The sequence below is a fragment of the Quercus lobata genome, chromosome 3 (genome assembly GCF_001633185.2).
Source record: "Quercus lobata isolate SW786 chromosome 3, ValleyOak3.0 Primary Assembly, whole genome shotgun sequence".
NCBI lineage: Eukaryota > Viridiplantae > Streptophyta > Magnoliopsida > Fagales > Fagaceae > Quercus > Quercus lobata.
This window is the reverse complement of record NC_044906.1, coordinates 35775223-35919401: the sequence shown is the minus strand read 5'-3', so window position 1 is coordinate 35919401 and position 144179 is coordinate 35775223. Positions and strand designations below refer to the sequence as shown.

The following is a 144179-nucleotide window of genomic DNA, read 5'->3' as shown; positions in this document are numbered from 1 at the left end:
CGGACGCCGTCCGAGGACTTAAGTCTTACAACCCGTACTAATGGAGGGCTTAGCTAGTCAAACCAAGCCCGCCCATATAAGAGCTTTCATAAAAGCCATGATTAAACCGCCGACCTGTGCCCAAGGTCATGCCTTTCAAGCCCACTCTCTACAAATCATATTGTTGGGGCCCTTTGCATACGAGCCCAACGTCATTCACGGGTCGTTACAAATCGTGTCCCTACAGAACCCATTCTATTTGTTATCCAACTTATTTTAGACCAGTTTTTCAATCCACTCTCTACAAATTCATTGTTTTAGGCCTTTTGGACCTGTGTCTATCTATCTTTTGGGCTCGGGAGCAAAATCTAGTCCTTACAAAAGCCTATGCAAATTTTTAGTAGGATTTATATAAATCAATCTTTTTTCTAATAATAAATTTTTTATTTTAGATATATAAAATAACATAAATGATTTATATTTACAAACTAAATTAAACTAAGATACATTAGAGTTAGACAAAAAATGAACAGTTCCACAAAAAAAAGAAAAAAAGAAAAGAAAAAAGAAGAGAGCCGCATTAAAAACTATCTTAAAACTATTTAGTTACAAGAATTGATTTTTTTTATTATAATTATTGATATGCTAGTATTTAGGCGTATGCTAAATAATAACTAGCTTGTAATCTTGTGTATATGCATGGATACACTTAAAAATATACAATAAGATGTATAATATAATTCATATATATATATATATATATATAATTTAAATACTATTGATAGTCATTTTTATATTTTGTTAACTCTTTAGAAAATTTTGTAAGGATATTATTAGGTATAAAATGTAAATTGTCCATGTTATTTATTTATTTATTATTGTGAAGCACTTTTTTTTTTTTTTTTCGATTTATTTACTTTAGAGTCAATGGTTTTTGTACTTAATACTCACTTGGATGAATATTTATGATGTGGTCTCACATTTGATTCTAAAATTAAGAAATAAAACTCTTCAAGAATAAATAATTTAGGACACATGACGCAAAATTGGAACTCTAATTTGAATTTTTTTTTTTGAGAGAGTTTCAATTAATAGCGTCTGCTCCTAATGATAGCTCATTATCATCAGACCAAGACACCAATCAGTTTTTGGTATAGGCGGGGATTGAACCCCAGATCTCTTATACAACCATCAGGGATTTTACCAATTGAGCTAACTGGAACTCACAATTTGGAATTCTAATTTGAGTTTCTCCCAACTTCACTTATTATTATTATATATATATATATATATATATTACTTTTTATCATTAGATTAATATATTAATTGATTTTTGGTATGCACACCTATTACATTCACTTAATAATAATTGCCCTTTTTCATTTGATCTTGATAAAATTATATAAAACCCACGAAAATTTAATTATAAAAAATAAAAAATTATTTTATTTTATACTAGTAAGAAATATATTATGCCGTTTATTTTTTTTATTTTTTATTTTTTACAGTAATAAAAATATTGGTTTCCGACAAATAAAAAGATTAGCAGCATTCATTATGTACGTTAAAAAGAGAAGTTACTTTATTACCGTAAAAAAGAGACTGATGTTAGGACATGTTGCTCTCTACCTTGTCCAGTTACACACGTTAATTTTTACCGCCAAAGAATAGAAGAAAAAACCCAACCGGCGAGTCAAGCGACCAAACAACGTAAACAAACTCCCAAATCCCCATTTTTAGTTTTTAATCATCTCTCTCTATCTTCTCTCTCTTCCATCTACCGTTCAACATCAACACATAAATGAAAACGCCTCTTCTCTCTCTCTCTCTCTATCTCACTTTCAAATTGTAGAGAATTTAGACAAACAATTCAAATACCCATACTTCTCTACACACTTCACTTCAGTTATGCTTCTACCCTTCTCTCTCTACCACCACTACTACTGGTCCCACCTCTCTTTCTCTCTCTAGCCATGTCATCGCAATCCTCCTCCACCTCCACCACCACCGCCACCACCGCGCCTGAGCAACAAGCTCCACTCCTCCACCCCCGCCAAGGCAGCTCCGACACCGCAACCACCCGCCCCACCACTCTGGCCTTGCTCCTGGGCCGCGCCTCAGGCCGGCGGGGCCCGTCCATGCTGGTGAGGGAGACGGCGGCGAGGCAGCTGGAGGAGCGCCGGGCCGACTGGGGGTACTCGAAGCCCGTGGTGGCTCTGGACATCATGTGGAACGTGGCGTTCGTGGTGGTCTCGGTGGCCATGCTGTTGTGGACTCTAGACGAGAAGCCGAACACGCCGATTCGGCTCTGGATCTGCGGCTACGCGCTGCAGTGCGGGGTGCATGTGGGGCTGGTTTGGATCGAGTACCGGAGGAGGAACCCGCGGAGGTCGGCGTCGAGAGTTAGGGTTGCCGGGGACGAGGAGAGTCAGCAGGCGGTGGAGGTTAGGAGAGAAGAAGGGAATGATAGCGAGGACGAAGACGACAACGGCGGTTTTGCGCCCCGGTCTAGGTGAGTTCTTGTTGTTTGGATTTTTGTTTATAGTTTGGGTTTTGGGTTTTGTGTTTGGCGTTGAATTTTGAAGTTTAGGAGTGTGTGTTTGTTTGTGAAGATTGAGGAACATTTTAAAGCCTTGAATTTCCTAAAACGAGTACTCAAATTTTGATGCTAGAATAGAAATTCTACTACCTTATGAATACAATACACTCTAAATAGAGTGTCACTATAAGATAATTTGTGTAGATAATGGGCTTGTGAAGATTGAAATTTGATATTCTGAATGCATTTTAAGGATCTTTCTATAATTGACTTGTCGAAAAACAAAATTAAGGATCTTTCTATAAGTAGTTCTGTACGTTGATATACTTATATAAAAAAAGAGAGTGTACGTTGATATTAGTTTTAATGTATGATAAAAAATATTAGGGTTCCATTTGTTACTGTTTATGGACTCAAGTTGGCACAGCCCATATGTTAGTCTTTTTCTTCCCTTCCTCAAATTCTTTACTATCTAGATCACACAAAGTCCATTATGAGCAATAAGAAAAGGATTCTTAGAAAAAGACATATTGTGTCAACTGTCTAGTGATAAAGAGATTTCAAAAGGGAGAGAGGAAGGGGGGGGGGGGGGGGGGGGTGTGTTCTTGTAGTCATAGAAGAGCTTTTATGCAGTTTGGTTCATGGAAACGCCAAACAATGAGACATCCGTGAGAAACAATATGCTCACGCCCATACGCCCAAACTGTTTCAAATTGACATAGCCTTAACCCAACATTGTCATGTGTCCAATTTTGGGGTTACGGGCAATGAGTTAAAAATTAAAATAACCTCTTGTGAAATAGGAGCAGGTTCACTCTCCTACTTAACCTGGGGGATTGGGTTATGACCTTATGGGCAAATCAAAATTATTAATAATGCCCTGTTGGCTAAATGGCTTTGGGAGTGTGCAACAGAAAGGTGCCATTTATGAAAGCAGATAGTTGAGATGAAGTATGGGCTGGATGTGATGGGATTAGTGTTGTTCTGCCAGAATCAAAGTTATGTATGGGATGTGCATGTGGAAGAGTTTCAGAAGCAGTTGGGAGGAATTTTCTGGTTAAGTTCATTATAAGGGATGGTATTTGTGTTAGTTTTGGCATGACTAGTGGTGTGGGGAGGCTCCATTGAGAACTTTGTTTCTAAAACTTTTTCTATATTGCATTGGATTGAGATGAAATTTTGATGTTTTTATGGTGCATTCCAATCGTACCTTTCACTGAACCCCGGGGTCTGTTAGGGCAGTGCAGGGTTGCGAATTAGAATCACTGTATTTTTTTTTTTTTTGCTAGATCTATGGCACTTTCTGGGAAAGCCTAATGTTGTGATGATAGAATGGATTGATCATAGTGGAAGAGTCATAAATTTGAGGTTAGAACTTACTTTCAAGCACCAAGTGGAAGATTGGATTGTGGATTTCCTTGGAAAATCATTTGGCAGATAAAAGAACCTAAAAATTGGCTGTCTTTGGTCAGTTATTGGCATTGGTCAAGACTCAAACAGCAAATAGTTGCAGAAATAATTTTTTTTTTTTTTTTTTTTAATTTTATATTGGTGTCGTGTGTAAAGTCAGTGATGAGACATAGGACCGTCGTTTATTGCATTTTCTTATCGGTGAGGAACTTTGATGATTCTCTTTTTTCTTTTTCTATGCTTTTCTTTTTTCTGTTTACATGTTTTATGTATGAGATTACTTACCAAAATAGGTAAGTGGTTGTGGAAATGTTGACTTGTTAGGGAGAGTGTTTTGGTGCATCTAGGTAGCATGCTTTGGAATGCAGTTCCCTTATGTCCAATGTGATACATTTGGAGAGAAAGAAATGTTTAAACCTCTGAAGGCATCAAGTTGTCAATGGCTATGTTGAAATGCTGTTCTTGCCAGACCATGCTATAACATTAACTTTTATATTCCTTCATGCTTCCTGTCTCATCTGCAATTACGTCTTTATTATATGCTTTTCTTTTCTTTCTTTTTTTTTGTTTTTTTGGGGGGGGGGGGGCTGTTAATATCATTATTATATGCTGATTCAGCAACTTTTCCTGGGAGATTTATGAGATATTGGCCACTTACTGATTTTATCATGAATGGCTTAGTGCTGTTAAACGTTGTGAATCGGTGAATACGATGGCATCATTTCTTTGGTGGATAGTTGGCTTTTATTGGGTTGTCTCTGGTGGAGATATACTTCTGCGAGATGCTCCACGTTTGTACTGGTATGTTTTAACCACTCTTGAATGCCCTTTATTTATTTCTATATGTTACATGTTATATTATTTTGAGACGCGCACACACATACACACACACATATAGTTTTCCTTTTTTACTTTTACCTTCATGTAAGGTGGGAAGAGGGAGGAGTTTATAGATTTGCTAAGTTTCTGGAATTTTTTGTATGAGTCACCAGATCATATTTACATGGATCTTGATCTACTTTTGTCCCTTTTGATATTTAAAATTTTGTTTCAATTTGTATAAAGCAAGCTTGCTGTCACAATGACAATTATCTTGTCATTGTAAATTCGATTCTTCTATGTCTATTATCACAATAGAACCACAATTCTTTCAGATAGATTGTAGATCCAATTGCCTCTCTCTCTCTCTCTCTCATGATCACAATGCAGTATTTTTTTGCAGAAAATAATTTTAGGGATCTCTGGTTCTGAATTTTTGCAGGTTGGCTGTGGTGTTTCTGGCATTCGATGTCTTCTTTGCCATATTTTGTATTGTTTTGGCATGTTTGATTGGGATTGCTCTCTGTTGCTGCTTGCCATGCATAATTGCCATTCTTTATGCTGTTGCAGGACAGGTACAAAGAAAGAATTAGTTACTATGACTAAATATGTGAAACATGTTCTTTCAACTGCTTAGTGTTGTTTCTTCTGTGACAAAATAGGAAGGAGCATCAGAAGCAGATCTTAGCATCCTTCCAAAATACAGATTTCGAGCATTGAGCAATGAGGCAAAGCCTAATGGGGGAGCAGGGTCAATGGTTCCTGTGGAAACGAGTAGTGGATACTTGGCAATTGAACGTATACTTCTACCTGAGGACGCGGTATGCTTTTGTTCTTTGTTTTTCGTCTTTTGATAAGTGATCTGGTATTCCATTGATTTATAATGAAAAGGCTAATCATTTCACAATTTTATTACCTATTTTGTGGGACTTTATCTTTATTTATGAAAAATTCTGCCCATTTTGGTTTTAAAGTGATGACCCATTCTTCTGTATTTTCTGTTGGATATGTATGCAAGCACATATGGTGTCGATTTGGCATTGCTATAGGAAGTAGGGCTTGTAGAGATTTAGTAGTAGAGCTTTTGCAATATAGAGCTTTAACTGAAAAGCTCTTAGCATTTTGAGTGTTTGACAAATTACAGTAAATGTTGGTTCTATTTATCTTAACTAGTAAAGTTACTTGTCCTCAAATAAGGGACATGGGTTCAAATCCCACCTACATCAAAAACTAATTGGTGTCTTCGCCTGAAAAGAAAGAGCAATCACCATGGAGCAGATGCCATAGGTTCAAATCTATCATTTGTATCCTTTAAAAAATTACAGTGAATAGTTTTTTAATGTTAAGGTTTTATAGATCATGAATAGTGAATTGTAGAGTTTTTTTCTTAAAAGTTCTTATTAACAAAAAAAAAAAGTTTTTTTCTTAAAAGTTGCAAATTTCAGATTTAGCATTAAAAGCTGTTAAAGACCCTCTTAAAGAAATCTTCTAAAAGAGCTTTAAGGCTATTAAATTACTTTTTCTGGACATGCCCAAAATCTTTTGCACATGTGCATATGAACATGGGTGCACAATGAATGGAAATAATTATTGCTCAAAGATTTGGTGAGGGAGTTGTTTTCCCCACTTTTTTTGCTTAACTGTATTTTATTGGAACCATCTCATTTTGGATTTTGAAATGCTTCATTTGACCATTGTTGAGACATTTCTGCTGAGTAGCATGAAGCAAGGCACATGTTAGGACTTGGATGTTGGTCATGTAGGATGGATCCTCATTTTTGTGCCAATCATGTTCATGGATTGACTTGCTTGTGACTTGCAAGAGTCTCAATCTGTATGGAGTAATTTGTAGAAAAATCTTTAGGACTAGCAAATCAATGAGATTTACTAGGAACTACCTATTGGAAGTAGTTAAAATTCCTAACATATTTACAATTTTCCTGAAGATTTTGGTTCTGACTTTCCTCTTGTTTATCCAGGAATGTTGTATATGTCTCAGCTCATATGAGGATGGAGCAGAGCTCCATACTCTTCCCTGCAACCATCATTTCCATTCTACATGCATTGTGAAGTGGCTTAAGATGAATGCAACATGTCCACTCTGCAAGTACAACATTCTCAAGGGAAGTGAACAGGTATAAAGGAAAAAAATAGGAACCCCCAATGTCTGGGTTCATCTACCCACAATTTGTTTGTTTGTATGTACAGAAAATTGAGGCAGAAAGAGGAAAGCTTCTCCTAATATTTATTGACAATTACTTACAGCAACTTGTCAATTGAGCCTCATTTTCTGTTTTACGGCCATTTGGAGTTGCCCTTTTACTCTTCATGCCTTTGTATGACTTGTTAATTATGCGTATGCAAAAATGGAGCAATTGATATGCTGGTTTTACGTAGATGCTTCTTTTTCTTTTCTTTTTTCCTGGTTTTGTAGTATATAGAAAATGATTGCTTGTAATATGTACCTTTTACCTCTGTGATTTTGGGAATTATATATAGATGATTGGATTATTTCACTTTTTTGTTTTGTTCCAAATTTAGTTATTTATTATTGTGGCAATTTATACCCTGTATGTACATATCAAAATATATACCTTGTATGTACCTGATTGAAAAGGATAGATTATTAGAGAATTTTGAGAGGGATGGCAAACTTTTCTCTGTACTGGGGATAATATGTTGTTGTTAGTTGTGATGACTTGTGTTTCTGCTGAATAAAACTGAAAAGAGGAAGAGTGAGTCCCACTTGTGTCAGGACTAAGGAGTGCAGACGAGCCAGATTGAATATTTTGAGTCTGAACCAAACTTGAGCCGAGTTCTGGTTTGATCCAAACATGTAGGAAGTTAAGCTGGGAGAATGTAGTTTCTTCCATACTTATGCTTGTTGGCAAGGCCAATTGCGCATCTATGGTTGCTTGATCCTGCATTCATTTCTATGCCAAAATTCAAGAACTCAGTTACTATCACAGTGATTTTTTGCATCTCACGTCCCTTTTTCCCCTTTTTTCTCTCATTTTCTCTTTTTGGCCATCAGCTCTTTATTATTAGTTGGGGTTTCTTTTCTGAACCCTTGTTTGGGGTAATTTTTAAGTTATGTTATTCTGCCACTCCAAGGCTGAACTGAACTATTCAAACTGAAGACGGTATTTCTTAACTCGTAAGCTTGGCTTGTTAAACCATTGAACTTGAAAAATCAACCCATGCGTTTCTGCATTAGTCATCTGTCTATACTTCATGGAGCTGCGAGAACTGTGGGTGGGAATGGGATACGGATAATGAGACTCAGCTTCTGAATTGGAAGAAAGAAAGCTTCACCTCTTAAACCATTAGTCTTGAGCTGCTCTCAACTTCTTTAGGTTATCAAAGAAGTTTAGCTTTTGCAATGCACAAGCAGTCCCTGTCGATAAACAAACCGGGAAATGAAACTCTAATCTATTATCTATGCAGTGCTTGTATAGCCATTTCCGCAAAGTTCAAAAGAGGTAAACTTCAACGTCTCATTTGGTAGTCTCACTTATTAACCAAAGATAACGTTATCTCCTCTCATGGCATATAGTTTTTTACCTTATTCTTTGGTGAACAATTCAATTACTCCTCCAAACGATAACAATCAAATTTTTTACTTTATTCTTTGGTTTCTAAACTATACGGTTTGTGGGTAAGTGTAAAAGATCTGGAAAAATTAGTCCTCCAAACGATAAAAATCAAATTTTGTTACCATCAAATGTTTAATCTCTAATACTGGTTTGTGCATGATCATTTTAAATAAATATTCACATCACAAATTCTATTGAAAACATAATCATAACTGTTCCATTTTTATGGGACAACCGAACCTATCAGAAAATGTTGAGATGCTCATTAACAATTATATTTGCCATCGGTTTTATGTGCATATTAAAAGAGGAGGAGGTGAAAGTGGTGAATTAGATCCTTGACAAGCTGACAGTGTGCTAGATTACAACGATAATGTTACACATCAAAGGACATGCACGTTTCCAACATCTGCCCTCAATAAGCCAAGATCCTTGTCATTTGAGTAGTAATGATATCAATGTTATTCTTTCAAATCTTCTCTTGATTGTTTGATAGCTGACGTACCATATCAGCATGTAGTGCATGGCCACCCTGCATCAAATGCAAAAAGTCAGAACCCAATTTAGTGTCTTGTAATCAACACTTTTTTTTCCATGAGCTTTCAGACAATGCAATCATCTAAACTTCAAACAGGAAGAATTGGATTTCAACAGATGGTGCCAAAGCTTGTGGAGAATGAAAACGATGGGGAAATCAAATGGTCATTAATGCAAGCAACTGTAGTTTATTGAACTGTTAAAGCTACTTCTATTATTTTCTAGTGCGTTCTTTTTCTGTTAGTTGTGACAATGGGGGGTTAACTTAGTAAAGATAACACTTCTACCCACAGTGCCATCAGCATAGATGCTTGCTAGATCCAATGCCTGGTTTGTGGCTGTAACAAGTATATATTTCCGGGATCAATCGAATACTACATAGTTCTTATATTCATAATGACTAAGAAATACATTTCCAGATGAGAACTATAAATCAAATCTTGTTAATGATCAACCACAATCAAATCATAGAGATCTAGTCACTCATTCTACCTTTTCTTTTCTTTTTTTGTTTTATTGCATAAAATCTTTTTTCTCTTTTCTGTTCTTTTTTTTTTCCCATCGAAACTAATACATTCAGAAATAATTAGATAGATCGTAGATATGTTATGGCTCCATACTAAAACCAAATGCTGCAGTTGGTTACAGAGATAAGTACCACCAAAGTAGGTACTGGGTGAAGGAAAATCTTACCAATCAACCTCAAGGTCTCTAGATTCTACTTGTTTAAGAAAAAGATCAAAGACCCCCAATGCAAACCAATCATTAAACTAATCCTCTCCATGGATGAGATCAATGCCCTCTAGTGTCCCCATGATGCACAATTTTTTTTCGTAAGTTTGTAACAGTATGTAAAACATAAATTAGTAAATGGAGGAGCAACTAAAGGGTAATGAAATCTGATGGCTATTAGTAATGTTCTAGGTATTTTTAATTGTCATAAACAACGTTGGGCAGGTCAAACTGAGGACTTTTATTCAAAGCATTGAACTGAAAGAAGGTTATTCTCAAGTGATGCGATTGCATATCAAATTGTATCACAAGGGAACTGTGCTTTTTTGCTGGTTGGAACTCCACATACATTATTTTAAATAGCCAAAGGAAAGGTATCCACAAATAAATATAAATATAAAGTGAGTCAAGATAATAATAATTAGATAAATAAGAGATAAGAAGTATATATAGAAGTAAGGAGCCTACGAAGTAGCAAAATTGAGTACGATATAAGAAAATTGACAAAGACGGTACCACTGGCTGCATCCATAAGAAGAAATGGTTTAGTTTGAGGCACAACAAGACAAGGAGGCATAAAAGTTTTATCAGTCAAGACTTTGAAGAAGACATGATGGCCAGTACTGTAACTATGGCCCAATACAGAGCCTAGTGGTCAAAGAGACAAAGAGGGACTCATGAAAGCCAAATACAGGCAATTGGGATCAGAATTTGTTAGGCTGCCAATCAAAGGCAGCTGGATGATTCATTATTAAGCCAAAAGGTACTTGGTATCTAAAACAAAAAGGCAACTTTGCAAAAGGGTAAACTAAAAGCTATTTGCAAAATGCAGAATGGGTGATACTTTTTCAAAGTGTTTTTTTGTTCAAAATTTTGCTCTTCTTGCATCATATCACTTTTTCAAAAAGCTGTCCCAAAGGACAAGAACAATTCCTTCCCTGTCCCCACAATTTCAATATAATACAAATCCTGATTTTCATGATAAAGGGCAAAGCATATGACCACAGTTGAACTTTCTTGATAATTAATCAATAATCAAAAACCAAAAGCAGGGGGGGTGATTGGGTAAAATACACATGCCTTGTATGCCACTATATGTGCCACCGGAAGCCCTTGACTGCCAAACTGTGCAAAAAGGGAAAGGTCACCAATAAGATCTAAGACCTTATGGCGACACGGTTCGTCAGGGAAACGCAGTGGGGGGTTCAACCAACCTTTGCTGGCACTGCAGAAGAAGATTAGGATTAAGTATGCAATGAAACTTGGAAAACACAAAAGACAAACTAATTTTTGAGGTTTGCATAGCTATGTAAAATTTCTTATCTCCTAGTTTGATCCTGAAATATTTCCTACACACTTCTTTTGGGGGGGGGGGGGGGGGGGTGGGGTTGGTACACTCAGGGCTTGCACTTAACTCACACAAAACTGAATTCAAGAGGAAAAACATTTGGAATATTATATTAATGATTTGTTCTATATTAGTCTGATTCAATTTATTACCAGCACATGTTGTCACCATCTATTGAGTTTTGGCAAAGAAAACATTGGAAGTATTTTCCAAACTTGTAAGAACCCCTAAATTTAGCAATTTGCATTCTCACCCTAAAAATAGGAACTAATCTATAATTGCTTTTCTATGGACAGGGTGGACCACCTCTCTAGGTTGCACACTCCCTCTAGATCATTCTATTCTTGCTGAAAAAAAAAGCTTCAAAGTGAGCAAGTTCAAAGAAAGTTTTTTGACATGGACTTTTAGAAAGCAAAATTAGAACATACAGTGTTTCTCCAAATTTTTTCAAATTGTAACTATTAGGGCTTTATTATATGACCGCTTGTCCTTTAATACCAAGTTTTGTTCACAAACAAATCATTTTGAGCAGTGCCCACTCCAGTTGAGAAAACTGTTATAATGCATACAAAAATGAAGCATGTACCTACATACAATGGCATTGTCCAGTGAGCCCCCTTTTATGAGCCCAGAATTACGCATTTGCTCCACCTGCAAGGCTTTTCCAATATAAAATTGAGTATTAGAAGCATAAATTCAACAATATAATAAAAAATTTGAAGTTACCACTATTTGTTCCCCCCTTGTCCTATGTCACTTGCTTGTCTAGATTTAAATTCTGAATTTTTTTTCATAACAGTAAACTTCTCTTTATAATGCTTCCAACCACCTTGAACATTGCAAAGTGTCAAACAAAACCACCATGTCTTCAATAATAATTTTAACGGAAAGAAAGAAAGAGAAACGTTAATATCACAGTTTTTAAGTTGATTATAAAGTCAATCATATCAAAAGAAAATATCAAAGTATGACAGCAATGAGGAAGTGAGAACAAGACTATTATTGGTGATTTTAAACAAACCTGCTCATAAACACAAAAGGTTCTTGATGAAGCTATCTGCTCGGAGTAAAAATAATTATCCAGCGGTGCTGAAGAAAACCACTGACAGCCAATAGCATGCACCTGCAATATAAATTTTTTTTTTAAAATGTGGATTACCATATTGAAATTAAGACAATTAATCTTTTTCTTTCTTTTTTATTTATTTATTACTCACAAGACTACTAGTGAATGGTTAAAATTGACATTCGTAAATATGTTCCAGGTCTTCTAAATCACCCAAATCACATTTCCAGTATACCCTAACCACTAGAAATCCCAAGTAACCAGGTATTGCAGCAACTTTACTCAATCTCAGGAAGGAAAATAATCGGTACCTATTCTATGTTAAACAAAGCATTTCACTTATAAACTGATTATGACAACTGCCAAATTCTATAATTGAAAATCCTGCAACCAAACATTTTAAGCCTGCTATTTTTTATTAGCAGTAAATTCATTCAATGGAGGCTATGACTTCAGATAGAATAAAATGGAGGAAAAGAATACATGTAGCCAACCCTGACTAATCTTGTTGAGGATCCATAGCCGACTCCAAAAATTTGGGACTAAGCTTTGTTGCTGTAGTAGTAAATTCATTCAACACACACACACAAGAATACATGTAGCCAACCCTGACTAATCTTGTTGAGGATCCATAGCCGACTCCAAAAATTTGGAACTAAGCTTTGTTGCTGTAGTAGTAAATTCATTCAACACACACAGAGAGACAGACAGAAGATTTTTTTTTTTTTTTTTTAATGACAAAGGAACCTCTTCAAGGCAGAGCCACTTCATGTACCAACCCCTATCGAGTAACACACAACACACACACAGAGACAGAGACGATTTTTTTTTTTTTTTTTTTTTAATGACAAAGGAACCTCTTCAAGGCAGAGCCACTTCATGTACCAACCCCTATCGAGTAACACACACACACAGAGAGACAGACAGAAGTTTTTTTTTTTTTTTTTTAATGACAAAGGAACCTCTTCAAGGCAGAGCCACTTCATGTACCAACCCCTATCGAGTAAAACCCAGATACACACACACAAGAATATATGCAATAGAAAAATAAACAAAATGAATGCAGATCCAACACTAATAATTTGGAACAACTATATATCCAAGGACCAAGGTTTCATTGCTTCACAACATTGTAGATAACTAAAGAAGAATAATAAGATAATTATAGCAATAGCACACAAAGGCACTTCACCAATATTTGGTGACAGTTGGTCCTATCTCAAATTTAGAAATGCCAAATCTGACCATTAAGTGTTATTATACAAGTTAAATGCCCAAAACTTGTATCAACCCAATCAACCTACAAGATTTTCCATTGCACAAGCAGAAAAGGCAAGCAAAACAGCAGCAATGCATGGACCAATAACAGCCATCCCATTTATTTAGTTCGTGGTCCCCATCCAGTAGGGATAACACATAAAGAGTTTAGAAGCCAGAAATTAATTCTTAGATGCTCTAAAAATAATAATGTACCAATGCAAAGAAGGGGCACCAACCTTCTCCATTTTCAAATTACACACCAAAGAAATATATATATATATATATATATATTCAGAAATTGACAGTGTAGCAATATTCATACCTGTGGGAAGTCAATCCCATAAGTTATGTGAACCTTTTGTGAAGGAAATGCAGCAACAAAAGAATCTTTCCTCCATGCATGCACTGGTTCATTCACATAAGGTGCCATTTTTTCACAACTGTTCCCACACTGATCTGTGGCCACCTTTAACCCAACTTGTTCTATGGCCTTCACCCATTCACTTGCCGAGCCATCAAAAATGGGAACCTGAGTGAGTAATTATAGAAACCATCAGTCTCCCTACAACATGTTCAAGCCTTACCAGTTATTGGGCTTGATCCAAATGCATAAAGTTCCTATTAATATATAATTCAATACATTATTGCATCTGTTCCAACAAGTTTGTCCATAATTCGCATATTCTCTCGAAATTAACACCTTTTAACTGTTTTTCTCTTTTCCACCAAAACAAATATAGTTAAATGCTACTTCAACAATAAAATGTAAGAGCATAACATAATCCGATTGCATTGAAACAGAAATTTATAATAACAACTAATATCTAAAGAGAATCCAATCCATCAACCAACACCTCCCCCCCCCCCCCCAACCCTATGCTCTACTTGTTCAAATTAGAGCGAGATTGACGCGTCTGACATCTCACTCCAATTAATCTAGAAAAGGCCATATATTATCATTTCAATGAAGAAAAATTGAAGTTCATGGAAAATTTGAAGACTTAATATAACATCAAATCCAAAATTAAAAGCCCAGGTATCCAACGACTCCCTAAATCGAATGTGAGTATACATTGTTGGACGCTCTCACATTCACACACAAAGTGCATAAAAATCAAATTTGAAGTTTATCACCGAGAAATACTTTTAACAAGAAACTTGTAAGAGTTGTATCATTTTCCAAAGCCATAATTCTAACAAAGAAAAGCTAGAGATAAAGCAAGCTTAAATTTGAACATTATCGAATCCATTCACTAAGTCTCAACAAAATTACAGTACCAACCTCAACCTCGCAAACTTTAGGATCCGAATTCTGCATCTCAATCCTGCAATTATCAACACCGGCGGCCTCCAAAGCCGAAAGCAAGTGCTCAACGGTTCGAATTCTGAACCCATCCTTATGGAGCGTGGTACACAGAGGCGATTCTTCCGCAAAATCGACCGAGGTCGGAATCAAATTTGACCGGAAATCGAAGTACCTCCCTTTTCCCGCGAGCTCCGGCCAAAGTTTCACGGTGGAAACCTCGCCGGAGTGCAGAGTGTTCCCGGTCCGCTCTATGCATCCAGTTACGGTTTGCTGAAGCCTGCCAGTCTGGTCATCAAAGCAATCACATATATCATATTAGTGAGATATATATATATATATATATATATGTATGTACGTATGTGCATAGATCAGATTAAATGTTACTTTCTGTTTGGTTACTGAGAAAATGTATGAAAATTAGCGAAATATTCAGATTTCAACAAACTCCGATCGAGTTTTTCAATAAAAAAAAAAATTAAAATTAAAAAGCTCAGATTATTTTTTCGAGAAGGTTCCAAAAGTTCAGTTCAGATGAGAGAGTGAGAGAGAGAGAGAGAGTACGGATTTCCAGGAGATGAGTTTTGAGGACTTGAAGGCAGCGGCGAGAGTCATTGAGGGAATCAAGGAAGGAAGGTAGTACTGGTACTGGTTTCGTTTGGATCAGTGCCACTGGCAGAGCGGCGTCGTTTTGGGGGGAGAATACGGAATGGGAAATGTCGCGGAAAAACAGGACATTTTTGGCGGGACTCTCCTGCCAGACAAGTTAGGATTCTTCTTTATACCTGAAAAATCAAAAATGGGAAGTTCACGAAGAGAAAGACTTCTCTGTTCGAAATTTTAGAATTAACTAGCAGTATAACAGTTCCTAAAAAATAAAAATCTAGCAGTATCAGAATTCATATATGTAAACTGAAAATGACAATTTATTTATAGGATAATTCTACCACAAAAGGGGATTTGTAATCCAACTTGCCATACCATATTACATTTTTCTCACATTTGAAGGTTTTATTTTCACATTGTGTAATTTCAATATCATAAATGACAATTCTTTTGTCACATTTTGTAGTTCTCTTACTTTTTTTTCTCACATTTGATGATTCCATCCTCACATTGTATAGTTCCAATATCACGTGACAGTTCTTTTGTCACATTCGATGATTTCCTTATTACTTTCTTCTCATATTTGATGATTTCATTCTCACATTATGCAATTTCAACATCACATATGATAGTTCTTTTGTCACATTCGGTGGTTCCCTTATTTTTTCTCACATTTGACAGTTTTATCCTCACATTGTGTAGATTCAACACCATATGTGACTATACTTTTGTCACATTCGATTGTTTCCTTATTTTTTCTCACATTTGACAGTTTTATCCTCACATTATATAGTTTCAACATCACATGTGACTGTTCTTTTGTCACATTCGATGGTTCCCTGGTTCCCTTATTTTTTTCTCACATTTGATGGTTTCATTGTCACATTAAATAGTACTAACATTACATATGTATGTACTTTTGTCACATTTAATAGTACCTTTTTTTTTCTCACATTTGACGGTTCCATTACTACGTTGTGCAATACCAACATCACTTCTAACCGTACTTTTGTCACATTCAGTAGTACCCTAATTTTTTTCTCAAATTTGACAATTTCATCGTCACATTGGGCAATGTACTTTTGCCACATTTAATAGTTTTTTTTTTTTACTCACATTTGACAGTTTCATCGTCACATTAAAGTCCTACCAACATACATATGGGCATGGCCAACTCAACCCAACCCCACCGAATTACCTAATAATTGACGAATGTATATAACAAAAATACTCCTAAAGTCTCTAAAATTTTGAAATACCCTTAAATATACTAAAATTACCAAAATGCATTCTAACAATTGAAAATTACCAAAATAACCTCAAAACTCTAAAAAATTATTGGAATATCCTTAAAACCTAAAATATGACCAAAATGACCCTAAAATCTATAAACTTACTAAAATATTCCCTAAACCTAAAAAATAATCGAAATACTTTTAGATACTAAAAAAATTGACCTAAATGAGCATAAAACCTAAAAAATAACTGAAATGACCTTGTAACTTAAAAAGTGACAATAATGCCCTTAGAACCTAGAAAATGATCGTAATGCACCTTAAACATAAAAATTACCAAAATACCCACAGAACCTTAAAAATTACCGAAATGACCCTAAAACCTTAAAAAAATTTGAAATACCCTTGAAACCTATAAAATGACCAAAATACCTCCTTAAAATTGAAAATGACCAAAATACCCCCAAAACCCTCAACAATTACTGGAATACTGTTAAAACCTATAAAATGATCAAAATACCTTTAGAACCTAAAAAAATGATTGAATGACCCTAAAACCTAAAAAAAAAAATGTTTGAAATTACCCTAAAACATAAAAAAAAAAAAAAAAAAATGATCGAAATAACCAAAAAACCTAAAACAATGACTAAAAATACCCCATAACACCTGAAAATCATCAAAATACCTTCGAAACCCTCTAAAATTACCAGAAGACCCTTAGAACCTAAAAAATAACTTAATGACACTGAAACCTAAAATGATCGAAATGACCCCGTAACCTAAAAAATTACTTAAATATGCTTAGAACCTAAAAAAATGACCGTACTTTTGTCACATTCGTAACTCTAGCATTTTCCTCCTTTAAAAAGCTATTAAAAAAAATTTAGATATAAAATAAAAAATAAAAAAATAAAAAAAAAAAAAACCCAAAAAATTAACCCAACCACAATAATTACTTTTGTCCACACAAAAAAATCAGCTGGAATTATCTTGGTTTCTTCCATAAATATTTGAATATATCAATTAACTTCCTACGTATCTCTCTTGGTAGCTCCCATCACATTCAGGGCATACCTCCCTGTAAAATAACATAGTTGAGGTCACTTTCTTCATGTTATATTTTTCCAATTAATCTTAATGTGTGAGATTAATAAGGATATATTTTTCCTCCTTTTAAACGCTAAAAAAAAAAATAAATAAAAATTATAGAACTAAAATCTAAAACAAAATAAACATCCCATAAAATTATCCCAACACCAAAATGTTTTTTGAGAGAGCCTTAATAGTAGAGCCTCCACCAACTAAGTTTGAGAAAGCCTTAATAGCAAAAAAATTTTTTTTTTTTTTTTTTTTTTTTTTTGTTGAAGACATATCAGTGCCACAAAGCATCTGTGTGTGTGTGTGTGTGTGTGTGTTAATTTCTACAAACTCTTCATTCTAAAGCTTTAATGTATTTGTTCCTATAGAATATTGCATCGTGTAATTTGAACATAATTGGCTGTTAAAAGGTCAATTTTCATCTCTATACTTTGTTCATTCACATGGGCGGCTGATAGTAGCCCACACTAACTCCTCACTAAAAGCAAGATCTATTTACTAGAAATTTAAAACTAAACCATATATTATATGGCCTTGTCTTCTTTTAGTTCGCTTCTCTCTCTCTCTCTCTCTCTCTCTCTCTCTCTCTCTCTCTATATATATATATATATATATATATATAGACACACACACACACACACGCACGCACATATAAGCATAAGCTCTTATTATAATGGACACTGAGAAATAGAGAAACATCGATAGTAAAGAGAAAGACATATGTATTAGTATCATAAATAATATCTATGTGGTGGATGGCTACTTGAGAAGAAGCAATTCAGAAATAATCTATCTCTTGTATTTCTTGATGAAGTTGTTTTATAAACTCTAAGGATTCTTATGTATGATAGTGTGACAGCCTTAAAAGACTCAAAGTGGTTGGCTTGGTAACACTTTAATTCTTTTAATGTTCAAGGCATACCTCCTTCTAAAACGACATTGAACGGCACCAAGGTACCTAGATCCATTTGGGTCTTGAATTCTGACCCAATAGCGTGGCCCATGGCCCAATCTCTTTCTACCTAAAACCCTAGTCTGAACCCAAACAACCTGCAGGCCCAAGTTTTGTCACTTGGTCCTTGCTCGGGAAACCATTCCCGAACAATAAAGAAAGAATAATGTCCAAACACACCATCCATAGCATGCCCGGTAGTGCTCAGGGAACACCATTGCCGAGCATGCCTGCTGGAGTTGGAACCAAGTTCCAAGGCCACTTTCACCACATTCCACTCCCACCTAACCATCCACTTACAACTGATGATATTGGACCTCCAGTTGCACTAACTATGGCAGTAATCATGATCTTTCCACTAATCTAGAGCTATAAATATGAGAAGTTGAGGAAAGGAAATGGTTGTTGAAAGATTCTCAAGAAAACAGAGAGTAGAGAAAAAGAGTGATTCAGAGAGAGAGAGAGAGAGAGAGAGAGGCAGCTTCATTAAGTCTCTGTGCCGAGAACAACCCGACGTAGGAAATCTTAAACCCACATTACAAATAAGCTGTGAGCCCAAGTGAGGTCAGGCCTAACAACCTCATTTCAAGCGTGCACAGACATAATTGAGGTCACTTTGTTGATGTTTATCATTTTCTAATTAACATTAATGTATGAGATTAATATCAATATATTAATTAGTTAATTAATTAAGTAAGTAAAGATTTATTTATTTATTTTTAGTTATATATATATATATATTTTTTTTTTTTTTTTTAATTTATGTTTCATAACAACTTAGTGCATTAGCTTAGTGGTTATAAGGTCATGCCCAAGAAAAAACCCTAGTTCATCCCAAATCTTCTTTCCTTCAATGTTAGTGATTATGGCCACAGTATTCTCTCTCTCTCTACCATTTTGGTCGAAGTCTCCACCGTTTCTTGTCTCTAAAATCTTAGTACGTCTCATCCTTAATCTTTAGTTTTCCACTTGGGTTATTTAACTGTTGTCATTTTGCTTTTGTATTGCTGAATTGTTATTAATTTTGTTTTGTCTTTGTTTTCCTTTTGGTTTTAGAGTTTTGCTAGGAACAAAACCCAAAAGCTTCTATTTTTTCTATTACTCCTTTTGGTTCCTAGTTGGTGAGAGAATAAGTAATTGTATATATGTGAACTATTAAACTTCAAATTTTATTTACACTACTGATTTCAATTTGGTTTCTTTTTCTTTATTTTTATGGGCTGGATTTTTTAGTATTGCCGTTTGGATTTTTTTCATGGACCATTGTTTTTAATTTTGTTTTGTTGTTGGTATATGGCTTGCGTTAAGTGGTTCTGTGGGGTATGGATAGGTTGACGGGTAAAAGTTTTGAAAGTATCATATGCAAACTTGCTTGGTCAATGGTGGTTTATTATATTTGGCTTCAAAGAAATGCGCTTGTATGTAGCGGCAATGTAAAGTCTAAGGAGGCTATCCTGCTTTTGATTAGAATAGAGATCAAGGCCTAGGTTGAGTTTGTAATGAGAATGAAAAAATTGTTAATGTGTAATTCTTTTGAAGAGAGGGAGGGGGTTTGCATATCACTATCTTGTATGATAGCCATAATTGAAGGTTTTTAGTTTGATTATTTGTAAGTTTGGTTTCAATTGCTAGCTATTTAGTTGCTACTTGCTTTGTTTGTATAGTTTGATTACTTTAAAATTCATTCATTAATAATGGGAAAAAAGGTTATGCTTATCTTTGATTCTCCTTGACCATTTTTTCTTAACCTACAAAATCAATTCAATAATTAAGGATACAATTGATTTGATATTGAAATTTGAAGGATGAAATTGACACAATTAATAATTGAGGGACTTTGTTTTTTTAAAATTTGAAGAACAAAAGTGACAATTAAACTTGTAGGGATAAAATTGGCCCACACTTTTTTATTGATCACATTGCCCCTATAATTAGCTTTTTTTGCTATTTATTGTCTTTTCATTTTTGGTTTTACTATTGAGAACTTCTAGATTTGGACAGAACGTGCGAGACAATGCAACTCTTGACCTTGAGAAATGTCATTCAATAATCAAGGTTCAAATCCTTTATGAGTTAAAAGACAGAGGTGATTGACATTTCTATATGCTATGCAATTGTATCTTTTTTTTTTTTTCTTCTTTTTTGTCAATTTTATAGTTGCTTTTATATGGTTTTGAATCTTTTGATATTACATTCAATGATGAAACAATTTATGTGTTTCAAGTTCAACTCTTGGAGACCAAAATGCAATAGCTCTATCAAGGCAGGTTGAATGATGTAATGCTCAAAATGGTAAAATCTAAAGTACTTTTAATTGTTAATCTAAAGGTTTTGATTTCCTGTTTCATTTTTCTTTTTAGGTTTGTTGGGAAATTTAGACCCCGGTTGATAGAATTAACAAGTTTTAAACCCAAATTTTTAATTAGATTTATTATGAATAAACCTTGTTAAAACAAACAAGCATCAATATCATGTCAATATCATGCACAATAGAGTAGTAAATAGTACAAGATATGATGACCCAGGAAAACCAATGAAACAAACTAGTATCACAGTAAAAAACCTAGGGAGAAACCTTCCCGAAAAGCAATCCACTATAATAAAGAGAAGTTTCAGATCTAGTACAAAACCTTTGTCCCTAGACTCTACAATCCCTGTAGATGAACTTGAAAGCTCGAAATGTGTAAAAACACAAGAGCTTGTTTAGACCCCCAATTCAAATTACGGCTTGGTTGATTTTACACTAACTTAATACTAAGTGCAGAATAGTGTAAAAGCAAGCATACAAGCAAGGGAGCTACTCTAATCCATATTTAAAGCAACACAACAGTAAAATGAAATGAACAAGAGTAGGGAAGAGAGATGCAAACACAAATAACATCGAGACGTGTTATCGAAGAGGAAACCAAAGAACTCAGCGAAAAACCTCTCTGCAGCCCTCCAAGCGGTAATCGATCCACTAGACAATCAGTTGGGATACATAGGTAGGCAAGAGACCCTCCAAGCCTAATCTACCCTCTGTACTTAAGCCCTCCAAACTCTTACTCCAACAAGGTTTCTCGGAACTGTGTCTTATTTAGCTCTCCGGATCCCGCAACAAGCTCAATGTTGCATCTGTCATCCTTGGCTTCTTCCAATGTTTCCCAGCAGCATCAAAACCTCACTAGACACTCTCAAAAGGTGTGGTAAGTGTTTGGGCTATTGACCTTTCAATGGTATAGAAATGGAAAGGTAGAAGATGAGGAAATTCCACAAACAAATGTGTAGAGAATTGTTGGTAAAAAAATTTCTAACTCTCAAGTGTTTTAGCTAGGGTTTTCTCTCAGAAGCTCTCCTTGACATTTGTGGGTAATATGGGTATATATAGTGAGGGTACAGAAAGTGTGTATCAGACAGTACAGACTAACAGAATAGAATGCCTCGTGGGTGTCTCGCGGGAAGGCCTTGCCCTCGAGATACTCGTGAGACACAGCTGTCTCCATCTGTACAGACTCTTCGCATTCCAGTCATGTACAAGGCACATGCTTCACTTCGCGGGAAGCTTAGTCACGAGATACTCGCGAGAAGTCTTCTGTCTTCACTTGCTTGAGTCTTCACACTCTTTCTCTAGCACACAACCCTTACAATCAAATCCCACAATAAATACAAGGTACACAAGATTGAAAATAATTACAATCAAATTTGGCACGGAATAAAAGCCAACAAAATACAAATTTGTAAATCACAACTTTACAATCTCCCCCTTTGGCTATTCCATGACAAAATCCCTAACAACAGACTCTAGACTTAAACGTGAGTTTGGGAACAATGGCAAAACTCACTCACACCTAATCTAGAAACTGTGAAGCACTTGCAATTTATACCTGTAACGTGAAACACTCGCACATAAACAAAACTTTCATTAAGCTTATGACAAGTTGAACACAAGGTATGAACAAGAGCAAGCATAGTGCGATCAAGTATGTAAACAATATATATCATGCAAACAAACACTTGATCAAACAAGGGCAGTCATTAAAGAATGACTCCAATGAACATATAACAAGTAAATGTTCATCCGGACAAGTACAACGAAACAATCACTTATGATTACTTGCATGTCCAATCACACAACTAATGCAAAATACACGAAGTATATGCATCTAGGAACAATCCTATCAGGGCACAAGTGTGAAGTACTCAAGACATTTTAGCAATATCTAAAAGTACAAAGAGAATGCTACACAAGCATTGAGAAAGTCACAAACACAATATATTGAATAAACACTGAAATTAACTAAAATAACATGTGCTGAGGTTTTTAACAAAAGCAGTAAAAACAAAAACATAAACCATTAGTTGTAAAAGCTAAAAATTAAACACAAGTAAACCGCCTGTGAACCAATAACCAATGTTTCTAAGTCTAAACTTATGCTCCCCTAACACTGTGCAGTCTCTTCCTCAGCTTTCCCTTAAAATTTTCTCCCCCTTTTTGACCGAAATGGCCAAAGGAGCTAGAATTGGTCCGACTCAGAGTCTGAACCATGGTTGATGGATAAGTCATCGATCTGAGATGATAAGGCTGTGATTTGACCCTGGACATAAGCAAACTGATCCGCTGTGTGCCGCATATGGGAATCTAACATAGTGTACATCTGCTCTACTCTGTCAAGAAGACAGTCGAGTTTGTCTGGTCCTCGTTTTGGTGCTGATGATGATGGCTGAGTTGATGGCTCTGTGGCAGAAGTGTATCTATCAATCTCCTCCTTCGTATCTTCACCCTCATCCGCAACACGATCCCGTGGTATCGTATGGACACCTGTTCTGGAGCCCTTGATGTGAATTGTGCTCCTATTTACTGTGTGTGCACCAATTGGATAGTCCCTCTGAACTACAGTCAGGCCATTCGGAAATTTGAACCTTGTCTTCGCAATTAGTCCCATAATCAGTGAGGGAAATGACATTACAGTTCTTGAATTCTGCTTCTCAATACTCTTCTTCAACACATGGAAGATATGTCCATAAATATCTATCTCTTTGTGGGTAAAGAGGTCATACAAAAATCTTGTCCGTGGAGCAGATAAAGTGGTGAGGTTGGTGACCAAATATAAGTTGTGGATTATCACATATGCCAAAGCTCTCATCTCCGGTGAAAATGGTATTGTGTTCATGGATGATTTCTTCGATGTGCCACCAAGTGTCCTTATCATCTCATCAGTAGATCCCAATCTATCCTTATACTGTACTGCAATTGGCTGTGAGGGTGGATGAACTTCCAAAAAATCTTGGATGATCTCCCTTGTAATCACAAATTCTTTGTGCCTTACCCAGCACTCGATACAATCTCCTTTTATAGCAGCATTGGAGAAGAACTCCCTTATGATCTCTGAATAGACAACCTCAATCGGGTTCAAGAGTTTGGTCCATGTCCTTTCTTTGAACACCTCAGGGATGAAAGTGCCCTCAAGGGATTCTATATTGACCACCCTTTCCATGATAATGGTTGCTCCCTTGTAGCAATCATTAAACTTCATATCAGCATTAGCAGACTTGAAATTATCAGAATACGTGACTAACTCCAGCAACTTGAAGATGTTGTTAGTTACAAAGTTCTTCACTTCATCAACAATGAAAATCAAGAAGCACTTGGTTATAAAACCCTAAGGCACAAAGAAGCAGTAGCTTCTTTTAGAGAGAATAAGGCACTAGGTCACTTTCTGCATGTGTTCTCCTTGTATGACGACCTTTATAATAAGTCTTATATATGTCTAGGATTGTGAGAAAAGAAACCCTACACATACATGTCAGCATGAGCCGAAAATCAGATCTGGAAATTCTGATTTTGCCGATTTCTACAAATTCAGCTTCTATCGAGCTTCTGTTGAGCTTCAATATTAATCCTTAATAAATACGATTTTGTCGAGATATCTATCGAGTTTTAATAAACAACACTTCTTCATTTGTTTCTTGGTCAGACTTGCATAGTGAAAATTCAATTAGTGTACAAAACACTAATGAATGTTTAGACCCTCAATTATAAAATTACCAACACAAGCTTATAATCAAACAGTATATGTGTGGAATATGAAATATAAGCAATAACCAGATTGGTAGAACACTCTAAATAATAAATAATTACAAACACAACAGAAATTAAAAGGCTAAGGGAAGAGAGATGCAAACACAAAGATAACACGGCAATGTGTTATCAAAGAGGAAACCGAAGAACTCGACGAAAAACCTCTCAGCCGCCCTCCAAGCGGTAAATGATCCACTAAAAAATATAGTTGGGATACATGAATAGTAAAAGCCCCTCCAAGCCCAATCTACCCAGTGCACCTAAGCCCCCAAACTTCTTGCTCCAATTGAGTTATGCCAAACTTTATCTTCTTTAGCTTCCCAAATCCCGCAATAAGCCCATTGCATCAACCAAGTAAATTTGTCCTTTCTAAACTGCTTCCCAAGCACCAAAACACCTCCTCACTGATATGGGTATGGTGAGATAAGAATTTGGCAAAATGTACCTCTTAAGGATATGTCAATGGAAAGGATAAGAGTAGAGAAATTTAGAGAATCAAATTATGAAGATTGTGGATAAGTCAATCTTGTTTTTCTCTAGGGTTTCTTTCTCAAAATGCTCTCTGGAAACTCTCTACATTTCGTGGGTATAAGGGTATTTATAGTAGTGTGTATGAGGAATGCGGAAAGTCAGTTTTCATCTAAACAGGGCATTCTGGTGACTCAACCTCGTGACTGGAACAAGTTGCGAGTCTGAATCGCAAGCTAACTACCTGGCCAGACTAGAATTTTTGTCCTGTAGTGCTCCAGCTATCGTAACCCTTCAGCTCCCCTGCATGCTCCACACGTGTGCCACTTTGGCGACTTGCCAGTCGCGAGATCCAGTTGCGAGACTCCTTTGAGTGCACATATCTTGAATTTTCTTCACACTCTCTCACACACTACCTTTACATAAATCCCATCTAAATACAGGGTATTTAATTGCTAAATTACAATCAAATTTGGCATGGAATAAAGCCAACACATGATTGAATAAATTCAACCTTACACATAACTTCAATACTAAACTTGAACACTTGTTTCTTGAAGTACTAAACCCATCCTAGATCTACCCAATTACAAGTAAAGTGTGTTTTGTCAAAAAATTAGCCAATTTACATAACATATCTCTTTAACAATCTCACATATATCCTAACAATCCCCCCTTTGGCAATCCGTAACAAAACCATAACAAACAAATGAATCATGAAAGAAGTCTTAAATCACTAAACTCATAATCACTTGTTGAATTACAAAAAAAAAAAAAAAAAAAAAAAAAAATCTAACCCTAACACAAACTCTTGAAAAACTTTGTAAGAAGAAAGTTCATGCCATGATAGATTTTCACAACCTGTCTTTCTAAAACACTTTAAATAAAACTCATCAAGACATCTTAGTGTGAAGCAGAAATAATGATTGCATATATAAAGAAACATGTGTATAAAGATAGAGAAGAAATAACACATGTAAAGATAGGTGGAGAAGACTACATCATCATAAATATATATCAAAGATAAGCACAATGTATATAAAAAGATGGTCACAAGACCGGTTTACAAGAAGCTAAAAGAAGCCCTTATAACAATAAAGGAGGTAAACACTTCCCCTAACAAGATGAAACACAACTTCCCCTTACAAAGACATGTATTTCTCCCCTTAACATATATAATCTTAAAAAGAAACCACATTTTCTCTCCCTTTTTGTCATGATTGACAAAGGGTATAAGAAGTTATAAAGCTTTACCCGAGAAACATAAAGATAATCAAAGATGATCAAGGGGGCAGAAGGAAACCATATAAATGCATGGATGTAATGAAACAAGAAGCTATGGATGACAAGATAAAAGAAAGATTCAAAACATGTGAAAAACAATGCATGCAAGAAGGTCTCAACAGATTGAGAAGCTGTCAAGCTGCTATCGAGAGAAAACCCAAAAATCTTGATGGATTGAGGATCTGTCGAGAATCTATCGAGCAGATAGAGAGCTCAGAAATTTTTCTCGATGGATCGAGAAGCTGTTGAGGATCTGTCGAGATCACAAGAAAAAGGCTCAATAGGAAGGATATATGTTGAGGATGTGTTGAGAAGTTGTCGAGCATGAAGAAAAAAGGTTTTTCAAGAAGGGAAAAACACATAGAGATGAATGCATAAAAAAGGCTACTCACTCAAACATCAAACCAACATATAAACTCATCTCAAACAAGATGCAAAGCATATAGATCCAAACACACACACACACACGCGCTAAACAAGTCTAACTAATTTTATATTTCAAAAACAAGTTTAGACAGTTTAATGAGCATATATTAATACATGTATTCCTTGTGATGGCCAAATCACATTGTACTTGCACATGTATCAAAAGTAGTAAAGAGTTTGTGTGTTGTGTGTGAAAGCATAGCAAGAGTACATAAGAGTCTCATATTATGATGATTTGAGATATGAGAAAATCAAGTACACTCACACACAATCATAACTGCTTGATGGAGACTATCACCTTCGAGATACATCTTATAACTCCCACATCTTCTAGAAACAAGCTTACAACTATTTTTAAAAGCATTTTGATTCTTTTTGCTTTTCTTTCCTTTGCATATTTTTTCTTTTGAGCATTAGCATGCATGGATATATAAGAGAGAGAAGAAAATACTCAATTATGTAAGCTTAAAACATCACACTTTTGCTTTGCCGAAACATACAGATGTTATACATAATTGGTAGGCTTTAATGGTGAGATGGTTATTTATGCCTTTTTCTTAGGATTTTCTAGTCCTTCCCGTCAAAAAGAGTGATGTGAGTATAAGATATAAGAGACAATCTTAATCGTCCTCATCACAAACACGAGCCACAAAACTCACTTGCTTAGTTATGCATTGAGATGCTCATCTAAGCTATAAGAGATATAAAGTTTAGAAAACTTCGTTTCAATGATCATCCAAGATACACAAGTACCAAAATACACAAACACACACTATTTTGTATTTTTCTAATTTTTTTTTTTTTAATTTTGAAAAAAAAAACTAAATAAAAACTAAACAATCAAACAAAATAAGACAAACAACATGAAAGTGTGAAGATAGATGCAGATGCATGAAAGTATGATTCCAAAAACAGATAAGAAAACAAGCAAGAAAGTCCTACTTTAGATAGAAAGAATTAAAGCAGAGGACAGATAGAAAAGACAATTAAGTCTTAAGCTCCTTTCTCACCCACACAGCATGAGTTTTTGGCTATGAAGATGAAAAGACACATGTCCTAATATGTCTACTAAAAGACATAGAAGAATTAGAATTCTCCTAAAATTGAGTTAAAAAGCTCAAAGCTTTTAATAACTCTCCAAACAAAGGTGTAGTTCCTTGAATTATAAAGTTTAGAAAACTTCGTTTCAATGATCATCCAAGATACACAAGTACCAAAATACACAAACACACACTATTTTTGTATTTTTCTAATTTTTTTTTTAATTTTGAAAAAAAAAACTAAATAAAAACTAAACAATCAAACAAAATAAGACAAACAACATGAAAGTGTGAAGATAGATGCAGATGCATGAAAGTATGATTCCAAAAACAGATAAGAAAACAAGCAAGAAAGTCCTACTTTAGATAGAAAGAATTAAAGCAGAGGACAGATAGAAAAGACAATTAAGTCTTAGGCTCCTTTCTCACCCACACAGCATGAGTTTTTGGCTATGAAGATGAAAAGACACATGTCCTAATATGTCTACTAAAAGACATAGAAGAATTAGAATTCTCCTAAAATTGAGTTAAAAAGCTCAAAGCTTTTAATAACTCTCCAAACAAAGGTGTAGTTCCTTGAATTATAAAGTTTAGAAAACTTCGTTTCAATGATCATCCAAGATACACAAGTACCAAAATACACAAACACACACTATTTTTGTATTTTTCTAATTTTTTTTTTAATTTTGAAAAAAAAAACTAAATAAAAACTAAACAATCAAACAAAATAAGACAAACAACATGAAAGTGTGAAGATAGATGCAGATGCATGAAAGTATGATTCCAAAAACAGATAAGAAAACAAGCAAGAAAGTCCTACTTTAGATAGAAAGAATTAAAGCAGAGGACAGATAGAAAAGACAATTAAGTCTTAGGCTCCTTTCTCACCCACACAGCATGAGTTTTTGGCTATGAAGATGAAAAGACACATGTCCTAATATGTCTACTAAAAGACATAGAAGAATTAGAATTCTCCTAAAATTGAGTTAAAAAGCTCAAAGCTTTTAATAACTCTCCAAACAAAGGTGTAGTTCCTTGAAAGGAAACCTGTGACCATTTGGACACTTACTTTTGAGGATACAACCTAAAGAAATTATGATGAATATGTCTAGAAACACCACAATGGTGACAAACATGAGTAGTTTTAGGACTACTAGACTTTCTAGAGTAAGGTCTAACAAAGGATTTAGAATTAGACAAATCAGTTATGGATTTCATACCTTTATCACCTTTCTCAAATTGGGGCACAAAGACAGTCTTTGATCCAGAAGCCATGGAAGAAGAGGAGTCGGAGGAAACAGCATATCCTAAGCCAGTCTTATCAAAAATAGGCTTTTGAGCACTCAATACCTCATCAAGCTTTGCACTAGACATCCTCTCTATTTGAGTTCTAGCTTGACTAAGCTCAACCTCAAGATTCTTGACCTTCTCTTCTAATGAGATGTTCTCCACAACAAGAGTCTCAACTAACTTTGTTGTCTCATCTAATTTGACTAACAGTTCAGCTTTTTCAATTTTTAACTTATTAAGCTCTTTTCTACAAAGATGAGAAGTCTTTTCAGATTTTATAAATTCAGTGCATAGCTTATCATAGGCTTTCTAAAGGGTCATCTTCTTGGGTACTTCATCATCAAAAGAATCCTTACTGTTACTAGCGCTCTCCACAATCACCTTATCGGTTGTGGCAGCAAAAACCATAAAGTGATCACATTCATCCACATATTCATCAGAAGAGTCATTCTTAGTATCACTACAGGTAGCGACCAACCCCTTTATCTTTTGAAATCTTGGTTTTTTCCTTCATAAGATAGTTTGGGCACTCTATCCTCATATGACCAAAACTTTTGCACTCATGGCACTAGATAAGGGGTTTCTCACTCTTACCCTTCCTAGAGGATTTAGATTTCCTAGGAGATTTGTCCTTATCCTTTTTCCTATATTGAAGAAGCTTGATAATCTCATTAGCTATGAAGGTTAGATCCTCATCCTCATCATCATCTTCATCTTCGCTTTCATCTTTAGAGTCATCAATCTCTTCCTCTATATCCTTAAGAGCCAAGTTTCTACTCTTTCCACATTTTCCCATTAAACCTAATCCCATCTCATAGGTTTGAAGGTTTCTCTACAAGCTCAGTCAAAGGAATTTGATTAATGTCCTTCGCTTCTTCAATGGTAGTGATCTTGGCAGGGAATATTTCAAGTAAGGATCTAAAGATTTTCCTAACAATTTTGGATTTTGCTATAGACTCTCCAAGGTTGAAGACAGAATTCACAATATCCTTGAGTTTAGCATAGAACTCATCAAATGTCTCATCTTTCTCCATCCTTATTTCTTCAAAACTACTAGTGAGTCTTTGAAACTTTACAATCTTTACTATCTTGGTACCTTCATTGGTGGTCTCAAGAATGATCCATGCTTCCTTGGCAACTTCTGTGGGTGATATTTTCTTGAATTCCTCATTGGTCACCCCACTAAACAAAACATTCAAGGCCCAAATGTTGAAATTTGCTGCTTTGATTGTTACTTCATCCCAATCCACCGGCGCTTCCTTAGGCTTAATCCTGCCAACGTCAACAGCTTGGCATACTTTTTCACCTAGAGTCTGCAAAAAAAAAAAATTCATACAAACTTTCCAATATGCATAATTAGTAACATCAAATAAAGGAGGAATCAAAAGAGATTGTCCACGATCCATGACAACGGGGGTCAAGGATCACACTCAAGAAATTAATCCAATCAAAGTGAACCCGCTCTGATACCATTTGTGGGGAAATTTAGACCCCAGTTAATAGAATTAAAAAGTTTTAAACTCAAGTTGTTAATTAGATTTATTATGAATAAACTTTGTTAAAACAAACAAACATTAATATCATGCACAACGGAATAGTAAATAAGATAAGATATGATGACCCAAGAAAACCAATAAAACAAACTAGTTTCACAGTAAAAAACCTAGGAGGAAACCTTCCCGAAAAGCAATCCACTATAATAAAGAGAAGTTTTAAATCTAGTACAAAACCTTTGTTCCTAGACTCTATAATCCCCATAGATGAATTTATAGTAGAAACCTTCTACTGCTTTAGAACCTCTAAATTCTTCAATAAATGAACGCCACCCTTTTGCACGGATCCTAGTACATGACTAACTCCAGTAACTTGAAGATGTTGTTGGCTGCAAAGTTCTTCACTTCATCAACAATGAAGATTAAGAAGCACTTGGTTACAAAACCCTAAGGTGCAAAGATCCAGTAGCTTTTTTTAGAGAGAATAAGGCACTAGGTCACTTTCTACATGTGTTCTCTTTATATGACGGCCTTTAAAATAAGCTTTATATATGTCTAAGGCTATGAGAAAAGAAACCATACACATACATGTCAGCATGAACCGAAAATCAGATCTGAAAATTCTAATTTCGTAGATCTCGACAGATTCAGCTTCTGTCGAGCTTCAACATTAATCCTCGATAGATATGATTCTGTTGAGACATCTGTCGAGCTTTAATGAACAGCACTACTTCACTTATTTCTTGGTCAAACTTGCATGACTTCAATACTAAACTTGAATACTTGTTTCTTGAAGTATTAAACCCATCATAGATTAACATTACAAGTAAAGTGTATTTTGTCAAAAGATTAGTCAATTTATATAACATATGTCTTTAACAATCTCACATATGTCCTAACAAGATTGTTTGGAGTGTTCATTGCAGTGTAATGTCATAATTTTTGGTCAGTGCTCCACTTCCTGGTTTGGTTGCTTTATAGAGATCTCCATTCTCATTTCTTGACGGAGAACCAAGTTGAAGAGTCACAACGAATTGATAATTTGGCTATAAGACACAATAGGTGCCTTGTTTCCAAGGAAATGATGGTGAAGATGATTTGTATAGTTAGATTTTATATGTATCAAATCTTCAGTGACACGTTTGTTGAACTTAATGTATGCCTTTTTGGGTCACAATGAGGCAGGGCTTTCGTGTCCTCCGACCTCCGTTACTGCATTTGCCATTTGGTTTTCAGTCCTCAAACATTGTAATTTATGGATGAAAACTTAAGTGATGAATTGGAAAAACAAAATAAATATATGGGCCTAATTGGCTACGAATATTCAAATTTATGCATGGTTATTTTACTACTACTACTTCTAGGTAACTCTGACGTGGGATGGAATTTTTCTTTTCAGGTAGGCCCGGTTCAATAGCCAAGTTTTAAGATTGTTTAAAGCGTAATCTGATATTGTCTTATGACTCTAGGTGCACCCCATAACTCCGGGTTAAGCATAATTAGATTTTATCTGGCCTTTGAATCCAAATTTCCACAATATGTCCCATAACCAATGGCAGTGCAAAAACTTCAACCTGCAAAAATTTTCTAGTTGAATTCTCTTAGCATTCTCATCAATCAAACTACATAAATACACATCAACTGCCCCAAATCTCATAGGGGTTCCTTTCCCACCATATATACGGTTATTACAGAATCGGTAGAAAATATATTTTATTATTTTTGAACAGTTTTATCTGGAATAATTAGTTTATATCCAGCCTCCTCCAACACAAATTCCATGCAAATAAAGCACCACAACAAAGCTTGCACATCCAAAGCTTTTCATATAATAATTTTTTCAGCTGTTTTTTTTTTTTTTTTTTTGGTTCACAGCATGCACATCCAAAGCTTCTCATATAATAATTTGTCATATACTAATTAGATTTTATCAGGCTTTTGGATCCAAATTTCCACAAGATGTCCCATAACCAAGGGCAGTGCAAAAGTTTCAACTAGCAAAAATTCCCTGGTTGAACGCTCTTAGCATCCTCATCAATCAAACTACATAAATACACATCAACTGCCTCAGAATTCATTGGGGTTCCTTTCCCACCAGATACATGGTTATTACAGAATTGTTAGAAAGTATATTTTATTATTTTTGAACGATTTTATCTGGAATAATCAGTTTATATCCAGCCTCCTCCAACACAAATTCCAAGCAAATAAAGCACCACAACAAAGCTTGCACATCCAAAGCTTTTCATATAATAATTTTTTCAGCTGTTTTTTTTTTGGTTCACAGCTTGCACATCCAAAGCTTCTAATATAATAATTTGTCAAATACTAATTTTAGTTCTGACTGATAGAAAATTAGTCTCCCTTTCAAAAAAAAAAAAAAAAAAAAAAAGACAATTTTTTAAATGCTAAAGATAAACATTCAATCTCTCATTCATTAAAAATAAAAACAATTCACTAAATAATAAACAATATCTCAGTCATCAATTTATACAAATCATTGTCATTTGAGTAACCGAACATAATTTTGTAGTGGAATTTTTCTAGCATTTTCTATTATTTTGGAACGTTGTTCATTTTCCTTTGAAAGTATTAAATTTGATGCCAACTTGTATCGAAAATGCTCTGACCCGTTCTCCTACAAAAAGTAAACATTGTTGATGAAGAAGTAGCTTAAGCAAATTATGTGAAAACTTTAAAATATACTTCCAATAAATATATTACCAAAAAGGTTAGATTCTCTTTGATAATTTTTGTATGCATGTGTTTAATAACATACATGCCACAATCATACATGAAATATGAACATAGTTCAACATTAATAATTTTAAAGATTCATACAATAGTTATACGTATGTGCAAATGCTAATTTAGTACGTACCCATTATTTTGTATAGGATTCAATCAGGGTGATTTCAATGGAAATTTGGTAATACTATCAGTATAGTTGTATTTCTCCAAATAACTCAATAACTTATTAAGGCCTACTACCTATCGCAAAGTGAAATTAAAAGCAATTATTAAGTACAAGACTTAACAAAATGTGGCCATGCTAATATGGCAGATCATGTGTCACATGTCAATATGATTCGTAACAAACTTTAAAAATGTGGTCATGCCAAAAAGAGGAAAAATATGAAATAAAAATGCTGGCAAATGATTATTGGCAATAAGCCACTTGTTTCCAATTGGATTAGCGCACATCAAATAACAAATTAGTACATAAACACTTAAAACAGTTTGAAGTAAAGCGTAGCAATCCTTATGATGGATGGTAAACCAATGAATACCAATGGGGAGAGGGAAAAAAAAAAACAAACAAAACATCTTTTTTGAACAAATAACATTATGGGCTGTCTCGAAAAGAGAGAGTGGTTTGTGTTAGATTAGACTAGGGTACTTGGGGACTTTTAGACCAAGGGTTCAAAAGTAGAATTAAGGTTGCAAAGGAAGTTTGATGGTGCAGTGGGAAGAGTGATAATAAAAATAAGACAGTGAGAAAAAAAATCAAGAATGGTCCATGGAGCTTTGATAATCATATCTTATTACTGCAATGGTGAGAGAAAGGAATGATGGCTTTTTCGGTAAAGTTCCAAACTATTTTGATGTGGGTGCAAGTGTGGGGTCTACCTTTTGATCTGAGAAACAAGGAAGCAGGGAGAGATATTGGACAAGGAATTGGCAAAGTCATCGAGGTCGATTGTAAAGCCATTGCCTCAAACCAGCCAAGGTTTCGACGGGTCAGAGTTGATATGCCATTGGACAAACCGATACATTGGGGAGCCCCAATGCTCAGTCCGAAGGGTGATAAGGTTTGGGTGGCATTCCAACACGAACGGCTACTAGGTCTATGCTTCCATTGTGTCCTGCTTGTTCATGAAACAAAAGCATGCAAAAACACGAAGCTGAAAGTGGGGGGAGGAAAGTCCATATGGTGAATGGTTACGAGCTGGATTTCGGAAGTCGAAAGAAACGCTAGGTCGGCATACACCAAGTCCACAATGACAGCAAACGACGGAGGTAGTTCCTCTATAGGCCAGTGACTCTCTAGCGGCACAATCTTCCCGAGATGGAAACCCCAACGGTCACGTCATTGATGGTGCAGAAACGGATCCCCAGCATACAATTCGAGTAACGGACATATCTATCATTCAACGACAATTAATGAGGAGGGAAATCCGAATATCATGGAGGTTGTTGAACGCACGGAACTTAATGGACTCGATACTAATGATGAGCAATATCCCGATATTAATGCTGGGCAAAATCTCGAAATCAATGCTGAGATGTTTATCAACGTGCCTATAATGTGTGTGGACAATGGGGTAAATGCTGTGCAATCTCTTGAATGTGAAACCCTGGCTACTCTAGTTCTTGATAGGCAGGCACGTGACCGAACTAAAGCCAAACAAGCAAAGGTTCCCAAGTGGACCAAAATTGCAAGGGAATTTACAGCAAGCAAGGAAACAGAAAATAGCAGTAGGGCTATTGGAAAAAAACATGGACATGTGAGGAAGATTAAAGATGGTGGTGATAGGAAAAGTTGAAAGGGGGCTACCAAGAATAAAAAAAACACAACAATGGAGGCTGATAACCAGCCCCGCCGAGCACAATGATCGTCCTAAACTGGAACTGCCAGGGGCTTGAGAACCTTAGTGCAAGCACTGTACTTTCTCACTTAGCGAGGGAAAAAGCTCCTGATGTCTTGTTTCTCATGGAGACAAAACAAACAGTGGATGAGATGAGGAATATTCAAGCAGACTTACATTATGATTCCATGCTAGCAGTTCCGTGTGTCCATAGAGTCGGTGGTATTGCTATGTTATGGAAGGCAGACGTAGATTTACATGTGCAAACATATTCTTTAAACCATATTGATGCCCGAATAATGATTGACCCCTTTTCACCATGGAGATTAACGGGATTTTATGGGAGACCAGAGGAGCATCGAAAACATAAGTCTTTGGAGTATTTGAGGCATCTCCATTCAAGAGATTCTCAGCCTTGGATATGCATGGGTGATTACAATAAAATTCTATCGTCGGATGAAAAATAAGGTTGAATCCTACGACCACTTCGGTACATGGAGGATTTTTGGAGTGCATTATTACATTGCGGGTTAATAAACCTTGGCTTCAGAGGAAATATCTTTACTTGGAGAAATAGCAGATCTAGGAGTGCCTCCGTTCAGGAGAGGCTAGATCGGGCTTGTGCAACTACTGGATGGCGAGACATTTTCCCAGATGCTAAGGTACACCATCTCTAAGTTGCATATTCTGACCATGATCCAATATTAATTACCACTCAAGAAAGAGGATTAGCTGATAGAAGGAAAAGAAAGCCAAAGCGATTTGAGGAGAAATGGGCATCACATCCGGCATGTGAAGGGGAATCTGAGCAGCATGGAATGGAGTGGTTCCCACGGGTAGCCCTATGTACCATTTTTTTGACAAGATAAAACATTGCCGTATGGACTTAGTGGGATGGAGTAGAACTTTGGGTAACTCAAAGAAAAAGATTGAGGAAAAGCATAAAGAACCAGAAGCTTTGTCTTCGATGAATATGGCCGAAAATCTAGAGTTGATTCAAAAGGTAAGGGATGAGATAAATTCCTTCTTATTCCAGGATGAATTATTTTGGAGGCAGAGGTCATGGTCACTGAGACCCATTATCAAACACCTACCAGGCACTATAACTGGTATTTCGAAAACTGTAACTTTAACCTAAACGGATTACATTTGGATTGAAAAGAATTTGGAGAATTACTAGAAAATAATAAGTAGGGACAAACGTCAATATAAGACTGCAAAGCACAAAAGAAAAGAATGTTGAAAATTAGATAGAGATGAGACAAACAAACAAATATTACAAAGCAAAGTTTATGGAGAGAGAGAGAGAGAGAGAGAGAGAGAGACCCAGCTAGAGTGTTTGAGGTGAGCACACCCACAAAAGTCCCAAAGAAACATGTTAGGGTTTACCACTCCCACAAAAGTGAAAGACAAAAAATTAATTGTCAAAATTGTTATAGAATGAATTTAAAACCCTAGATTTCCATAAAATAACAAACATAAAGATGTTTGCAACCTCTAATTCCATTCTCAAACAATCCAACCAATCCACAAAAGGTTCAAAGTAAAATGTAAATTAATACCCATATAAATAACAAAGAACACATTAGGGTTTTGTCCATATAAAAGTTAGATGTATCCCCACACATTGAAAAAATCAACTTTTTATATAAGAATAAAAATTGATCAAAATAACACATGAAAATAGTACATAAGCATTCAAATTCATCCCCAAAACAAAACCTAGATAGGAAAACCCAAATCAACTGCAAGAGAGAGAGAGAAATTGATCTTACAAAACCACACATTGAGAAAATTTTAGTCAAATGCCACAAACCTAGAAAAGTTTAGTTTCTCAAATCCAATAACAAAAGCGAGAAATCGATGGTGTGTGGCTTGGACCGAAGAGAAGAGAAGGGAGAGCGGAGAGAATGTTGAGAGAGATCGAGGCCGTTGGATGAAGAGATGGAGACACGAAGAGAATGATCGAACGGCCGAGAAGAAGAGGTGGAGATTGGGAGAGTGGAGAAGAGTGGGTTGGTGGTTTCGGAGAGAGAGAGAGAGAGCTCTGCTCTGGGATTTGTAGAGATAGAGAATGAGAGAGAGTCATTGGGTTTTACAAATCTGATACGTGGAGTGAGAGGGTAAGAGAGCCGTTGGGATGTGTGCATTTGAATACATAAATTTCGAATTTTTTACAAAACTACCACTGTATTTGCTTGTTTTCATTTTTTTTTTAATTCCACATCCCACTTTTACAAAATTATTTCCCTTTTTTTAAACAAAATTCTCTGATCACATCCTGTCCAATTAAGTCTACTTCAGTCTAATTTGGTCCACTCGGTCAATTTTGGTCTCCTTCATTCCATTTTTGACTAATTGGGTCTTAAATTGATTCTTTTTATAGGATATCTTTTCAAGTTTAGCTCAATATTTCTTTCTTTTTTCTCTTAATTTTTGGTTGAAAAGTATGAAATTTTATTATATTTGGGCTAAACTCTTTAGTTTTTAGTTAAAAATAGGGTTGTAAACAAGCCAAGCTAAACTATTCGTTATTATTATTTATTTAATAATAATAAATTCTTATTAATACAAACATAATTATAATAAATGTATATTAATGACTATCACAATTTTTTTTTTTAATAATTACTATCATAAATATTTCTTTCATATTGAAAAAGAAAACAAAAAAAAAATCATATTTTGTTGATTTTTTTGGGTCAAATGAAATTTTTTTTCTTTAATATTATGTTTTGTTTGAGTGAAAATGGGGGAAAAAAATGAGAGTTTTCCTTCGTTTAGTTGAGGGGAGAAAATAGAGAAAATCGAGGGGACGGGAAATGGGATTAATAATTTTTCTTTGGCTCACAAACTTCCATACCCACAAATTGAATAGAAAAGTAGGCAAAAAATGTGGATAATAAATTCTTTTACAAATTTACCATTTGAAACCCATTTGACCAAATATGTTTTTTTTTTTTTTTTTTTTTTTTAAATAAATGTTGTGGGGTCCAATAAAATTGTGGCCCTGACCCATTTTTTACATTGGGGCCCAAGGTCCTAGCCGAAGAAGTGGGTAGCCGAGGATAGGTAATAAAAGTCCAAATAATCGTGAGACACAGCCGAGGATGATTCTGTCCTCGGCATATCCGAGGTCCCCCTAGAAGGAGGGGCAAAAGCGGTCTAGGAACAGTTTGGGAAAAAAATCTAAAATATCTATGTCAATAGAGAATGAGACGCTAGATAGTATAACGACCAAGGACAAAGGGAAGGCTGCCATTATTGCCATTCAAAGCTCTGCACCTGACAGAGCCATACTTTTCAACTTTTTCAACCCCCCCAACCACTCTAGGTATGGGCTGATGGGACAAGTATCAGTCCTGAAAAGTCGAACCTACACGTGGACGTTGGATGAGGAATACAAGCCAATATAAAAGGGGAAGTAAGCGGTCTAAAAAAGAGGCTGGAAAAAATGGCCAAAACCAAAGCCTCCCAGCCCGCCTCTAGGAGAAAGACTCCTAGGGCGAACACGATTTATTTATGTATGAACACCACGGAATACCATTGCCTTGTAATCAAGGCCTAGCCTTTCAAACCCACGCTCTATAAATGATATTGTTTGGACCTTTTTACGTGCGGACTCAGTATCATTTTGGGTCGTTACAAATCGTGTCCTTACAATTGGTGCCGTCTGTGGGGAGGCTTGTGTGTTGGCACAGGCGGTAGGTCGAGACAATCCCCTTATCATTTCTAAACAGCCGGATGTATTGTTCTAGCGTAAAGTTCCACTAGGGGCTATGTTTCTTTATTAGGGGCTGCGCTTCGTAGCGACAGCAGCACGGATGGTTCTAGGGGCTTGGCCGAGGAGCTAATTCCCCGTAAACCAAGGTCCCGTGCCATAACCGAGAGGTTAATTCCCCCAACTACTTAAATATCAAGTTTTGGACAGAACCAAGGTATTGCATGGTCCTCGGACTCAAACCTATGGGAAAACCAACTACTTATCAAAATCAAGTTTTGAACAGAACCAAGGTATTGCATGGTCCTCGGACTCAAACTTATGGGGAAACCAACTACTTATCAAAATCAAGTTTTTGACAGAACCAAGGTATTGCATGGTCCTCGGACTCAAACCTATGGGGAAACCAACTACTTATCAAAATCTAGTTTTGGACAAAACCAAGGTATTGCATGGTCCTCGGACTCAAACCTATGGGGAAACCAACTACTTAAATATCAAGTTTTGGATAGAACCAAGGTATTGCATGGTCCTCGAACTCAAACCTATGGGGAAACCAACTACTTATCAAAATCAAGTTTTGGACAGAACCAAGGTATTGCATGGTCCTCGAACTCAAACCTATGGGGAAACCAACTACTTAAATATCAAGTTTTGGACAGAACCAAGGTATTGCATGGTCCTCGGACTCAAACCTATGGGAAAACCAACTACTTATCAAAATCAAGTTTTGGACAGAACCAAGGTATTGCATGGTCCTCGGACTCAAACCTATGGGAAAACCAACTACTTAAGAAAATTCTAAGTCGCTCAGTCCTCGGACCAAATTCCAGAAAAGGTTAAGGCTGTGAAGGTCATTAGGAAAAGGGCAAAACGCCTTATTGCTCAGCGACCCGCAGGGGCTATTCATTTTTGGGTTACATATCCTTGGATGATTACTTTTTATATAGCACCGAGCATTCAGCCATCACCTCATTCAGTTTGGGGCATACAACCCTTTTTCAGGTCGGTCTTATTATGCAAGATAGCTTCAATAAGTTCATAATATCATCTTCTTTCTTAGTAAGGGTTTCGTCCCTAAGTATCGTTTTTTCAAGTCGGCATTATTATGCCAGACAGCTCTAATAAGCTCATATTAACATATTTTTCTTTTTACTTAGTAAGGGTTTCTGCCCTAAGTATCATTTGTTCAGATCGGCATTATTGTGTTAGATAGTTTCAACAAGTGCAAAGTAAGGTCTTTTTATTAACAACGATTTCGGCCCTAAGCATCATTTAGAATATATATATATATATATATATATATATATAAAAAAGGAAGTCATGTGGTAATACGCCTATTCACGGGATAATCATTTCAGAAAGAAGAGGTAGAATATACAAAATAAGGCAATATTGACTTTTATTAATATAAAAAGGTATTACAGCGTACAATGAAGGGCTTAAACAAGCCTATACGGAAAAAGAATTGCAAAAACAAAAAAAAAAAAAAAAAAAAACAACAACAACAACAACAACAACAACAAATAGACAAACGACCAGAAATCTTTTTAAACTCTGCTCCGAAGTCTTTCCAAATTCTACCTCAGTAGCACCCATATTGAGAGGAGGACCTTCTTTGATGGATGAAGAGAAGGAGAAGAAGAAGAGGAAGAAGTAAAAGCACCAGGATGGATCTGGTGATGAGAAAGAAGAAGAAGGGGAGGCAAAAGGAGACACCAGTGAAGGAAGAGAGGAGAAAGCAGGGACACTTATTCCCTGCCTCAGCCCTGACACGCTGGTGACATATTAGTTATGCTCATAAGAGAGCGGCTGGTACTGATAATGGGTGACCCAGGCTCAGTCGCACCAAAAGTTTGACGCGATGAGCCCCTACTTCGAATTTTGGCTGAAGGAAAGATGAGAAATATCTTGAGTCTCGGCCATCCTTGCACTGACCGAGCCATTTTAAGTTTCAGAAGAACATGGTGTTTCCGGGAAGGGAATGGTCCCTTCATTCCCACTCCTATTTCAAACGTATCACAATTCAATGTGTAAACTGGCGGATAAAGGAAACTCTGGGGAAGGCTAAGGGTTTCAGACTTTAAAAAAGGATTAAAAGGTCTCTAGGTAAGAGAGGTAACCTCTTACTTTTCTTCTTATATGAAGGGCAAAACGGGAGGCATTCAATCTATCCAAATTTCCAAGAAAATCTGTAAGCGAGAATATACCCACTCCACTTCCTCACGCAGTCAATAACCGTCGAAATTAAATGGCCTCGTAAAGGGAAGTCATTAAAGGCACGTTTCGGATAATGAAACGACATGAAGGCATCGTGAATGAATTCAGAGGAATGTCTCTTAGTCTAAAGTCCGGAGCGTTTCTGGGATAGATGAAGGGACACCAATATTAATGGAGGGCAGGGCTAAACGAGCCGTAATAAAGGCTTGGCATTACCAAAACCCTCATCTCCAACCAAGAGGTCGGACAGCAGGATTTTGAGGGGCTATTGTGGGGTCCAATAAAATTGTGGCCCTAGCCCATTTTTTACATTGAGGCCCAAGGCCCTAGCCGAGGAAGTGGGTAGCCGAGGATAGATAATAAAAGTCCAAATAATCGTGAGACACAGTTGAGGATGATTCTATCCTCGGCATATCCGAGGTCCCCTTAGAAGGAGGGGCAAAAGCGGTCTAGGAACAGTTTGGGAAAAAATCTAAAATATCTATGTCAATAGAGAATGAGACGTTGGATAGTATAACGACCAAGGACAAAGGGAAGGCTGCCATTATTGCCATTCAAAGCTCTGCACCTGACAGAGCCATACTTTTCAACTTTTTCAACCCCCCCAACCACTCTAGGTATGGGCTGATGGAACAAGTATCAGTCCTGGAAAGTCGAACCTACACGTGGACGTTGGATGAGGAATACAAGCCAATATAAAAGGGGAAGTAAGCGGTCTAAAAAAGAGGCTGGGAAAAATGGCCAAAACCAGAGCCTCCCAGCCCGCCTCCAGGAGAAAGACTCCTAGGACGAACACAATTTATTTATGTATGAACACCACGGAATACCACTGCCTTGTGATCAAGGCCTAGCCTTTCAAACCCACGCTCTATAAATGATATTGTTTGGGTCTTTTTACATGCGAACCCAGTATCGTTTTGGGTCGTTACAAATCGTGTCCTTACAAATGTAATATGAGCAATGTAGTAAATCCAACTAAACCATTTTTTTTTTATCCTCTTATTATTCTTTCTGGCCAAACAAAGAAAATTCATATTTATTTGTCACCCTTCCACATTTCCTTCCTCTTTACCAAATATACATGATGGAAAAATAAAATATTTTGTATCCTCTCACTTTTCTATCTTCCTACTTTTCCATATTCGTAACCAAATTAATTTGTGTATGATTGCTAAAAACAGCCATTAAAAGTGACTGGAAAATAGCTAAAAAAAAAAACTAACCATCGTTATAGTTTGGTCAAAGGAATATTTTCAAAATTTGAAATATTTTTCAATAATGTTACTAATGGTATGATTTATGTGTTGATTTTTTACAAAACTCACGGAGAGGAGTGTCATTTTTGTTAAGTTTTGAGTGTAGTTTCAGTCCTAAAACTTTAAGAAAGATTTTTGTAATTTACTCCATAAATATATATATATATATATATATATATATATATGATATAATCTAATGGTCATTAACATTTCCTCTATTTACTAATTTCAAAAAAAAAAAAAAAAAAAATTCTTTACTTGAAGAAATCAAGAGTTTTTATTTATTTATTAGTTTTATCATTTTACATTCTCTTTTGTGTCCAATCACTACCCCCAAGGTCTCGAAAGATGATTCTTTCCCTTTATTTATTTATTTTTCCTTTTGAAAAAAAAAAATCGCTATAAACTATTTATTGTTCCTATACCGATCATTTTGTATACTTCAATCAACATTGGTCTTATTCAGTCCACCATGATCCTATTTGGTCCATATGTCCACTTTGGTCCTAATCTATCCATTGGTTCTTACTTGGTCCTCTTCGATCCACCTTGTTCTCATTCTATCGTATTTTGTCCATTCAGTCCACTTCATTTGATTTGGTCTATTTGTGTCCACTTCAGTCCATTTTTAAGTACTTACATATAAGGAAAAGATATGTAGGTTGAGACTGGTGGCTGAAGGTATATGTTCTGGTATCAGGGAAGTGTGCCCTTCTCATTACTCGAAGATGGAAGGGGGATTATGAGGGTTCGAGTAATAATTGATGTATCAAAACCTCTCTGCCAAGGCAGAAAAATTACTTTGGATGATGGAATCAATGGTTGGGCTCTTTTAAGTTCGATAGGTTGCCAAATATTTGCTACTGGTGTAGGTGTCTTATGCACAACGACAAAGACTGTGAATTATGATTTGATAGCAAGGGCACACTATCAGTTGAGTCTTGACAAAAAAAAAAAAAAAAAAAAAGAAAGATGGATGAACGAAAACAACCCTTTGGTGGTGCTGCTATATTGTCCCCATGAATCCATCTTCGATGAATTCAAACGCAGGGGGAGTATCCTCACATAAGGTAATTCTAGATTCTACTCCTTTGTTTAATAGGTTTCCTATTCTAGCTGAAGATTCTTGGGTAGTTAATGATTTACCTCCGAATTCTATGGGTAAAAATAATGTGGGAGATGATTTTGCTAGAAAATTAAATGTGATTGATTAGGAGTTGACAAAAAATGATTTTATGGATGGGGTGGATTTCAATCAGGAATTTATTCCTAATCAAGAGTTTAGTGCCTCAACACTTCCTAAAAATTCTCAAAATCCCGAAACTGCAACTCCCTTGTTTCTCTCAACTTGTGATTTCTCACCCACTGCTGTGATTTCCAAACTTTTTGCAACATCCTTAAAAGACATCACAAATCATCCTGAGGCCCCCACAAATGTCACTCAGTTTTCTGGGCCCAAATGGATATGAGCCCCACGCAATGATATAGGTAGTTGGAAAAATTAGAAGTTCACATAGGGCATAAAAGTACTCCAAAAAATGGTTCAGATCATCTCGAGAGACCAAAGAAGAAGAAGAAGTTGGTTTCGCAAGATGACAAGAAAAATTTCCCATAATTAAAAGAGACTAGTGTCCAGCTCTGCCAAAAGCTATGAATATGTTATGTTGGAACTGTTGGGAGCTTAGGAACCGGCGGACAGTTCAAGAGCTCGATGACTTAGTCCAGGCACCAGATCCTACAATGGTGTTTTTAGCCAAAACATGGCTGGATGAAGCAAGGCTAGTTGGTATTCATGATATTTTGTAATTTGGAAATTAGCATGGTGTTTTTAAGGTTTTTACATGTGGTGGTGGATTGACACTTTTTGGGAATAAGAATTTTGATTTACATGTTGAATAATTTTTTCATATTCACATTGATGCATTAATAAATAAGGGGAAAGAGAATGCTTGGCAATTTATCGATTTTTATAGGGCTTCGAAAACTCATCTCAAAATTGAATCTTTAGACTTGCTAAGGGACTTGGAAAAATGGTTTTTACTACCATGGTTGCGTGCAAGTGATTTTAACGAGTTACTTAAGTCACATGAAAAATTTGGGAGGCATCTTCGACCCTATGGACAAATGCAAAAATTCTGGGAAGCTTTAGATGAATGTGGATTGATGGATTTAGGTTTTGTTGGGAACAAATTCACTTGGTTCAAAAATTATCCAAATGGAGGAGCTGTTTGGGAAATGTTAGATAGAGCTCTATGCGCAACGGATTAGTTCAATTTATTTCCTGCAACAAAATTTCGAACTTTGCTAGGTGGCTCCTCAAACCAGAATCCAATCTAGATTCTCCATGAAGGTTTGGAGGTGAAGCCACAAAGACCTTGGCGTTTTGAACAACTATGGCTTGAGAATAGGGCTGTCATGACACTGTGGCCAGGCATGAAGGGTTGTTTCTTCGTGTCCGCCTATGGCAAAAATGATGGGAAAAATTGAAGCTTATCAAACACATTTGAAATGATGGAGTAAGAAGTCCGTTTGTAATATTTCCAAAACACTAGTGGAAAAAAAAAAAGTTTTGAGGAAAGCCGAGGATGCAGCAATAAAGGGGGGAACATGGATTTTTTTTTTTTTTTTTTGCAACTTAAGATCAAAGTTAATGATTTTTTGAGATTGGAAGAAAAAAAATGTGACAATAGCTCTAGACACTTTATTTTGTACCCCTTACGACTCGAGCTTCCATTCCCCAATAACGATAACACTAGGAGGTCTAGGACTGGTCTAGGGCCTAGCTATGGAAATACTTTAGCTGAAAGATGCTTTTGGAAGAAAGAAAAATCAGGCAGAAACCCTAAGGGTGCATACACAGCCTTGAGCCTGCGTATGTAGCCTTAACCCTATGCGTATGCACCCACATGCACGTGTACGCAGCTAAGGTTTCAAGATTTTTACAAAGAAAGTTTTTTACTCAAAATGCGGTAGAGGCAATCCCACATCACTTGGAATTGCCTCTGCCCCTTCTCTTTGAACACTATAAAAATGCCCCATAGCCCTTTTCCTAAAGACACACATACTCTACTCCAAAAAGTGATTCAAGAGAAGTTTTTTAGTTTGAGAAGCATCCTAAATTAAATTTCTTGGCTGAGACTTATTTTAGTCCAAAGCCTTCTAATTAAACTTACTAACGCTTTGGATATTTTGTTTTGTAAATTGACTAAAGGGAACGGCCAAAATCAAGCTCTAAAAACTTCTTGTGTAAGGTACGTGTTTTTGCTTTGATATTTTTAGTTGTTTATTTTTATCTATGCTTTTCCATTTTACTATATTCCTATGTAGTTTAGTTTTGTTGTTTGATTATTTAGAAAGAATGTTAGGTTGTTTAGAATGGGTTTTGATTGGTGTTGTATGCTATGTTTCTGAGCAAGGTTATGTACGCAAGCTCGTGCATGTATGTAGCTTCATAACCCTATGTATGCAAGCTTAGCCCATAAATTCTTGGTTTTTATTTTGTTTAAATGCATATTTTAGCTTCTGTTTAGTTTGTTTCTCACATGTTTAGGTCCTAGGTTAGTGGTATAACATGTTTTAATCTTCCTTTGCTTAGATTCCATGATTAGGGTTTTTGTGCTTAATGAACGCTATGAACTTGCATATGAACATGAATGTGCATTGATGTATAGGTGTTAAGATGCAATAAGGTAAGTTATGCATAATTACATGAACATGCATTTAATTTGAATGATGAATATAATATGGTTGGCAAGCGTGCTAGATAAATGCCATGTTTCTTTGATGATTGAATGTGCATGTATTGACTCTTGATGTCTTTGTCTTGTGAGCATTACTATATGTATTGCTTGCTTCCCTTGAATATAAAGCATGATTTTCTTGATGAATGATAAGTTCTAATGCCATGATGTATCTTGGATGATATGTCATGTTGTATGCTAGAGGCATAATAGAGAGAGAGAGAGAGAGTTTAGAATAGCTTATTAAAAAACCCTTTGATAGGACTAGAATTTGGAACATAATGAGTGAAGGCTGACATATAGGTTGGATGGGGTTGAGTGTCTAACACCTTTCCATCTCCATACCTAAACTCTGGACATGTACTCTAGTAAAGATCAGTCCTTCCACAAGAGCACGTTCCTAGACCTAATCTAGGTGATGGTTCCGTTTACACCGTCTGCTCGGTTCACCCTAGGCTGAGGTGTACTTCCTCTGATGAAACCACTCCTTGCTGCGTTTGCAGTGGGGTAGGGACGCTTAAGCCCATAGTGGAGACTCCACTAGGGATAGAAAAGTTTAACTCCAATGTGTTCCATTTCCTAACCCTAACAAAGGCTTTTTCAATATGGTTTTCCACACACTCTCACTTGGTTCTTTTGTCCCTTTTGCTATGATAGATGATTAGTGGGAAAGTGAAGGCTCTATTTAGGGCAAAGACTTTCCGAAGTTCATCTCACTAACTCACAATTCGTGGCATTGCTTATGATAGGCTTTAAGTACATTAAAGGTTTATCCACCAATTTATATAGGGCCCATTTAGGCCTAAGGTTGGAATAATGATCCACCTAGTTGTGAATGGCCTATTGATCTATCCCTTTAGCTTTATCTCTTATTTGTTCAACCATATATCTTGTTATCACCTAATTCTAGAAAGCAAACAAATATTAAAATTGGAAGGATGACCCAAAAGTTATGGCATATCCTAAGATTTGGGATTAAAAGAAAAGAAGTATCTCACATATAAGATGTCACGACCCAAACCTATACTTTAGAATTTAAAGCATGACCGGTATGTTAATATCAAGTTTAACTTCATACTAACACGAATCAACTAAAGATAAAGGTGCTTATCAAAAATCATTTCTTATATACCTTTTTATTTCCTTGCATAAAAGCCATAATATACAAAATTCTTAAAAACTTGAAAACTTCATTTCATCTCGAACTTTGCAAGATTACAACCTGGTTAAAACTTAAGGTATTCATGTAAATATTACATAACTAAAAATTTAGCAAAACTCTTATTTACAAACCTAACCCCAAAGACATACAACTGGGATTCAAAACAAACTAAGGTTCTGAAATACATCTGTACTTAAAATGATCAAGTACATCTTAATTCCTCCACTACAACAAAAGAGCTAAACTAATATACAACAAAAAACTATACATTCTAACAAACGAGAATCATAGATTCCTTGCCACCTCTAATACTCTTGCTGCTTCCAGGAAAGAACTTGTGCATTGAAATATAATAGGGTAAGCTACAAAACCCAATAAGGTTTTAAGTTCCATAAGCATTTAATAAGAATGCATGTAAATCAAATATTTTATGGATATTCCACCTTTGGTAAATAGTCTTCAATAATATTCATACTATTCTTAAAATAACTTATAAACTTTCAGATGAAAATACATCATTTTCCTTTCATATGATAATAAAAAGACATAATAAGGAACTTAAACATAATTCAGTAACCTTATTTTTAAGTAGACTATAAACATCTTATCATAAACTTTCCATTAGACTTATAATGATCATCATACTTTTCTTATAAATTCAAAATAGTTTAATAGCTCATTAATAATACATTAGTTAGTCCAATTGTAAGTCTGTTATAACTTTGGGAGGCTTCTAGCCCGTTGTGTCAGGCATCCAGCATTCCCCACAATGCTAGGAAATCTCAGGATCATATCAGAAAGTATCACACCCCTTTTGGTGTAATCAGATCAAATCAACCATGAGAGTTGGTTGGCATCCTCCACAAGGACAGGTATAGCAGAGTCTTCACCACTTATATTGGCCAATCAAAATTTCCATGGAAATGCTAGTACTATAACCCCTACTGGCTGAGTTCAGATCATAACAATGGAATAACCCGAAAACTATGTTTTTCTGATAATTATGTTTTTACATAAATATTTCATAACAGTAGCGTATCCATTTCATTCTTAAATATTATGTTCGTAATATAAGTAATAGCATCAATATGCTAGAATTATCATATATATGGGATTCAACAATTCATGAACATATATTTTTACTTAAATCATGCTTATATGTAATAGGTCTAATTAAAAGGTTTTGATGCATAATAAATTTTTTAAACAATTCTTATACTTATCAAACGCACATATCACATATCTCTTACCTGAAAGTAGAAGACGCGAGAGATTTGAATACGAGGAGCTTAAGTGTCCACGTTCTCTTTCTTGTCACCTAAATGAAAGACCAAAACTTATTACTAACAAATCTTCCTAAGCATATAAACTTATACATTAATCACAACCTAACTTTCAAACTCAAGAAAATCTTAATTCCCATCACACAAAGGTTCCCCAAATACAAGATACATTTATCAAACACATGATGTACCAAACCATAAAGAAACTAAGGCATACAAAATATTTATCTATGATTTATAGCTCAAATCATTTACCCTAACTTTAAAATTAAACCTCAAAGTTAGGTATATCATTTACTGTTCACTGCTTATTTCAGCAACAAATACCTCATTTATAAAATACAAATGGGCTATCCATTCACATCCAATCTTCATGCAATTTTACAGAGCCACATCTCTGGATGTCTAGTATATTTCATATCATTTTCAGGGCCAAAACATAAAACCATGATTTACTAAAAATCATACAAAACAACATACACAAATCTGTCCTAACAGAATTTCATTCCACTTAGAAATTAAATCATTATTTTTATATTGATCCAATTGCTATGAGGCCACTTTTATTACAACCATGTGTGTCTCAGAATTCATAAGAACTACTCTTAGCATCCAAATTCACATAATATGATTTAATCCAGCTTTTTCATATTGTAAACACCAAATCTGTCATAGTGACAGCTTTAACATATTTTCTCACAAAATAATCAACTAATTGCAATTGGCCTTCATTTCGTGTGGGTGTTTTTATACCTATATTATAGGTGTTAAGATACATTAAAAGGTAGCCAATTAACCATAATATCTTCAATTTTTCAACTTGCTAACACAAAATCACAAATTCCAGCTTCTAACAATCAAATTAGAGAATATAGAATGGAAACTAAAGCAAATCATTAAACCATTAAAATTACCCATAACAGAAAATAATCTTATTTACTTACCCACAACTGAAGCTGAAACTTTAGTAAAAGTTTGATTTCTTCTTAGAGAGAGAGAGAGATCTATGATTTCAGTGAGAGAAAAGGAGGGCTGTTGGTGAGAGGAGGTGTTGCCGATTCAAGAACAAAGAAAGAAGAACAAAGAATGAAAAACAAGGGATATACATTCTGGTGCAGCAAAGAAGATAAGGGAGAAGATTTTGGGTGGGGCACGTGTTTGCTAGGGGAAGAAATGGGTTGATGACTCACCCATTAACTTCTCAAAATTTACTTACCACCCCTCCATAACCTTATATTCTAGAAAGGCCCAAAAAATAAATAACTATGCACATATATACTTACCTTTATAAAAATTCTTTCCATAACTTTTAAAAAAAGGCCTATATCTTTTATATCATCAAAATATCAAAGTCTTATGTACTTAAGGTAATTAAGCTAATAATTAGTATATAAATCCATAAAATTAATCATGCAATTATGCTGGGATATTACATAAGATGCTAATCCCAAAAGCTCAAAGGTATGTCTTAACTTGAAAGGTTCATGGGACCATAGCCCATTTGCTATCATAAGCCCAAATCAAGGCCTTTTTAAAAAAGAAAGTCTTGGACCTAAGGTAACAAATGTGCTATGGGCCTAGCATCCCAAATCCTACAAAGTCAAATGAATCTCTTTAGTTTTGGGCCTTCTTGTTGCATGTAAAGGCCAAGATGATGTGAGACTCATGGACCTTGAGAGAAAGGTCATAATGTATTCTAGCTAGGAGGCTACTTCAAAAAAATGAATGAAAGATGAAGAGCCCAAAAGTTATGAATACATTGTTGGCCCACGTTTGAGACAAAGGAATGGAAATCTATAAGCACATTCTAATGAAAGCCCATGAGTGTAAAATGAGAGCACTTTGTAAATGGACCAAGCCCTATGAAACTAGGGATAAGACACATGAGAGGAAATGAAATGATTTTGTAATTGAGCCTTCATTAAAATGGACTTAAATATTTTCTTAAGGACATCTAAATAAAAGCAGGCTTTTAATTTAGGAAACGTGCTTATCATAAGGGTGTCATGTACGGTTTTTCCACATGCCACAATGTCTAGCTACTCGACCCAAGAGGAGACTGGCCATGTTTTCCCGTATTGAGGGATGTTCTAAGGCCATGGACCTTCACAAGAGTTAACGACTTCTCCGAGGTTAGGGGTGCTGGGTCTTGGGAAGACCATGATTGGACCAATATAGAAGGCCTAGTTAAATACTCCCCAACTCACATCTGGATTGAACAGGACCCTAATTCACCCACCAAAGAAGGACGATGCTTCGTCTTGGTTGATAATGACAAGGGTGAGGAAGAAGAGCAAAATGACAATATGGAGCACTAGACTAATAGTGCCCACAATTGGTTCGATGGAGGAGAAGATTACACATTTTCCGATCAAGAAGTCGCCCAATGGGATCTGGCTGAAGCAATACTATAGACACTACATTTTATATCCCTTATGACTCGAGCCTCCGTTCCCCAATGATGCTAGAACTTTAAGGCCCGAGGTTAGTTTAGGGCCCAATCAGATGAAAATTAACTTGAGGAAAGTGTTTATGGAAAAAATAACTTATTTTTAAGAGTATAAAACTATTTTCGGAAAAGAAAGGCCATGGAAATCCTAGGGTGTGTGGGGGCAATGCGCGGTCGGTGCCTCTTTGGGGTGTACACCTCAGCCGAGTGGACCTCAGCGGAGAAAAGGAATCGCCACCTAGTTTTATGGTCTATAAATCATGAATATAGGGCCCTTACATGGAATGACTGATCTTACTACTAGAGTATAGGTTCAGAGTTTAGGTACGATTTTGAGAAGGTGTTAGGCATCCAAAACCACCTAACATGTGGGTCGGCTTCCACTCATTGTGTCTTACATCTTAATCTCATTAAAGGAATGCTCAACATTGTATTCTATACTCACACACACACACACACACACACACTAACACGCATCTAATAATTATCATGGCATCAAATGTTCCATAACCCTAACATACATCTATCATAGCATCTCATCACATCATAAACCCTAGCATACTTAAAAAATTAAAAATTAAAAAAAAAAAAAATCATATTGGCATCATTCCTAGCCGAATCGGGTAGTAACTTTTAATAGTAACTTTTCCACACTAAGATAAATATCTCCCTTATTAAGAGCATCCACTTGCCGTTGATTTTCACATTCCACCACAAGATTTGTGAATCCAAAATAAAGAAATCTAAATCTAGACCCAAATAATCATTTGCCAAACGACCTCACATATCAAACAATCAATATGTAAATACCAGAGTAGAATAAGGCTATGAGGAAGAAAATCTGCAACTCAAGAATTAAGAATAGGCACTTGTGCAAGGTTAGGGATGAATTAATTAGGAAAGAAAAAGAAAGTAGAAAAGAAAATAATATAATATTCACTCAAATTAATTAGGTTAAGCTAATATGGCAATTAATTTTAAAGATGACATGGATTATAGTGGTTTTCTAACCATTAGAATTTTCAGAAATCTAAAGTCTAAAAAATGTGTAACTTGAACCCATCTTTTATATATATATATATATATATATATATATGACGACATCCCAACCCAAGGTGGACGAGGATGCACCCGAATTGTATACCTTGCTTGACAGGTGGTGCACATCTAGTCTTTTTCAGTTGACTTCAACTGAAACTTAGGAATTCAAACTCATCTATTCCCTATTTACGTCTCACTAACTAGCAGTGTTCATACTGTCCCAACCATTAATAGACGAAGCCAAAAGCCCTAGTAATCACACTTCCTGGTGTTCAAATACCCCCTCTCACAACTTTTGAATTGTCTATAAACAATAATAATAATAATAAAAAAAAAAGGTATTTTGAATTATAATGTGAAAATGTAAACATCACCAATGCGTATGATTTCTTTTTTTTTTTTTTTGGGTAAGTTATATGCATCCAATGGATCTTATACGTACAACTTCACCCAGAGGTCATTAGCTGCTAATATACGAAAAAACAATTGTAGTTATAAGCAAATAACGTCAAAAACAAAAGCACTAAAATACATTAGTAGTGAGATTATCATATGATTATAACTATTTTACCTAAAGCAACCTTTTATCAGCAAGGTAGAGACTCTAAAATTGCCACACCAAAGAAATGAAATAATTAATTAAAATTTATAAATAAAAAATTTTAAAAAAATTAAAATAAAAAAATAAAAAAAAAAAAACTATGATTTTTAATAATTTACAAGATCATGATCCCCTCTACATTTGCTTTGAAATAGAGCGGGTTCATTTCATGGTAAGAATTTCATTTTTTTCATAAATCTAAACAGGTTAATGGACACTATGTCATTTAAAATCTCATTCCACCAAATAAAAATTTATAATTGATGCTAAATGACACGATGTCGTGTATACCTTCAAATTTTTGAAAAGCTAAATCTTTGGCATTGAATGGTCCCTCTCCATTTCAAAAACAAATAGAGGTTCCTAGTACTATCTTGGAATCACCAATAACTAATGCATCCAACATTGTTGTTACAATTCTAAAATACCTAATTATGTCTAAAAAGTTCTCCAAAGCAAGCAACAACTATAAGTTAAAACATTCAAAAAGAAAGAAAAGTCAAGATCTTTTGACATGAGAAAATGTAAAGGCTGAAATACATTTTAGTCCCTCTAACTCTGGTGGTGTTGTCATTTTATTCCTTCAAGTTTCAAAAATGGCAATTAATCCTTTGAACATTTGAACTGTTGCCATTTTGGTGCCTCAAGTTTCCAAATTTGCAATTAACCCTATGAACTTTCAAAATACTATCATTTTCGTCTGTCAAGTTTAAACTTTTTTTATATATTTAATGTTTCAAAACAAATGACTTCATTTAGATATAGTTAACAAAACATGATGGGATGGTCAAATTGACAACAATGCAAAAGTTTGTGGTTAATTGCAAGTTTTGAAACTTTAAAGGATCATAATGACAACAACACTAAAGTTAAAGGGTCTAAAATGTATTTTAACCAAAAAAAAAAAATCAATGTAATTCCAGCTCACCTTATACATTCACATTCTAATTGAGAAATTAACTTTCCCATTATGGCTCGCCTCCCTTCCCCAACCTAAATAAAACACTAAAATTGCTCCCTTTCTTTGTCACTCTGTAAACAGGTTGATGACTGCCTTCATGGTCTCCCGACGGATTAATGAGTACCACTGTACCAAAAAACTATCAACTCCAAAAAAAGAATCAAACATACTCGGAACCCTCATCTAGAGACACATCCCACATAAACCTTCCTTTTTAATTAAAGAGAAAAGACATGTTGGGCTAGAAATTTTTGGAAGCTATATATATATCCAAAAAGCAAACACCCCAAATCTTTCTCTACCACATCATACAATTCATCAACTGCATTTGCTAAATATAACTCTAAGCACCAAACATGCATCTAGTATCTCCCAGCATTTTCCCTTCTTTATATATATATATATATATATATATATATATATATATATATATATTTATATATCTCCCACCATAAACCATCCACCCTCTCAAAAGAGGGGTAAAACCAATCAACAGACTCAGTAAGCAGGCTATGAGGAGGTGAAAACCAAATGTACCTTCATTCCTTATTCCACAGGCACATCCATGGAACTTCTTGGCTCATGGCTCTTCCATATCCCATCATCAACACCATAAGGAAATATAATAGTATAAATATTGTATACACCTCATATTTCTCCTCCAAAAACTATTCTACACAACCAACAACCTTGATGACCTGCGAATGATGGAGGACCAGAAAGAAAGAAAGAAAAAAACCCAAAATAAGCAGCAACACAAAGAAAAACAGAAATGCACTAAATGAGGGGAAACAAAAAGGAAGAACACAACAAGACGGTATGTGGAGATCCTCGACTTGCACCTAGAGAAAGATTATATTTATGATGCCACTCTAAGATCATTATTGAGGTTTGTAAATACTAAACACCCCAGTGTAATACTTCTTACCATGGCAGATCAACACCTAATACAAGCCTCAGAATCAAGCAATGTTTCACAAACTTCTTAATCTACTCAATTTCCAAACCTAAGTTAATAAGACACGGATGCAGACTTTCATATTCCTATGAAAGCAATGCTTGTAAAATTCAAAGATTAATGACAATTCACAAGTTAAGACACATATCAGAACATTATCAGTCATTAGGCTAAGGAAATATATATTCTACATACGAGCATAAAATTATAGGCACAATGTGTACCAGTAGCTAGGACTTGTGCAACCTTTGTCCTGGCCATTGTAGCATGTGTGTTGCCCAAGGCATAAGAGGCATGAAAACTTGACAAATATTAACAACCTCTACACCTATGTGAAAACCCACGTGTACGATCAATGGAAACATATTTTGAATTCCTAAAATAAGGTTTGCATTTCGGTCAATTTACAAGCACAATAACTATCATTCCCTAACCAACTTCTGTTATACTAGTGAGATGCTGAAACTTTACCTAGAGAAGCGAAAAATAGAAAAAGGGGCAATGGGGTGTTGTTTCATATTAAACAAGGAGAACAAATAACCAAAAAGTATGAACCAAGAAAAAAGAATAAAGGGAAGGAGAAGGGGGAGGGGGGAAGAGGAAAACATTGAAAGACGCCATGTCATGTGCGTTTATGATCATACGTACTCAAGAAAAGAATGAGTTGAACTGTGCAGAGTCATAGTAAAAATAAAAGAATAACACCAAAATATAGCTCACAAGCTGCCCTTCGTTTCATTGTAGAAGCACTAAAACCATCTACCAAACAAATAACTCACTCATGGGCTTTTAAATGAGAAATTTCTAAAGAATCACATCGTGCCTGAAAATTGTGGAGACTACTATGTTCAATCACTGCTTGATTCTAACTTTCATGTTTATACAAATATATGTTACGACACAAGTCACAACTGCATTAATATGGTTGTCAAATGTAAAAGGAATTGACAAGATAATTAACATCTTCAATTTTGAGTGTCTAGAAGCACAGTTCAGTTGAAAAGACATTATTCATTAAACTTTAACTGAAACCAACTAAATAATAGTCATAATTTACGCAGACAAACCTAAAACTCTTCATAAACAAGGCGAGAATCATGCTGAATCCAGAAATGATAACAACTATCAAAAGATTCTAGCAGGGTTAATTAGAATCTTACCCTTTGTCCTTCCCTTCATTACCAGCAACAGCATCAGTCACCAGAGCCATCGGTCTTTGATCAATAACCTCATCGATAATCCCAAACTCCTTGGCCTCACCCGGTGTCATGAAATGATCCCTGTCCATGTTCGTCTGAATTACCTCCAATGACTGCCCTGTGTGCTTCACATACAGTGCATTCAGAGAATCCCAAACCTGAACAATCTGCTTCGTGTGAATTGTCAGATCCTTCGCCTGCCCACTGTATTCACCGGAAGGCTGATGAATCATAACTGTGGCATTGGGAAGTGCCCGCCTCTCGCCCTTGGCTCCTGCAGCTAAAAGGAGAGAAGCCATCGAAGCAGCTTGCCCCAAACAAATTGTATTGATTGGAGACCGGATGTATTGCATTGTATCATAAATTGCAAGACCTGTATAATTCAATCCAATCCAATCCAGGAAAATATAATTCAACAAGAAAAGAAACCATTTTTTTTCCATCAACAAATTTGAAGCAATGTGGAATTTGAAAAAGTGGAATAGAATGAACCTGCGGTGACGGCGCCGCCGGGGGAGTTGAGGTACATGTGGATGGGTTTGGAGGGGTTTTCGGACTCGAGGTATAGGAGCTGGGCGACGACGACGTGGGATGTGTCGTCGGAGATGGGTCCGTTGATGCAGACAATTCGTTCCTTGAGGAGACGGGAGAAGATGTCGTAGGCGCGTTCGCCTCGCGACGAGTGCTCTATCACCATAGGGATCAGGCTGTAGCTGCGCATCATTGGCTGCTTCAGCTGTTGACACCATGTCGCCCTGCCCACCACCAGTCTCGCGCTTGAAATTAGACTCCTCATCCTAATGCCAATGCTATAGAGAGAAAATATGTGAGTAGTAGTGGAGGTAGGAGTTGAGGAAAAAATTGCCAAACAGACTATTCTTGGAAAAAAATTAGACGCGTGGCACATGTTCAAAGTTATTTAGGAAGTTAGACTGTGTTAGAAAGTCGAGTTTAGTAAACTCGACTTTGGGCTGGAAAACACACACTATAGTGGCGTTTTTTTAGTGGCTATAGCAGCGTTTATAGAAAACGCCACTATAGGGAACCTATAGTGGCGTTTCTAACAAACGCCACTAAAAAAAACATCACTATTGTGTCTTTATTCCAGCCCAAAGTCGAGTTTGCCAAACTCGACTTTCAAAAAAAGTCTAACTAACTAAATAAGTTTGAACGCGTGCTGTCCAGCTAAAATTTTTCAGAATTTTCACTTTTTGGCAAATTTTTCCTAGGAGTAGAAGATCTTTGATTTGGAAACAACTGCCTAGGCTTTATGACTTAAGAGGTTTTTTTTTTTTTTTAATGTTAAGATAAGAGTTCTAGTTCACCGGTTAGAGCATTCACATTAAGTCTTGTAAATGCTATATGTTAGTAATATTTAGTATCAGAGCCCCAAAACCCCCCATTACCTGGTCTTGCAATTGCAAAAAAAAATTGCAATTATGCTACCGTGCATAGTAACTTGTAAGAGCATCCACAGCAGTGGAACTAAAAATTTAGCAATTTAACTCCATAAAAAAATTACTTTATCTATTTTATCTACACATATGCTGCAGAAGTGGATCTATTTTAACTTTTAATACAATAAAATAATATATCTACTACAATAAAATAATCTATCTCACTCCAATAAAAACACCACAAACTAATCCACCAACATGGCCAACCAAGAACAACCGCCCACAACCACCCAACAACAACCACTGCCAACCAAAAACAATCGCGACAGCCACCCAACAACAACTAGCAAGCCAAGAACAACCACCCACAACCACTGCCAAAAATCCAAATTAGCCAAAAACTACCACACAAATCACCACCAACACAGCCACACTACTACTGACCCACGAAACTCAGCCACCATGAAACCCAGCCAAACCGCCATCACGAAACCTAGAGAAACCCACGAAATCCAACCACAGCCACAAAATCCAACCACGAAATCCACGGTGCTCTTGAGTTCGATGAAGGCGGTGCCAGTAGAGCTTGGATCGACGATGAAGCTTAGGTCGGCAATGGAGCTTGGATCGGTGGTGAGATAGAGGACTAGGCTTGTCGACGTTGGGTGAGCAATGAGATGAAGGACTGGGCGAGATGGGTCAGCGGCGTGGGACGGCAATGTGGGCGATGACAATGAAGATTGGCAATGATGAAGATCCATAATAGATCAGCGAAGCAGAGAGTAGATGAGGGAGAGAAAAAAAAAATGAGAAGGAAAGAGGAAGAAAGAAGAGAAGCCGGAGAGAGAGAGAGAGAGAGAGAGAGAAGGAAAGAAAGAGAAAATATTTTTTTAATGGAAGACGAGAGAGAAATTTAATAAAATAATAGATATTTTTTTTAGCTCTCATGAACAATGCACATCTATTTATAGACATGCACTGTAGCAATGGAGCTAAAAAAAATAGATTTAGCTCCACTGCTGGGTGCTAATTTTGGGGTTTGAGGAGGTAAAATATAGCAATATAGCACCACTGCTGTGAGTGCTCTAAAAGATTTATATTGTATTTTATGGTGGTGGGTGGGTATTTTTAATTATTTTTTATGAAGAGGAAGAGAGAGAAAGAGTTGGTGAAATTAATATTTTAATGAATAGATGAGATAAATAAAAGTTGGGATGTTGAGTGTGTTATAAAATTGTATGGTATAATTGATAAAGTAGCTTTTAAGATAGTAAAACAGAATAGTTTCGAGAAAGCGGATGTGAATGCTTACTCTTTTAATTTAATTAATGTAAAAAATAATAATAAATAAAAACTACATTTATTAAATTTTCTTTAGTCTGACTTCAACAAAGTACCACTAGATCATACGTAGTTATCATACCATTCTCACATCTACTGCTTCCCTTGTTCTAGTATTTTTGCACTTGCATGCTCGCAGTCCTCCTCTATATTTTTTTTTCCAAGATTGTTACATTTTTTAATCACAAAAATACATAATAGTGTGATGAGATTTATGTGTTTGTAAATGAAATAGAGCTTTCATGCTACTTCTCATCATTTCCTTAGGAATTTTGGTGACTAAAAATGCATCAACCCCAATTAGTATACATGAAAATTTTATCTTTTAGAGAAGAAAAAAAAACAGTCACACTATGTTTGTAAAGATTCACCGGAAACTTTTTATTAAAAATAAAAGGTGGAATCTCGTTTGACATTTTATTTATTTATCACTTCTATTGCAATTGAGGTATATTTTGTTTCCATTATATCTACAATATCTAAGAAAAACAATGCTCCTATTGGGATAAAAGAAGATTCTGTATCACAAATCTCGGCAAAATTTGCTAAATAGTAGCTTTTTAGAACAAAATTTGGTACATAGCATGCGTTTGAAACTATTTTGTAAGTTAGACAGTTTTTGGAACTCGAGTTTGGCAAATTTGAGTTCCAAAAACAGTCTAACTAACAAAATAGTTTCATCGGTGTGCTGGTTTCCTAAAATTTTTCTAAAATCATGCTATCTGGCAAATTTTGCCCACTAATCTCTCTAAACTATCTAATGCTATATTCACCTCTGTCACTAGTGAAAGTTAGTACTATTAACTTCTCCTAGGCAGTAGAATTTTCTTTCCCTTCTTCTTGAAGGCTTGTCTGTCTCATTAGTTAAACTTTGTTTTTCGAAGGGCTTGTGGGGATTTCTTTGTGGGGATTGGGAAACAATTTTTTCTTTTCTCATGGATGATATCACTGAAGGCTAGAGTCGTTTATCCCTTTCTAGTCCAAAGGGTGATGGTTTTCAAATATGGTGAGATGGGCTCTGAAGAGTTCATTTTGGTTGCAAATGTTTTTCACAAAAAGAGTCCGGTAAGTCAGCCTCGGAGTTTTGATAAGCACTTTGTTTTGATTCAATACTATGAGAGGAATATGCATGCTAGGGATTTATGCTTTGATAGGATTCCTTTTTGGGTTCAGGTCTATGACATACCTATCAGATTCTTAAATAGAGTGGTGGGCCTAAGAGTACCTATTCTAAATCCAAATTTATTACAAAAAATATAGATCTCAAACTCATATATCTAAAATCTTAAGCATAATATTTATTGTTACTATAATTTTGTTGAGCCACATTAACGTAGCATTTTAGTTCACTTTTCCAGCTAAATTTATGTGAAAGTCTTTCTAAGCCTTAAAACTATGATTATACAAATCTAATATTTAGGGCAATTACTCATTTTTTTAACCTCATTACTTTTTAATGAATTGCATAAGGTTGATTATACTTTCAAGCTATATGTGTGTGTGTGTGTGTAATTTTTTATGTTTTTCTTGAATTAGTAACATAATATATTAAGTTATAAAAGTAGCAAAGATTTTTGGGTAAATAGTTTAAGAAGGTTCATTTTTTTTTTCTCATTAAGGTGTAGTGGCAATTCTATGTGTTTTACTGTTTTTATTTATTTATTTTTGTTTTAATTTTTTTAATGTTTTTTGCTTTGTTTCCTAGGTTTAGATGGTTTATCTTTGTTCACTATTAAAAGTTGTAGTTAATGCTTGAATGTTGTAGTTTAGTCATTTGACTAATGGAAATTAATCAGTACTTTTAATTTTTTGACTTTTAAACAGAGAAATAGGTGTTAAAGTTTGTTGAAAAGGTTTATGATGGTCATTGCAATGGAATAATTTCTTTTAAAATCTAAACCATAAAATGATCATTTTGATAATATTCTCGGTTTCCCACATCGCGTGGGTTTGCGGCTAGTTTAATAAAATAGACAAACTAATAAGTAACAACTAACAAAAGCTAACAAAGCGAAATACCTGGTGCTTTTTTCTTTCTCTACCTAACATCCATGGGCAACCCAAAGAGGCCCTCTTCTCTCTTATATGATGTCAACTCTTCAATAATCGTATCTTGTTGATTAATTTTTGGAATCAACCTTTGTATGCATTTGTATAGCCCAGTCATCAACTCTTCTTCTTGCTTATTTTTAGAGTGGTTATCATAAAAATATTTTGGATTCAAGAAATAGCCAATTGCATGCAAAGGCTGATAGAGTTGACATTCCCACCTTTGATCTATTATTTCAAAGATTTCTTTGTATTTTTCTTCCCTTTCATTAAAAGATTTTTCAATTGCTTCTTTAGCTCGATCCATAACCTCATAAATGTACTCCATGACAGGTTTTTTCTACCCATCAACAAATCGAAGCACACGTACAAGAGGACTTGACACTTTAAGGCTATAGACAATAGTGTTCCAAAATATAGGCATTAGAACTATTTGATCCACCCTTTTTCCCGTTCCTACGGGTCCAATCCTCAAAAGTAAACATCTTTCTCTAGTTTTCATTTTGATTATGTATACTTGATAATGTAAGAAACAAAGTAGCAAATCGAGTTTTGGCAAGCCTAAGTTCCTTTGCCCCATAAAGCGTCTCATCATGTTTATGAGACTTGTACAAATATATATATATATCCAATAAGCGTCTCATGATTGTAGAAAGCTTTGCAATGCCTTTCAACATCAAATCCAAACAATGAGGTCGTTTTACCTCCAATAATCTTCTTAATAATGTAAAAATATAAGTATGACAATTAGTAATAATTAAGATAAAAAGGAAAATATAATATGAATACTATTTTCCAATTTCATGAGATTAAGATATATAGTTCTATAAATAGCTTCTTACCTACCATCACATAACTTGAGTCATTATCAATTATAACTTGTACAATTTTTTTCTGCTCCAATTTTCTCCACCATGCTATGAAATAGTTGAAACATCCTTTTTCCAGTCTTCATATATGAAAACGCACCAATAGACTCAATAAACATGCTTGCCTTAGAGAAATTCACCAAAAAATTTACCAAAGATCTATGACTTTTGTCTTGCCATCCATCAGACACAATGGAACATCCAGTTCTTGCCCATTCTTCTTTATGGCTCTTCATTATATCATCAGTGTGGGCCACCTCCTTTTTCAATAAAGAAACTCTCTCTTCATGGTAACTTAGGAGCTTCATACCAATTCCATATCGTCCAATGGATTGAATTGCAGCTTTGAAACTATCATAATTAACAACATTGAATGGAATTGCTGCTTCATACATCCACCTTGCTATATCAACATAAGCCTTTTCTCTTAACTCTTTATTGTAAGAATCATTAATTGTTGTTTGGACCCCCTTTCCACTCTTTCCCATTTGTGTTGTTTTAGGAAGAGGAGTGACAAATGCATCCATAGGACCTACTTGCCTTGATTTCTCTTTACTAATGCCATTGCCACCTACATTTTGCACTCGTTTGCCACGAGTATCAATTTCAGCAACCTTATCCTCTTCTTCTTCAAAAGCCATATCATCAAAATCAGCCATCAAATTTATCTGCTCTTTTTTGTTTTTTTTTTTTTTGTTTTTCTCAACATATATTGTTTAACTTCTTCCTTCATATGTTTAGGGCATTTTTGACAACCAACAATAGCTCTATAACCTCCAATCAAGTATTGCTTTTAGCCCCTCCTTTTGCAACTTTCCCAAAAATTGCAAGTTAAATCATTTTGATTGTTTTGATTAGCTAGACACGCATACTTCCATGCAATATCTTTTCTTGAATTTGAATCTCCAGTAGCCATAATGCATTAATGCCCTATAACTAATTACTAACATTACTTAATGATTTAATCACTTAATAAATCTAAGAAAAATTCAATATGAGCCTAAGTGATATTTTGACATCTATTAAAGTAACTAAAGTTACTAGACAATTACCACATATTAATAATTTCATACATTCATACATGTTTATTTTTTCACGAATGACCTAACTAAGAAAGAGAGGAGTTTTGGGTTTCATAATGAGGGAAAAAAATGGAACAAGTAAAAGAAAAATTGGAGAGAAGCCCAAAAATGGGTTTTTGGGAAGAGCCTAAAAATGGGTTTCTGGGAAGAGCCCAAATAAAAAATTGGGGGGGGGGGGGGGAAGAGTAAACCAAAGAGAAGAATTTGTGCTTTTAGGACAGGTTTAAGAAATGAAAAAAAAAAAAAAAAAAAAAACAAAGGAGTTGTGTTGTGGGTTTCAGAATGAGGAGAGAGAGAGAAGAAGAAAAAGAAGAAGATTGAGGACTAGGTTTCAAAAAGAGTATAAAGAAAGGTTTAAAAATGAAGAATATGAGAGAGAGAGAGAGAGAGAGATGCGAGAGACATACCTTTGAGCTTTCTCATTTTCCTATTGATACCGAGAGAGCAGTGGGGTTAGGGTTGTTTAACTTGAGTGTTTGTTTGTGTGGTTGTGGTCCAAAAGGTTTAAAATATCTAAAGAGGTAGAGTTAGGTGTATGGTAGCACACCACAATATTAGTTTTTATATATCAAATCAATGGCTTATATCAAACATATTCAGATCTATAACTAAAAGTCAAATTAGGATTATTTTAAAAAAAAAAATTACAAAAACCTAAAAAAAGCGTGCCTAAGGCGAGTTTTTGTGAGGGTGCCTTGCTTTAAGGTAAAGAGCCCAAAGGCTTATGCGCTCTGCTCTTTGCGCTTAAGCATGCTTTTAACAACACTGGACCAAATGACGATGTATTATGGCAAGATGATTTTCCATTTTCTTTCTTAGCTAGAAGTTTTTTCCTTCCCCCCCCCCCTAGGATTATTTTTATAAAAAAATTACAAAAAGCTAAAAAAAGCGTGCCTAAGGCGAGTTTTTGTGAGGGTGCCTTGCTTTAAGGTAAAGAGCCCAAAGGCTTATGCGCTCTGCTCTTTGTGCTTAAGCATGCTTTTAACAACACTGGACCAAATGACGATGTATTATGGCAAGATGATTTTCCATTTTCTTTCTTAGTTAGAAGTTTTTTCCTTCCCCCCCCCCACCCCTCGGTTTGAGAAGTCTCTATTAAAATTGTTACAACTATAGGTACACTCAAAAATGAGAAATTGCTTAACCAAAAAAAAAAATGAATGACTTGGTTTTTGTTATGTACAACTTAAAGATAAAAAGAGAAAAGAGCTAAACCATCGAGTGCAAAAAAAGAAATTGGTTTGGAAAATTTGTCTTTTGATGATGAGTGGTTAGTGTTGGAAAAACACAAAAATACAGTTTTGTATCTCATACAAAACACATGCAGTGGAATATAAACGGGTCTACTTCATTCATGTGAGATAGCATGCAACATCTGTCTGAGTTTTAGAAACAAAGAACAAGAAAGCCTATATTGATGCAGTGAAATTCAAAACAAATGAAGATTGGACTTGAGATGCCTTTTAATCTTCACTTTAATTCCACAATGTGCCCAAGATGTGTAGTTTCTCAATCAATTCTATATGTAATCTTTTTAAGAAAATAACCAAGTGTCTCCCTTAAGAAGAACTCTGAATATTTTCTCATTTTCAATCATACATATATTTCTACAAATAGGCAGTTATTTTATTTAATAACCCTTATTAAATAAATAACTGATTATCTAATTGGATTAGCCTTTTAGGCTAGCCCAATTGGGCTCTAGTGTGTGCTTGGAGTGGGACCAAAAGGGACAAATAAAGCTTTAGGTCCAACGGGCTTTGGACTTATCTGTCAACTCTTGACAAGCCCAAAGTTACCATTAACTATATTTAATAGAACTATATAAATATAATTGCACTCTAGGTCTTATTAATAAATAATATCCCAAAACTTTTTTTTTTTTTTTTTTTGAGAAAGAAACCGATGGATTTTATTAATAAAATTCAACTACATCCAATTGTAAAATCAAACGAATATGAGATGGGACATTTTCCATCTTTACTTGAAAATCTGGTATGCATAATGCATTTTTAGCCAGACTATGAGCAACCCCATTGTCATTTCTCTTAATGTGAGAATACAACAATCCTTCTCTACAAACATGTGAAAACCTAATATAATGAAATAAACTTGCAAAACATTTAACATCATGACTAAGTAAACCAAAGGATTCCAAAGACTGCGAATCTACATTCAAAGCGTTCATTGCAATCTTTGAAACTCCCTCTGGGGTGACATCTTCGAAACTCAGATCAGTATCAAACTATAAAGCTTTCGATATAGCCAAAGTTTCAATCTCTATGACAGTTAGGGGGAGAGAGATGATTCCGATCATGTGTGCCAAGCCTTTTCATTGACATTCTCGGATGATCACTCCAATCCCTGCCCTATCTTCTTCTTGAAACATTGTATCAATATAATTTGTGCCCGAACCCTCCACAATTACATCAATAGTCGATCTCCAAAACAACACTAATCCACCTCCCATATCCAAAACAACATCCACAGAATTTTGTTCCCGGAAAATCGCATCATCAGAGTTCACCTTCAAGATCGGCCATGGAGGAGGTTTCCAAATGGCACGGTGTGGAGACTGGTTGGACTGATCTGGTTCATTACCCTTCATTGTTGTTATTGCGCTTTTTTCCTTGCCTGGAACATTGACCATATTAAACACTTGCCGTTGGGATTGCTGGCAATTAGAGTTAATAGGAGCAATAATTGGTGAGCTGTCATTATTCCCGCATTTAACTCCATATCAATGCCCTTAGGACAGCTTAACATCCCATTAATTGTGGGAGATAATGGCAGCGAAAATTCCGGGCTACCATGATTAGTGAGATTTGTATCACTCCAACCGTTACTCATTGAATTACTTCCCAAGTTGGACACGTTATTACTCCCCTTATTGACCACGGCATTAACTTCCATATTGAGCCCACTATTACTTCCATGCGTGAAGTCAGGACCCAAGTTATGGATGTTAATACCTGACTTGGCGTTACAATTAGACCTGTGAGTGGCTGTCTTAGCATTAACTTCTTCAGTGCAGCCGTTACATTCACCTTCAACCTCTGTAAGTCCAACAGTCACCATGGGATGGCCTGAGATATCGCCGTCAGGGAGGGTAAGGCCATTGTTATCAGACTTTTTTCTTGCTGCATAGAATCCTGGGCCACAACTTGCGTTACACCTTGATTGTGGAAAAACTCCTTGATTGTAACGTTCACCATCTGCTTCTTTCTCCGGCCCGGCGGACGACTCTGTGTGGTAAGCTGTGATGCAGCATTCTGGCCCTTCTCTTATTGACAGAGAGAGGCGCTTCCATGACTGTGCTGGTCCTTCCATAGAGTTTAATTGAATTTCCCAACACACAACCTGTAAAAACAGTTTCCCAAAACCCTTGAACAGAAACCCCATAAGCCAAGGAATACACGTGGTACCCCCAGGAACCTAACAACACCTTCACAAGAAGGGACAAAACAAATCTACAGTGCTGGAGAAGTTAGTTTAGACCCTAGAACTCTCAAGCAGTAGTGACAAACTCTCCTTCAGAAAGAAGGGACAAACAATTCTACTGCCCAAGGGAAGACCCGGCTTCCAGAGAGACAGAGAAACTTGACGTCACCTAATCATGGGAATTGCTAATTGCTAAAGTTTTCAAATCCACTTGATGATCAAAGTTACAGTCCACACTAACAACTAACTCCGTCCTCGTTATTCATGCTCCCTAACAAAAATAACATTGATAACTTGTAACCTTTGCCCCGCAAACACCGGGGAAGAAAAGTCCAAGAAATTGAACTAATGGCTAATATCCCAAAAACTTTATTAAACATTTAACCTCTTCATGAAAATATTTGTAGTAATACAAAGTCATAATGTGTAACTATCATTTTAAAGATTACTATATCTTAATCCTTGAGTATCCAGTTTAATCATTTAAGTTATTCATTTATATTTTATGAAATCTAATTTTATAAAATATAAACTTTAGTAACTTTTTACTAAAGTGGTTAGGCTTAACATTCTGAATAACCAATCTCATTAAACTTATCTTAAGGGAATATTTTATATCTCTATGAAGAGACTATGAATTTCATCTTGAGAATATGTATTCCTTCAACATTACGTGTAGTTGCCCAACATACTAAGATTTTGACCGTTTGTCTAGATCTCACTCCTAATATATCAAAGCAATTTACATTTCATGATCGGGTTCACTATTCCCTCAAAATTGAGAGTTTATGTAAATGAGAAGTCATGAGATTTATTATTCATTTGACAGTTGTTGATAGAATAATAAATCTCACAGCGGTCCAGTTCAATATATTTTGTACACTTAAAACATATTAATATATCAACTAGAAGTCTCCACTTCCTTGATCAAGACAAATCGTCTTAATTGACATGTTATAGTCTTAGCAGATGAAATACCCAATTTCATCACCGACTACGAACTAAGATTTTGAGTTTACAAAGAACTTGTGATTTATATATTCTGTGACTAAATCACATACTATGCATCTCAAGGACTATATGATAATGTCCAAATATTCATGCTACCATTATTTTAGATAATAATAAAACAAGTTTATTACATAGAACATAATGTCATACATAATGTTATACATGGCATACAATAGGATTTTAGGGTACTAATCCTAACAATCTTGCACTTGCCCTTAAAGACTATTGCGCACTAATCTAACTCTCATTCCCTTCGGGTGTGACTTAAAAGTCTTCTGGACAAAGCTTTAGTAAAGGGATCTGCCAGATTATTTGCACTATCAATCTTTGCTATTACCACATCTCCTCGAGCCACAATGTCTTGAATAATATGATACTTTCTTTCTATGTGCTTTCCTTTCTTGTGATTCCTTGGATTGTGCAACTACTCCATTATTGTCATAGAACAATGATGTGCATCTATATCTTTCATTGCCACTTCATAAATGTAAGGTTCAGATTCAGCTTCTTTTGAGATAGCTTCATAAGTTTCTCCTAGACCTATAAATCTTATAGGTGGCCTAATAATCATCCCACTTCGACAAGACTCTCGTGTACTAGTCATCTCATGAGTAATATCTTGTGGTGTATCCAATACAACCACATCATTCCTAGTTTCATCCATTGATTGTTCAATTACAGGTTCATTCATTTCAGCTAAAACAACTCTACTTTTAGGAGTATAATCATTCATATAATCATTTTCCAAAAGTTTGGTATTTGTACTGACAAACACTTTATAATCTATATGACTATAGAATAAACCTCCAACAATTCATTTTTGATAACCTACAAAGAAAACCACTTCCATTTTAGATTGTAACTTGTCAGACTTTCCTTTCAATACATGTGCTAGACAACCCCAAGTATGGAGATGTCTTATACTAGGCTTATGCCCAATCCACAACTTCACAGATGTTTTAGGAATAGACTTCAAAGGTGCTAAATTCAGAAGATACATTGCAGTATTTAAGGCATATCCCCAAAAAGAAATTAATAGAGTCGAATAACTCAACAGGGATCTGACCATATCTAAAAGAGTCATATTCCTTCTTTCTACTACACAATTTTGTTGTGGTGTTTCAGGTGCAGTCAACTGAGATATAATACCATTTTCAGTTAAGTAATCCTTGAAATCCTCAAGAAGGTATTTACCACCATGATCAAATCGAATGGCCTTTATGCGTTTACCTAATTGATTCTCAACTTCACCCTAAACTCTTTAAACTTTTCAAAAGCTTCGGACTTTCGTTTCATTAGGTACACATAAACAAATCTAGAGTAATCGTCAGTGAAAGTAATGAAATACTCAAAACCACCTCTAGCTTGGATAAACATTGGACCACATACATCTGAATGTACTAGTTCTAGCAAATCTTTGGCTCCATATCCTTTTGCATTAAAAGGCCTTTTCGTCATCTTACCTTCCAAGCAGGATTTGCAGACTGGGAATTCATTAAAATCTAATGGTTCTAAAAGCCCATCTTTCACCAGTCTTTGGATCCTATTTGAATTAATATGACCCAAACGCAAATGCCAAAAATATGCATCACTAGTAGAAAGAAACTTTCTCTTTAATGATTTTACATGTGAATTATTATCTAATTCAGAATTGTATAATTCATGCTTATCGGGATTTATAATATAAAGACCATCAACAATATTGCCAGAACAGATAAACACTTTATCCTTCTTTATTACAACATTGTCTTTCAAGATAACACAATATCCATGTCTACCTAAATAAGTTACAGAAATTAAATTTCTACGAACATTAGGTACATATAAGCAATCTTCCAATATTAAAACCCTAGAATCAAAGCATAAATTAAACACTCCAATAGCTACAACTGGAATTTCGCTCCCATCAGCCAAAGTGAGAAACAGTTCCCCTTCATTCAGCCTTCTAGTCTCTTGGAACCCTTGCAAAGTATTGCAGATATGATTAGTACAACCTGAATCCACACACCAGGAATTCGTGGGATTATGTACTAAACAAATCTCAAGAAGGAATGATCTCATCACACCTTTATTCTTGCCTATGAATTTTGGATAGTTTCTCTTCCAATGACCTTTCTCACCACAATGGAAACATTTTCCTTTGGTGTAGTCATTTTTCTTTTTCTTTCCCTTATTGTCAAAACCTAAGGCAAGTTGTTTACCATCTTGTTTGGCGAAGTCCTTCTTCTTTTTACCACCCTTGCCTTTCGACTTAGGCTTAGAAGAGGAAGCTTCAACCATATTAGTATCAACACTGGCTATACCAAGGATGCCTTCCGCTGCCACTAATTCATTCATTAATTCAGACAATGTATAAATCTTTTTGTTCATATTATAATTAAGTCTGAATTCTTTGAATGATTTTGGCAAAGATGGGAGTATCATATCCACTTGGGATTCTCCATCAATGTCGGCACCTAAAACCTCCAGTGTATTCAGATAAGAGATCATCTTAAGACAATGCTCTCTTACTGAAGTCCCTTGAGCCATTTTGGTATTTAGGATAAGCTTCATGGTATCTTGCCTAGCTGAACGACCTTGCTCACCAAACATCTCTTTCAAACTTAACATTATGTCTAAAGCTAGTTCCACATCCTGCATTTGATGCTGTAGAACATTTGAAATAGATGCTAGGATATGGCACTTGGCCATCTCATTAGATTTCTTCCAACGATCATATCATTGTTTTCCTCAGAAGGAGCATCTAATGAAAAAAAGTTTGGACATGGTTGATTATGCACAAATTTGTGATCTTCAGTAGTAAGAACAATGTCTAAGTTTCTTTTTCAGTCAACATAGTTGGATCCAGTCAATTTGTTTTGATTAAGAATAGTAACAAGTGGGCTAAAGGATGCCATAATTCTATCTGAAAACAATAAACATGAATATAATAAGCAAACTGGACATTATCAATTTAGCATATAAACATATAGTATGGAACCTTAATAAAACCATAATATAAAATATGCAACGACAACCCAATCCCATATTCAATATCCCTCAGCATTGATTGAAATTATCTTTCATTATTAGTGCTATCTTGATAACTCTTACCAAACACTAATAATATGCCGTTATTCATTTAGCCTCTAAATAATAATACGAAGAACTAAGCATAAAAGATACTATAATATTTAGTCTAGTGTACACCATTACCTAGAGTCATGTGTAGCCACATTTCAACTACCAACAAAAGTTTAATCTAGTAGTACCATGATATAGAACACCCTTCGCATGAAACGCAAGGCTCAAGATCAAGACGAGGTGTCTGTTCACACCACTATAAACCTAGAAGTTCAATCTTGTAGTACTATGAAATAAATACCCTCTGCATGGAACGCAAAGCTTGAGGCCGTGAGAGTCAACCCTTGAATATCTCTCCCACTAGAAATTTTAAAAGAAAGGTTTTGATTTGGAAAACATGTGTAATCTCATCACACACAGCTTTGCACTTCATCTATGTTTTAACACTTGGTGAAATTTCAAAAACAGTATGTTCGATCGGTCAAAGGTATCTCGATTGATAGAAATATTTAATAAATCCATTTTAAAGTTTTTGGATGACTCGATTGATTCTCGATTCTTATTCGATCAATTGAAAGGAACATTCGATCGATCGAAGGGAATTTTTGATTGATCGAAAAATTGAAGAAATTCATCACAAAGTTTTTGGATGACTCAATCGATTCTCGATTCCTATTCGATCGATCGAAAGGAACATTTGATCAATCGAAGGGAATTCTTGATCGGTCAAAACTCGTGAAACTGAATTTTTTCAGATTTTTCTAGTAACTGTTTTTGACGTTTCACTTGAACAAAACATAGTTCCTTGATCATATCAGAATGAGATTGTGATCAAAACTGAATTTCATTGATGCGATAGTCTTAAAGTTCAATATGGCATAGTTAAAATCAAACTTAAACAACATCATAACATGAATATCAGTTTTGTCAAACAATTGTTCTAAAACTAAAATGCAGAAAAAATTACTGCAGAATTTTCAAAATCATGAAACCAATTTTCTTTGATTCTAAAACTCACTCAACACATTATTCAAACATGAGATTGAAGACTGTGCTGATACCATTTGTTGGAAAAACACATGGAAAATATAGTTTTGTATCTCATTCAAAAACATGCAGTGGAATATAAACGAATCTACTTCATTCATGTAAGATAGCATGCAACATCTGAGTTTTAGAAACAAAGAACAAGAAAGCATACCTTGATGTAGTGAAATTCAAAACAAATGAAGATTGGACTTAAAATGCCTTTCAATCTTCACTCCAATTCCACAATGTGCCCAAAATGTGTGGTATCTCAATTAGTTCTATATGTAATCTTTTTAAGAGAATAACCAAGTGTCTCCCTTAAGAAGAACTCTGAATATTTTCTCATTTTCAATCATACACATATTTCTACACATAGGCAGTTACTTTATTTAATAACTCTTATTAAATAAATAACTGATTATCTACTTGGATTACCCTTTTAGGCCAGTCCAATTGGGCTTTAGTGTGTACTTGGAGTGGGACCAAAAGGGACAAATAAAGCTCTAGGTCCAACGGGCTTTGGACTTATTTGTCAACTCTTGACAAGCCCAAAGTTACTATTAACTATATTTAATACCACTATATAAATATAATTGCACTTTAGGCCTTATTAATAAATTATATCCTAAGATTTTATTAAACATTTAACCCCTTCATGAAAATATTTATAGTAATACAAAGTCATAATGTGTAACTGTCACTTTGAAGATTACTACATCTTAATCCTTGAGTACCCGATTTAATCCTTGAAGTTATTCATTTATATTTTATGAAATCTAATTTTATAAAATATAAATTTTAGTAACTCTGTACTAAAATGGTTAGGCTTAACATCTGAACAACCAATCCCATTAAACTTATCTCAATGGAATATTTTATATCTCTATGAAGAGACTATGAATTTTATCTTAAGAATATGTGTTCCTTCAACATTACATGTGGTTGCCCAACATACTAAGGTTTTGACTATTTGTCTATATCTCACTCCTTTTTTTTTTATAGTCAATTACAAATATATTTCATTAACTTGAACTCTGATCCAATAGAATTACATCTCTATGCACTTGGCATTCAATAATGGGTGGGGTATCCTCAACCCAAACTACACAATCAAAAATAAGTTTGGCATTCCTAGCCATAAGATGGGCTGCAAGATTGCCTATTCTGCGTACATGGCTAATCCTCCAATCTTAGACCTTCTGCCTCCATTGCTTCGCTTTTGCTATTGTCATTTGGATTGAGCTTGGGGGGGGGGGGGACACTTACCCAACAAAGCATTAGTCACAACTTGAGCATCTCCTTCAAGAATAACCTGCTTGAGCCCGAGGTCCCCTGCTAGAAGTAAACCTTCCTCAAAAGCTTTTGCCTCCACTTCCAAAGCCCCCAATGGTAATTCCAACTTCTTGCTCATGGCTCCCATGATTTGGCCTTGTTCGTTTCTGATTACAATCCCAACCCCATAGCTACCAGTCTCCTTGAACACCACCCCATCCACATTTACTTTGTACCACCCTTCACACGGAGGGGTCCATCCCCATATTCTCGGAGGAGTAGCTTGTTTCGGTAATGCATTCTGTTAGCTGAATTCCTCCACCAATAGTTTAGCTTCCTTTGCAATTGCCTTAGCTGACTTACACCAGCCTTCAAACTTTGTAGCATTCCTATTTTTCCAAATGCACTAGGCCGTGGTAGCCAAGGTCTCCCAATTGATCTCCCTTCAATCTTCCCAAATCTTCCACACAATATTAATGAAGTCTCGCAGGGGCCTTCGAAACTTGGGCAAGGATAGCTTTGATTCCCTCCAAACAGCCTCGGCCACCTCGCAATCCCAGAGAGCATGCCCCGATGATTCTACCTTTCCACACACCCCACACTCATCTGCCATGGAAATCCTTTTGAGCTTATGGCAGTAGTTTGTAGGAGGATTTTTTGCACGCCCTCCACATAAACTGTCTTACCTTGCTTGGGCAATTCAATCTCCAAATAAAGCTCCAAAAATCACTCCTTTTCTTTGGGTTTGGCACCTCGCCCCCATCAGCTTTACTCCTTTCTTCCAGTAGCCAACTACAAGCTACCTTATACGCACTTCTCACAGTAAACCTCCCATTTTGAGTCCATGCCCAGACCAGAGTATCATCGAGGAAAGTGTGGCTGATTGGGATGCTTAGAATAGACTCCACTTCATGAGGAAGGAAGTTGCTTTTCACTAAATTTTTATCCCAGCCTCCTACTTCCCGGTCTAGAAGAGTTGCCACCATATCACCTTCAAAGGCTTAGGGCCGAGGACTTGCCACCTTGAAAGAGTTTGGGGTTGGCAACCATCTATCTGCCCATATCCTCACACTTTGCCCATTCCCTATATTCCATCATGGACCCCTATCGAGGACCTCTCTCGCTGCCACCAGACTCCTCCAAGTATACGATGGTTTTTTGCCTAGCTGTGCCTCTATGAAATTGCTTCCCGGAAAATACTTCGCTTTCAAAACTTTGTGTGCAAGAGATCCTAGGTTTTGGATGAGCCACCACCCTTGTTTTGCAAGCAACGCTAAGTTAAATGCCCTATGATCTTTAAATCCCATCCCCCCATCAACTTTTGACTTACACATCTTCTCCCAAGCTATCCATGCTAATTTCCTTTCTTTGTCACGCTATCCCCACCAGAAATTACTGATCAAAGAGTTCAGCTCATTGCAAAGGGAATCCGGAATTTTGAAGCAATTCATTGTGTACGTCAGAGTGGCTTGGGCAATTGCCTTTACGAGGATTTCTCGGCCTACCGTAGTCGGCAACTTTCCTTTCCAACCCGCTATTTTATGACCAACTTGGTCCTTAATGCGATGGAAAGCTTTCTTTTTTCCCTTCCCTAACAATGGGGGTAGCCCCAAATATCTCTCATGTTGGTGGATGATCTGGGCCCCAAACATATCTTTCACCGCTTCTTTAATCACCACCCTTGTATTTTTAATGAAAAAGAGTGAAGTCTTCTCTTTATTAAGCTTCTGCCCAGACTCTCTTTAATAATTTTCCAGAATTTTGGTGACTCAAAGCCCCTCTTCTGTCGATGCATTATAGAAAACAATGCAATCATCCGCAAAAAGCAAATGAGAAACCATTGGTGGCCGTTTACACACTGATATTCCACGCAAATATTCCCCACTGTCATCTCTTCTTAGCATGGCTGAAAGGCCCTCTGCACACAGGAGAAATAGGTATGGGGAAATTGGGTCCTCTTGCCTAAGTCCTCTTGTAGGAACAATTCTACCCTTAGGTTCCCCATTGATTAACATTGAATATGAGACCGTGGTCACACACATCATCATCAGTGATATCCACCTTTCCTAGAATCCCATTTTTTGCATCATCGCCTCCAAATATGCCTATTTTACTCGGTCATATGCCTTGCTCATGTCTAGCTTGATTGCCATTAGCCCTTTTTTACCCTTCCTCCTCTAATTAATACAATGCATAATCTCAAAAGCTACTAGGATGTTGTCTATGATCTGCCTCCCCGGTACAAATGCGCTTTAAGCATCACTAACAACTTCTAGGAGGACTCCTTTCAACTTGTTGGCAAGTACTTTGGATACAATTTTATATATCACATTACATAAGCTAATTGGCTAATATTCCGTGATTTTTTGGGGGCATTTTACTTTAGGAATTAGGCAAATATATGTATCATTTAGTCCATTTGGCATATTACCTGTTCTAAGTATATGAAGAACACACTTAACTACCTGAGGACCCACCACATCCCAATACCTTTGATAAAATATAGGGGGCATACCATCCAGGCCTGGAGACTTTGTTGGATGCATCTGCATAAGGGCTCGCCATGCTTCCTCTTTTCTGAATTCCTTCAGGAGTTCTACATTCATTGCTTCTGAAACTCTACTGCCCATTGCACCTAGGCTAGCTTCAAAGTCTACTGGAAAGGTTGTACTATAAATCTTTGTGAAATACTTCAAGATAATGTCTTCAACCTCTTCTCTGCCTTCTCTCCACCTGCCTTTCGAGTCATTGATTCCTTCAATTCAGTTTTTCCTTCATCTATTATTGACCATAGCATAAAAAAACTTTGTATTCTGGTCCCCGCACTTGATCCACAAAGCCCTTGATCTTTGATTCCACATCATTTTCTCCCTAAGCATCACTTCATTTATTTCTCTTTTCAAAGCTTGTATTTCCTCCGCTGATTCGTGTAGCAAATTCGTCGCTTCCAATTGCTGTAAACGACTCTGTTTTTGCTTCAAAACTTTGTTTACATTTCCAAACACTTTATGATTCCAAGTCTGAAGGTGGACTTGGCAACTTTTTAATCTTTCCTGAATCGGCAACTCTGGGTTATTATTCAACGGATCCCATGCCTTTTCGATCACTTCTCTACAACCTTCCTCCCTAGTCCACATCTCTTCAAATATAAATCTCTTCTTGACTACCCTTCTCGGCTCCCTCATTCTAAGAGAAAAAGACAGCAAACAATGGTCAAAAGCAGCCATCGCTCTTTGAAACACCTTTGCTTCAAGGAACAGATTTAACCACTCCTCATTTGCTACCACCCTATCTAACCTAACAAGAGTTCGTTGTTCCCCAATTCTGCCATTACACCAAGTAAATCCCTGCCCCACAAAGCCCATGTCAATAAGACCATAAGTACACAAACACTCTCTAAATCCTTCCATCTGCCTAGAATCTCTTTCCAACCATCGTAGTTTTTCATCAGAATTGAGTATCTCATTAAAGTCCCAAACACAACCCATGGCATGTGACACTGTCTCTTTAAAGAGTAAAGTAAATTCCAGGAAATTGGTCGCATACCTACATCGGGTTGTCCATGGAACCCCGTTGCTCGCCACGGCTGTGCTCCTTTCCTTTCGCACACCACCACATCAATGTGCGTGTTCGAGTAACTCTTGAAGCATACATCAACTCCTTCCTTCCATAGCATAGCCAACCCCCAAGTCCAACCATCGCACGGCACCATTATTCCCTGTATTAAACCGAGCTTTCTCTATAGACCCTTGATTCTGTTCTGATTGTCTTTGGTCTCCTCTAGAAAGACCAACATCGGATCACATTCTTTCACATCATTAGTGAGAGCATGAACCGCCGGAGCTGATCTTAATCCCCAGTAATTCCACGCTAAAATGGTCATTGGGCTCGACGGGGCTACCTCACAGTAACCGCCACACCGCCATCCCTGACAATTCCTTTCTCTGCGTTTTCCTTACCCTGATTCTCGCCCTTCTTGCACTTAGCTTCTTTAATGTTCTAGTCAAGTTCATTAAGTGGAGTTGGCCCCTCTCTTTTCCTCGGAAATGGACCTGTCTCTTCTTTATTCTCATTACCCGGGCCGACCCGAGCCTTCCTCTTCCAATGGCCACTATTTGGGCCCAGTTTATCCACAACCCAACCCACTTCCATTTCATAAGTCATGGCCATTGGGCCTTCCCCAATCTCTACTGAGTCCAAGCCCTCTTGATAGTCACGTGTTGGAGCTTTTGGCATTGATATGAATTCAAATTTTGGAATTCCCCCTTGTTGTGTCCTTGTCATCCCTTGCACGCTTCCCCCATTTCCACACATAAGTTTCTCCCTTTCCCAGTTTTCTTTCCCTAAATTAGCCAAGTCTTCTTTTGAGTTTTCTCTAAGGTTGTTAACCATACCATTTTCTTGATTATCCTTTGTGGTCATCTTTCTCACATCAACCTTCAGCGTCTGCTGCCCCAATGTGCTACCCCTGAGGCATAGCAATTCAGTCACTTGTTTATCACGCGCTACCACACCGCTCACCTCTACCTAGTCTTTCAGCCCCCCTCCAATGTCGTCCTTCGTTCTATTTCTTACTTCACCACCCTCTTCCTTCTTTGCGAAACCATACTCCCATCCTATTCTTCTTATTGGGTCCCCTCTCAACCAAGCCCCATATTGGAGATCTCCCCTCTCATCAGACTTGTCATTTCCTAAGCTTTCTAGGCAATCTTTTAGGTCATGTTCTAACAGTCCACATCCATAGCAAAAATTTGGAAGGCACTCATATTTGAAGTGCACCCACCTTGCTTCCCCCTCCTCAATATTAATCTTTCTACCCCTAATTAGCTTCCGTGTGACATCTATTCTAACACGGACTCGGAGACATTTTCCCCATTGCACTCCGGTGTCTGCCACATTTACATCAATAACCTTCCCAAGACTAGAACCAATGGCCCTCCCCATTTCCCTTATTCGACTCTTAAGGGGTAGGTTGTATATTTGCACCCAGAACGGAGACCATTTTAGCACAATGTCCTTCAGATCCTGTTCTCCTTTAAATTTCTGAAGAAGCGCCAACTGTTTTTCATAATGCCATGGACTCATTTCCTGGACTCTCCTCTTGTCTCATTCATCTTCAAACTCTACCAAGAGCAACTCTACTTCAATCACCGAGAGCTAAAGGCTGTTATTCGGTTTCCATAACATCCTTATATTCTTCCTCACCGCATCTAACATAATACCTCATCTTGACAGCACTTTCATAACTAGGCAATTCTTTCCTCTCTCATTCGCTGCTCTCGTACACTCACCCCCTAGTGAAATACTCACCTCCTCCTCTTTAGTAACATTTAGCTTCTGCTATAGCGTTTCAAGCTCTTCTGCCATTGTTTTCCTATCTACGTCCTTGACCTCACCACCAAAAGAGGCAGAAGGTCACTCCACTCCCACAAGTACTTGTGGGACTCTCACTGCTTCTACACGACTAAAGGCTTGAGAGCACTTCAAATCTTCACAATTACAAACCGTCTAGATATATCAAAGTAACCTACATTTCATGATCGAGTTCACTATTTTCTCAGGATTAAGAGTTTATGTAAATGAGAAGTCGTGAGATTTATTATTCATTTAACAATTGTTTATAGAATTGTTGTAGTCATTGCAACATTCGCAGCAACAAATGATGGAGGAGATCCGTCATATGAAGGCGAACAAGACGAAGGAAAAAGAAAGCCAGCATGACCCAAAGCATGCAATAGACAAGGAGGAGACCCCAGTTGGAGGTGCTCTACAAAACACAGAGCAGTGTTTTATCACTATGGCCGAAGTTACAGCTCTCCTAGAGCAAGATAGGGCCAAAGCACCTAAGGAAAGGTTTTATGCGCGAAGACCTCCTTACCCACTAAGAATACTCTGCAAGCCATACCCCGAGAGGTATGAACCATGAGTTTTTGCACAATACAATCAGATTTGAATGCTAGGCGCAACATCCTATCACAGAATGTTGGGCGCTCCGCAGACTGGTGCACCGAAAAATCAAAAAAGGGACTCTAGAGTTGTCCCAGCTAGAAGTCCAAAGAAACCCACTCCCAAACCACAAGGGGAAAGGTATAGCAGCGGTTGTCATTTGCGCAGATTTAGGGGAAGACGAGGAGGAAAGGTCGGCCCAGCCTGCCGTAGTGATTACCACCTTGCAGAAAAGTTCCAAGTTCAAGAACTTGTTTGATCAATTGGGGCTCACAGTAAATGAGCGAAAGATGGCCACAGATGAGGCCTTGATGAGCATTGCCTCTAGGGCAAGAATAGAATGCTTGACAGCAGAAGTCACAGACAACAAAGCCCTTTCAGTGACGAAGTTATGAAAGTGGGGTACTCAGATCATAGGAGACCCCTTTACTTGGCAGCATCCATAAATCAAATCCCCATCAATAGAGCCTTGGTGGATACGGGCGCTTCTATAAATCTCATCCCCCTGAGTACCTTACAAGCAGTAGGAATTTCAGAAAGAAAGATTCAAGGATGCCCAATGGAAGTAAAAGAATTTGGGGGAAGAGGCGAATATAATGCAGGCCTCATTCAATTGTGGTTGAAAGTGGGACCAATAGCCTCATTGGCCCGCTTCCACATGGTGAAAACGGAGGTCTCGTACCACGTATTATTGAGAAGGCCGTGGTTGCATAAGCACCGACTAGTCCCATCCACTTATCATCAATGCGTAAAAGGAAGGTTGAACAGTTGAATGATATGAATAGCGACAAATCTGTCACCCTTTGAACAAGCAGAGGCTCATCTAGAAGAAACTATGTTCTATGATAAGTGGGCACCATATGGGGAAAGCTTAGTATCAAAACCGTAAGGCACTTCCGTGCCTAGGTGGGAAGACGTTCAAGATGACCCAGAGCCTGATCTAAGGAGACTATTGATGCAAAAGAAGAAAAGGAAAGAAGTGCCCACTTTGGAATCAGACAATGCACTACAATGCGTTAGGATTCGGACCCCTGATGGCATAATCGTTTATAAATTATGAAGGTGCACGGGGCCCACATGCAATGCGCAAGGGGGCCCCAAGCAAGAACCGCAACATAAAAGTTTGGTGTGTCGCATGGCTTGAGAAAGTTCAAAAGAAGAAAGTGATACGGAGAACAAGGAGGAAATTACAGCAAAAAAGGATGCACAAGTAGCGACAGAAAAAAGATTGGAAGAAGTTAACTTGGGATCTGATCCACAGGAACCAAGGCCCATCTCAATTAGTTCAAAATTATTAGAGGAAGAAAAGTCAGAATTAATATTGTTGCTGAAAGAATTCAAGGATGTTTTCGTATGGGATTATAGCAAGATGCTTGGGTTGGTGGTGCATATGCTAAACGTGGATCCTAAGGCTAAGCCAGTGGCTCAACCTGCCAGAGTGTTCCACATTGAAATAGAAGAGCAGATAGTAAAGGAGGTGCAAAAGCTGCTAGCCGCGGGTTTCATTAAGCCCATCCAACACCCACACTGGTTGTCCAACATTGTGCCAGTAAAGAAGAAGAATGGGCAAAAAAGGTGTTGTGTAGACTTCAAAAATCTCAACAGGGCTTGCCCAAAAGATGAATTCCCGCTACCAAACATGGACCTGTTGACAGATTCCGCAACAGGGAACGCCATGTTTTCCTTCATGGACGGATTCAGCGGATACAATCAGATTCGAATGGCACCAAAGGATGCGGAGAAAACCGTTTTCAGGACACCTATAGGCAATTTCTACTATACTGTGATGTCTTTCGGGTTGAAAAACACAGGCGCAACTTACCAACGTACCATGACGGCCATATTCCACGATATGATGCACCATGAGCTAGAAGACTATGTGGATGACATAGCTGTGAAGTTAAAAAGGCGAGAAGATTATGTCCAAATACTGAGAAATGTGTTTGAAAGAGTTAAGAATGAATCCCCTCAAATGTGCCTTTGGAGTATCTTCTGGGAAATTTCTGGGTTTTCTGGTCCATAGCAAATGGATAGATGTGGACCCGGCCAAAGCCACAGCCATAGTGACCATGAAGCCGCCTACCATGGTGAAGGAACTAAAGAGTTTTCTAGGGAAAGTCTCATACATTTGAAGATTCATCCCTAGTTTAGCATTGATCATTTCGGACTTCGCCAAGTTACTCAAGAAGGGACAAAGCTTCGAGTGGGGAGAGGCACAGTAGATAGCCTTTAAAAAGTTACAGTAGATTATGACGAACCTTCCTACAGTGCAAACCCCGATCCGCAAAAGGCCATTACTGCTCTACTTAGCCACTAGCTCGTATGCCATAGGCGCGTTGATCACCCAAGAGGATGGAAGTGGTGTTGAGCAACCAGTCTACTACATCAGCCGCGCTCTAAAAGACGTGGAGACTCGCTACCCCAAGGCAAAAAAAGCATGCTTGGAAATGGTATATGCTTCATAGAGGCTACGCCATTACTTCCTAGCCTACAAGGTATGGCTGATGACAAAGTCTAATGCAATCAAGGCTCTGTGGTGGCAGCCAATCCTCTCTGGAAGGATATCCCAGTGGTTACTACAGTTGTCATAGTATAATCTAAAGGCAGGAGTGCCTAAAGCAGTAAAAAGCCAAGCTATAGCAGACTTGTTGGCACAATTCCCAAGAGGAGGAATTCCTGCTAGACAATGAGGTTCTAAGGGAGGTAGCCAGGGCAGAAGTAGTCAGAGAACAATGGGTAATGAAGTTTGATGGATCCTTGACTGCCCACTCAAGAGGCATGGGAATAGTTCTATATCATAAGGAGGACGAGGCCGCGGCACTCTCGTTCAAATTGGAATTTCCTTACTCAAACAATACCACAGAATATGAGGTTTACCTTACTAGGCTAGTTACGGCCCTCGAAATGGGGGTCAAGCATTTAAACGTAATTGGTGATTCCAACTTAGTGGTCTGCTAGACCAGAGGAAGCTTCTCTTTGAAGGAACCCAACTTAGACCTGTACAGGACAATGGCCCAAAAGATGGACGAAAAGTTCTCAACATTTGAAATAGAGCATGCTTTAAGAAGTGAAAATCGGTATGCGGACGTGTTGGCAACATTAGGGTCACAAATAGCGTTTGAAGGAAGCAGCACCAGGATAGAAGTCAGCAAACAGAAGGAGTCTATTATTGAAATGCTGAAGGAGAGATTCCAATAAGAAAGATGTGAAGTAGGGGTGAGCAGAAAGTCACCAGCACTGATCCAACCGACTGGCACCAATCATCCCGCACCGCCACTGCAACCAACCGATGAAGCCGTTGCCGGCGATCGGAGCGCAAAGGGAATCCCGAGGCCAGTGCGGTGCGGTCACTGGAGCTGGAAATCCGAAACCGATATATGCCGAACCGAACCGATACCTGTATGTATGTCGTTCTCTTGAATCTCCACTTCTCGTCTTCTTCTCCAGTTCTGAGTTCTGAGTTCTACTTCTGAGTTCTCTGTTCTACTAGATACGGCGTCGTTCGTTGTACAGGTTCTCATTTTATTTTATTTTTAATAAAACGTCATCGTCATATCTGGGTGTTATTAAAAATAAAAAAAAACAAAACAAAGACAAAACGGTGCGTTTTATGCTAGGTTTTCAAATTCTGCCTTAGTATAAATTCATTCTTTTGTGAGCTTCTGGAATCTCATTTTAACCCTTTAACTCTCTCTCTCGTTCTCGCCTGAGTCCTGAGTCCTGACTATGCCTTGCCTTTAAGCTTCTGGAATCTGGAATAGTAATAAGTCTATTGTATTAATAGTAACCGATCATTGATTAATAGTATTATTTTCTCATCTAAAGGTAAAATCTTCTCTTCTCTTAGGGTTTGGGGGCTCTCTCTCTGTGTGTGTTTTTTGGGACAAAATGGGAGGGTCAGTGAAGGTCCTTCACTAAAGGACGTGCAATTAAAGGCGGAGCTTAATAAAGTGGTGGGGAGTGGTGCAGCGGTTAGTGTACACTTCTGGGCGTCATGGTGCGAAGCTTCAAAGCCCATGGACGATTTCTTTTCCCACCTCTCTACTGATTTCCCTCATGCCCACTTTCTCAGGGTTTGTTTCTTTCACTTTCAACCAAGCATAAAATTTTCTTCTATTATTGGTCTCAATATTTTAGATAGTTTTGGTTTGGTCATTCATGTTCAAATTGAATGAATACACCAGTGAAAACGAGTGATTTGATTTTAAGTTAAGGAAACGAAAACACACACACACACACACACACAAAACTTACTTAAAATAACATTGGTTATTAACACAGGTGATTTGAACAGTTTTTTTTTTTTTTTTTTTATAAAGTTTCTGTTTAACAAATTTTTATTATAGGTTGGACAGATTTTTTTATTAAAAAAACCAAATAGAATTTTTAATGTATTAAACCGACCAAACCGATTAAACCGAACCGATCAAACCACACCGTTATAGGTCGAAAAACCGACCTTAATCGGTATTCATCGGTTTTAATTATGAGAAAACCGATCCCTATCGGTTCGGTAACAAATTTGAGAAAAAACCGAACCGCGCACACCCCTAATGTGAAGAGAATTGGAGGATTCCCATAAAAGAAGCTTTGATCAAAGAAAAAGATATGGCAGAATTGAAAGCGTTGAAAGACTACGCCTTGGTAAAGGGAGAATTGTACCGCAAAATGCCGGGAGGAATTCTGTCGAGATGTGTAAGGCAAGAGGAGGCTCAAAGAAAGTTGAAGGAAGTACATGACAAAACCTGCGGATTCTACGGAGAAGTCAACCTTTACCACAGACTCCAAAGGGCAGGTTTCTATTGGCTAAGCATGGGTAAGGATGCGAACCAATTCCAAAACCAATGCTAGGCCTGTCAGCTTGCAGCAGACAGGGAAGAAAGCTATGTTGTCTTCATTAGCAAAGATTGGAGAAAACTGTTTGTGCAATACCTGGTAGAGGGCATCTTGCCATAGAAGCATGGTGAAAGATACAAGCTTAAAAGGTTGGCAACGCGCTACTTTTTGCATGACGGAGTCCTTTTCAATAAAGGGTATGATAGAGACCCGTTACGATGTTTGGGCCCCAAAGAAGCAAGGGAAATGATAAAAGAGGTACATGTAGGAAAATATGGGGAGCACCAAGGGAAGAAAAAGTTATACAGATGCCTGCTATAGATGGGTTATTACTGGCCCACCATGAAAAGAGACAGCAGAATTTGTGAAAAAAATGCTACAGTTGCCAAGTACAAGCCAACTTAATTCACACTCACCCGCAGAACTTGCATAGCATGGTCACCCCATGGCTTTCCACACCTGGGGGTTTGATTTGGTGGGACCAGTTAATCCACCATCACATGGGTACATATGGATCCTAATGGCTACAGAGTACTTTACCAAGTGGGCGGAAGCAATACCACTCTGTAAAGCCACAGGAGGGGCAGTGGCAAATTTTATCAAGGAAAACATAATTGTGCAGTTCAGAGTACCCCATAGAATTATCAGTGACAATGGCACGCCCTTGGTCAACAGCAAGGTGAGAAAGATGCTAGAGTTCTATCAGATCAAACACCACCAGTCATCACGCTCAAGGGAATGGGTAGGTAGAGGCAACAAATAAGACCCTAATAAAGATTATCAGCAAGATGAGCCAGGAATATACTGGGGGGTGAGTGATGCACCTGCCAAACGCCCTTTGGGCCTATCGAAACTCACCAAAGTCAGCCACAGAGTTTTCACCCTTCTCTTTAGTCTACGAAACAGAGGTGATGGGCTTAGCAGAACTAATGACTTCCTCTTTGAGAGTCATGCAAATGCGATAGAAAGAAAAGGAGAAGGAAGTTTTCATGGCAGAAAGGTGTGAAAATCTAAAGGGGCTAGACGAGAAAAGGGAAGAGGCTCAAGAACGCAGCCGCAAATACAGACAAAGAATGACTGAAGCTTATGGCAGGATGACTAGGGAGATAGTGTTCTCGGAAGGGCAACTTGTACTAAAGACAGCAAATCACATCAGGTGAGGTATGACAAGACCATCTAAGTTCTCACCAAAATGGGAGAGGCCCTTTGTGATAAGGGAAGCACACGCAAGTGGGTATTATCGTTTTGGTCCAGATGGATGACAAAGATCTAATGGACCCCATTAATGGCAAATGGTTAAAACGATATTATGCTTGAAAAAGAAAAAAAAAAAAAGAAAAAAAAGACATCGTGTGGTTGTCCCTCTCTTTCTATTCAAGTTAATTCCTTGTTTCCTTTTTTTTTTTTTACCTATTTTCCTTCCCTCCAAGTGACTATGTCACAAGAAAATATTGTAGCATGCTTTTATTCCAAATGTAATGAAAAAAAATACGAAGTATTAGCAAAAGAAAGCACATTGTATCATAGTCATGGCAATACTTGTAGCAAATGTAGTATTATAATTTACAAACCAAAACTTTAGAAGCCAAATAAGTACTGTAGAAAATAACAAGTGTGCTAGATAGGGAAATAATGGATAGGAAACAAAGGGGGAACTACATAATCTCATCAAAGTCCAGAAATGAGGGTCTAATCTCCAAAGCGGTTGGGGCCAACAACACCAGAAAGTAAGTGCTCATGACGTGCCTTTAGGTTTGCCACCTTATTCTTCTAAGCCTCAATGCGCATATCTATAGCATCCACAGCAAGTTGAACCTTCTTCATTAAGAAGGCTCGAGCAATCTCTCATAAATGGTCCAGCATGAACTCCACAGTAATGCTCACTCTAATAAACTCCTGAACCGCAGCCCTCCAATACAAAATCCTCTCAGCAGACACGGTATCAACAAAGTTGTGCTCGATATCGTTCATCACACATCCCAACAACTTTAGGAAATGCTCTCTCGCAGAACGGCCGAAAAGAAACCCCTGCATGAAGTTTCTGCGGATGCTATAGATTGCCTCCAAATGGGAAAAGCACTCCTCGGGAACTCGAAAGCCACGGAAATCAACATAAGGAGACCCAGCACCCCAGAAGTCCGCAGGATCAAGATCGTTGACCTTAGGCTAGTCAAAGCGGGTGAAGAAAGTCGTAGCCTCACTCGCGGGATCGGGAATTGTAACAAAGTTGCTGCCTACCTTAAACTGAAAGGGTGCAATCACACCAGTAAGAATCAGACCTGAAAGGAGACATGAAATACGGCATAAGGAATGGGTGAAAGTGTTTGAAGGAGAAGCCGCGGTGAAGAAAGGCAAAGTAGAAGGGTGTTTTATGTTAGTGACGTGAAAGGAATCTACTTAAGTACTAATGACATTAACGCTGACACGAAAGGACGCAATGGGTCATCCATCAGATAAGGCACGGAATTAATGAAGCGGAAGCTGTGTTTCAGAATAACTGCTAAACTAGGAAATTTGAAAAGACAACACTGTTCACGGCAAGAAAAAAAAATTTTAAAGTGGGGCCCACTGTTTGAAAAAGCCAGTGAAGAAAAAGAAAAGAAGAAGAAAAGATAAAGAAAAAAAGAAGTCTTTTTTTTTTTGTTTGCATATGAACTGCAGGAGCACTTCATATGCTCAGGAGGCTGAATGTTGATGCCCACTTTGGCAAGGAGGCCCAATAACAAGAAGAAACCCAACAATATGGGAGAGAAAGAGTTAGTAAATTGAGAAGAAAAACCATTAAGTCTGAATGGTAGGAATAATGGATCATAGGCCGAAAAAATAGCAAAAGGGTCTCAAAGAAAGCAAGCGGGCCCGAAAGCAAGCGGGCCCGAAAGCAAGTGGATCCAAAAGAGCCCAGAGAAAGAAGTAGTAAACCCATGAGCATTATGAGAAATAGAAAGCAAGCAAGGATGGGCCAAAGATGCCCAAAGTAATGAATTAAGTGAGTAAGGGGTTGGTGGAAAAGCCCATAAACCCCAAAAGTAAATGATATGGTAATTTGGGCCGGGGAAGTCCAAAAGATTTAGCAAAAACCCATGGGAATGAAGAATTGGAATGGACGGAGGATGCCCAAGGAAATGAAATGGGCCAAAGAAGCCCAGAACAGTATGAATACTAGCCCAATGATAATACCGGACCACTTAAATTAAGCAAAGGGAAAACATACAGCAGACCCAAAAGAGGCCTAGCAAGCACGAGTCAAATAATAGCATGGCAGGAGTAATAGAATGGCATGGCAGAAGTGCTAACCTACTCGCAAAAGGGGTAAAGAATGGATTAGAGAAGGAAAAGCCCACAATCAAGAAAGGCTTAGCCCAGGAGGGAAGTAAGACACAAAGAATGAAAGCTCAGAGACTTATTCACTCCACAAGAGGTCAAGAACGAGCAGCAGAATGTGCAGACGAGCCTTCAGGTTATGGCAAACGAATGAATAGCAGACAAGCTATGGACACACATGGAAGTGGAGCACGCACAAGGCACAAGCACCACCAACTTGTATCCAGCCAATACAGGAGTGGTGGACCATGGGTTAGAGATAAGAGAGGGTATGGTCTGGCGGTGGAAAGAACGGAAGAGCCTATTCTGAGGTTCCTACTCAAATTCTTTTGAGGGAAATATCTTACAGGGATGACATACCACTCAAAAAAGGAAAAGATGAGTTGGAATCATTAAGTGCATGCCATGAGGGATAGTAAAAGAGAATGCCCATCCTTATCCAGATGGGAATGCCACGATGAACAAGCAAACAAAATAAGACTTTTTGTTTGGGAATGGGATGTGGCATTGCTAGCACAGGTAAGTGGTGGTGGTTGGGCAGCTGACAGACCAATAGGTGGTCTGGGAAGGACACCCACACCAAGACAAAAGCGGTTAAGGGGTAAACTAGTAAAAATCCAGTTACAACAGGCAGTATAAAAGGGGCCCACCCGTGCACAGTAGGGGATAACATAACAACACCACGAAAAACAATAGAACAAGAAAGTAAAAATAGAGCAGAAAATTTAGAAAGAAAAACAGAGAGTAGGCAAGAGTGTGATAGTAGGTATATACCAATAGGCTAATCCCTTCTCTACCTCTAAAAGCCTGCCCTCTAGAAGGGATTAAGAAATTTGAGGATAAGTCATTTAGGCTCATTCTCTCAAAGTGGGTAATCTCTGTGGCAGGATCTTCCTGTGAGATTGCCCACATTGAAGAGTGGTTCCCTTCCTGGACCTAACTTCGTAAGGAAATCAAGTATGACAGATTGACCATTCTTCCTTTCATTTTATTGATTAAGCATTGGTGTTATTTCCATTTCTTTATTATTACCATCTTATTTATAGTGCATTTATATTGCTGTATTATCTCCTTCTTTATTAAATTCATGATTTGGTATTTCCTGTTTTCTGGCTGACAGTAAGCATTTTCCTTTTGTTGTTGTTATATTATACCTGCTGCCATAACTCCTTTGTAATAGTTTCCTCTGCCATAGGCATGTGACCAAAGTTTTAGCAAAAGGGTTTTAGTTTGTGCACAAGCCAGCTTGAGGTGTGTTGCAGTCAAGCCAGGCCTGACTCTTCTACCCAGAACCATTGGGCCATAGCATGGCAGGAGGCAACCCAGCCAGCAATTGCAAAAAAGGCCCACCACAATCTCCAAACTAATTTGGAAAGAAACTTTGTCCCACCTATGATAAGTTGACATATTTGTTATAATAATTTGTATTATCCTCATAAAAACTATTTTATAATCGGGAAGTCTTAAGTGAAAACTACTAATATAATTGAGAATAACAATAAATTATTTGATTTTCTTAAATTTATACTTAAATTTGTCAATACAATATGTCTGTTTGGAAACAAATTATCTAATTTTTTACTGAAAATGTTTTGTTAAAAGTACTGTAAATAAAAGGTAAAAGTTAAATAAAGTAAGTAGATGACTCACGTGGAACCTGCAAAATTAGTAGGAAAAATAAGCAAAAATTAAATTAAAAAAAGTAACTCATGTGGGACCTACAAATAATAGCAAAATAGGCAATAAGCTGGCTTAAAATCCAATTCCAAAAAAGCACTAAAAGTGGTAAAATGTTGCCAACAATTTTGTAATTCAATTGACATTTTTTGTTATTTCCAACAAAAATCTGCCCTACTTATTGTCACATTAAATTCTTGCAATCAACCCTTTTAAAAACAAATCATACCCAAATAAATAATTAAAAACAATCAACTCAAAATTCCTTATTTCCAATCTATTACTACCTATCATTATAGTTGTACTCATAAGCACAAGAAAGTATCTCACGTGCCTACACAAATTGGTGTAAAGAGTAAATTTTGTATATGAAACAGTAATAAAAATAAAATAATAAAATTTATTGTGAAATTTGGAATTTATGATATAGAAAAAATTAAAAAACAATTAAACTTTTTAAAATTAACAATAAAAAATGGTAATACAACTTTAATCAAACTAGTATTTTAACTTGTTAAAATTATGAAAATAGAATTTCACTTTGTTGAGGACCAAAATTTGACAAGAAAGTCTATTCCATGAAAAGTAAAGAAAGACCACAGGCTTTGACAAAAGAAGGTCCAACTCGTGAAGTTAAGAAGGACCATGGAGGCCGAAAGGCCCAAAAAGAAGGAAAAAGAAAGAAAAAAAAAAGTAAAAAAGAAGAGGACCCAGACTTAGGCCACGAGTGGGATCTCCACCACCCAAGAAGCGGATCCTTTGAGGGAAAGCCTAGGAGATCTTGAGAAGGACATGGACGGCTTAGAAGATCCTGAAAAGGACGTGGGCGATACAGAAGATAGAACAAGCCACTCACAGGTATCCTTGATAAAAGGAAATATTCGTTAGATGTCCTGTCGAAATCAAGAAGCAGAGAGAAGTGAAAAGGACGAGTGGTATCCTCAAGTTTAGTACTTGACATAGGAATCGAGGGATCTCGGTTAACACAGAGGACATGCAACAAAGGGGAGGATGATCAGAGGCTTTCCAAGTTCACCCATTGCAAGGAGGAATCTATGCCATTTTTGGGAAAAAGGCCAAACTAAGAAGAGTCAACATCAAGGGCCTAGAACCTTGACGTGTCCTTTTAAAGCCTTGAGAAGAAAACCTTGGCTGACACATGAGAAAGCCAAGGTGTATGTTCAGATTCCCAGCAAAAGTCATTAAATAGCCAGCAAACAAGGTATCATCTTTGTAACCCATGGTCCAAACCCATAGGATCCCGAGTTGATAGTTAAGGGGGAAGTGGTTTGGTTGGTAAGGAAGTGATTTTTGGTGAAAGGAGGATCTTGAAATTTTTCCTTGGTTAGTGTATTTGCTTGGAATGCATGAATCAATAGAAAACTCAGTTCCTCCATGTGCATGACATCTTCCCACAATTTTCTCTCAATTGTCATTTTCAATCAAAGCTGTCACTCATTGCATTGATATCCCACCTACTCCTTTGACTTTCTAAGAAGGCATCTTCCATTTGTAACTAAAGCCAAATACTTCTTTTGAGTTATAATTGTCAAACTAAACTAAAACTCTGCCCAAGGAACTTCTTCAGATTCTATCAAAGGACATGGTTTTACCCAGCAGACCGAGGAGATCCTTGGTTGGGGTATCAAACCATATCCACTATAAAAGGAACATCAAAGCATAACAAAGGGGTCAGTTTGGGGAAAAGGGGGAGAGTTCCAGAGATTCAAACTTATAATTTTGAGAATTCTAAGAATTCAGCAAGGGAGAGGAAAGAAAGAAAGAATAAAATAAGAGAGCCAAGGAAGAGGATTTCGTCCCATATCCTTGAAACCCTTCAAAATATCACTTAGACTCCAAAGAAACATGTACAAAAACATGCACATATCAAATATCACTCTCTCCTGCAAAATCCTTCTCACCTGACTATCTTGGAAGGAAATGTTCAAACAAAGCTACTTGGACTTGAGTTTCAAATCCCACAAGTTTTGTGCCAAGGCACTAAATCTGTGAGAATTTGGGCTAGGATCCTCGTGGCTGACCCATTTTCATGAAGTTCATTCATATATATATATATATGTGTGTGTGTGTGTGTGTGTGTGTGTTTTAGAATGTATATCCTAACCTATAGAACTAACAATTACTTGAGAATATTTGTATTGTATAGTTCTTACGCAAGACCTACAAAGGTAAAGGGAAATGAAAAAATCTAGTAAACATGGAAAAAGATCCCGTGCCAGGGAACCAGCATTTCGGGCCTTGCTTGATTTTGGCCAGGGAACCAGCGTTTCATACTTATTTAAAAAAAAAAAAAAAAATTATATCGCAGGTGCATGCTATTGGCTGTCAGTGGTTTTCTTCAGCACCCCTGGATAATTATTTTTTACTCCAAGCAGATAGCTTCATCAAGAACCTTTTGTGTTTATAAGCAGGTTTGTTTAAAATCACCAATAATAGTCCTGTTCTCACTTCCTCGTTGCTGTCATACTTTGATAATTTCTTTTGATATGATTGACTTTTATAATCAACTTAAAAACTGTGATATTAAGGCTTCTCTTTCTTTCTTTCCATTAAAATTATTATTGAAGGCATGGTGGTTTTGTTTGACACTGAGCTATGTTCAAGGTGGTTGGAAGCATTATAAAGAGAAGTTTACTGTTATGAAAAAAAATCCAGAATTTACATCTAGACAAGCAAGTGACATAGGACAAGGGGGGAACAAATTGTGGTAATTTCAAATTTTTTTTTATATTGTTGAATTTATACTTCTAATACTCAATTTTATATTGGAAAAGCCTTGCAGGTGGAGCAAAAGCATTATTCTGGGCTCATAAAAGGGGGCTCACTGGACAATGCCATTGTTTGTAGGTACATACTTCATTTTTGTATGCATTATAACGGTTTTCTCAACTGGACTGGCAGTGGGCACTGCTCAAAATGATTTGTTTGTGAACAAAACTCGGTATTAAAGGACAAGCAGTCATATAATAAAGCCCTAATAGTTACAATTTGAAAGAATTGGGAGAAACACTGTATGTTCTAATTTTGCTTTCTAAAAAGTCCATGTCAAAAAGCTTTCTTTGAACTAGCTCACTTTAAAGCTTTTTTTTCAGCAAGAATAGAATGATCTAGAGGGAGTGTGCAACCTAGAGAGATGGCCCACCCTGTCCATAGAAAAGCAATTATAGATTAGTTCCTATTTTTAGGGTGAGAATGCAAAATTGCTAAATTTAGGGGTTCTTACAAGTTTGGAAAATACTTCCAATGTTTTCTTCGCCAAAACTCAATAGATGGTGACAACATGTGCTGGTATTAAATTGAACCAGACTAATATAGAACAAATCATTAATATAATATTCCAAATGTTTTTCCTCTTGGATTCAGTTGTGTGAGTTAAGTGGGTAGTGCAAGCCCTGAGTGTACCCCCCCCCCCCCAAAAGAAGTATGTAGGAAATATTTCAGGTTCAAACTAGGAGATAAGAAATTTTACATAGCTATGCAAACCTAAAAAATTAGATTGTCTTTTGTGTTTTCCAAGTTTCATTGCATACTTAATCCTAATCTTCTTCTGCAGTGCCAGCAAAGTTTGGTTGAACCCCCCACTGCGTTTCCCTAACAAACCGTGTCGCCATAAGGTCTTAGATCTTATTGGTGACCTTTCCCTTTTTGCACAGTTTGGCAGTCAAGGGCTTCCAGTGGCACATATAGTGGCATACAAGGCATGTGTATTTTACCCAATCTCCCCCCCCCCCCCCTTTGGTTGTTGATTATTGATTAATTATCAAGAAAGTTCAACTGTGGTCATATGCTTTGCCCTTTAACATGAAAATCAGGATTTGTATTATATTGAAATTGTGGGGACAGGAAAGGAATTGTTCTTGTCCTTTAGGACAGCTTTTTGAAAAAGTGATATGATGCAGGAAGAGCAAAATTTTGAACAAAAAAACACTTTGCAAAGTATCACCCATTCTGCTTTTTGTAAATAGCTTTTAGTTTACCCTTTTGCAAAATTGCCTTTTTGTTTTAGATACCAAGTACCTTTTGGCTTAATAATGAATCATCCAGCTGCCTTTGATTGGCAGCCTAACAAATTCTGATCCCAGTTGCCTGTATTTGGCTTTCATGAGTCCCTCTTTGTCTTTTTGACCACTAGGCTATGTATTGGGCCATAGTTACAGTACTGGCCATCATGTCTTCTTCAAAGTCTTGACTGATAAAACTTTTATGCCTCCTTGTCTTGTTGTGCCTCAAACTAAACCATTTCTTCTTATGGATGCAGCCAGTGGTATCATCTTTGCCAATTTTCTTATATCGTACTCAATTTTGCTACTTCATAGGCTCCTTACTTCTATATATACTTCTTATCTTTTATCTCTTATTTATCTAATTATTATTATCATGACTCACTTTATATTTTTCTTTATTTGTGGATACCTTTCCTTTGGCTATTTAAAATAATGTTGTGGAGTTCCAACCAGCAAAAAAGGCACAGTTCCCGTGTCATACAATTTGATATGCAATCACATCACTTGAGAATAACCTTCTTTCAGTTCAATGCTTTGAATAAAAGTCCTCAGTTTGACCTGCCCAACCTTGTTTATGAAAATTAAAAATACCTAGAACATTACTAATAGCCATCAGATTTCATTACCCTTGAGTTGCTCCTCCATTTACTAATTTATGTTTTACATACTGTCACAAACTTATGAAAAAAAAATGCGCATCATGGGGACACTAGAGGGCAATGATCTCATCCATGGAGAGGATTAGTTTAATGATTGGTTTGCATTGGGGGTCTTCGATCTTTTTCTTTAACAAGTAGAATCTAGAGATCATGAGGTTGATCAGTAAGATTTTCCTTCACCCAGTACCTACTTTGGTGGTGCTTATCTCTGTAACCAATTGCAGCATTTGGTTTTAGTATGGAGCCATAACATATCTATGATCTATCTAATTATTTCTGGATGTATTAGTTTTGAGGGGAAAAAAAAAAGAACAGAAGAGAAAAAAGATTTTATGCGATAATACAAAAAAAAAGAAAAAGAAAAAAAAAAGGTAGAATGAGTGACTGGATCTCTATGATTTGATTGTGGTTGATCATTAACAAGATTTGATTTATAGTTTTCATCTGGAAATGTATTTCTTAGTCATTATGAATATAAGAACTATGCAGTATTCGATTGATCCCTGAAATATATACTTGTTACGGCCACAAACCAGGCATTGAATCTAGCAAGCATCTATGCTGATGGCACTGTGGGTAGAAGTGTTATCTTTACTAAGTCAACCCCCCATTTTCACAACTAACAGAAAAAGAACGCACTAGAAAATAATAGAAGTAGCTTTAACAGTTCAATAAAGCACATTTGCTTGCATTAATGGCCATTTGATTTCCCCTTCGTTTTCATTCTCCACAAGCTTTGGCACCGTCTGTTGAAATCCAATTCTTCCTGTTTCAAGTTTAGATGATTGCATTGTCTGAAAGCTCATGGGAAAAAAAAGTGTTGATTAATTTTATGCAAGTTTATTTTACTCTCAAATTTTTGTTGTGCTTATGAGACAATGATTACAAGACACATAAACGGCTTATGACTATTTGCATTTGATGCAGGGTGGCCGTGCACTACATACTGGTATGGTACGTCAGCTATCATACAATCAAGAGAAGACTTGAAAGAATATCAATTATCATTACAACCCAAATGGCAAGGATCTTGGCTTATTGAGGGCAGATGTTGGAAACGTGCATGTCCTTTGATGTGTAACATTATCTTTGTAATCTAGCACACTGTCAACTTGTCAAGGATCTAATTCACCTCTTTCACCTCCTCCTCTTTTAATATGCACATAAAACCGATGACAAATATAATTGTTAATGAGCATCTAAACTTTTTCTGATAGATTTGGTTGTCCCATAAAAATGGAACAGTTATGATTATGTTTTCAATAGAATTTAGTGGCTAGAATTTGTGATGTGAATATTTATTTAAAATGATGATGATGAACAAACCAGTATTAGAAATTAATCATTTGATAGCACCAAAATTTGATTTTTATCATTTGGAGGAGTAATTTTTCCAGATCTTTTACACTTGCCCCACAAACCATTTAGTTTAGAAACCAAAGAATAAGGTAAAAAAAATTGATTGTTATCGTTTGGAGGAGTAATTGAATTGTTCACCAAAGAATAAGGTAAAAAACTATATGCCATGAGAGGAGATAACGTTATCTTTGGTTAATTTATAAGTGAGACTACCAAATAAGATGTTGGAGTTCAACTTTTTTGAACTTTGCAGAAATGGCTATACAAGCACTGCATAGATAATAGATTAGAGTTTCATTTCCTGGTTTGTTTATCGATTCTTCCAAGTCAGAACCTGAGACTCATCATCTGTATCCCATTCCCACCTACAGTTCATGCAGCTCCATGAAGTATAGACAGATGACTAATGCAGAAACACATGGGAATACCGTCTTCAGTTTGAATAGTTCAGTTCAGCCTTGAAGTGGCAGTGTAACATAACTTAAAAATTACCCCAAACAAGGGTTCAGAAAAGAAACCCCAACTAATAATTAAGAACAAACGTCCAAAAAGAGAAAATGAGGGAAAAAAGGGGTAAAAGGGACGTGAGATGCAAATAATCAACTGTGATAGTGACTGAGTTCTTGAATTTTGGCATGGAAATGAATGCAGGATCAAGCAACCGTAGATGCGCAATTGGCCTTGTCAACAAGCATAAGTATGGAAGAAACTACATTCTCTCAGCTTAACGTTCTACATGTTTGGATCAAACCAGAACTCGGCTCAAGTTTGGTTCAGACTCAAAATATTCAATTTGGCTCGTCTGCACTCCTTAGTCCTGACACAAGTGGGACTCACTCTTCCTCTTTTCAGTTTTATTCAGCAGAAACACAAGTCATCACAACTAACAACAACATATTATCCCCAGTACAGAGAAAAGTTTGCCATCCCTCTCAAAATTCTCTAATAATCCATCCTTTTCAATCAGGTACATACAAGGTATATATTTTGATATGTACATACAGGGTATAAATTGCCACAATAATAAATAACTAAATTTGGAACAAACAAAAAAAAAAAGTGAAATAATCCAATCATCTATATATAATTCCCAAAATCATAGAGGTAAAAGGTACATATTACAAGCAATCATTTTCTATATACTACAAAACCAGGAAAAAAGAAGAAGCATCTATGTAAAACCAGCATATCAATTGCTCCATTTTTGCATACGCATAATTAACAACTCATACAAAGACATGAAGAGTAAAAGGGCAACTCCAAATGGCCGTAAAACAGAAAATGAGGCTCAATTGACAAGTTGTGGGTAGATGAACCCAAACATTTGGGGGTTCCTATTTTTTTCCTTTATACCTGTTCACTTCCCTTGAGAATGTTGTACTTGCAGAGTGGACATGTTGCATTCATCTAATCCCTCCTAGGCTCGACCTTGCTTGATTGTGGGTTTTTCCTTCTTTAATCCATTCTTTACCCCTTTTGCGAGTAGGTTAGCACTTCTATTATGCCATTTTGTTACTCACGCCATGCTATTATTTGACTTGTGCTTGCTGGGTCTCTTTTGGGCCTTCTATATGTTTTTCCTTTGCTTAATTCCAGTGGCCTGGTATTATCATTGGACTAGTATTCATGTTCTGGGCTTCCTTGGCCTGTTTCATCGCTTCCGGGCTTCCTTGACCCTTTCATTTCCTTAGCATCCTCGGCCCATTTTAATTCTTCATTCCCATGGGTTTTTGCTAAGTCTTTTGGGCTTCTCCGGCCCAAATTACCATATCCTTTACTTTTGGGGTTTATGGGCTTTTCCACCAACCCCTTACTCACTTAATTCATTACTTTGAGCCTCTTTGGCCCATCCTTGTTTACTTTCTATTTCTCATAATGTCCATGGGTTTACTACTTCTTTCTCTAGCTCCTTTGGGCCCGCTTGCTTTCTTTGAGACCCTTTTACCATTTCTTAGGCCTATGATCCATTATTCCTACTATTTAGACTTAATGGTTTTTCTTCTCAATTTACTTACTCTTTCCCTCCCATATTGTTGGGCTTATTTCTTATAATTGGGCCTCCTTGTCAAAGTGGGCATCAACAGAGATAAACCCATCAATCTCCTTCTATATCTTTTTATTGATATAAATTTTGAAAATCTATCCATTAGATTTTATATAATTTATGTTCTTAACATGCATGTCAACATTTGTTGAAATTGGATGTTATTTACTAATTGATTAAGAAACTTATTTTTTTATGCATAATTTTATATTACAAAAACTTAAAATTTAAACATTTGATTAATGGCATAATTATTAATCTTTGATCTTTTTATAATTTTGCAAACATGAAGGGTATAATAATAACATGTAATGTAACAAACAGATCTTCAAAATTCACATTTAATAAAAAAATATCGACAGAGTTTGAAGGGTTCATAGGTCAAAATAAAATAAAATAAAATATTTTGGGATCCAACTTAATTCAAAATAAGGGTGTCGTGACAATAATCCAATTCAACTAAAAAAAATTGTAGAGGAAATTTTATTTTGGGTTCGAGTTCCTATCATCTCTACTAGTGAGTAGATTGGTGCGTATCTCCCTCAGTGTTGCTCAGGGCGCATAAGGAGTTGCCTCCATTCCCCTCAGCTATCTTATTTACCAAAAAAAAATAAAAAATGTGACATTTCATTTCGTAATGTCCCTCAAGGGTCTCAACTTTGTCGTTAAAAAATACGAGTCGGGTTGAGTTGAGCCGGACCGTCCAATCCGGTTGTTTTAAAAAGTAGCTTTATTTGCCCGCCACTCGCCAGTGAATAATAAACCCTCCCCAAAACCCTATTATTTTCGATCCCTCACAGCACTACTCGCTCCCTTTTTCTCTCTCAATTTGAATTTCGCTCTTCAATTCAATATTTTCCCTCTTCTGAAACTCCATTCATGCTCTCAATTTCAAAACCCTAGAAAAATTTTCAGTACTCCGAGAACGATTTCTTCGACTCCTACTTCTGCTTCGATTCTAGGGTTTCGGACGACGAGATGGCGCGTGAAGAAGAGATCGTCATGCGCGATGTCACCAATGCCGGTCTCGTCGTCAGCGACCGCATTGGCCGAGAAGTCGCGTCGCAGCTCGACCTTGAAGAAGCCCTAGAAGCTTCCAGATACGCCAGCCACCCTTATACAACTCATCCCAGAGAGGTTATTTACTTTCAATTATAATTTTTTTTTTACTTGTTTAGAAGTTTGAATTCTATGAATGAATTTTTGTATTGGGTTATTGGAATATTAGCTGGACTAGAAGCTTTATGGGTTGGTATAGTAAAAACAGGACACTCCAATTAGGGAAGTAATATAGAGTATGGCTTCGGATATAATAAAAATGGTGGAAAAGAATAATTTTGGCCGACCATGACTAATCTATTGAGGATCCATACCCGGCCCGAAAAATTAGACACTTAAGGTTGGGTTGTTGGTGGTGTTTTATTAGTGAAGTATTTATTTAGGATCCATACCCGGCCCCAAAAATTAGGCACTAGTTCTTCGTTTTCATGTGTCCCTCACCAATTCAGTTGGTGAAACTAGCTTTTACATGTTTTGGTGGAATGGGTTTCATTCAGTGGAGGTGCCCTGCCGGGGGGGGGGGGGTGGTGTTATCAATAGAAAGAATTATGTTTTGAAGTTTTTTAATTTGCAACAAAAAGGAGATTATACTATAGGATCAATGCAATGTAGTAGTTTGATGTTTTTGGAGGTCATTTTGGGAGAGAAAATGCTTGTGTTAAACTTTATTTAAAGACTTCCTAAATTGGGTTGATTATCTTTGACAGAATTATGAGCTGTCATTTCTCTTATAATGCTTTTCTCATATGGTTGTTTGTGATTAATGTAGTTTTGGAGCTAATTGGTTTGGCTGTCAGTTCATGTGTATTTATTCTTATTGTCCATTTTGATTATTTAGGGTTGACAAGAAATATGTTTACAGTTAACCAAAAAAAAAAAGGATAAATATGTTTGCGTGCTACTCATTTTTTTAGCGATTCATGATGATTAAATCAAACTTGCTCTTGCTTCATTTTAAAATACCTACAAAGAGTAGCCTTAAAGGTTAAAAGACGAAATGTTCTAGAAAATTTAAAGAACTAATTAAGACTGAGACAAAAAGCATCAACACAAAACTTGCCTTGAATTCCCTTATGGTTTGTCTGGATGGAACAATTTGAGGGGAAAAAAAATTGGATTTCAGTTTTTTGAATAAATAACCTCAATAGGTGGGTTCCAGTTAATTTAACTGGTAAAATCTCTAATGGCTGTATAAGAGATCTGGGGTTTAATCCTCGCCTATACCAAAAACTGATTGATGTCTTGGTTTGATGATAAAGAGCTATTATCAGGAGCGGACGCCATAGGTTGAAATTCTCTAAAAAAAAAAACCTCAATAGACTGTAAAGAAGGCTCCCCCCCCCTCCCCCCCTTTTTTTTTTCTTTTTCTAATGATAGAATTGAGGAGATAGATTAATGCATTGGTCATAAAGAGTGAGTTGATCCAAGTTGAGGGAATTATAAAAGGTAGAGGAAGACCAAAATAACATTAGTAGAAGTATTTTAAAATGACTTATCACTTAAGGGAGTAAAGAGAATATGACTTTAGATAGAATAGAATGGAAGAAAAGAATACATGTGGTTGACCCTAACTAATATGTTGATAATCCATAGCCGACCCCAAAATTTTGGGATTAAGGCTTCTTCTTGTTGTTGTTTCTATTGATAGAATTCATGGATGGATTTAAGCTTTCTTAATATGAGAACTTGAAATGATTAGGTATATGTTCTCAAAGCTCAATTATATTGTATTGTTAAATTTTATATTAAGAAATTTATTTTAGCAATTGTTATCCACATCCCATGATTTTAAATCCTCAAAAGTTCAAATGCAGCCTTAAATATCTGCACAAATCAATAATTTTATCTGAGTTTTTACCCTTATTTAAAAAAAAAGAAAGGAAAAAAAAAAGATTTTAGCCATCTACTTTGTACTTGCTGTTAGTGGATGGGCCATAAAGAACAGGCATGTATGTGGTGTATTGGTAGTTTTAAGTATCATTTATTTTCAGCAAAAATACAAAGTAAACTCTTTTTGTCAATTGTCATGTTCATTGTTTAAGTTTCATTTTTTTTCATTTTAGTGTGCGTTTGGATTGTGTTGGGGATGAAAATTTTTTGTGTTTTCCTGAAAAAATGGTGGGTCTCACGGTACTATTCATGCATTTTTTGGTACTATTTATGGCCCCACTGCACTTTTTGATACTATTCATGGGCCCCACTGTACTATTTCAACTAACTTTTATCTTTATCTATAGTACTTTCAGTAATAAGTTTTCAGTTTCAGCAAAATAAGCGATATCCAAACACACCTTTAGTTTTTGAAGTACACATTTGTTGCCACTATTAATCCTTTTGTCCAAAATTGTTGTTAACCATTAAAAAATACTATATTTTTAAAAACTAGAAAACTATCTTTGTGTGAATCAAAATAAAATTGTATCTGTAATATGTTCTACGTATCTCCTCATTTCCCAAAGCTTTCAACATAATCCATGAAGCATGCTGGAAGTGGCCCAAACACAACCACCATCAGGGAGGTCATTGGCTTGTTGCCACTGAGAACGGAGCCTCCGACTTAACTGATGCAAGAAATCTCTGCCGATGCTTGAGAAGGGACTCCACTTGACTCTCCGTTAACTCTGCCTCTCTGCAGCCGCCTTTATGGCAAAGACATAGAGAATCTTTCTTATATTTCTCTCTATGTCTCTAGGTATCTTTATTATTTTAGCCCAAGTTCTAAGTGTGAAATTGCACGGTGCAATTATACAAGAATATGGCTATACTTATATTATAGAAAGTTGAAAAACTGCTTGGGCTAGTGGAGGATGGGGTTGATGTGGAGCATAAGTGGGATTGGAAAAACTGGTGGTTTCATAAAAAAAACATAGCCAATTTTGATTGGGTAGAAGTACCATATGACAGTTGACAGTGTTTTACTAGATTGTCACTCACTCTCTTTCTCTCTCTATAGATCCATCATTATGTGTATGTGGATTGAGGTCATATGTATTGGCAATGGGGGCCACTGCTTTTATACAAAAGAATACAAATAATTTTAAATAATTTTTAGTTGATGTTTTTCTTTTCATTAAAAAATTATTATTATTTTATTATTTAAAATTTTAGTTTTAAAATTGAAACTTAGATTTTATATTTTATCCTTTATTTTTTATTTTTTTTCTCTTAAAGGATATATTATATTCTTTCTTAAAAAATTAAAAAACTATGATGCTAATAAGGCTAATATGCTCGATTGGAGGCATGATGTGCCATTACAGAAAAGGCATGTTGGCAGTTGGGGCAGCTGTATTGGAGCACATTCCTCCTATGCCCAGAATTTGAATGTATAGCCAATTTATATGTAGGTAAGCTGTGATTTTAAGTAATTTTACTTAGTTGACATAGACAGTGTCTTTTGACTTGTTTTTTTAAAAAAAAAAACTATAGTAGAAATACTAAGTGAAATATTAATGTTACGATGTTCATGCTTGATATGATTCCAAAACCTGCTTGGATGTTTGAACATTTTCTACTCTTGTAGGGTTCTCAACATAATTATTCTTGCAATGTTGTTCCTGCCATCAGAAATTAAATTGTCATCATTATTTTGCCTAATATTATTTGATACTTTGGGTATGTGGAAGTAATACAATAGGTAACTTATGGGAAAGGGTGTTGTGTTGAGACTAGTCTGTGTGGGGCAGGATGGATAAGAATAATGCTTCTCAGCACTGACCTCGTCTAAGGTCATATTAACACATTTTCTGGCAAGAAGTTAAATGTTTTCCCCCTTTTTAATATGCAGACAAACTCACACATACATACTTTTTTTTTTTTTTTTTGAAGGTCTCAGTATTTGTTTGAAATCTTAATGTATTCCAATCAATTACTGTGTAAGGTCGAGGAGTATTAAATGACTTTCCTCTTTTTGGCAAGATGTGCCAAGAAAAACTTTAGCTGCCCATTTATATGCCAATAATTTTAACCTCAAAATATGAGGATATGGTTTGTGATCTCATTGATTGGAGTGGAATAATTTTTGAGTGTTGGCATTATTGTCAGCATGCAATTGTATTCATTTATTCCTCATGCTTGTTTGCTTGCTCTTTATATTCACAATTTGACATTTAGAGGGTAAAGTACACCTCCGTAGGTATCTCGGATTGTTGGAAATTAATTTCTTACTCTCATCTCCATTTCATTCTAATGTTGGATAAATTCATTGCAGTGGCCTCCTTTGGTTGAGGTTGTGGATACTTGGGAATTGCCTCCTGTACTTATTGAAAGATATAATGCAGCTGGTGGGGAAGGAACTGCTTTATGTGGAATATTTCCCGAGATACGAAGGGCATGGGCCTCAGTAGATAATTCTTTGTTTCTTTGGCGGTTTGACAAGTGGTGAGTGTTTCTTGTTTTTTGATGAAAAATTCATAATTTAATATATTTTTTGAGCTCCCATTCCATGGATATGATGATTATCTGCAACGAGTAATTTGTGGAATACCAAACCTACCAAACTAATTGGCAGGCTGGATATGAAAGTTATTTTAAGAGCACATAACATGGTAGATGACATCTTCTCTGATGGTATTTACTATTCTAAATAGTGCTGTAAAACTAATGAGCTACTTGCAAGTGGCTTAGTCAAAGGCCTGGCTTGTTGTTGAGCCAAACGAGCCAAGCCTAAGCCTTATCCATATGCTTGATTGGTCAAATGAGCCAAACTGGAATATCATATTGCACAACTTGTGAGCTCACAGCCCCAGCTCGTGAACGGTAGCATGTGTGAATAGGGTGATGCCTAGGCATTTATGGATAGATAATGGATTTCTCAAGTTTCTCATTTTCAAGCAATGTGGGACTTAAACATGACAATTTAACATCTTAAAAAATCTAGATGTATTTTTCAATGTATGTATATGTTTGTGAAAGAACATGTTTTAATGCTATATTGCTATGTTTGAATTATTAGTACTGGCTTTGGTACTCTAAGAACTCTTGTATGACATTTACAGTGGCTGGCTGCCTAGACTACTAAAAAAGACGTTATTCAGGCTGGTAACCTGTCAAAACCTATAATTGCTAAGTTCATGACAAATGTGAGAACTTAATTATGACAGTTCTTCATTCCATGAGAGTAACATCTTGCTGTATCACAAATCGTATATGTTGAGCATAGGATGAGCTCTGGTCAATGGTCTTTGAAGGGAGGTGAGATGAAGACATGGCCATCCAGTCTTGGGAACATCACCTGAAGGTGATCTGTCCAAATTTTAATGTATAATAGGTGGCACTTGTTACATAGATGAAAAGAAACTGGAATTTTGATGTCGAATTGATATTCACTGTTGGGAATTAAGATTTTCAATTATCAGTGACATGTTAATTTAGAACATTGATTTTGTCCTGTCTGAGCCTAGGTTTGACCTCTTGAGTTTGGCTTGGACAAAGGTTCTGATATTATTCTTTTTGCTTGGATTTGAGTTGTCCAAGCCTTTTTTACATATTTGAAATTGGACATTAATGAAATATTTTTGTGAACATATCTACTATTATGTGTGTATGTATTTTTTAAATGGGACACCTACCTATCAAAAAAATATTATTTAAGTGGGTCATACCCTGGAAAAGATTGGTACCATCTTGTTAGTTTCATTTGTCTATATACTTGGCCCTCCATTTTTATTGTCTTTTTTTAAGTTCTTCAGTCGCCTTCTTATACTCTCGTAAAACTTGTTGATCCTTTCAGTTCCCTCCTCACTCCCTTTCCTTTTTTTATTTTTATTTTTTTATAATTGATTTAGCCTTGAGCCTGTTAAACTGCTAAGGATACATCAAACATGCCTGTGATGGTTATGAGAGAATGATACACTGGATACTATTATTGAGAATCATTAAACATTTTAAATCAGAGTTCTGTTGTAATCAATTTTTGAAATATAATTCAACTGTTTTCTACTATTTTCTAACGTTCTCTCTTGTTTAGGGATGGTCAATGTCCTGAATACTGTGGGGAGGAACAAGCTATATGTGCTGTCGGTCTTGCCAAATCTAAACCTGGTGTTTTTGTTGAAGCTATCCAATATCTTTTAATTTTAGCAACACCTGTTGAGGTAGTTACAGTTTCTCATCTCTTTTTGTATCCATCCTCCCAATAATTTAAATTCCAAACGTGGAAAGCCTTCTTGAGTTACGCTTGTAATTATGTGCTTGCTTGTAATTGACTAGCTTTCTATGATATTGAGATGCTTTTGTTGTGCCAGTCACAATAATAGCTCCTGGGAGTTGATTTCATATCATACCATTTCCTATTTTCTTTTCCTGCAAAGATTTCTTTCTTTTTTGAGTGTATGTTTGCTGAACAACTGACCAAAGAAAAAAAGAGATTGATTAAAGAAAGATCCATATGAATTTTTTTTTTTTTAACTTCGAACTCTATTCTTAGAAGAACTACTCCATATCTTTTATATATATATATATATATATATATATATATATATATTTATTTATGTTAATGTCTAGAAGTTAAAATTTCTTGATGCCTAACTATTATTTTATCTCACAAAATATTTACCATGCTTCCTTTCATCTTTTGAGGATTATTTTCTTTTCCAAGATTTGAATTGACCTATTGCAAGCCTGCCTTGTTCCTTTACAACCTCAATGTAATATATTCTTCCAATGAGCTTTAGCTCAACTTGCACTTCTCCTTGGAAGAATGAGATTGATGGTGTGGTTTCGGGTTCATTGCCCATGGGATGTGTGTGTAACTTACCAATCAAAAAAAGAGAAAAAATTGTCCTAATACTTCTTTTCTAGGTTGACTACTTTCTTTTTCTTAACAGTCTCTACTTGTTATTAGTTAATTCTTGTAGGAGTATGTTGCTCTAGAGGGGGTGATGGTACAGATCCATTCGCAGAGGTTTCATTACAGCCTTTGCCAGAGTACACAATACCATCTGATGGAGTCACCATGACTTGTATTACATGTACTGATAAGGGTCGTATTTTCCTGGCTGGGCGTGATGGCCACATTTATGAGTTGCATTACACAACTGGTTCAGGCTGGCAAAAGCGTTGCCGTAAAGTCTGCCTTACTGCTGGTTTAGGAAGTGTCATTTCAAGGTATGTTCTGTATTTAATGCTTTATAATTGTAGATGGTCATGGTCCCTTGTCATTGTTCCTGATGATTCTAAGTGTCTAGAAACATACAATTTATTGACTCAATCCAGTGTTGAAATTTGAAATTTTCTTTGCAAATGCTCTATATTAACATAAACACACCTTGGTTTTCAGATGGGTTGTGCCAAATGTATTTAAGTTTGGAGCTGTTGACCCCATTGTTGAAATGGTTTTTGATAATGAAAGAGAAATTTTATATGCACGTACTGAAGAGATGAAACTTCAGGTTTTTGTTGTGGGGCCAAATGGTGATGGTCCACTCAAGAAAGTTACAGAAGAAAAGAATCTGATCAATCAGAGGGATGCACATTATGGAGGTAGACAATCAACTGGACCAAGGGCTGCAAATCGGGCGACAAGACCATCAATTGTCTGCATTTCACCTCTATCTGTGCTGGAATCAAAGTGGCTACACCTTGTTGCTGTTTTGTCTGATGGAAGAAGGATGTACCTTTCCACTTCTTCATCTAGTGGAAACTTGGGTGGATTTAATTCAAACCATCATAAACCTAGCTGTTTGAAAGTAGTGACAACCAGGCCTTCTCCACCTTTGGGGGTCAGCAGTGGACTTGCTTTTGGATCTCTTGCAGGTAGGTCTCAGAACGAGGATCTCTCACTGAAGGTTGAGACATCATATTATTCTGCTGGAACTTTTCTCCTTTCTGATTCGTCACCAGCTACCACGTCTTCTCTTCTCATTGTGAGCAGAGATTCAAGCACACAATCATCTCTATCAGGTAGTCTAGGGACAAGTACAAGGAGTTCTCGTGCATTACGGGAATCTGTATCTTCTCTACCAGTTGAAGGCCGCATGCTTTTTGTGGCAGATGTCTTACCCTTGCCAGATACTGCCGCTACTGTGCAGTCTATATATTCAGAACTTGAATTTGGAGGTTTTGGGAACTCAGAGGAGTCTTGTGAAAAAGCATCTGGAAAACTTTGGGCCAGAGGTGACCTTTCAACTCAACATATATTGCCAAGGAGGAGAATTATCATTTTCAGTACCATGGGCATGATGGAATTAGTTTTCAATAGGCCTGTGGACATTTTAAGGAGGTTGTTAGAGTCCAACTCACCAAGGTCAATTCTAGAAGATTTCTTCAATCGTTTTGGAGCTGGCGAGGCAGCTGCAATGTGTTTAATGCTTGCTGCAAGGATAGTCCATTCTGAAAACCTTATCAGCAATGTTGTTTCTGAGAAGGCAGCTGAAGCTTTTGAGGATCCAAGAGTTGTTGGAATGCCACAACTTGAAGGTAGTGGTGCATTGTCAAACACTAGAACGGCTGCTGGGGGGTTTAGCATGGGTCAGGTTGTTCAGGAGGCTGAGCCTGTGTTTTCAGGTGCACATGAAGGGCTCTGCTTGTGCTCATCAAGGCTGCTTTTTCCTCTCTGGGAACTTCCTGTCATGGTTGTAAAAGGTGGTTTAGGTTCGACTGATGCTTTTTCTGAAAATGGGGTAGTCGTATGCAGACTTTCTGTCGGGGCTATGCAAGTCGTAGAGAGCAAGATTCGCTCTTTAGAGAAGTTTCTAAGGTCTAGAAGGAACCAGAGGAGGGGGCTTTATGGCTGTGTAGCTGGTTTAGGAGACTTGACTGGCTCTATTCTTTATGGAACTGGTTCCGAATTAGGTGCTGATGACCGGAGTATGGTGAGAAACTTGTTTGGTTCTTATTCACGAAATGTTGATTCTAGTGGAGGTGGGACTACTAATAAAAGACAAAGATTACCGTATAATCCTGCAGAATTGGCTGCCATGGAGGTAGGTTAAAATTGCTAATGCAGGCATGGATGTCTAAACTTGTCATCTCATTTTCTGACACTTTGGTTTGTTTTGCTACAGGTGAGGGCAATGGAATGTATTAGGCAGTTGCTTCTTAGATCTGGTGAAGCCCTGTTCTTACTCCAACTTCTCTCTCAGCATCATGTGACACGCTTAGTTCAGGGATTTGATGCAAATCTACGTCAGGCATTAGTTCAATTGACATTCCATCAATTTGTTTGCTCTGAGGAGGGTGACCGCCTTGCCACGAGGCTTATATCTGCTCTAATGGAGGTAACGCAAGTTCATATCAAACCTGTGAGGAAGGTCCACTTAAACAAGTTCTAATGTTAATTGACATCATCTTTTTAGATATGTTTAGTGTCTAATTTTGGTTTTTATATGACATTTCTATCTTCAAATTTGAATCATCCTTCTTAATTTGTCGCCATTCATTGCTCCAGTATTATACTGGTCCTGATGGCAGGGGGACAGTAGATGATATTAGTGCAAAATTAAGGGAAGGTTGTCCAAGCTATTACAAGGAGCCTGATTATAAGTTTTTCTTAGCTGTGGAATGTCTTGAGAGAGCAGCTATAACTCCAGATGCTGAGGAAAAAGAGAATCTTGCTAGAGAGGCCTTCAATTACTTAAGTAAAGTTCCAGAGTCTGCTGATCTACGAACTGTCTGCAAACGGTTTGAGGATTTAAGGTCAGTTGATTATTCAAGCTGAGAGCTAAGCCAGAGTTCTTTGATTGCTTAAGTTCTAATTAGATTATGTAAACAACCTAATATTTAGAGGGGGCTTTGCAGATTTTATGAAGCTGTAGTCCGCTTACCTTTGCAGAAGGCACAGGCTCTTGACCCTGCAGGTGATGCTTACAATGAGCAAATTGATGCAGCTACTCGAGAACATGCTCTTGCTCAGCGTGAACAGTGCTATGAGATAATTATCAGTGCTTTGCGTTCTCTGAAAGGTGATACTTCACAAAGGGAATTTGGATCTCCTGTTAGGCCTGCTACTGCTACATCATTCCTTGATCAGTCCTCTCGGAAGAAATATATTTGCCAGATTGTTCAACTTGGTGTTCAATCACCTGACAGAATCTTTCACGAGTACTTGTATCGAGCTATGATTGATTTGGGCCTTGAAAATGAGTTGTTGGAGTATGGAGGTCCTGATTTGGTCCCTTTTCTGCAAAGCGCTGGTCGTGAACCTATACAAGAGGTCTTAATTTTTTATTTTTTATTTTTTTGCGTGCATGTTTTGTTTGTTTTGGATCTGATCTAAAAGTGCTGGTTGTTGCTGATTATCTTATATGTTTTATAATTTTGATTGCATATGCATTTTGCAATCAGGTTAGTTTTTCTCTGAAGTTTTCAGTATGTACAACAGCATCTTTTGGGGAGCTATTTTCATGTTTCTATCATCTGTCTTGTAGGTTCGAGCTGTTTCTGCTGTGACGTCAGCGACTTCTTTTATGGGTCAATCAGGAGCACCTATCCCATCTAACCGAGCCAAGTATTTTGATCTTTTGGCACGATATTATGTCTTGAAGCGGCAGCATGTGCTTGCAGCTCATATATTGGGAAGATTGGCTGAGAGGCGCTCAACCGATTCAGGGGATGTTCTTACTCTAGAACAGAGGTTGGCCACTTCACTTCATTCTTTTCTATTACCAAGCTTTTGACCTTGTGTTTGATAGAAAAATGTTGCTTCGTTTAATTTTGCAAATTCTTTGGGTTAAATCATTTTGGGATCAACCCATAATTTAACGGACCTTTGGTTTTAGTTTATCAGAGACAGAATGCATCTATTTAACCATTCTAAAGAAAGCATATTCAGGTGCCAATAGGTCTAGCTAAAATGGATCTGTTCTTTCTGGTCTTCTTTTTATTTCCTATTTTTCAAACATGTTGTGCATCACAATCCCATGTAACTAGCTGTTGTAGCTTCCTTGGTTTGTTCGATAATCTAGAAACACAAATTATAAAAGCTTTGGTCAATGCCAAATATCCTTTCAAAACTTCCATTTCCTAGGACAGAATAGCTAAGTTAAACAAAACTGTCCCAACTCTCACAGTAAATCCTTTCTACAAAACTCATCCCTTGGTCCCCCACTTGTCATACCATATAATGAATCCTTGTGTATCAACGACACTTGGATAGTATAAAAGTTTTTTTAATAGATCAATTATACTCTGCAATGTTGATAATTGCCGGTTGCTTATTATATTAATTGGGGTTGGGCCGCTTCAACAGACATTATTTAAAGCTTAGTTGGCTTTTGTCCACTTGTACTCAGCCCAATATATGCAGATAAACAAAAAAGTTCATGAGTGGCTATCTGACAAGTTCTTACATTTTGTCAACCTCAGGTGTCGGTACCTTAGCAATGCAGTTCTACAGGCAAAGAATGCAAGTAATAGTAACGGTCTGGTAGGTTCTACTCAAGCTTCTCTTGACAGTGGAATGCTAGATCTGCTTGAAGGGAAGCTTGCTGTTCTTCGGTTTCAGATAAAGATCAAAGAGGAATTGGAGGCTATAGCTTCTAGGTTAGAAGCTTCGCCAGGTGCATCTGAGTCTATGCAAAATGATCCCCCTGAAAACGATTTGACTGCTGATGCCAGTATTGCTAATGCTGTGCGTGAAAAGGCTAAAGAGCTATCTTTAGAATTAAAGAGCATAACTCAACTGTATAATGAATATGCTGTTCCGTTTGAGCTCTGGGAGGTACTCTCTTTTTTGGCTTAAATCAGCTATTGAATTATCAATTGACATTATCTATGCCAAACCTATAAATTCTTTATATTCCTCAATAATTAGCATAATGGAATATTGTTTTCTCAGGTTCTAAGTCTTGCAAAATAACTATTAAAAACATATCTGTGCTGTATTGTACTGTATAATTAGATAATAATGAGCCAACCTTCTTTTTGTTTGTGTGTGTGTGTTTTATTTATTTTTTTAACTAATAACATATTTAAATTCCCTCTCCTTTTTATATTTACAGTCTCAGTTGCACTCTCTTCTGATATTCTGCTAGGCGTTTCATACTTATTTATACATATAATGCAATTTTTTCCATATGGTTCATAGTTATAATATATAATTTACTACTATCTTCAAAGTACTTGCATCTATTTCTCTCCTAGTACTCTCATGATCGCTCTTTTCCTTTATGTTTCATCTTTATCATATCAATATCAGAGCCATCTCATTAGTATTAGTAAAAGATCACCAACCTGCCCTGCTACTATCCCACGTGGGTTTTCCTGCCCTGAAGAGGAGACAGGTCGGGGACGGGACAACCCATGATCTGACCCATGGATAACCTGGCAATTGGTTTTGATTGTTGGGGTCAGTTGCCCATAGGTTTAACTGTTTAGAGGCGAGTCCAAAGGGCTCTTCTTTAGAAAGGCTCCCTACATTTAAAAACCTGGGCATTGTATTGTAAATGCACACTGTTGTATAATAACAAAATTAATTGTTGCTATATCTTGATTATGTTTTACAATTCTCTGTTTCATTACAATTTTTTTCTTGCTTTCCTTTTCTGCTTTCAGATATGTCTGGAAATGCTATACTTTGCAAACTACTCAGGTGATGCTGATAGTAGCATTGTAAGAGAAACCTGGGCTAGACTAATTGATCAAGCTCTTTCAACGGGTGGAATTGCTGAAGCGTGTTCTGTACTAAAAAGAGTTGGTTCACACATTTATCCTGGAGATGGAGCTGTTTTATCTTTGGACACTCTCTGTCTTCACCTTGAGAAGGCTGCACTGGTATTTTTTTTACATATCTTTTGGCAGCTTCATCTAATTAATGCTTACTGCAAACAATAGTGTATATATATATATATATATATATATTCTTTATTTTGGTAGCATGCTGTGGAAATATTTAACTTTTGCCTTTATGTCTCATCCTAACTTCTCTTGATCAACTTTATATCCTTTGGCAGGAGAGATCAGAATCAGGGGTTGAATCTGTTGGAGACGAAGATGTTCCAAGAGCTCTTCTTGCTGCTTGCAAGGGTGCAACAGAACCTGTGTTGAACACTTACGACCAACTGTTATCAAATGGGGCTATTTTGCCATCTCCAAAGCTCAAGTTACGCCTTCTCCGATCAGTGCTAGTGGTGCTTCGTGAGTGGGCAATGTCTGTATTTGCACAGAGAATTGGTACAAGTGCCACTGGAGCTTCTTTAATATTAGGTGGAACATTCTCACTGGAACAAACAGCTATCATTAACCAAGGAGTTAGAGATAAGATCACAAGTGCAGCTAACAGGTAAACTTCTTGTTAGTTTTCCTTTTCCTCTTCATGAATATATTGATTTTTCTTTTCAAGTTGTGACTGAGTTCTTATTATTATCTAGGGAATCATTTAGCTGGCTTGCCTGCATTCCTAGTTGAGGCCTCAATTGACCTTAAATTTTCATGCCACAATTTGAAATTGAAAAAGTTGCTCTACGTTCTCAAAATTTTCAAACTAAGTTCAGCTTGCACTTTTTGTCTGATTACCTATTAGATAATTGTAAAATTCTTCCCATTGCTGATGGCATTTCTTTTATTCGTACTGTGTTGATATTCTATTCCTTATATGATGGAGCTATTTAATTACTGTGGGTAAACTATAAAATATATTTATCCAGAATGATTAATTGGTGTGGGTGAGCTATTAAATTCCAGTCATAGTATGACTGGAAAAGCATTGACTTTGCATGTGGATGCCATTTTTCTGTTCCCAGTTACTTATGTTCATTAGACTCATATCCTTTAAATACTTGTTAAAGTAATTCCAAGAAATATGCTTATCATTCTAATTCTTTTGCCAAGGCCGTATATTTTCAACAGAATTGTGTTGGTGTGCAGCATCCCTTTTTGATATGTTTAGTAGGTTTATTTATGAAACTAATAGAATGATTACAGCTAAATTTTGCTGTCATGTCAGCCCCAAATTTTTTCACGTTGGTGAACGAGTTTTTTGATATTATGACTGGCTAAGCTGTTTTATTTGTGCTGAGCAGAATAGTTATACAATTTAGAATGAAAATTTATGGCAATGAAGGTAGATGTATGGGCTTTAAAGTAGAAAACTTTAGAGGATGATTTATGTTAAGTTTTCTAATTTGTCATATTTAGTCATATTTTTTCTTAATTGTTCTTGGGAGGGATATTAGGAGTTCTGAATGTGGACCAGGTTGGGTACACTTTGATTGTGCAATGTGGTTCAGATGGAAATCATAGTTATGGTTTCATTTCAACATTTAGTTTTGGTCTCACTGGATTTGGAATGGCAGGTATATGACTGAGGTCAGGAGGTTGGCCCTTCCGCAGAGTCAGACTGAGGCTGTTTACCGAGGTTTTCGAGAACTAGAAGAATCACTAATAAGTCCTTTTTCTTTTGATCGGTTTTGATTGTTCTTTGTACCTTATTGTATCAATGTTCTCTTGTTACATATTCCTTTTATTTTAATAAAAAAGTGATAAATTTTTCATATTTGGTGTGACCATGTTATATTGTACTTGGCACTTGATTATGCAATTCTGAAAATGATAATTTAAATAGGGAAGAAGAAGAAGAAGAAGAAGCAGCTAGAGATAATATGCTCGGTCTTGCCTTTGCCAAGTGGTTTGTTATAGAAAGAAGGCCTTGGGCACACTTTTAACCTTATATATATATATATATATATATATGGGTAAACTACATATTTGGTCCTTATCCTTTATACCATATTTTAATTTAGTCCCTAATCTTTCTATTGTGTCAATTTGGTCCCTAACCTTTTAATATTGTGTCAATTTAGTTCCTGCCGTTATATCTTGGATGAAAATTGCTGACATGATAAATTGCCAAAATAAAATTTTAGTTTATTCTCATATCAATGGAAGCTAATTTTTTATTTTGACTATTATACATATCATCAATTTTCATCCAAAAGATAATGGTAGAGACTAAATTGACATTGTATTGAAAGGTTAAGGACCAAATTGACATAATTGAAAGGTTAGGGATAGTGTATAGGTTAGGGACCAAAAACGTAGTTTACCCTATATATATATATATATATATATTTATATATATCAATTGGAGAGAGAGAGAGTAAAGTTATTGTGTAATAGATGCCTGATTGGAATGGATTTCTTAAAAAACTGTTTTTAAACTCTTTTTGAGATAAAAAATTAAAAACTATATCTTGTTTTCAAAATTAAAAAAAAAAAAGAAAAAAAGAGGTTTATAGACTACCAAAAACCTGTTAGGAGTAACGACAATTGAAAAGAGTATTTTACAACATGAAAATAGGCATTATATTTTTTGAGAAGAAAAATAGACAGTATTTGAATGGAGTATTTTGTGCTAAAAAAAAGAAAAAGAAATCCTGTATGGTAACCCTTCTCAGTTGGCGTAACGAATCCTTGGTCTCGTGGGAAGACTTGTAGTTGGGGGGCATCTTGAGGCAATGGACATCCCATGACTTTTGTACTAAATATTCAACCACCGTCGATGTCGATGTCGATGCTTTCCCATATCTAGAATGTGGAGGATTTGGATTCCTCCTCCGTACAGTTTCATGTGGGACTCTCTTTTTTGAGTTTTGACTTTGTTTAATTAATGTTATCCATTTGGCTCTCAACTTTTCATCTTCTTGTCTCGTTAATGGGGAATTATTAAGCTTCTCTTTGATTGTTAGGTCCCGGGTTGTTAGGACTTAGGTAGGAGGAGGGGCCATTTGTAGTAGAAGGAGCCTTTTGCCTAATAAGGTCTTAATTTTGTTACACTATTTGTAGTATATAATATTATTATAAGTCAATTCTCTCACTTGTTGCTTGTTGCCCAATCATCACAACGTGTGGATTCTTGTTTTGAATGTTGTGGGTGCCTTGTGCAGTAGTGGCATCAGGAGTGAATTAGAATCATATTATATTCATATTATACACACACGGCACCAACTAATGATATAGGTGATTGGTTGTAGCCTTGACCAGTAGTGTGATGTTGTGCCCCCAGTGCTCCAGTGCCAAATTTCTCTCTCTTTAATTTTTAATGAAATTATAAGTTTTTCCAAGTACTGCTTCCCTCTTTCCCTCGAGTGCTTTTCCTTTTATTGATAGTTTGTTGCCAAAGATGGAATCATAGTGATAAATGATTTTTAATGGCTCATAACCATCAACAATTAATTCGGATGTTGTGCATTACTGGCTTCAGGCATGTTCATCACTTGGGCATTGATGATCAGACCAGTTCGTTTATTTGGCTTGTAGTTGTGGCCAGTGGTTCAGGTAATGGAAGGTCCCACATGCTTTGCACAGATTTTCCTTTACTGAACAAGGTGTCAATCCTAGTGATCGAGCAAAATAAATCTACATCTGCTCAGCACATCCATGCCACAACCCATTCACTTATTTTCATTTATATAGTATAATTTTATAATAATTAGAGTATTGTAATAGGCTTAATGTAAGATATGATAAGTGATAATGCAAGAAATCAGTGAGCTGGTTGTCCAAACCAAGGAGCTCCAAAAGTCTAGTAAGGAAGAAAATGCTCTTAGAGTATACCGGCATGATGCCGACCAAAGGCTTTGTGATAATGAAGTCAAAATCTCATTAAAAATCTCCAAGAAGGAGGTTTGGTGTTTATATAGGAGTTTGGAGTAGGTTGCGTTTTCATGATTTTTACCACCTTCCTTATGGGTGAGGCATGTGAAGTTAATGGAGTTGGATACTCGGAGAACATTCGCATATTTAGTGTTTGTGGGTTGGTGGGAGGATCTTCAGGAGTGATGCTCAAGCTTAATCTAACTTGCGTGATTAGAGGGTGAATGTTTCGAAGATTCAAATGGTAGAGTCCTATCTGAACGACTATACAGACAGAAAGACCTGAACGAGTAGCTTTAAGTGTGGACGACACACTTTGGACGAGTGACCTATTTTTCTCCTTATCAGTAAGTGTTTTCTTTTAAGAAAATGTCATATGATTATGAAAAATGCCATTTTTTTTGCACTTAAATTTACCATAAGAAATTCAGCCAAAATAAAAAAAGCACTATAAGAATTATTTGGATTCGAGTTACTTCAAGATATGAGTATTTCTTATTCTAATTACCACCCCAATTTATTGTGATTTAATCACAAAACCATTCAAATCTCTTATAAGTTATAACAATGTATTTTATGAGTGAACAAAACTGTCGTGCGAATGATTGTCATTTTTTAGTTTTTACACCATTATCTTCTTCAATGCACCTTTTTTTTATTTATTATTTTTTATGAATGAAAAATGGGTCTTGTTACATCATCCTGCTTCCTTTAAATAATTTGTTGATATCTTCACCAAAGCATAATTCTCGGGTTACCTTCACTGATTGATTTCCAAACTCAAGTTAGACTTTAATCTAGCATCCTGAATTTGAAAGAATGTTAGAATACTTTTTATTTTTATTTTTATAAGTAATGTTAGAATACTTGGATAACAATAGAGATACTGTGGATCATGGTTTTATTTATTTATACTGCTATGGGATATTGTGATTTTAAAATACCATATGAGGTAGTATTTTATCATGTTTATACGTACTGTGATATTATGGATTTTGTTAATTTTTATATTTGATGGGAAGTGATATTAGGGATTTTATTTAATTGAAATTATGTTTCCCTCGTTTGAGTTGAATTTTATAGTAAATATGTATTAAGTTAAGAGTTTCAATTGTGACTAATCATTTTAAAATATAGGTAAATGTAATTGGCGTTTCTTATACATCATGACATATACATTATTTATAGTTTTTTAAAACCTTGAGTTCAAATATATTATTTTATTTTTTACTATCGCTGTTTCTTGATCAATCTTACCAATGAGATTTTTTTTTGACTGAAAAAAAAGGTGTTTAAAATCAGATGAGATGTTACTATGTGTTGGGTGGAAGCATAAAGTCTGGGATATAGCATTTACCATGACATGGAAGGGCAAAAGCAAAGTTGGAAATTTTGGGATTTTTTTTTTATACAAGATAGAAATTCTACTTTAACCTAATTTAAGTGTATATGTTTGTAAAGTTTCTTCCTAGAAACTTGAACCCTGACCATTGCTCTCCACACCCCACACCCCACACCCCACACCTCACACCTCACACCTCATAAGTACTTATACTTAAGAAGTGACTATCGCACCAAGAGAATTTTGAGATTTAACCCATTACCTTTCGGATATTTTTTTTAAAGCTTTATTAGGAGGCTTATCCTATACTCTTAATGCTCATTGCTCTATTTGCTAACGCTTACCCTTTATGTCTTATCTATAGACTTTAGTGACTGTCCAAACTTTTTTTTTTTTTTTTTTTTGAAGCCGACTGTCCAAACTTTTGAATCAAGACAAGTGATGCAAAATGTAGTTTTTATTCTTTAAGCACTTCCTTTTATATAGATGTAATGGGTCCCATAATTGATAATTGTCATTTGAGAGTTTTGACTCCTAGTCCTGGCCAAGGAATTTAATATCATCATGACACAAATCTTTCGGTAATTACTGTTTCCCATAAAATAAAGTGTGAATTGACTTTTCTCAAACCAAACGGCATAGAATAGGAAAAAAAATTGTAATTTTCCTTATTACAATTTCTTTCACTAAACAATTTAATAACAATTGGAAATTGGAAAAAAGAAGGTGATGTTGTGAAGTAAAAGAAATAGCAAGATTTTACTCAAAATAAAAAAAGAAAAAGAAATAGCAAGATAAGATTTTTTTAAAAATCTAGAAATGAGATAATATAATGGTCATCCACACCACATTATAGATTCTTGGATATCCATATATCTCCATAGTCCATATTACAATTGAACTTGCATATTTATGGTGGTTTGAAGAGTTTTTGATAGTGAAACTAAGCTATATGATGGGCAAGAGAGGGCACCAAACTTGATTGGCAAGAGAGGGTGGCAATCTGGATTGGTTTTGAGAAGTGGCACTACACGCGGAAAAATGCCACACACTTATATTCATAACAATCCCTTTTGATGATTCAGCGAAAAAAAAAAATCCCTTTTGATGACCACTTACTAAGAATATCTCTTGTTAAACTTTGCTGAGAAAAATCTTAGTGGAAAAAATTTTAGTACAATGTTCTTGTGAAGTGTTTGATAATTGTATTCTTTGAACTTTGGAGTGCTTTAGGAATTTGGACTGCCTCATTAAGACCTTGTAAAGGAGAATCTTTCAAGAAAAAAAACCTTAGGACACATTTAGTATACTGAACGAAAATTATATTAGGAATAATAATCTTTATTACTAAGAATATAAAATATTATAATAGAATAACTATTACTATTCATAAATTTGGTTGTTACATATAGAAAGCTCGTAAAAGATTATGTATAAAGAAAATTTATATTTTTGAAAATATATTAATTTTATAACTTATTATATGCACAAAGGATTACAAAAATATATTAATTTTAAGACTTATTATATGCACAAAGGATTACATCAATTTTAAAGAGGAATTGCCATTCTTCAATTTAACGAATAATTATTCATTTGTAATAACTAATTCATGTAATAAAGATGCAACCAAATAACCAAATTACTATTACACATGAATAACTATTCTATTACATGAAAGGAGAAAGGATTTAATCAACACATCCTTCATAATATGTGCTCACCTTCACAAGTTCATAGGGCCTAACTAATTAGAGGGTACAACCTAGTGAGGTAAATCTAAATTTAGCCTAGCTAGCACATCATAGTAAACAATGATAAGGTCACTACTAATGTGTTTTTTGTTTTTTTCCCCAAAAAAGCGGGATCTTACAATCCACTATACCATTGACCTCCCATAATCCTATATAGGATCCCAACTTTTACAACCTTGCTTGCAATACTTCCAAGTTCAACAAATTATAAATTCTTGTTAAGCTATATATGATATATGTAACTCTACGTTCCCAATAGCCTGACTTATCTGTTCTAAGAGATGGATAACCAAACAACCTAGCCATTAAGCAATGCAAAAATAAGCGAGCATTTTGTCTCTTCCTCCTTTTGACAAAAGGAGCACTTCCCTTTGTATTAGGGGTGGCAAAGTAAGCCCAAACCCATTTGCTCACCTAAACCCAAACCCACCCAATTATTAATTGGGTTAAATGGGCATCAACCCAATTAAACCCAGTGATTATTGGGTTTTAAATAAAAACTCATTGAACCCCATTTAACCCAAAAACAATATACCTAAATTCAACCCAGCCTTTCCCATAAAAAATAAAATAAAATAAAATTAAAAAAACCTGCCTATTTTAGTGTTTCTCTTCAAACCTAGCCATCATCTTCTTCTTTCTACTCAAACCCTAGCCTCTCTCTTTCTCTCACTCTCTGTGCTTCTCTTTGAGCACAAAATCCACAACGTCATTTTTAGCTTCCGGTCACGGAAAGTCACCGGTAGAGATTCTGACGTGGCAAGTAGCGAGCAAGTGCTTCCTCTAGAGCTAGATGAAGACGACAATGGTTTCTTAGTAGCCGAGAATCCAAGCTTCGGGTTTCCTTTTGTCAATCAGAGAAGACACATTAGCTTCGTTAGAGAAGAGAGGGAGTGGGTAATGGTGCCAAGAAAAAGCATTGACGTTCCGTCAGTAATGGCGCTACTGCGAAGGTTGGTTTCAATGGTGGCTCCGCTTTTTCTTGTATGGCTATTGTGATTATGGGTTTGGGGGTGAAAATTTAGTATGGCTTTCGTGATTTTTTAGGGCTTTTCTGTATTTTTCTTATTTTTGGTAGATTTCAACTGTTTGATAGGTGAGAAAGTACAAGAAATTTGTTTAATATTTTGGTCATTTTTGAAGATTTTAGAGTTCTTTGGTCATTTTCACTTTAGTGGCATTTTGGAAATTTTGGTAATTGGGTGGGTTGGGGTTTACCCATAATAATTGAGTTGAGTTGGATTTGTGTTAGAAGCAATTAGTTAAATGAGTTTTATATACCTAACCCAATTATGCTCACCCCAAACCCACCCATTTGACACCCCTACTTTGTATTAATCCCTTTCCTTTTAAGAATCCAACCCAGAGGTAATCCCTCTTGAAAGAACTTTCAAATGAATGTCAGAATTTTAATGGGTAGTGAGACTTTCCAAGGGTACTCCAGATTTACTTTTTAACATTTTCCTCAATTCTACACTGAGCTTGACAAGTAGATGATACCCTCTTTTTACTCGGTAATCACTCGTATTGGAATAAGGCCACACAGCTACTACTTTTGATTTAGGAATATGGGAAGACAGAATCTTATCCACATATTCCTTCTCAGGTAGGTTTCTAAGTAAGCCACTCTTCAATTCCCTAGTTGAACCATCTCTCAAGATATCCATTAACTTATCCTTCAACTTATTACTCAGGGATTATCCTGGTTCGGAGTGAACCAATATTGATGATTAAGATAAATTCTACTAGCCTGCCCTATCAAGCATCTTCCATGTAAAAGGCTAGGATATTTATTATTAATAATATTCCACCATGTCCAAGAATGGTGAGGTTTTGGTTTGCACTTCTGAATCATCTTGCGGGGGAAGTATTTAGCTTTGAAGGTTGTGGCTAGTGAATTAGGCTATTAGGTAATTCTCCAATACTGTTTTGCAAGCATGGCAAGGTTAAAAAGACTAAATTTCTTAAAGTCAAGCCCCCTTCTCTTCTTGATCTACATAAGGTCTCACAGTTTATAAAATGCAGTTTTCTAGTGCCTAGCTCATGTTCCCACCAAAAGGAACTCACAATAGCATCCATTTTGCAACATATAGCCTTAAGAACTTTGAAGCATGAGAAGGCGTGGATATATATTAGGCCCCGTAAATGGAAGAAGACCTCTAAAATAGAACATTTTATATCTATTTGTCTCATAGTATTGCACAAAATAATAATAAAAAAAAGTAAGGCATCTCGCTTAGAAAGAAAGGGAAAAAAAAAGAAAAGAAAAGAAAAAAGACATCTCCCATTGGCAATAGAATGTCTTATCTATCTATTTTACGATCATTGTAAAAACTTGAATCAAGGCCCAAATATTTAATAAATAAAAATTATTTTTAAAATATTATATTTTTTCCAATATTTAACATTTTATTAATATGTTTCATTATGTTTGAGGGGGCTTAATAGTGTAAAAATTTTAAACTTTCAAAAAATTTACTCTTCCTTTATCTCTATATAAAAATTATAATTAAAATTTAAAATTTGCGAGATAAATTTATTATTGAAATCTATTATTTAATAACCGAAGTCCAATATTGCTAAGATAGACCATGGCCATGTAAAATATGATATTTATTTGAAGAAATTACATTTTATCATCCTAAACAATATCCCAAATTACATTTTGCATCTTAAATTATTCGAATGCATAGTTTGCACCCTAAACTATGACCACCCTGACGTTAGTTTTACTATTAAATTAGACGACAGAAATATGAAACATGTGACTTACACATGTGTATTGCTTAAATGACACAAACTTATAAGACCAAAAGCCCCTCTTTCTAATTATTTAAAAACAAAAGGTTTTTTTTTTTTTTTTAGCTCTCTCTCTCTCTCTCAACCCCTTGGCAGTTGGCACCACCATTGCTCCATCACTATGTTAATTGATTATATACTTCTTTTTCCTTTCTTTATCTGATTGCCACTACTACTAGCGTGGCTCACCCAAATTCCTTAACCCAACAAAAACTGTGTTAATTTCTTTTATTGATTGCCACTAGTGTGGTTCACTGTGTTAATTTTTTTTTTTTCCTTTTTGTATTTTAAAGCAAGTCTGCTTCCTACGCCCTTTTGTTGGCCTTATCAATTCTCTTCCCTGGTATCATTCACACTACCACCTTGAGGACCATGACCAACTATAACAACCTTATAGCAACATATACAAACTCAAAACTACCAAATATGATTTTGATTTGAGGATTTAGGGTTGCAGAGATTTTGATTTGGGGAGAGGGGCTAATATGCATAAGAGAGTTGAATTTTTGCCCCAAGAGGGGTGGCCTAGCGGCAAGGATCCTACGCACATGCGCAATGATCCCTCGTTCGAACCCTAGTGAGTACCAGGGATGGGAGGTGGGAGCACTCATGCGTTGCGCCTTACTGCTAGCTCTCTTGGGGTGTTAGGGTGAGGTTTGTGGCACCCCAATCACAGTAACTATGACTTAATCCAACATTCCTTAGCAGGGGGTGCCCTTATGGTCACGCCCAAGGGGGTGAGTCACACATGGTCGCCCCCGCCCCCCCTTTTTATTCATATAAAAAAAAAAAAAAAAAAAAGGAGTTGAATTTCTTTTTTTAATTGATTTGGAAGAGGGGGGTTTTGGTCTTTTAAGTTTGTGCCACTTAAGCACTACACATATGCAAGTCATGTGCTTTATATTTCGTATAACTTAATAGTAAAACTAATGTTGGGGTGTAAAGTGTAACAATAGTCATAATTTAGGGTGCAAACTTTGCATTCAAATAGTTTAGGGTACAAAGTGTAATCTAGGGCATAGTTTTAGGGTAGTAAAGAGTAATTTTTCCTGTTTATTTTGGTAACGATTGTTTTGTATTAAATTATATAAAGATGTTGAATTCTTTTTCCTAATTCATATATCGCTTATAAAATATTAAGTAACAATATATTTTATATTTGTGTTTAGCCCAAAATGTATTGAGTCGGCCCTAGACTAGACCCTTTTTGCGGATCACGAATTTGAGCAAGATTTGAAAGGAATCTATTTGAAGCTAAATTGAGGTATTCAATATAAACGACATCGTTAAAATTTATGAGTTTTTCTAAAATTATATTTTATGTTTAAAATACTTTACATGTGAAAAATCTTCATAGAAATGTGACTGTATTTTGCATGAAAGACATTTAACCTACCAATAACATGGTCAATATTTCATGATTTTGGCATTAAGACAACCAATTCAATCGAAGCTAATTTATGGTTAATTGGTATTATTATAAAGAAACCAATTCAATCAAGGCTAAAGTTATTAAAAAAAAAATCAAATTAATGGTTTTTTTTTTTTTTTGCAAAATTTTTTTAACGAATATCACTATTGGGATATTGGAAGAAATTAAGTTGTGATGTGGCTTCCATTTACCAAGATAGTAAAGGAAATTGTGGATACACATTCCATTATCGACCCTACCACTTAGGACTGAAATTCACAACTTTGATTATAGCTTAAACTAGTTGCTAACCCGTGCGATGCACGGGAAAGCTATTGATAACTTCCCCAATATGAAAAAAAAAAAAAAAAAAAAATCAAGATCATGGTATAAATTATATACCAAACCAATAAAATCTATCATATACAATGAGATATCGTGATAACCAAGAGCTTGAGATAATATTTAGAAAATATATAACTAATATAAGTACACTCCAATACAATTAATTACACAAATATAGTTAATTCCATACTCATTCAATCAAATATCTTTCATAAATTACATTAATCATTCTTGATATTCAAGATGTATCTAAATTCTAACATTGTAAGTAAACAAAGATGCTAGACCTCAATGGGATTGAAAAGGAAACATAATGCCAATTTACACAATTGCTGAAATAAATTGCACGGAAGAGTCGAACAAAAGTTGTAAATTTTCACTTATAGAAGTTACAACTTAAGAGGAAAAATAAAATACTAATACCAAAAGTGAAACTCTAACACCAATAATGTTGTATAGTCTCAACCTTCAGATGAATAAAATGACATTGTTAGGAAGCAAAGACAAATATATGTACCAAATTTTGAGTAAAGATTGCTTTAGTCATCTGGCTTAAATAGTAGAACTATTTTAAAAAAAATTGCTTTGGACACTTGTAAGCCAATAAACAAAACAAACCCTCATCACACAAATTTGGAAAGAATAGATGTTGAAATATATGAATGTAAAAAAGAAGAAAAGGTACCAATTGAATGGCAAAAAAGAGCATTAATCGAGTAAAAATATAAATTGATCATATATATGAAAAAAAAAAAGGGTGAGACATTAAATTCAAGCTGGAGATGAGCTACTAATAACATATTTCATAATTTAAATTCAAATTCAAATCTATAAAGATGTATTTCATGACTCTAGCCGACCTTTTCTTTACATACCAACAATAAAAAAAATAAAACAAAGTTATAAATCAAAGTTTACAATTGTTTTATGTGTTACTTTTTTTATTATAAATTATTATTGTTTCTTGATTACACCTAGCATCATTGTATATGAACACTAAAATACAAATATATTCGTAACAGATTAATGGTGAAATATGTCTAGTATTCCATAGCAAAAGTGATTCTCATCAGGATTTGAAATCATGAAAAACAAATAAACTAACAAAAAAAATATTCAAAAGATTTTATTTCCTTTTCAAATTAGTGGTGAAGGGAAAAATAAAACTACAGCTCCCCAATCTTTAATCTCTCTCTCTCTATATATATCTTCATTGAGGCATTCCCTTAAAAAAAATCATCAACATTGCTAATCAATGCAATAAACCCCAAAATGCAAGAGAGTAGGGAAAACCGATTAAAAAAAAGTATTAAAAAAACAAAAGGGTCAAAAAATTTTATCACCTTCAGTCTTGCAGTAAGGTTGCTCTCTAAGAAGCTTGGCTCACTCCATAATGGTTTGCAACCACCTACAAATCAAAAAATCTCAAATTAAATTGCTGAAATTTTTTTTAGCTTTTCCGGTTTAGAGTTTTGTTTTTCTCATTCTAAACGTAGGATTATAACTTATAAGTCGAATAAAAGGAGGCTGTGAGTAAACAAACTTCCCAAAGAAGCCCCATGCCTTACCTTTTCTTCTCGCTGACTTCCTCTTCCTTACGTAGCTTTCTAAGATAATTCCCACTCTAGTCAGATTCCCTTCAGGAATTTTTGATATATTCTGAAATTTCAAAGATGAAAGACATATTAGATCAAGTTAAACTCAAGCCTTAACAAACCACAATTTAGACGCAAACACAAACCATTTGCAACTTAAAGCCAAGTCTCAAATGGTACTGAAAATAGAAGCAAAGTGTAAAGATAGAGACCGGAGTAGAGAAGGAAGAAATTGAACCACAAATGGTCTAGGGTTTTCAGTTTTTAGGTTTCTTGCGTATGGTCTTGTAGACAGGTTTTACTGCATATGGTCTTGTAGTAGGGTTTTATGACCGGAGTAGAGAAGGAAGAAACTGAACCACAAATGGTCTGGGGTTTTCAGTTTTTAGGTTTCTTGCGTATGGTCTTGTAGACAAGTTTTACTGCGTATGGTCTTGTAGTAGGGTTTTATATAGAGTAGTTTTGTTTAAAAAATTAATAAATATATAAGATATAAAACCTAAAATAAAAAGAAAATTAAAATAGTGGTGACGTGGAAAATTGTGAGAGCTTCAAAGGTTTCGGTTATATATATATAGATGAAGTCCTAGCTTAGCCTATCATAGACTATATTCATATTAGGTTTCAATGTTCCAAACTCCGTTTTCCTGTGTTTTTTTTTTTCTTTTTTAGAATTTAATAGATTTCATGGGCTAGAATTAAGTTATTAGTGATAAGCCTACATTAAATAAAAGCATTTAGAAAATGAGTTGGTCCATCGGGTTTAAGTACATTAACTAATTTTAAAAAAAATTAACTTATAGATAACATTGCATAAATTGATAGGTCTAAAATGTGATAGGGTATAGGAATTTAAGGATGGGTAAATAAAGAGGTGATTTGAGGATTCATGGAGAACATGTGGAAAAATGCTTGCACTATGTTAATGATGGAGCCTTTTACACACTTCAAAATTATGGTAAAATAAGATGGAATATCATCGGGTTTAGTGCTTTCAAAGTTCTTAACTATCTCCTTTTGAGTAGTTGGGGTATCCAGTCCTATTATTTGTTGGTCATTTAACTTTGGAGGTGGGATTTTGTTCAGCACATCGCTCTCCTTCCTTTTCTACTCCGGTTTGTATAGCCCATCAAAAAGCTCTCTTAAAGCATTAGCATTGGTGGTACTAAATAAAGGTTTTAATTAAACCCCCAAATGGAGGTCTTATTGTAAGTTTTAATTAAATTCTCTTGTTGTAGAATAAAAGATCCATAGTTCAAACCTCGCATACACTGAAAACCTATATGCTTATATTTATTAAACATTATTTTAAGAAAAAAGTTTAGCTACAAAATTGGTTATAGTTTACGGCTACAACCTTACTCAATATCATTTTATTGGAGGTGAATTTTGATAAATCAACCATTAGATTTACAATTTTTTCTTATATCTTCCACACTTGCAAAATTTCTAGAAAATTAAAAATTAATTGCTATGTCATCAATAAATTGTTTAAATTGCAAGTTTTTGTAATTTAAAATTATGCATAAAATGTAAGTTTATAAATCATATAGTAAATAATATTTTATTGTCACAAAATTTGATATTTGTATTAAAAATATAAAGAATATGCGATTTAATAGTTAGATTTTTAAAATATGTGGTAATGTCAATTTTTTAAAAGAAAGTTGTAGTATTAGGTTATAACCAATTTTGTAGTTGAAGTAAAAAAATTTTAATCAATTTACAAAAAGTTAATCACTTTTTTTTCTGATTTAGGTTTTTGAGAGACTTGAGCCTCTCTAGGCATATACCACGTGCGGCCGTTTGTGATCTAGATTGTACAATGATTGTGCTTTAACAGTAAGTTTATACTTTATAGGTGTCAATGAACAAAAACAAAAGGATTTATACAGTATGCTTGTCATTGTTGATTACGGGAATTTTTTGATAACATTAGTTTCACTTTCCATTTCAAGGTAGCCATAAAAACCAAGAGGGGCTCAATGTGCAAATTGGAGCCATTATACACAATTAATTATAGAATATCTTAAAATATTCAAACTTTAACTGCCAAATATGTGGCTAACCAATTTTCAACATAAACTTGTTGATAAAAGATGAATACGTATAAGATTAACAAAAGCAAAATTGGTTATTTTTCTCTTATTGGATGGGAAATCTGAACATGATATGAATTTTGAAGTCAGTATATGTTCTTGTATTTTTTTTTTTTTCATTGCTTTATGTAATGGATTACCAGGGCCTCTTAAATCAAGAAAAATTTGCAACGTGATTATTATATACTCAACTACTTTTTTTTTTCTCTAAAAAAAAAAGTAGTATTTTTTAAAAACCTTTTTTAGTTGTTTTTTTCCCCTTTTAGAATGAAGATCAAAACCAAGAACCTTGTAACTCAATTGGTTTGCAATTCTTGGTATTTTCCAAAACATCTATAATTCAAATATCTCTCTCTCTTGTTGTAACTATCGAATTATCTAAAAAAAAAATTAATGGAATAAATTTCAACCAGCCATGAATAATTAAACCATCCTAGGATGTTACATAGCACATTTTAACTTGGAAACAACTTTTACCACTTGTAATAGGTGTGACAAAATTTGACATGAGACCAGGCAAAGTTAGAAGGTTATGGGTTGAGACTTAATATGTTCATATCATACTCGAGTTAACATGATTGACTCATTTAATAAATGTTTCATGTTTGTGTCCAATCTACAAGTGTCATTTGTCATTTTACCAATATATCCTTCAAAACCCTAGGTATATAAACTTATTTTCTTTCTTAATTGCATTCTCCCAAGTCGTGTGGATGCCTCTGTCTCTCGAACCTCAATCTCACTTTATTTTCTTAGCCATTGTCACTGTGGTACTAAGCCATTGTCGCCCTCGTCCTTCACTTCTCTCTATCACTCTAAGCGTAGTTACCATTATTCTTTACTTTCATCTTTGAACTCTCTACCATCATTGCATAATCTTTGTTGTCCTTTACTTTTACCTTTTTTGTTACCTTTATTTATTCTCCTAAACTTAATTGTTGGGATCGACATTAGCAATTGTGGTTTATTTTGTTTGATATATTGTAATTGATTATTTGTGATATTGAGATATACTTTAGTTTTGAATGATTATTTGTGATGTAGTTACTTTGTTAGTTTTGAATTTTATATTTTTAAAAAACTATTTGATTGATTTTTCATAGTTCTGATCAATTGAATTAATACTAAAATTTGTATTTTTTTTCTTTACTTTGATAAAATATGATAAACAGGTTGAGATGACTGACTCATCTATGGAATTTATATCTATATGTAGTTCATATTTATGAAGATAGATACTGTGGATTGATCTATATTAAACCTCTATCTTTATACAGTAAAACTTTATATACTACAATACTATAATAAGTATGGTAGAAAGAAATATATAAATCTTTCTACCATACTGATAATTCTAGTCCGCTTGTTTCATTTAAAACATGAAATTGGAATACTTTTTATTTTTATTTTTTTTGCACCACAAACTAGTCTAGGTTGCGGAAATCAAAATCCGAGCTAGATAATCTCCATTTGTGGATCTTGCCCTCGATCAGCCCTTGAATGACCCTTCTTATTTCATTCTCCTTCTTCGAGATCTTGTCCCGAAGTTGGAAATCTAAAATTTCCTTAATTCGGTCTTGATCCTTTTCCCCGTGCACATCCATATTGAGTTGGGGGGCCTCTTCAACAGGAACTTCTACTTCCCGTGGATGCTTTAGTAAATAGATCGTGTTAGAGTTTGGAAATCTTGATCGGTTTAATAAATATGTCGGGTTAGTGTTGGTAATATAGTTGAATACTCATGAATTGAAACAACACAAACGTGACACGTGAACATGAATTACCACCCTTGACTTGTATGAAAAGAGAACTATATCCAAAAAAAATGGAAGAAAATAAATAAAATTATAAAATTATAAAAACTAGTATGTAACCTGTGCTTATGCATGTGAATGATAAATTTTAGCGGTGTTATTGATGTTAGCTTGGGTTACTAAAATAGGATATTAGTTTGACTAGGACATTTTGAGGTGCTAAAATAGTTTTTTCTTGCAATTTTCATGATATTGGTTACGTCAAATTTTTCATTACACTACTATTATGTATATAATTTTGAAAATCACTATTGGATACTATATATACAATATTTATTCACAATCACTGTCTGTGAAATTATAATAAATACAACACAAAAATAAAAAGAATAAATTGGTCCAATAGTATCTCCTAAATTGAATGGGGACAAGTGATGGGATCGTTCAGCTCAATTACAATTTATTACGTTCAAGATCCTGGCATACAAAATAACTGAATAGAAATAGTATAAAAAATTATGCTCATTAGCTCAGAGAAAAAATAAATGCAAAAATTTAAACAATTTAATTTGTATAGAAAGATGACAAAAGCAAAATTCAATTTTGAATCTAATTAAATTTTCTCTAAGCATTGGTTATATACGTCATGACTATATACGGTTCATTACTATTTTTTTTAATTTTTTTATGATTTATATATATTGAACTCCTTGTTTTTTTACATTAAATTAACTCACTTAACACAAAAATTAAAAAACTTACATTAGATGAGACACATGATGCAAAATTAAACTCTAATTGAATTTTAATTTTTACATTGAATTAATTAACTTGGCACAAAAATTTAAAAATTTAGATTAGATGGGACACGTGGCGCAAAATTAGACTCTAATTAAATTTCAATTTGAAATCTAATTGAATTTTCTAACAACTTTACCTATATATATATATATATAAATATATATAAGCAGGGTCAAACATGTAACAAGATAAGGGTCATGGCTTATTCCATATCAGAAGAAGATTCAGACTCAGGCAGTGATGATGCCTTAGACCCAAACCCTATAAGAAGGTCTTTGCCTGTAAGAGGGGAAAGAAAACAATTGCTGACACAACTTCAGTCCATTGAGGGATCATAGAAGGAAGTTACCCAATCGGAAAGAAACAGACATATCTTTGACTGTGGATGCAATTGTTGCAAGGTTTCACCCATCAAAAATGCATTGGGTTACATATATATATATATATATATATAGAGAGAGAGAGAGAGAGAGAGAGAGAGAGAGACTATGTTATATGTTCAAATACTTTTGAAGAGGTGCAAATATGGTTTTGAAAATTTTGCAACATAAACCTAGGTTTGTCATGGGGAGTTGAACCCACCATGCTAATCAAGACTCATCTTAATTGCTAGTGAAGTACCACAATCCAACTCCTAAAAACCAAGTCCACACAGAGAACAAAAGCAAGCCCTGCCTCAGATAGCCATCCTTAGTAAAAATTAGTACCATATAGATAACAATAGATGATTCCATAAGATTCGAACTTGTTCACCCAGTAAAATAAATTAGTGTTGGCTTTGAATTTAAAAGAGAGAAATGGGAGTGGTGATAGGGGGAGAGTGATAGTATTGAGGTGGTGTGTGTTTTGATTCCTTACTGACTGTAAAAATGCTATCGGAAGACGAGAAATAATTTCTTGCACCTAGGAAACTTTCCCTTGTCTTTTTATGATGATGCACAAAAATTGTTTGTGAGTTGATCGTCCAGACGCACACCAATCGGGTACTTGAAGAACAAAAGGATGAAGAACTTACAGACAGCATTGGTGAGGTGCTGGCCAAAGACGTTCCAAAGGTTAAGTCAGTGATAGAAGAATCTCCAATAACTCAAAAGTGTGAGAGTTAGGAAATTTTTTATGTACCTTGGAGAAGAGGAGACTTGGTGCTTATATAGTGGTATAGGGCTGACCAAGATCCCATGAACATAGGATCTTTTCTTGTATGAAAGATCTGGAGTTAATGTTCTGAGATCTTAGGGCTTTACTTCTCATACTAGGAGGATACAAATATATAGAAGTTTCTTTGGACGTGGTGTGCAAGTTCTTTCCATATAGGGATGCATGAGTGGGAAACACTAAAATGGCGTGGGACTTAGTGTAATCCATCGGCGGTATTGGGTAACTCGATGGGTACTTTCCTACCCGATGGTGAATGTGACTAGAGAGCATGGCTGATGTCACTTCATAATCATCCTGAAGGGTAAAAAGAGATCGACGGACCTTTCAAACCTAAATGGTAAATGGAACCTGATGGCATTTTCAACCCAAAGGATAATTGGACCTTGAAGGGTAAATGGACCGACAGGTACTTTCCAACCCGAAGGGTAAATAGACCCGATGGGTACTTTTCAACCCAAAGGGTAAATGGACCCAACGGGTACTTTCCGACTTGAAGGGTAATGGACCCAAAAGGGCATTTCTAACCCGAAGGGTAAATGGACTTGACGAGTACTTTCCAACCCAAAGGATAAATGGACTCGAGGGGCATTTCCATCTCGAAGGGTAAATGGACCCAACGGGCACTTTCTAACCTGAAGGGTAATAGACATGAAGGGTAATCCAAACTCAAAGGGAAAAAAGAGTTAGAAAATTTCTCAGTTAAAATATTCCTTATCATTTTTTCTCTTCTTTTTCATTAATTTCTACTTCTCTATTGCTTGTTATCTTTGGAATAACGGAGTGTCATATCTCACTTTTCTCCATTGTTCTTCCCTAACCAAGCATTTTTACACCAAATAAGCTTCTGATGTTGATTGGTTGGAGTCTTTATTCTCTCTATCCAAGTGCTGGAGATTGGAACCTTGACCTCCTCGTCCAACTAGAGGCTATGTGCAAACTAGTCTTTAGGCATTGACAATGGACATCATACACACCCACACTATAGATTTCAGCCCACCTATACTTATCCAAGCTTTCAGGGCTCTAATGTGTGATGACCACGTATCTTGCATAGCTATTCTCCTTATCTTTGCAAACCATATTCCCCCTTCTCTTTCTTTCTTTTGTCAAGAACCCATGGCATGGATCATGGGTTATGCTGCTTGGAGTCGAGTTATTGGATTGAGGCTTTATAGGGAAGAACAAATGCTTCTACGTGTAGTTGGGGACTACTATCTTCCTTTGATTGTGGTTTATGCATGGTAGCTATAAAAGGAAAAAGACAAAAACAAAGAGTGTGGGGGTAACATTCACATAATTTGGACAACCCCATAAGCATTTGTGTAGAGGAAAAAAGGAGTCCAATTTTTCTGTTTCATCCCCCCCCCCCTTTATACTCTATACTTTACAAATATATAAACTTGATATATGTAATCTAATTAATTAAATTCTAATTTTATTCCTTTAATATTATAGTTACCTAAAATAAAATAAAAAAACCCATACACCTCATCACCACCACTAGTTCACTACTTATGACCTACCTTTGTTGACACCACTAGCAAGAGGTGGTCGACACCATCAACACTTCCATTCATGGCCAACCACCGCCTCCAATGAATCCTTCTCTCTTCCACTTCATTCATCTTAAACCCCACCCCCACCACTCTACCACCCTTTCCACCCACCACCAACCTGCGCTGGTGCCATTTACAAGAGGCTGCTGATGCCTTCTACACAGTCATGGCTAGCCATCCTCCTTGATGAACCCATCTCTCTTCTACCCACCACCAATTTCAACCAAAGAACAAATACCAAAATCAAACTTTTGGTTAAACAACAATCCCATCAATCTAAAGCAAAACCATTAACACCCTTTTGAAAATAAATGAGATTATTGTAAGTAGATATGAATAGTCACAACAAATCCTTAATAATCCTTTGATATAAAGATAACAACGGTGGTGGGTGGGCTTGAGAAGGATGAAATGAAAGAGAGATGGGTTTGCCAAAGGCGGTGGTTGGCCGTGAATTGCAATGTTGATCACGTGGCGGCCTCTTGCTAGTGAATGTAGGTGGTGGTCATGGAGTGTGCTAGATTTATTTATTTATTTATTTGGAGTATGAAATATTAAAGGAATAAAATTATAATTTAATTAATTAGGTTACACATATCAAAATTTTATTCTTGGAGTATAAATTGAGCACAAAAAATGGAACAAAAGATTTGGACTAGGAAAAATGATAGGCTTGTCTATTCTTTTGTATGAACCTTTTTGCAATTGCTGGAGCTTCTTTGATATGGATGTCTAGGGGGTGTGTGGTTTGCCATGATATGCACTACATCAAGGTCACATTATTGTAATCATAAACCCTAATCAATAACCTAGATAATATGAACATTACGATGCTTAGTTCATTACCTTATTAAATGGAGGTAATCTTACATTACTTAATGGTGGGAGATATAATAATTTATATAGATGACAAAATTGTTCATGATAAAAAAATTTATTTTACTCATGAGAATGACTAACAAGATACCAATAAACCTCTAAAAAGACCAAAATAACCTTGGAATCTCTAAAATGACTAAAATACACTTCAAATTTACAAAATGCCCCTAAAACCTCCAAAATACCCCCAAAACCTCTAAAATGAAAAAAAAAAAAAAAAAACACCCAAAACCTAAAAAATAACTAAAACACTCTTGAAACTTTTAAAATGACCAAAATACCAATAAACCTAAAAAAAAATACCCAAAATAACCACAAAATTGCTAAACATGTTTGGAGCCAAAATTTGTTCATGTTCAAATCCTACTGTATCTAAAAAAAAAATTTATGCCTAGAAAATTTGAAAATGATAAAAAAATAAATAGCTATTTTATCTATAAAATGTTTAAATTTCAAAATTATACGGAAGTTGTGTACAACTATAAGAATATGTAATCTAATGATGAAATTTTTTGAGTGATGTAATAATAAGAAATAATTAATTGAAGTTAGTTGTAAGTGTGTGTGTGTGTGTGTGTATATATATGGTGTACTTCTAGTAATATCAAACTGTAGTTGCACGATTTTCCTGGCCCAAACCCTTTTTATCAGGCCTTGGCCCAAGACGCAACCCACAATAAATACTTTGTAGAAGATGGGTCAAAGAACTTAGCCTCAGTGAGCTTGCTCGGTCTGATACGTGGACAACATTGTTGCAGGAACAAGAACACAAGGATGGATATTTAACAGCAGATTCTATTTCTTCAGTCAGAATAAATTTCTTCCCCCTCTCTTTGAGGGATTTTACTACATTATATAGCTCTCTCCTTCTTATCTGAACCTTACACTTGTTGATCATCTAAGCCTCTACTTGAGCACCTGTCCCATCAGAAACCCTCTATTACTCCCTTGTGAGTTGCAGTGGCCAAGGTAGTACTGTTCAGGGGTCTTTTCCTCATTAATGCGGCCAAGAGGGTGGTTGTGGCACATTTAATGCGGTGGTGGCAGCTTTCCATGAGATATTTTGGGTTTTATTCTTTTTATATGTTGGGAGAATGAACTGCAATGGCAGGGGCGTGGTCTTTGATCGGACTTCGTAGTGTCCGAGGAGGAGTTACTCCTCGGACATGTTTCTTTTATCGTAATTGGGCCTGAATAATGTTTTATCTGTGACTTCTCCTCAGACAGGACTCTCCTCGGACGGGCCTGAATTTGGACTAGCCCATTATTTTTGGGCCGGGCCCCACAATAGCCCCTCAAAACTCCGGTTTTTATCTTCTTCCGAGGAGAAAAGCGGGGTTTTGATGTTAGTGAGAGGATGGAAGTAAGGAGAGCTTGAGGCGCGCGTGCGGACAGTTACTTTGGACGCGCTACAATTTACGAGGCGCGACCATTTACTTCTGGAGGCGTTATGTCCCCCTTATCCAACGGTGTGGCGTGGATCGAACGGCCATCATTTTTTCTCGTATTTTTAGGCAGGAGTGATCTTTTTCCTCTCCTCCTGGCTATATAAGATGTCAGAGGGGTTTAGTTTCTTCTTTTTATCTGCATTTCATAAACCTCACCGGATTCCAGAGAACTCCATCGAACCCCAGAGATCTACGAATACTTGCGTCCGTTACGCCACCGTAGCCGTTTTTCGTGAAGTGTTTCCTCCAAGAAAGATTTCCAGGCGTCCCATTGAGTGTTTTGTGAAGGTACCAGTAAATTTCGTTCATCTCGCCGTTTCAATTCCCTCCTCGGACTCTACTTTTCTTCTCGGTCTTTACTTTCATTCCCCCAGTTCAGCTCAGATGGGTAGATTCGAAAAATTAGTAAAAACTTCAGCCGCTATGGAGGCCTTTAGGGCAAAATACCACATTCCCCCGGGGGTGGGGCTGCAATATTGTCCTCTTGAAGGAGTATTGACAGATAGAGGTGAGGGAGAAGTTGTTATCCCCATGATTGCTTTCATAGAGGGAGGGATGACACTTCCCATGCGTAGGATTACAAGGGAATACCTGTCCAACCATAGGTTAACGCCGCATCAGTGCGCCCCGAATATGTTCAAGATCCTAGGTTGTGTAGATGTCTTAGACGAGCGGATGAATCTAGGCCTTACTTGGCATGATGTGGCTTATCTGTACGAGTGTCACCGCCTCGGGGATGGAGGGTATTATCTTAAATCCCGATCCGAGGTCGTTAGGTTGATCTCTTGTCTCCCAATATCCAATAAGACCGTGAAGAATGATTTCCTTATTGCCTCAGGGGAGTGGTTCGATGGTATTCATTGTCCAACTCGGGCAGGAACCCCAGGTGCGGCGTCTTTAGGGCCAATCCTTTTTGGGAAAGGATTTAATATTGGGGGGTTATTTTTCTCGCTTTCTTTGCAATTGGAAAATTTCATGAACTAACCCCACTTTCCTTGGTTGTTTGCAGATAAAGTTCACGTCGCCCCTCGGATAAACTTCGTGAACGTGCCAGCGTTGAACTACCTTCTTAGGTCGGAGATTTACATTGCTGAGGATGGACAGTTGCGTGCGGCCCATCTGGTTCTGGGCTATCAACCTCTGAGCCGCTCTTTCCAAGCTATCGGTCACACCATAAGGGCTGGCAGTCCGAACCTGGCCAGGATTGACGTGTCTAAGAACGGGTACCTGGCTCAACGTGATCTACCACCAATCGTGCTACCCGGCGTTAGAAATCTTTATTTAGCAGAGCAGCTAACTTCGATAAACGAGCCTGGCGTTGCTGTTCCAGTTGAAGAGGAAGCTGAATCATCTCGTCTTTCCCTTGAGGAAGAGATAGACGAGTTTTATTTTGAGGAGGAAGTTCAGCAAACCCCCTTGGTGGAGCTTTCTGATCCTGAAGGAGAGTAGGACCAACATTCCGCAGTTGGTGTTCCCTCAATCGTCATCTGCTCGGACGATACTTCGGACGAAGAGATAGAGCCCATGGCAGGAAAGGGAAAAACTCTAAAGGAGCTGATGGCCTCCCAAGGGAAAGGTCAGTCATCGAAAGGTCAGTCATCAAAGGGACCAACTTCGTCACAGGTCAAAACCCTTCCTCCTGTGGTCCCTCAGGACACCTCGGACCCTGGCCTTAAGGTTAATCCGGACCTGAAGAAGAAAAGGCCGGTTGACACTCCTGAGGAGGGTGAGGTGATTGCCCAGCCGACCAAGCAGCAAAAAACCACTCGGGCGCCAAGGAGCAGAAGGGGTAACTCCTCGGAGAGCCGGAATGAGGAGAACCTTGCTGAAGTGCGCGCTACCCCACGTGCATGGAACCCCAAGTTGGAGCTGGATGGGGTTGCCATCCCCTACAATGCTTCGGTCCGAGAGTATAACCGAGGCCGGGCAGGGTACGTGGCGGATGCCTTAGAGCAACCCCTACTCCTTCCTCGGGACATGGAGGCCTATAGGCGATTCTCTCCGCCCGAGATCTTCCTATCCCTCAAAAGGGATCTCGCGGTGGTAAGTAATCCTTTTACTGTTTTATTAACTTATTTAACCTTGTTAGATTTTTAAAACAATCTTGTTTCGTTCGTAGATTACTCAACAGGTATTTATGGCTGAGGAATTTTGCCGTGGTAACCGCAGTCGGGTTGAGGCTGAGACCCAGACTCGGACGGAGATGGAGAAAACCTTGGGGTCCCTCAAGCACGATCACCTTGAACTCACGGAGAAGTTCAAGGAGTCAGAGCAATGGCGCAAAAGTGCAAAGGCTAGTTTGAAAAGTGCCGAGACCCAGGCGGAGGACCAGCGCAAAGAGCTGTACTCGGCCCAGATCAACCTCGCTACCGAGAAGCAGGCAGTGCTGGATCTCAAGATTGCTCTGCAAAAAGTCGAGGATGAGCTGCGGCGGGTCAAAGAGGAGGCCCAGCTGATCCGAGAGGCTACAGAGGCTGAAAAGAATGCTGCTCGCCAGCTCGGGGCCCAGGAAACGGAGGCCAGGTTATCCGAGGAGATTCCCGAGGTGTGCAGGGACTACTGCAGCATCTCATGGGCTCATGCCCTTGATGCTGCAGGAGTTCCTGCAGATTCGGAGCTAAGACTGCCCGAGAGCATCTTCTATCCTGAGGAGATTCGAGAGAATCCTGACGGCGTCCAAGTGGCTTCAGAGCAGGATCTGACAGTGCCTGATGCCGTCCTTGTGCCTGATAAGGCGAAGGATCCCGCCACAGATCCTACCATCGAGGTTCCACCTCCTCAGCCCGAGCAGAAAGAAGATCCTCCTGTTGAGGCTTAGCCTTTAGGCTTTCAATTTTTTTTTTCCTTTTTTTTTTTTTGAATGAGAGTAGTCCTGTTTTTGCGCTCTTTTGTAAGGACCTCTCTTTGTGTTGTTCTCGGAATATTAATATAGAATGTTTGCTTTGCTTTCTATGGATGTGTGCTAGTACCGCTTCCCCCTTTTTTTTTATAAACGTTTGCAACGATATAGATGAATGTAAATGCTCAAGATAAAAAGGGTTGTTGGGCAGCGAATTTGAATGAGGGTTGCAATGGTGCTAGACCGTGCGCACGCCTTAGAACGATTTCCCTTAAGTAACAATCTCCTAATCTGTCATAAGTAATAATTTCCCCTAAGTCTGTGATCCGAGGAGCCATGCAGGACTTAGGTTCTGTTTAAAACTTGCGTAAATTGTCATGAGTAATAATTTCCCCTAAGTCTGTGATTTGAGGATCCATGCAGGACTTAGGTTCTGTTTATAACTTGTGTAAATTATCATGAGTAATAATTTCCCCTAAGTCTGTGGTCCGAGGAGCCATGCAGGACTTAGGTTCTGTTTAAAACTATGAATAAATTGTCATAAGTAATAATTTCCCTTAAGTCTGTGGTCCGAGGATCCATGCAGGACTTAGGTTCTGTTTAAAACTATGAATAGTCGCCATAAGTAATAATTTCCCCTAAGTCTGTGGTCCGAGGATCCATGCAGGACTTAGGTTCTGTTTAAAACTTGTGTAAATTATCATGAGTAATAATTTCCCCTAAGTCTGTGGTCCGAGGAGCCATGCAGGACTTAGGTTCTGTTTAAAACTATGAATAAATTGTCATAAGTAATAATTTCCCCTAAGTCTGTGGTCCGAGGATCCATGCAGGACTTAGGTTCTGTTTAAAACTATGAATAAATTGTCATAAGTAATAATTTCCCCTAAGTCTGTGGTCTGAGGATCCATGCAGGACTTAGGTTCTGTTTAAAACTATGAATAGTCGCCATAAGTAATAATTTCCCCTAAGTCTGTGGTCCGAGGAGCCATGCAGGACTTAGGTTCTGTTTAAAACTTGTGTAAATTATCATGAGTAATAATTTCCCCTAAGTCTGTGGTCCGAGGAGTCATGCAGGACTTAGGTTCTGTTTAAAACTATGAATAAATTGTCATAAGTAATAATTTCCCCTAAGTCTGTAGTCCGAGGATCCATGCAGGATTTAGGTTCTGTTTAAAACTATGAATAGTCGTAAATAGGACAGTAGGCAAAGGATAGTCATGAAACAAAACGTGGGCTACGCCATTTTCATTAATAACGATATCTTCTGAGGTTATTTACATTCCATGGTCGAGGTACAGTTTTTTCATCCAAATCTTCTAGGTAGTAGGCGCCTATTCCGGCCACGAATGTGACACGGTATGGTCCCTCCCAATTGGGCCCCAATTTGCCCCAGGAGGGGTTTTTTGCGCTGCCAAAAATCTTCCTTATCATGAGATCACCTGGACCTAGAGGCCGCAGTTTAACGTTAGCATCATACCCTCGTCTCAGCTTCTGGTGATAATAGGCCATATGAATCATTGCTTTCTCTCTTCTTTCCTCGGCTAGGTCTAGACTCCTTCCCAAGAACTCGTCGTTACCGTTTGGGGTAAACGATTTAGACCTCAGTGTGGGAAAGTTGTTCTCGATTGGGAGCACGGCCTCAGCCCCATAAGTCATCGAAAAGGGGGTCTCACCGGTTGACCGTCGCGGCGTTGTCCGATAGGTCCATAAGACGTGTGGGAGTTCTTCTACCCATCTCCCCTTTGCTTCATCCAGTCTTTTCTTCAGTCCGTTCACTATGACCTTGTTCACGGCTTCGACTTGCCCATTTCCCTGAGGGTAGGTGGGGGTGGAATATTGGTTGATGATTCTGAACTCGCGGCAATACTCCCTAAAGTTCTTACTGTCGAACTGAAGCCCATTGTCGGAAATAAGTGTACGTGGAGTTCCGAAACGGGTGATGATGTTCTTCCAGATGAATTTTTGGGCGTCCACGTCCCTAATGTTGGCCAAGGGTTCAGCCTCCACCCACTTAGTGAAGTAATCAGTTCCGACTATTATGTATCGCTTGTTCCCCGCAGCTTTGGGGAAAGGTCCGATAATATCAAGGCCCCATTGTGCGAACGGTCATGGGCTAGAAAGAGGGTTGAGAACCCCTCCGGGTTGGTGGATATTCGGGGCGAATCTTTGGCACTGGTCGCACTTCTTAGCGTATTCTTGGGCCTCCCTCTGCATGTTCGGCCACTAGTACCCTTGGGTGAGTGCCCTGTGCGCCAGCGACCTTCCTCTGGTGTGGCTTCCATAAATCCCCTCGTGTAACTCCTCAAGTAGAGACTCGGATTCTTCTAGATGTACGCAGAGTAGGTACGGTCCAGAATAAGAGCGCCGATATAGTTTGTGGTCTTCTGATAGCCAGAACCGAGGAGCATTCCTTCGTATCTTTTCGGCTTCCAGTTTTTCCTCCGGTAAGATGTCGTTTTGGAGAAAGTTCTTTATGGGGTCCATCCAGCTGGGACTTCTTCTAATCTGATGGACTTGGGACGGGTTTCTGCGGATGGGACTTGCCTGGACTAGATCTTCAACAAGGATTATTCGCGGCAGATTACACGCTGAAGACGTGGCGAGAGTGGCCAGCGAGTCTGCATGGGTGTTTACACTTCTGGAAATGTGCGTCAGTTTGAAGGATTCAAAACTCGTCTGTAGCCGTTTGACTTGTCCCAGATACTCTTGCATCCTTGCATCTCTGGCTTCCAGCTCACCCATCACTTGTCCGACAACCAATCTGGAGTCCGAGAATGCTTCTATTATTCTTCCGCCCAATCTTTGAACCATCGTCATCCTTTGAAGTAGGGTTTCGTATTCGGCTTCATTGTTTGTAGCCGAGAATCCGAGTCTCAGTGATTTTTCAATGGCAGCACCGTCCGGGGATATTAAAACTATCCCAACTCCAGATCCTCTCTGGTTGGCCGCGCCATCCACGTAGACCTTCCAATGCAAGGTCCCTCCTGCTGAAATTGCACTAACTGATTTTCCATCCATGTCTTTCTTCTCGGTTATTATTTCTATAGAGGGTTCAGCAAACTCCGCAACTAAGTCTGCGAGGACTTGTCCTTTGATGGAGGATCTGGGCATATATCTAATATCAAAGGCTCCCAAAAGTGCGCTCCACATGGCGATCCTTCCCGTGTAGTCAGCTCTTCGAAGCACTACTCGAAGGGGAAGCTGAGTCAGAACGATGACCGTATGCGCCTGAAAGTAATGAGGAAGCTTCCGGGTGGCGTGTACTATTGCCAGGATTGCCTTCTCTAAAGGTAAGTATCGCACATCAGCCTCATGCAATGATTTGCTCACATAGTAAACCGGTCGCTGCACCCCATTATCATCCCGTATCAGTACCAGGCTTACAGCATGGGGAGCTACAGTGACATACGCAAACAGCACCTCGTCTGTCTCAGGGCTAGACATAATGGGTGGTCGGGACAGGTAGTCCTTAAGCTGCTGGAAAGCTCGAGCACAGTCCTCCGACCATTCAAACCCTTTCCACTTGTTTATTAGGAGGTAAAAAGGTCGGCATCGATCCGCTGATCGCGATATGAACCGGTTTAATGCTGCAACCATACCAGTGAGCTTCTGCACTTCCTTCGGGTTCCGAAGAGCCTGTAGGCTGTTGATTTCTCTGATTTGGTCGAGGCTTACTTCTATTCCCCTGTGGGTCACCATGTACCCTAGAAATTTCCCAGACCCGACCCCAAATGAACATTTGGAAGCATTTAGCCGCAACCAGTGCTCCCTTAAGATGGCGAAGATTATTTCGAGGTCTTTCACGTGCTCGGACACCCTCTTACTCTTCACAACCATATCGTCTATGTAAACCTCAATGATCTTGCCCAGTTGTGGTTCGAACATCCGGGTCATCATCCTTTGGTAAGTTAAGCCTGCGTTCTTCAGCCCAAACGGCATCACCTTATAGTGATAATTTCCGATGGGAGTCATGAAAGCCGTCTTCTCTTAGTCTTCAAGCGCAAGGGGTATCTGATGATAGCCTTGGAAGGCGTCCAGGAAACTCATTCGAGGGTGTCCGACGGTTGCATCCACCAGTCGGTCAATTCGGGGTAGGGGGAATGGGTCCTTTGGGCACGTCTTGTTCAGGTCCGTGAAGTCCACGCAGACCCTCCACTTCCCTGTCTTCTTCCTTACCACCACCGTGTTTACCAACCATTCGGGGTAAAAGACCTCTTTGATAGCCCCTACTTTTTTCAGTTTCGCCACTTCGTCTTTTACGGCACCAGCATGCTCCTTTGAATGGCGTCGGGGTGGCTGCTTTTTCGGTGTGGAAGAGGGGTTGACGTTAAGGTGGTGACAAATAAGGCCAGGATCAACTCCCGGGGCGTCGTAGGCGTCCCATGCAAACACATCGACATTTTCTCTGAGAAATTTGACCAGTTCCTCTTTTTCTCTAAAAGGCAACTCAGAGCCGACTTAAAAGAACTTCTCCGGGTCGTCATTGACAGCGATCTTATCTAAACCTTCGCACCTTGTCTCCTCGACCAGCCCATCGCCTTGCCTTGCCGAGGTGGCTGGTTGCTATAAGCTCTCCTGGGCTGAGGACTCGACTAGGGGCCGATGTAAAATGGCGGCCACCATACACTTCCTGGCCACGACCTGATCTCCTCGGATCTCTTCTACTTGTCCTCTAGATGGGTATTTCACTTTTTGGTGAAGTGTGGAGGTTACGGCCTCTAGGGCGTGGATCCATGGCCTAGCGACTATTGCGGTGTAGGGCAAGTAAGCGTCGACCACGATAAAATTCACCTCCACCACCTCCGACCCCGTCTGTATGGGTAGTCGGATCTGGCCCTTTGGAGTAACAATTTTCCCCTTGAAGCTGAGAATGGGGGAATCATAAGCTGCCAAATCTTCCAGCTTCAAGTTCAACCCCTTGTATAGATCGGGGTACATTATCTCTACCGCACTTCCCGAGTCCACTAACACCCTTTTTACATCGAAGCCCCAATCCTTAACGTAACCACCAAGGCATCGTCGTGAGGTTGAATAGTTCCCTTCTTATCCTCGTCCGAGAATCCCAGTATCAAAGAGCTTCCCTTTCTTGATCTTTTGGGTTCCCTTCGCCCGTCCTCGGAGGGGAGCTGACCAACAGCCAGTACCCTGGGAAGGGGTGGCCCAGTCCTTCCTGGTGCAGCGAGGATGACATGTATCGTCCCGGTGGGGGGTCTTAAGGACACGTCCTTTCGAGACTCTTGTGTTGCTTGGCCGGGATGGTCGCTCGATGGGTGCAGCAGGTGACGTAACTTCCCTTCTCGGACCAACTGATCTAGGTGATTCCATAGATTCCTGCAGTCCTCAGTAGTATGCCCATGGTCCTGATGATAGTGGCAGTACAGGTTCTGGTTACGTTTGGAAGGATCTCCAGCCATTTTTCCCGGCCATCTGAAATAGGGCTCATTCCTTACTTTCTCCAACACCTGTTGTACTGGCTCCCTAAATACGGCATTTACTGTTTGCAGGTTGCTCTGTCCAGCCTGTCGCGAAAAATCTCTTTTCGGCTGGCTAGGGTTATACCGTTCCGACCTAAAATCATTTGCTTTGGGGGGGATGACCTTTTCCTTTCCCCTTCCTTGCAGCTGATCTTCCTCCACCCTCTTGTACTTGTCGATCCTGTCCATCAACTGATGAACGTTGGCAACTGGTTTACCGGTGAGGGACTTCCTTAAGCCATGCTCGGTGGGGAGACCGCTTTTGAACGTGCTGATGGCGACATCATCATGGTTGTCATCTAAGTCGTTATACACCTCCCAATACCTATCCGAGTAGGCTTTCAGGGTTTCTCCTTCGTGCATGGATAAGGACAACAGCGAACTGAGGGGTCGAGGAACTCTAGTGTTCGTGATAAAGCGGGAGCAGAAAGCCTGAGTAAGCTGCTTGTAGGAGCCTATGGAATTTGTCTTCAGGCTATTGAACCACCTCATCGCCATTGATCCCAAGCTGGATGGGAAGATTTTGCACATTAGGGCTTCATTTTGTGAGTAGATCGCCATTTTTTGGTTGAACTGACTCACATGCTCTACCGGGTCTGCTCGGCCGTTATAGATGGCGAACACCGGTTGGTTAAAGCATCTAGGCAGCTTAGCCCCTTCGATTCTATACATGAAGGGTGACCTTGAAACCTGGTCCAGCGCCTTCTTCATAGCATCGTTCCCCGAACCCTTATTGGATGGGCTCTCATGCTTCCGTACAGGGCGTGGTTCCCTTTCGTAAGAGAAGGTTTCACTTGGGGGGGTCCTTGACCTCCGTCGGTAACTCGCGTCCTTCGCATTAGAAGACTCGCCTGAATCAGAGGGAGATCGTTTTCGCTGCATACGACGTAACTTCCTTTTCAGGTCGTCTATCTCTCGCTGCATGGCCTGGTGACTATTTCGCCTTTGGGACACGTGGCTACCTATCTGAGTGTGACTCTGGCTCGTCCGGATAGTATGCACACTTCCCTCACGATTCCCCTTGCCGCCTGGGTTGGTTAGGTTATTTTGCCTCTGGGACTCGGCAGGTTGTGTCTGTTGGGAGTGAGCTTGGTGAGGATCCTCCTGGTGTGGACCTAGTTCTGCCATGCTGGACCGTTGCGCAAGCTGATGCCTTAGTTCTTCCCACAGACGGCGCCAATTGTAGTTGCATGATTTTCCTGGCCCAAACCCTTTTTATCAGGCCTTGGCCCAAGATGCAACCCACAATAAATACTTTGTAGAGGATGGGTCAAAGAACTTAGCCTCAGTGAGCTTGCTCGGTCTGATACGTGGACAACATTGTTGCAGGAACAAGAACACAAGGATGGATATTTAACAGCAGATTCTATTTCTTCAGTTAGAATAAATTTCTTCCCCCTCTCTTTGAGGGATTTTACTACATTATATAGCTCTCTCCTTCTTATCTGAACCTTACACTTGTTGATCATCTAAGCCTCTACTTGAGCACCTGTCCCATCAGACACCCCTATCACTCCCTTGTGAGTTGCAGTGGCCAAGGTAGTACTGTTCAGGGGTCTTTTCCTCATTAATGCAGCCAAGAGGGTGGTTGTGGCACATTTAATGCGGTGGTGGCAGCTTTCCATGAGATATTTTGGGTTTTATTCTTTTTATATGCTGGAAGAATAAACTGCAATAGCAGGGGCGTGGTCTTTGATCGGACTTCGTAGTGTCCGAGGAGGAGTTACTCCTCAGACAGGTTTCTTTTATCGTAATTGGGCCTGAATAATGCTTTATCTGTGACTTCTCCTCGGACAGGACTCTCCTCGGACGGGTCTGAATTTGGACTAGCCCATTATTTTTGGGCCGGGCCCTACACAAACCATTTAATATATTTTTATTGGATGTTGTACGTGCAAGTTAGACTTTAGGATGACTCAGATGATGTGTGACCTAAATCCTAACGGTACATTTGAGTCTCATGCTTGTTAAGTATAAAATATGTCACTTTTAACACCAAAGAATAAAAGGGAAAAGAACAGGAAAGTAAAGAATGACAAAGTATGTATGTGGAAAACCCTATGTAAGGGATGAAAACCATGGTGTGATGAAAGATGGAGTGTCCTTATCCCTTAAAGACTATGCAATATTGAGAAAGTTTAAGGATAACACAGTGTTTCTCTTCCTAAAACCTTACACTTTTTTGCCTTTCTTCCTTATCCATATTTCTCCCTCCCTGTCCTCCCTCTTTGCTTAGCAATATTCTCCTCTTATAGTACGAGGAACGTTATTGGCTGTAAATGGACAGATGTCTTACTCTCATTCCCTTTTACAAACCCTAATACAACTATTACCAGTACTATTTTGCAGCTAGATGAGAGAGGAAAACTGTTTCTGTCAAGGTGGTGGGCCGAAGGGAAGCTCTGTACCATCATGAAGGACAAACAAAGAGGAGGAGAGGGAAAGCGTGAGGCCTAAGGGCATTACACGTGTCTTTGGCAGTGATCTAAACTTGCACTAACCAATAAGAGGTGTTTTATAGCCTCTGACCAACAGGGGTTGAATTCTCTCTCCTGGTAGTGCTTTGTGTCCATGCTAGAATTTCTCTTTCTTCGATGGTATCCATGCTATTGGCACGAGCCAAAAGGTGTGGCTCCCCTCACAAAGTCCCTGCTTTTGTAACTCGAGGCTATCTACGTGGAGGGCCAACATGTAACCAAATTAGCATGCTTATTTACACTGGCTTGTACACTGTATAGATGTGAATAATGATAAATTTACCATTGGATTAAATTGTAATATTTAGTAATGTCACTCCATGCTTGCCAAATTTTAAGATGATCATAAATTAATACCCATGTAATCCCTTTAAATTTCAAGTTTTTGTATTTTAAATAGTAAATAAAATTCAATTGACATGAAATTTGGCATTTTGTTAATAACTTAGAAAACTGGTAATTCAATGGTTAAAATATTAATTCAAATAGAATTTATTAAGTGGTGTAATCATCATCAATATTCAATATATATATATATATATATATATATATATATATATATAAGCATAGACCTCATGTGTGAGTGCATTAGCTCTTGCCATGTGGTGTTCTAATATTTTATTTAGCATTTTTAACCTATTTTCATTAAGGTTTTTTTTTTTTTTTTTCCCAAAAGAACACATAGTTTTTTTCTTTCTACAATCTTCTTGATAAGACTC

At 36.9% G+C, this 144179-nt stretch overlaps 5 protein-coding genes across 18 annotated transcripts; 3 read left to right on the top strand and 2 right to left on the bottom strand.

Annotated features, from left to right (window-relative positions):
* The first annotated feature begins 1728 nt into the window (after window positions 1–1728).
* LOC115981596 (E3 ubiquitin protein ligase RIE1-like) lies at window positions 1729–7265 on the top strand. The gene is made up of 5 exons (XM_031103869.1): window positions 1729–2491; window positions 4610–4729; window positions 5190–5322; window positions 5410–5568; window positions 6727–7265. Exons 1-5 carry the CDS (start codon window positions 1953–1955, stop codon window positions 6886–6888), a joined length of 1113 nt encoding a protein of 370 aa, XP_030959729.1. The 5' UTR covers window positions 1729–1952; the 3' UTR covers window positions 6889–7265.
* A 1319-nt stretch (window positions 7266–8584) lies between these two features.
* Window positions 8585–15465, bottom strand: LOC115978773 (probable UDP-3-O-acyl-N-acetylglucosamine deacetylase 2, mitochondrial). Of its 10 annotated transcripts, none has more exons than XM_031100622.1 (8): window positions 15154–15465; window positions 14569–14877; window positions 13609–13815; window positions 11982–12083; window positions 11790–11826; window positions 11547–11619; window positions 10693–10837; window positions 8585–8875 (listed from the first exon to the last, which is right to left on the bottom strand). In XM_031100622.1, the coding sequence occupies exons 1-8, from the start codon at window positions 15202–15204 to the stop codon at window positions 8813–8815; spliced, it is 987 nt and encodes a 328-aa protein (XP_030956482.1). In that variant the 5' UTR covers window positions 15205–15465; the 3' UTR covers window positions 8585–8812. The 10 variants fall into 10 exon arrangements, with proteins under 10 accessions (XP_030956482.1, XP_030956484.1, XP_030956489.1 ...); XM_031100625.1 differs by lacking the exon at window positions 8585–8875 and adding an exon at window positions 8885–10403 and having other exon boundaries at window positions 10827–10837; window positions 11551–11619; XM_031100628.1 differs by lacking the exon at window positions 8585–8875 and adding an exon at window positions 10362–10403 and having other exon boundaries at window positions 10827–10837.
* Window positions 15466–47292: 31827 nt separating this feature from the next.
* On the bottom strand, window positions 47293–56993 carry LOC115982812 (ATP-dependent Clp protease proteolytic subunit 2, mitochondrial-like). The gene is made up of 4 exons (XM_031105531.1): window positions 56949–56993; window positions 56212–56565; window positions 55681–56092; window positions 47293–48545 (listed from the first exon to the last, which is right to left on the bottom strand). The coding sequence occupies exons 2-4, from the start codon at window positions 56513–56515 to the stop codon at window positions 48542–48544; spliced, it is 720 nt and encodes a 239-aa protein (XP_030961391.1). The 5' UTR covers window positions 56516–56565; window positions 56949–56993; the 3' UTR covers window positions 47293–48541.
* A 33352-nt stretch (window positions 56994–90345) lies between these two features.
* LOC115981593 (probable UDP-3-O-acyl-N-acetylglucosamine deacetylase 2, mitochondrial) lies at window positions 90346–94004 on the top strand. 5 transcript variants are annotated; one of them, XR_004089388.1, is made up of 4 exons: window positions 90346–90485; window positions 90642–90781; window positions 90857–90921; window positions 93665–93734. XR_004089388.1 is itself a non-coding variant. In XM_031103866.1 (4 exons), exons 1-4 carry the CDS (start codon window positions 90387–90389, stop codon window positions 93725–93727), a joined length of 372 nt encoding a protein of 123 aa, XP_030959726.1. In that variant the 5' UTR covers window positions 90346–90386; the 3' UTR covers window positions 93728–94004. The 5 variants fall into 5 exon arrangements, 1 of the variants encoding a protein (XP_030959726.1); XM_031103866.1 differs by lacking the exon at window positions 90642–90781 and adding an exon at window positions 91628–91772 and having other exon boundaries at window positions 93665–94004; XR_004089387.1 differs by having other exon boundaries at window positions 90679–90921.
* A 2765-nt stretch (window positions 94005–96769) lies between these two features.
* LOC115981592 (nuclear pore complex protein NUP155) lies at window positions 96770–111630 on the top strand. Its single transcript, XM_031103865.1, has 13 exons — window positions 96770–97277; window positions 101410–101579; window positions 103168–103294; window positions 104044–104306; window positions 104479–106123; window positions 106205–106417; window positions 106588–106835; window positions 106938–107352; window positions 107567–107772; window positions 108504–108858; window positions 109692–109910; window positions 110090–110418; window positions 111431–111630. The coding sequence occupies exons 1-13, from the start codon at window positions 97119–97121 to the stop codon at window positions 111546–111548; spliced, it is 4467 nt and encodes a 1488-aa protein (XP_030959725.1). The 5' UTR covers window positions 96770–97118; the 3' UTR covers window positions 111549–111630.
* The last annotated feature ends 32549 nt before the right edge of the window (window positions 111631–144179 follow it).

Bases quoted from the DNA above. Each gene is read 5' to 3' on its own strand.
- LOC115981596 (XM_031103869.1), top strand. From the start codon at position 1,953: ATGTCATCGCAATCCTCCTCCACCTCCACCACCACCGCCACCACCGCG. The intron at 2,492-4,609 runs GTGAGTTCTTGT...TGAATGGCTTAG, and splicing joins GGTTTTGCGCCCCGGTCTAG to TGCTGTTAAACGTTGTGAAT. The intron at 5,323-5,409 runs GTACAAAGAAAG...GTGACAAAATAG, and splicing joins TTTATGCTGTTGCAGGACAG to GAAGGAGCATCAGAAGCAGA.
- LOC115978773 (XM_031100622.1), bottom strand. From the start codon at position 15,204: ATGACTCTCGCCGCTGCCTTCAAGTCCTCAAAACTCATCTCCTGGAAA. The intron at 14,878-15,153 runs GTACTCTCTCTC...TTTGATGACCAG, and splicing joins AACTCATCTCCTGGAAATCC to ACTGGCAGGCTTCAGCAAAC. The intron at 12,084-13,608 runs GTATGAATATTG...TTTATATTGCAG, and splicing joins ATGGGATTGACTTCCCACAG to GTGCATGCTATTGGCTGTCA.
- LOC115982812 (XM_031105531.1), bottom strand. From the start codon at position 56,515: ATGAGGAGTCTAATTTCAAGCGCGAGACTGGTGGTGGGCAGGGCGACA. The intron at 56,093-56,211 runs GTTCATTCTATT...TGAATTATACAG, and splicing joins CGGCGGCGCCGTCACCGCAG to GTCTTGCAATTTATGATACA.
- LOC115981593 (XM_031103866.1), top strand. From the start codon at position 90,387: ATGCTATTGGCTGTCAGTGGTTTTCTTCAGCACCCCTGGATAATTATT. The intron at 90,922-91,627 runs GTACATACTTCA...CTTCTTCTGCAG, and splicing joins GACAATGCCATTGTTTGTAG to TGCCAGCAAAGTTTGGTTGA. The intron at 91,773-93,664 runs GCATGTGTATTT...CATTTGATGCAG, and splicing joins CACATATAGTGGCATACAAG to GGTGGCCGTGCACTACATAC.
- LOC115981592 (XM_031103865.1), top strand. From the start codon at position 97,119: ATGGCGCGTGAAGAAGAGATCGTCATGCGCGATGTCACCAATGCCGGT. The intron at 106,124-106,204 runs GTAGGTTAAAAT...GTTTTGCTACAG, and splicing joins CAGAATTGGCTGCCATGGAG to GTGAGGGCAATGGAATGTAT. The intron at 107,353-107,566 runs GTCTTAATTTTT...TCTGTCTTGTAG, and splicing joins GTCGTGAACCTATACAAGAG to GTTCGAGCTGTTTCTGCTGT.